At 41.9% G+C, this 144,179-nt stretch overlaps 3 protein-coding genes across 10 annotated transcripts in view; 1 reads left to right on the top strand and 2 right to left on the bottom strand.

Annotated features, from left to right (window-relative positions):
* The first annotated feature begins 204 nt into the window (after window positions 1–204).
* sox5 (SRY-box transcription factor 5) lies at window positions 205–84,473 on the top strand. 8 transcript variants are annotated; one of them, XM_079335189.1, is made up of 15 exons: window positions 205–472; window positions 11,551–11,746; window positions 19,144–19,366; window positions 41,572–41,658; window positions 47,345–47,517; window positions 48,673–48,741; window positions 56,879–57,005; window positions 60,048–60,136; window positions 67,661–67,825; window positions 73,335–73,530; window positions 77,455–77,630; window positions 80,489–80,591; window positions 81,141–81,314; window positions 82,402–82,618; window positions 82,993–84,473. In XM_079335189.1, exons 1-15 carry the CDS (start codon window positions 396–398, stop codon window positions 83,285–83,287), a joined length of 2,367 nt encoding a protein of 788 aa, XP_079191315.1. In that variant the 5' UTR covers window positions 205–395; the 3' UTR covers window positions 83,288–84,473. The 8 variants fall into 8 exon arrangements, with proteins under 8 accessions (XP_079191315.1, XP_079191316.1, XP_079191317.1 ...); XM_079335190.1 differs by having other exon boundaries at window positions 77,458–77,630; XM_079335191.1 differs by having other exon boundaries at window positions 56,882–57,005.
* Window positions 84,474–125,906: 41,433 nt separating this feature from the next.
* On the bottom strand, window positions 125,907–140,103 carry etnk1 (ethanolamine kinase 1). Its single transcript, XM_079335201.1, has 8 exons — window positions 139,790–140,103; window positions 136,844–137,103; window positions 135,894–136,034; window positions 133,688–133,830; window positions 129,678–129,761; window positions 129,425–129,585; window positions 128,868–128,941; window positions 125,907–128,712 (listed from the first exon to the last, which is right to left on the bottom strand). The coding sequence occupies exons 1-8, from the start codon at window positions 139,934–139,936 to the stop codon at window positions 128,640–128,642; spliced, it is 1,083 nt and encodes a 360-aa protein (XP_079191327.1). The 5' UTR covers window positions 139,937–140,103; the 3' UTR covers window positions 125,907–128,639.
* An 898-nt stretch (window positions 140,104–141,001) lies between these two features.
* Window positions 141,002–144,179, bottom strand: part of pyroxd1 (pyridine nucleotide-disulphide oxidoreductase domain 1) — a 5,638-nt gene continuing 2,460 nt past the window's right edge. Inside the window, exons 8-13 of the mRNA XM_079335446.1 lie at window positions 144,120–144,179; window positions 143,900–144,015; window positions 143,271–143,393; window positions 142,586–142,723; window positions 142,376–142,465; window positions 141,002–141,977 (exon numbers count right to left, since the gene is read on the bottom strand). The exon at window positions 144,120–144,179 is cut by the window's right edge and continues 43 nt beyond it. Of these exons, the coding sequence (XP_079191572.1) occupies window positions 141,819–141,977; window positions 142,376–142,465; window positions 142,586–142,723; window positions 143,271–143,393; window positions 143,900–144,015; window positions 144,120–144,179 (686 nt within the window). The 3' untranslated portion in view covers window positions 141,002–141,818. The remainder of the gene's footprint in view (window positions 141,978–142,375; window positions 142,466–142,585; window positions 142,724–143,270; window positions 143,394–143,899; window positions 144,016–144,119) is intronic.

Genomic DNA, 144,179 nt, shown 5'->3' on the forward strand with positions numbered 1-144,179 from the left:
TACACTCAGGGAGTGATGAGCCCTCTGGTCAAATGGCCCCTCCCCTTTGCTCTCTCTCACACACACACACACACACACACACACACACACACACACACACTGAGCGCGAGGGAGTACAGCTCTGCTGCTGGCCCTTTAAGAGCTGAGCCTAGATCTCACAGCTTACAGCGAGGGAGGGAGAAGAGGAGGGACAGAGTCAGAGAGAGAGAGAGTTAGGGAGGGTGTTCGGCTGAAAGTGTGTGAGTAGAGAGACAGAGAGGAACAGAGAGAGAGAGAGAGAAAGAGAGAGAATCAGTAGTGTGTGTGTGTGTGAGAGAGAGGTTGAAGGATCACTTGTATCCTGTCTTGTTTTTGGGAGACTAACCTTGTTCATCTGAGCATTGTGGGACTGTTTTATGTTGTTGTTGTCGAGAGAGACGGACCCTTACTCCAGCATGCTCACTGAGCCTGAGCTACCTCAGGAGTGTAACAGGTACGTGACGCTTTCTCACTCACACACGCACACACACTCTCACACACACACAAGCACACACACATTCACGTAGAGATGATTAAGAGTGGGGACAGGATAGAGCGGGACAGAGAAAAAGAAGAGGAAGGTGCTGATGAAAGAGGAGAAGAAAGTTAAAAGTCATGTGTGTGAAGAGAAGACTCCAGTGTGTTTGTGTGTGGAGCATGTGAACTGCCTCAGCGAGTAGGCTGAGTTTGAGACTTGTGTGTGTGTGTGTGTGAGAGTGTGTCTGTGACAGCGTCAGAGATGGCAAAAAGAGAGTTGATGATTGACTTCTATGTTTTTGTTAGAGATACCATATGCAAAGCCAGGGCAAAGCAGACATTATATTTGTGTTTTGTCAGCGTGTGTTCACGCATGTTTGTCCCAGGAGAAAACAGAACTGACTCTCCTCACTCGCTTCCGACTGAAGTTGTTGTTGATTTAACCGAAAACCTCTACAGGCAAACTGCTTCAAACTGTGTGGAAGTGTGTTTGCTGCTGTGTGTCTGTGAAGGAGAGAAGAGGAGATGGAAGAGATGTGTGTATGTGTCAAAGTCCTCTCATCATGTCATCTCCTCTCATCACCACAACTTCATCAACTTCTGCTTTCCCCTATCAGCTATTTATATGAGTATGAAGGTGTGATCAACAAGTCCAACTCGTGAAGTGACTCTTAATTTTTACTCATTTAAAAAAGTGCTAAATAAATAAATGTGTCCGTCTGTATTTAAGGTTGTTTACGCCCTGCCCTATTGCTTGGCCTCCTTTTCCTTAAAGTGCATTTATTTACGATTTATTTTTCACTTAATCCAAATTAAAAAAAAAAAAAAACATGCAAACTCTCTGTGATCCTATTGTCAATCTGCATGGTGTTGTTGTGTTTTTTTCTTATCCTTATGCTAATGTTAATCTCACTGTGCCCGTGTGATGTTTGTGCGGGCCCTGCTTCATTCAGAGGTGCAAACCTTCTAACCTTGCCCTTTCCCGACACTGTCAACACAAGTGGCTTGTGCCTGTGGAATAATGGTTGTTTGATGCTAATGCTGTGAGAGACAGATTATGTTATAATACCCAGCGTTTTAATACGGACACACACACACACGCAAACACACACACACACGCGTGCGCCTCGCTCTCTTTCCCTTCTTGACTTTTATTGCATTACAGTGGCACACTGTTTTGCCCGATGAAACTAATCTTTTGTTCCGAGATAAACCGGGGTCGGTGGGGTTGTGGAGGGTGATTGGGGGGATTTCAGGGGCCCCTTGAATTAAGAGCACATTTAGTTGAGACAGAAATGTGTTTTTAATAAACCTTTCAATCCGGTAAAGTGGTTGAGGAGAGAGAAAAAAAAAGATAACAACAGCTAGGAGGAATTAAAAATTTAAAGGATTACACAGAAAAGCAGAATGTATGGAGATAAATGCAGGGATTACAATGACTTAGAAGGAGAGCGCTTAAAACTCTTGCTTTCCAGTAATGCACTCCATCACTGGGGCTCTGGCCGTGTGTGTGTATATACTTGTGTGTGTGTGTGTACAAGTGTGTGTGTGTAAGCGAGAGAGGGGTATCTTCCGTTCCGTTGTGTGTGTGTGTGTGTGTGTGTGTGTGTGTGTGTTTGAAGTGTGTGTGTTGAGCGGTAGTCTCTCGGCGGAGCGGAGTGTGTGTGAGTTGCCAGTGTGTGTGCGCTCCAGCCTCAGTGGTCGCGATGCTCTCCGTTCCTGCGTCTCTGTAAGTGTCCGCTCGCCTCTTTCACCCATGCCTCTTCTTCATCTTCTCATCAAACTTCCTCTTCTTTTTTTTTGTTTTTTTTTCGCTTTTAACACTTCTCACCCTTCTTCACCTTCCTCCTCTCCTCATTTTAAAATTCACTTTGGGTCACTTTTGAATGCAAAATGTCAATAATAAACCAGCTTGTCAGAGTTTCTAGAAGCAAGTTTGTCAGTACTTTTTAGATGTGAGACATTGTTACTGAAATTCAAGTTAACCTTTTAATGCTTAATAAGAGTTTTCTATAAAGAAGGTTTCAAATATATTTTATAATTCTCATTTCATCTCGGCCAGCAAAGAGTCTTGTGATATGATTTATGTCTCTCTTTTCCTTTAGCTGTTAAAAATGTACTTCATGCTTTGCCAAAGCGAGAATATTCTTTGATCTATCTTATTTTATTATCCAATTTTTTTTAATCTAATATGCTTTTTGTGATTCAAACTAATTTTTTTCTTTTTTTTGGGAGGGGGGGGGGGGCATTCTTTGAGCGCTCGGCTTTGTATCAGAATTAAGCAGCCGAAGCTGAAAATAGTGGAAACAGACTGCCTTCGCTAACACGGCCTCATCTGTTCGCACAAACAGAACAGAAATATGCACAGAGAGAGAAACGGTGAAAGCCAAAGCAGCCATGGCACTTTGGAGAAGGCAGAGAGAAGAGACATTCGAAGTGACTCGATGTAGACATGAAGGGAAAGAAGTGGTGTGGTCAAACTGACACATTCCTCACCGATGGACAGAAGAAGTGAAAGAAGAAGAAGTCAGGTCACAGAAAAGTGAGAGTACCAGAGAATTTGGGTTGGGGGGGGGTGATGTTGGGGGGGTTGAATTGGTGAAGGAGGAGGGAGGAGGAGAGGAAGGCAGCGGTGGATTTTCACACCCCTCCATTTGTCCCCTGCGTTTATTGGGGTGTTTGTGTGTGAGTGTGTTTGAAGCGGGGGGAGACGGTCCACGGTGGATGTGTCAACACTTTGAACCGTTTAAGCAAGACGCACTCAGATGCAATCTGACATGAGTTGCGTCGCGCACAGAAACAAGGACGGCGGCAGCAGCCGGAAGGATTTTACTTAATTTAATTAAGACAAAGAGGGTTTTTCTTCTCTTATTATGAGAACCATTCATTTTTAAGAGTTGAAAGTGAAGTTACTTTCCTCATCATTTGAATCTCCTCCAATACAGTTCAGAGAAAAAAATTATATATTAATTTGACTGCTTTAATTACAACAAGTACAATTTACAAAAAAATATATAATAGTGTATTCTTCACATCTGATATATTCTGCTCGAATAAAGTCACTTTGAAAATGTCTTTACGTCTGTCTCCAACAGAAAGATGCAGCATCCACAAAGATGCACCAGTCATACGAAATCCAGTACCATAAAATACGTCGTGAGATTATTCAGAATAAGTGCTTCAACTTTTCAAACTTTTCGCATTTTGTTCTGATGCTGCTTTTCCCGAATACAAACTTAAAAGTGCAAATTACCTTAAAAAGCTGCATTTGTTAACAGGGCTTTTCTTACCGAAAACCAAAAGTTGCTGCATTCATTTTTTGTTTTGTTTTGTTTTTTCTTATTATCAGCCCGTGTTTTGTCCTGATAGCAGTATGGATGGGGTTTTCTTCAAAGAGATGATATTCTTGGAACTGATTTAAAAAGAAAACTTTCATAAAATCTAAGAGCTTACTGTTCCTCCCAGTACGTTTATGTGTTCCATTTAAAAGAGTGAGATAAAGGTGGTGTGTGTGTGAGAGAGAGAGAGGAACAAGCGAATGTGTATGTCTGTGAAGGAGAGAGAGGAAGAGAGAGAGAGCAGTAATTGAGTAGAGTGTCCGTGCTCTGCAAACTAATGCGCTATTCTGCCCCTCTCTCTCTCTCTCTCTCTCTCTCTCTCTCTCTCTCTCTCTCTCTCGCTCTCGCTCTCTTCCACCACCTCCTCAGACTGGGGGCCATTGTCTGGGCCATATTGTCTGTCCCCAGAGAGCCTTGATAACTGTGTCTCCATCCACGGAGCGAGAGGGGAAGGGGAGGGGGGGGGGGGGGGGCAAAAAGAAAGAAAAGAAAGAACGATAGACAGACAGCAAAATACCAGAAGAGAGTGCTACCCGCTCCCCACCACCAACCCCCCATCTCTTTACCATTTCCTCCCCTCTCTCAGCACACTCCCACCCACCCATCTCATCGCTAGAACTATGACCTCCCACTCCGACGCAATCGTCTGACCCTCTCCGATAGCCGATAGATGAAAGAGGGAGCCAGTGTGAGGCTTCATTTCTTTTCGGCGTTGTTCATTTTATTTTGGGTGAAGAGTGTTTAAAGAGACCGGGAAGTTTTTGAGTTTGTGTAAAACGTAAAGCGAGGTGTCCCTCTTTGCTAACGAGAGTCTGGTCTCATGACGTAAGGTCAGAGGAGAGGGTCAAGGGTCAGATGGCAGTATCGCACTGTCAACTCCAGCAGAGTGTGTGTGTGTGTGTGTGTGTGTGTGTGTTCATCCAAGATTGAACTTTCAAAGCTGACATGTCTTGTTCTTTCATCTTGTCCTCATGTCTTTTCTTCATCCATCAATCCAAGAAGCTTGTTTTACGCTAATCCTTCTATGTTGCTCACACTCTCTCTGTCTCTCCCTCTTCTCTTTTTTTGGTAATATCACATTTAGCACACACACACGCACACAAAGACACCGAAACACATACACTATTTATTGTCCTTCCATTCCACAATAGGAGACAGTGTTAGAGGCTTAGAGCTCCCTCCCAGAGCACGACAATGAAACCTCTGTCCCTCCAGGTAGTGCAGGAGAGGGAGAAAAAGATGATAGCGATGCAAAGGTAGAGAGAGAGAGAGAGAGAGAGAGAGAGAGAGAGACAGAGGGGGAGAGAGAGAGGAGAATGTGAGGACTTTAAAAAAAAAAGAGGAGGTTAGAGGAAAAAGGCAGAGACCATTTGGGACAAGGTGGCGAGTTTTGAAATACGGGGCACAAGAAAGAGCCCAGTTTGGAGTGTGTGTGTGTGTGTGTGAAGGTTTGTGTGTCGTCATTTATGTGAGAGAATGAGCTCGCAATTGTGTTTAAGTGTGTGTGTGTGTGTGTGTGTGTTTGTAGGTGTGTGTGTGTGTGTCTGGTTTACAGGGGCAGGCCAAGTCGCTGACAGTGAGACAAATGTTGTGACTCCTTTATGGATTGCTTAACAAATGCACCACAAATAGCAGCCTGGCACAACAATGGAAAAACACTGTCCCTCGCTCAATAAACATTATGCAGTGTCTCCCCTTTTGAAAAACACCAGGGGAGCGGGGCCGCTGTCCACCGGATGCACTTTTCCTCGAGCTGTCTGCCCCCACCCCACTCTCTCCGTCTCCCGCCTTGTTTCTTCCCTTTTTGCTGTAGCCACACAGAAGACTTTCCCACGAGTCGTCATCGCTCTTTGCCTTTAACTGGTGAGGCACACTTGAAACAGATATATAGTTAGATAGATAAGCACAACAAACTTTTTTTCCCCCCCTTCACTTTTTCTTTTATTCCCTCTCTGGCCTTAATCTTTCTTCCATCCGCTCCCCCATGCTAAAAAGTCAACGGCGATCACATAGCCTGGTGACTCAGTGCTAAGACATAAATAAGGTTTAAAGACGGGGGGGGAAAGCTGAAAATATGACGAGAAAAGTAACATTATGTGGAGCCATGCCTCACTGGTGACTAAATCTTTGGCTCGGATGAATGGACAAGAGAGGAAGACAGACAGAAAGGAAGAGAAGGGGGGAGAGAGAGAGAAGCAGTCCCAGAGGCCACATGAGTTAGTCTACGTGTTTTGCGCCCACCCTCTTTGCTCATGCTATACAGACTCATACACACAGTTCGTGAAATTTTCTCCTGTGTATGTGCGTGTGTGTATGTGCATGTGTGTGTGTGTGTGATTAACAGCAGTGACATTAGGTTGTGTGTTATTGCCTTTTGTGGTTAAGCTGGACAGGAAACACGGTTTGGGCTGTCGGCCGCCGATTTAGGGCACCTCACAGAGGATGCTTTGTGTGCGTGAGGCGGAGTGTGAGTCTGTGCCTTTGTGTGTGTGTGTGTGTGTGTGTCTGTAAGGGTGTGTCTCCATATTAGTGCGTTAGCACATACAGGCAGGAGCTGTGTTCACATCTTCTCCCTGCTGCACACTGTTTACCTCTGTTGAGAAAGTCATCAGGGACAATCCAGCAAGACTTGTACAGTTTCGACATTGAATCAAAGAAGCATTGAATTATTTCTGTCAAGGAGAAGTTACAATGAATGCAAAAAAAAAAAAAAAAGTTTTTAAAATGATGAATTTGCTCATGGATTCTGGACAAATGCTTTTTTTTTTTTTTTTTTTTTTTAAACGAAACCAAAGCTTTTAAAGTTGCAGATACCTAAAAGTAACAGAGTCACACAGAAGGTGATGGATATAATTTCTTCACTCCGCCAGGTCCTCTCCCTGCTAACCTTTCTCCATCCATCTCAGCCAGTCCTCTCAGTTGCTGCCCCAGTCTTCCCACTGTTCAAAAGGACAGCCTATAAATAGATATTAGGCAATATCCTTAAGAGTCTGCATGGAGATCAAGGGAGAGGAGGAGGGAGAGAGAGAGAGGGGAGGGATGGAGCGACATTCTTACAAACAGCTGATTGTGTAAAGAGGGAACAGTAAGTAAGACAACACCAGGCGGGCGGGCGAGAGAGAGAGAGAGAGAGAGAGAGAGGGACGGGGCAGGGAGGGAAAAGGGAGCAGCAGGACAGACGATGTTAAAATAAGTTCAAGAGTGTGTGACAGAGCGATAGAGGCAGAGAGAAAAAAGAGAAATCATTTTGAAAGCTGACACAAGGAAAAGGAAATGCAGCGGGAGAGCAAAAGAGGGAAAAAAGCAATGGCAATAAAGCGAGTGATAGCGCGACACAGGGGGAAACATTTGTTTAAATTCCCGCCTGAGGTGTCATTCGGATGTAAATGTTGCGGTCGGCTCCTCGGAGGCAAAACGCCCTGGGCGCCTTATCTAAAAGGCACATTCCACTCAACTATTTTGATATGCCCTTCCATTCCCTCAGAGAACAATTTCAAAGATAGCTTACATTTCCACGCAAATAGACCTGCACCTGAGTGACAGGCAGACAGTTCTCAGCAGTCACAAGATGGCAGGGAAAAAGAAAAAAAAAACCAAAACACAAATGTCACTTTGACTCTTGACAGCACTTTGGAATTAGCCGCCGTGCTTATTTTAACTGCAGACGATGGATTTGACTGAGTGTGTAGCATGTTTGTGTAGCGGTTGAAATAATGGCTCGTAATTTAGAAAGAAGCTGAGCACATACTAGCGCGTGCATGTACACTTACAAAGAAACACACACGCACACACACACACACACACACACAGAGTTTACTGTGGAATTCTCCAGAGGAGGCTCCCACGCTCCCTGAAAGCTTGTTCTGAGTAGAGGAGTTAACAAGAGCATTTAGCACCATGATAATGTTAGCAGCCAGACACACAGAGTGTGGAAGTCAGGCGTGTGTATGTGTGTGTGTGTGTGTGTGATTGTCTGTGACATTTCTGCGATGGCTGCTTTATCTTTCCCTCTCTTCAATGAAGCTGAAACATATCGTTGCCCCCATTTTGCTTAATTTATTTGATTTGTGTGTGTGTGCGTGTGTTTGAGTGTTCAGCCTCTCGCTTGATTCTAAGCCCGCTGCCTGTATTTAAACACGCTTGCGTGTGCGTTAACTTGCTGCGGCTGTCGTGCCAGCATGAAATGGACGCGTTGATTACAGCAAGTGAGGGCCAGGAGACGGTTAACCACCGCTGATGGCGATTATTCGGCCCGTTAATGGACGCACGGCGCTGTCCGATTAGTGACTTAGCAGCAGTGGACATATGTGATATGAGAGGGACTTAACTGAGGAGCCGCTAATCATCAAAAAGCCAAGGGGAAGTGGCGCTCTAATCTCAGCTTAGCGCGCTCACCGGGTGCACGCGTGTTTGGTTCCCGCAAAAAAAAAAATGTTGAGGTTCAAAATGACAACCATTAGATTTGAGTTTTACTTATTTGAATGTAGAAAACCCTGCAATATTATTGCAGCGGTGTTATGTCATTTCAGATTGCAGTTTTGGGCTTCTTTGCGGAAAAGCCTCGAAGCATGTGTGTGCAAATTATGTTAATGGTCGTGTTTTGGTGTGAGATGTTTGATTTTTGGTATTGTTGGAAGGAGCAGAATTATGCAAATATCCTCTAATTATGACCTGGACGGCGCTGCCAATTTGTCGACTTAATGAAACCTCATCTTTTTTTTCTTTTTTTTAATCCTCTCATCGCTCCACGCTTTCAAGCGGCTTCCTCCAGGTCTCCTTCAGGTCTCTGCCGGCGTGACAGCCCTGCCAAACTTTAAATGAAGTAGCCGGCATAACCTGCACACCCGCCGTGCCCAATTGTGTAGTAATTCAACTTCAAAGGCAAACGGGAGGGAGAGAGGGATTTTATAGCTGGAGAGGAGCTGTGAACGGCCTTTCCTTTCAGCCACCTCTGAGGGAGGAGCAGAGTGAGGGGGACGGGGTGTGAAGAAGGGGAAGACTGGAGAAGAGCAAAAGAAAAGAAAAAAAACAGCTTAAAGTATGATGAAATGTTTGTTATGTTCTTAACAAGAGAGGAGTGCTCTCTGGCTCACTGAGTTTTTGGATAACTGTCTTGTTTTGTCTGTTAATAATTAACTGTTCTCGTCTCACCATCCAAATATGTCATTATGGCTTCTGTATTTAAATGACGGGTCAATAAAGGAGGAAAATCACTTTTAACTAGGAAAGACAGAGATGTTTCTGTAGCTCATCCAAAGTTCACCGTTTGTGATGTGACAGGATTCAAAGCTGACCCAGGTGTGTGTGAAGGGTCATTGCTGGTCAGAGGTGTGCACAGAGCACAAGGGGAGGTGTGTGTGTGTGTGTGTGTGTGTAAAACAAAAGACCTCAGTGTGAGAGAGTGAAAGGAGGTAAAGTAAACAGGCAGTGATGAAGACAGACCTGCAGTGTGAGGGCCTCTGTTCTGTGAATGTGCACATGTGTGTATGTGTGTGTGTGTGTGTATATGTGTGTGTGTGTGTGCGCGCGCCGCGTGGCTCGAAGCCTTGTAGTTTGTACAGCTGGGCCTGCCACTTGCATTGTACATTGTGTAAAACACACACACACGTACTCACAGTTTTCTTCCAATTCATTCTATCGTAAGACCCATAAACTCTATCACAAGTTATTTTGATATCTTTTGGATTCAATGATAGCAGTGTTTACTTTAATCTCTAAAGTCTTTTTGTCATCCAAACAAATAGTCCCAGCAGCTCATTTATGGCCTCAGGTTTTGCTGAGCAAGCCCAGGAAGATAGAATGTCCAGGAGAAAGAGATAAAGAAATCAGCTGGAGATACACACTGTCATCCACCATGAAAACATTGATTGACACTGACTTGTTCACAGCCACAGTAAAGGAGAGAAGTGACTCCTACTTTGATAGATGTTGACAAAAAAAAAAAAAAAAAAGCACGAGAATTTGATCGAATCATTTGCAGACTCAGTTTGAATAGAGAGAACTTCATCCTTCTGAAGTGGTGACGAAGGCATTTTGAGATTCATCTGTAAATAAAGTGGTTCCCGTGGAAATCCATGTTGGTGTATCGACCTTAAAAAGTCCAATCCAGCCTGATAAAACTCACAAGCACACGTGAAGACAATAACATACTGAAAGTTATGTGTACTATCATTACATCGCTCAGAAAAAGAGTTACTTTTTTTCATGGTATCCCAGGAGAGGAGTTGATTTGATTTGAGTTTAACCTTCGTCTTGATGTGATAAGGCCGTGTACATGTTGTGTTTCTTAGCATGGTGCTTCTCTCAACCCCTGAGCAGCTCTCAATACTGTTTGCTTTGCCTCTGTCATAAGGTAAATAAGCAATGAATTAGTGGCGGGTCTGTTACCGGGAACAATGCCAGATGTACAGTCCAGAGGAAATCCAATAGAGTCAGGAGTATAATCAGTTTACCGGAGACAAGCAGCGAACGAGGGGAAGAATTTAGGAGGAAAAGGAAGGAGAGGAAGACGAGAAATCAGAGACAGACATGGTTTGGAAAGAAGAGGAAGACGTGATGATGGAGATTTTGATGTTTCGGACTCAGAATCAGACGCCTGTTGCATTTTCCTTGTTTCTCCCTGACACACACACACACACACACACTTCCACACACACCCCTCCCTTCAAGTTTCACAGTCCCTCCATCCACGCCTCCATCCCTGTCATGTGTTGCCTCTGTGCAACTGAACGTTATCAGCCTATTACCCGGGGTCATAGTTGCACTGGCTTCAAGGCTGACAAGTGCATCTAAAAGCACTCAGGCGCTGCTAAGAACAACATTAAATTCTATTATTGCTGCATAGTCACTGCACCCCTATTCAGCTGAAGTACATGGAGGCAAATTTACCTTGTGAGAGACAGAGTTCACCTAATAGATGTGGCTTTATATCTTTTCCTTCTTTTCAAGGGAACAAAGCCACGGTAACAAATGCAAACAGTGGGGCCCTCGTGTTGCTAGCTTTTTCCCTCCAGATCCTCTATTGTCCAGAGGTTTTCATAAAAAAAAAACTAAAAAAAAAACAACATATTATTACCACGGTGCATACTGCTCTCACTCTCCAGCTCCCTTTTTTTCACTTTTTTTTTTTTTCCACTGTGTGTCTCTGTGAAAGCCTATTGTCAAGACATGGTCATTTCCTCCACAATACCAGTGCAAGCGGGCTCCATTTGCAGTAATGGCCCCGTCTTTTTGATAGGTGAATGTTGAATGGCCCCTGTGGTAAACATACAGTAAGTCCTGAGAGTGTGTTTGAAGGTCTGCCAAGGAGCTGTTGTGCTCACAAACCCACTGAAGGGATATTGTAAGGTGTTGCGACTGAATGTACGACGAAATAAAAAAAATCCAGAGCAAGAGAAAGGCAATTGGTGCAGCTTGATGAGCTGAATACAGTTGAATGAGTACCTGCTAAGAAGTCCCTTGAGATACCTGCGTATACATTTTCTCTTTTTCAGTAACCACACAGCAAGCTAAAGCACCTTTACAAGTTTGATCAGACTTTCAAAGAGTTTCCAGCTACTAGTTGCAGCCACAGAATCCTCCACACTTCCTGTTGCCACCTTTTACAAAGCTCCAGTTGTCCACTTATTATATCATCTTTTGAATATTGCTCACTCTTCCTCTTGTTTTTCCTTCTCTCCCTGTCTTTCTATCTCCTTTTTTTTTTTTTTTTTTCCAGGATGTCTTCCAAGCGACCAGCCTCTCCATATGGGGGGACAGATGGAGAGATAACCATGGCAACCAGCAGACAGCGAGTGGAGGATGAGGAGAGCGAGGGACTGGGCGGTGTCATCCACCTCCCTCTGGCCTCCTACTGTGGCAAGGTGTCCCCTCGCTCGCCCCCCATCCGCAGCTTGGACAGCCCCCCCAACATGGTAAGGACATTTAGTGGTTTTTAAATCCAAAGTTGCTTCAGTCTCTCAGGTGAAAGCACTTGAGAACGGCCTCGGTCACTGACTCAGGCTCCTGGTATAACACTGGCAGGACTTGGCTTAACAGAAACAATGACTTCACTTTTGTCTTTGTTTCGAAACTTTAAAAATGTCAATATCTTCTCTTCATTTTTCAATGCGCTTTTAGAGAAAAAAAGCTAAAACGATCACACAATCAGAAGGTAGATGTTGTCTTCCTGTCTTTACACCTTCTTAATCGATGACTAAAATAAGCATTAGGCTAATTGCACTCCTGTGATGAGTTGTTATTTTTTGACACACTGATGATGAACTTGAATGACCTTCCTTCCTCCTGGAATGGATAAAAATATAAAGAAAATATTCATGCAAGGGGTTAGACAGTGTTGCTTTTAAAAATCACCAGTAAAGAGCAGTTTTTCTGCGAGGAAAAAACACAAATGAATGAATTTACTGTCCATATCTCGATAACTCTTCTTTGACTTCGGTATGTTGTTGACTGCTCTAATGGTGACTAAAAGTCACCTTTTAAACCGAGACACAAAAACTGCACAAAACATAACAATGCGGAAACAAAATATATAAATATTTTTTTTTGTTGGTGGTTTGCAACCTGAAAAGAGTAAGATTTCTAAAGAGGCAGAAATTGACTTTCTCTTTGAGTGAAAAGCAGTTTGGTGTTAGAAGCTGGATTTTTATTTATTTATTTTTCAAAAATGGAAAAGGTTCAAGGCTACTGTTTGGGTGCACACGTGTTTTTGCTTTTATGTGCGCCACCAGCCGTTGCCTTGAGCCCATTTGATGCACAGTTGCGTGACTGCAAAATGTGAGCCATTGCAGTGACTCATTTTCTTCAGGAGGAAGTGTGACATTGTGTGAGGGTGCTGTATGTATGGCTCTTTATTTGTGAGAGCCTTTGTGCGTGTGTTCTGTTGGTACAGATGAACTGCATCCTCTGAGATTCCTGTTAAATATTAGTCCAAGCTCAACAGTTTACGGACTTAATGTAAACTCTCGGTAGTCGACGCGTGTGTGTTTGAGTACACATCTATGTGTACATTTTTGAGAAGAATCTGTTTTCCTACTTGTGACTCATTCCACATTCGATACATTTGGTGCATGTGTTCCTTAAATTTCTGTATTGACTTGACTACATAGGGTTTGAGAAGTTGCTGATGTGCATTATTTAGTATTTTAAATGTAAACTGTCCATCAGGCAGATCAAGTTAAAGTCTATTAATTCAAAAAAAAGAGAAAAAAAGTGTTTTGACTTTGTGTCTCTGTGCCAGGCCAGGCTCACCTGGAGCCTTAATACACACCTTGTCTCAGCCGTGCTCTGATAACGATTGTCGACCTTTGCCCCAAACTCATGATAAATGCTTTCATGCTGTAAAACAATGAAACAGTGCTTAGGATCTGTAATGGACAGCTAATTTTGTAATTAGCCTGCTGGCCCCTCCCGTTCTTGACTCATGTGTGGCAGGTGCTGATTGTAAACCAAAGTCCTGGGACTATGGTGGAACACATGGGCACGCACACACGCATTCACACACACAAACCCCAGACTATCTGTTTCTACTGAGGACAGTGAATAGATTATCCCTGGTTAATTTATTTCTTGATCTTATTGTTTTACACTATTTAAAATACAGTCTATCCTTGTGCATACGCATACAAAATAAAACATTTCAACAGAACTATCTGTATTTCAAAGAGATCAAAATACTCGGAAATGAGAGGCAGGCTTATCCCTCTGCATGTCTAGCATGTTGTAAGATGTTAAGGTTTTTTTTGTTTGGGGGGGGGGGGTGCAGCAAGAATCTTGTGGCTGCTGACTGTCAGAGAAGAGTTGATGAAGAGAATTAGAGAGAGAAATGGAAGGAGGGTGAGGTAGATTTACTTCATGGGAGGGGGGGGGGGGGGGGGTTTACGGAGTGTTGAGAAGTGAGTTGGGGGTCCGACTCTCTCAGGGCAATTGTCGTAAAGTGATAGAGGGAAGTAAAAGGCTCATTGGCGAGCGGTTGACTTGGAAGTGAGGCAGCAGGGGGAGAGTGAGTGGAGAAAGGGAGGGGGCGAGATTACAGCTTTATCTTGTCATAGTAAATTAACACGGCGGCGGAGAAGTGCTCGGCTGCACACTGACCTCTTCATCCTGCTCGCCTCGCCTGCCTGCTCGGCTTTGGCCCCAGACGCTTTACCTGCCTGCTGCAGCTGAACACACACAAAATAAAATTTAAAAAGAAGCCTCACACATGTTTTAAAAAGCTGAAAGGTGTCACATTATTCACTCTTTTTAAATTTAGTTTTGTTCAGAATCCAAAGGGAAACCTTTTTCTCTATTTACAACGTGAGCTGTTCATAATGGTTTGCAAATGAATGTCGTTTAGCTAAAAGGTTTTTTTTTTTCTTTATTCAATATGAAGTTCTCACCTTGATGCTGGACTCTGATTGGCTGACTGCAGTTCAGTTCAGATGCCTGATGGGAAGGATTTTTGTGGCAGTGCAGTCAGGTCAGCCAATCAACACAGAATCCTAAATGATGCACGCAAACAGACAAAATAACTTTTAAACCCAAGTAAACATCTACAATTATGACTTATTATAATAAGGCTTTTTAAATCTGAAGGGCGTCTAAAGATGTCTAATCGCTCTCTTTCTTATATTTTTCTGTTTTGCAAATCCTTAAGGGGAAAGAAAATGTTTTGACATCAGACAGAGGCAAGCATCTTCTCTCTTGAATGTGTTAATGGACAAACACTAATTATTTCATTAACAGGCGAGATGTACACAAACTATAAAGATATTTCATCAGGCATTATTCCTAATTCATTTCCCTTCACAAACCCTCTCTTTCCCTCTTTTTTTTGTCTTTTGAATGTGTGATTATGTTTGTGTGTGTCTATGTGTGTGTTCATGTGAATTTGACAGATTTAACACAGTCATTGAGCAGTCTTGAGACACACTGGTCACACTTAATTTCTCATGCCAGTGATGCACTAATGAATCAACACACGCTTGCCTGTCAACAGCGAGGGGTCGTGGTAAAATAAACTGGCATTCAATTTAGCCAAACTGCTATTTAAAATACAGAAAATACAGCTGTGTGTGTTAAGATAAGGAGAGGGCAAGTGTGTAATTCTTAGACAATAAGTTTAAATATACAATTTAAATGAGGACGTTAACATTTGTTGAGCATTTCAATGATTTTTTTTTTTGTTTTTATGCTTAAATGACCAGTGATATAACGTACTAAATCTATGTGGTTCCGTATTTTTGGTTCCCATGGAGAAGCTCAACTATATTATTGGAACAGGAGGATAAAAGTGATACGTGTGTTTGTGTGTTTTCCTGCTTGTCCCAGCCTGAGGGACCTCGAAGTCAAAACTGACGGTGTCTGTGTTTAGCCATGGCATGTAAAAGGATTTGCAGCGTGTGTGTGTGTGTGTGTTTGGCAGTGTGTCGGAGGTGTGTTAAGTCTATGTCGTGGAGATTGGCAGCTCTGGCGGAGAGCTAAGTCGTCCCTCACCCCCCCCCCCCCCAACCCGCAGGAGTGATCAGTGACATTCTCTTGGTGTGTATTTGAGCGCGCATATTTTAGTTGAGCAGCTGTTTCCAGTTCTTCCCACTGCCACATTGTCCATGCCTTGATCCACAACGACGTGCCAGGCATCAAATATTGTTTTTCACACATACACCTTGCACAGCCCTAGACATGTCAGGCTATGGCAGAGAGAGAGAGAGAGAGAGGGGGTTTCTTCTGTTGGGCAACAGAGAAGGAGGAAGGGAAGAAGACGAAGAAATCAAAAAAAAGAACATGAACAGCAGCATCTGTGCTGGCTGTAGGGAAAAAAATAGCATTTCCTGGCAGGAGTTGCGTGTTTTTAAACCAACCTCCCATCACAGATGAGCTTAAGAAGACAAAAGTTGTTTAATTCGGTTCCATTGCAGAGGCAGTAAAAGGATAAAGAGAGTGAGGCGCAATTTTTACTTTGTTCCAGTCATTTTGGAAGAGAATTGACATCTGCAAACTAAAGGCAGAACCGCCCACACTGCCAGCCTGCCACATCCAGTGCATATAAATACATATATGCAGGCGCTCGCACACACACCTACAGGCTATGTGCACTCACAGTGTCACACATATGCACGCAAAAATGGGGGGGGGTAAAAACTGCAAACACACATGCACTAAGTAGAGGGCATGAACATTTACAGTATCCAGAATTTTCTGTTTGTACTTTTGAATAAATGCATGTTGATGAGAAAAGTTTTGCAACCCGTGTTAATGCAAGAACATGTCGCCTCGCATATGCTGAGTGACACCCGTGTACAATCGAGAATCTGCCTTGTCTGTTTGATCTCTCTTGTCTTGGACTTTGCAAATCGCCAGAGTGAAAATGTCAGCAGGGCACATGGATTATGTTCTGGGAGGTTGATGAGGGGAGGAAAAAAAATCATAAGCCATTTAAGTTGATAAGGCTGTCTGTCTGACTTCACCCATAAATAATGTCATGGGCCCTAATTTACCAGGTCTTTGAAGAAGCCACGGCTCCCTGCTAATTCCATTTGATTTGGAAATGACCTTCATTGTTGGACGCAGCGAGATGACATCTCTCTGTGGCAGATTTTTCGACAGAGCGACGAGATCTGACAACCCCTCAACCCCCAAGTTTTACACCCCCCCCCACACACACACACGCACACACACTCTCTCCCTCCGTCTCCCTCTCGTTTTCTTGTTCTGTTTGTTTTGTTTGCGCGACATCTTTCTCGAAAGAAAGAGTGCGGCTGTTTTAAGTAGGCGCTGGATTAGATAAATGGGATGTGACAGGTGTGACCGCTGCCTTCAAGATGCCTGCCTTCCTTCCTCTCTCTCTCTCTCTCTCTCTCTCTCTCTCTCTCTCTCTCTCTCTCTCTCTCTCTCTCTCTCTCTCTCTCTCTCTCTCTCTGGGTATCTCTCCGTCAACTCTCCTCCTTTCTCTCGTTTCCTCTAATAACATCCCCTCTCTGTCTATCTTTCGCCTTTCGCTCCTTCTTTTTTTCTTTCTTTGACTTCTACCCACTTACACTCCTTCTCTCCTTCCCTTCTGTCTCACTGCATTTGCATGTCGTGCCAGCGCTGATGCAACTCGTAATCACAAAGCCACTCATTTGAAGTCTGAATTTCCCTAATCTGAAGAACTGGTTGAAGAGAGAATTAAAGCAACAAAGAAAGACAGGAGCAGGTCGAGCCATCACTTGGTCAGGTGGTGAGAGGAGAAGAGTAAACTCTTTCAGCACTTTGAAATCACGGGACACTTTCCCAGCGCAGCACAGCCCTCAGCCAGAGCGCTAACCGCGACTGATTGAAGCCCCATCAGCCTGTCTTACAAACGCAGCTCTTACAACCATATCATAGCTGTCACACTCCGTCCCTCCGTTACAATGCATGTGCAAGAGCGTCGAGGAGAGAATTAGTGAATTATTGAGCGTGCTGACTTATTCAGAGTGTGGAAACAGACAGAGGCGGAGAGAGAGAGTCAGTGAAGTGTAGAAAACGCCAAGTGATAATGGTCTGCAGTAACCTCTCATCCACTGTTGGGCTGCAGACAATAAAAGCATGGTAAATATTGAGCGTGTCTGTCTGGCTATATTCTCTCATCACAACACGGAAGAATTTGATAAAACTTCATCTTGGGTTTCATTTCATCCTCTGTTCAATAAAATAAAAAAGAACCTCTATTCTATCTATTGGATCAAAAACATACAGTTGAGTCATCTTGATTCTGGAGGACTTCATTGTGGACTGTGCTCTCAGTATTAAGTTCCACTTCCACCAGCAAAACCCCAGTTAATCATTATCAAACAATCTCCACCTTAATAAACAATAATGTCATTAATACAGCTGGAATGCACCATTGTGCCACCCACACATACACGCCCAATCACAGGCAATCAGAGGAGCTGTATATGTGTGCCACTGTCCCAGGTGGTGTGCTCCATATTGTAGTCAGATTAGCTAAAGATTAACCCTGTTGACCATTGACCCTCCTGTGTACAACGAGCTGAGCTGGCCAGCTGATTGACTGACTGACTCACTTGTTTGTGTAATTCAAGAGCATAACACACACTCTAACACACCTTTTCCTCTTGTGTGTGTGTGTGTGTGTGTTAAAGGATAGTGTAGAGGGCCTGCCTTTAAAGCATGTGTACAGGACATACACTCACCTATACACGTTTGTGTGTCAGGATATTATGTGTTCTAAATAGCTGACAACATCCTCATTCTCAGTGTCACTGTTAATTGGGCTTTGCCGGCTTTAAGTCTATTATGTGGGCTCGCCAAACAAACACAGGTTTTATTAGGTCAAAGATTAAGATGCCAGAAGTTACTTACCGATCAGCTGCCGTCAGGAGCTTTTCTCACTGCTTATTCATCAAACTGTATCAAACACATCAGTTAAAAGATCATTTTGCTCCTCATCGGAAAAAACGAATGTGAACACTGTCATCAAGTGTCAAAAATGCACAATGAAGTTCAAATTCACCGAAAACGAAGAAGTTACTTTTCAAGGTGTAAGTTCCTGAATACTTTTTGATTCTTTTTTTTTTTTTTTAAACCTATGAGAGGATTATGATTTTTTTCAAAGTCATTTAACTAAACATATAAAAGACTTTAAACTTTAGTCACAAGACAGCAGGATAATTATTCATCATGACAGCTTGGCAAATGGCGCGGTGCTTTACTGTGAGCTGTATATTTCATATTTTGTTGCTGTCATGCTGATTGTTGTTTTGTCAGTCCTTTTAAGACTTTATGGAAATGACTTGACACCGCTCCAACGCTTTGTTTTTCTTTTTTGAAAAGAGATCTACGTTTTGTGATTTTTTTTTCCTGCATCCTCAGCATTAATCGTCACAAATCTTTGGACAAAAGTAGCTAAGTGCTGAAACTTGGGATTTAGTGCCGTAGCGTTGGACGCCCCTCAAAGCCGAGCTGTTGAAGGCTTTGTAATGAAGAGTTAGCTTGACTCTCAGAGTGTACAGAGTCTTTTGCTGTCTTTTCATGTGCTCGTTCTGTCAAGTACCTCCAAGTCAGTCAAATGCAGATTCCAGAGGATGTTAGTGAGAAGAAGTATGCCCCAACTTGAGAAAACTGGCCACAGATGACAGTTGGTTGCACCGAGCTATGAGAAGGAGAGATGAATGGGAATAACAGAAGTATGAGAAGAAGAGAAGTATGGAGATAATGAGTGGGTTTATGCCAGCTCTTCCCCCGCCCTGTCCTCCTTTTTACTTTCACTTTTTCTTTGTTTATGTCTTACGTTAATTTCTGACTCTAATTGCGTCTCTCCTCCTGTTCCCTCTCTGCCTTCCTCCAGGAGCAGGACTGCACTAAGGGGAGCTCTCTGAGCCCTTACCCCCAGCACAATGCTACCTCACCTGGCAAAGAAGACGGTGGGGGAGGTGGGCGGCCCTGCAGCGACGGGGGCTCAACCACAGGTACCCTCGGGACCCCCGAGAGACGCAAGGGCAGCCTGGCAGATGTGGTGGACACACTGAAACAACGCAAGATGGAGGAGCTGATCAAAAACGAGCCAGAAGGTCAGTGATGGAGCCTGCCCGGTCCGATGTGTGATCTCGAACTCCCCACCAGCTCTCACGCCACACTCTGTTGTCTTTTCTTTCTTCTTCTCTCCCTCTCTTTCTGTGTTGTTTCCTTTTCAGCTCTGTCACTCTCTCTCCCCTCCTCCCTCTCTTATGAACCCATGCACATTCAGATGAGAGACGAGCCTTTGTTTTTCCAGAACACAGACAGACACCATCAGCTGTTGGGGCCTATTGTCCACCATTATTTGCATATTTATCACAACCTGACAAATGAGATGGCTACGCGAGCGTGTGTGTGTGTGTGTGTGTGTGTGTGTGTGTGTGTGTGTGTGTGTGTGTGTGTGTGTGTGTGTGTGTGTGTGTGTGTGTGTGTGTGTGTGTGTGTGTGTGTGTATGTGTATACGCATGTATTTATGTGTAAATGTGGTGTTTTCGTGAGTGTGTCAAAAAACAGCAAACTATGCTTGGATATTTGAGCAGCTCTTAACACATGTACAGGCTTTAATATCAAGGAGACACATTAGGACTTTGTCGTGAGATAATTAGTTAAAGTAAAATATATACATTATCACCTTTTTATATTACCTGTGCTACCTTTGATGTAATGCTCCCTCAGGCCTCAGATGAAGATTGTATACACTGTTGATGAGAACAAACCAGATTTCCTCCCAGGGCCAAATAGCTTAGCTCGTTTGGCCCACACATTTTAATACTCAAGTGTTGCCTGAGGGTAACAGTTGGAGTCAAGAGATAAAATTAACCCATGGCCAACTCCACTTTCAGCAGAGTAGATAAATGGAGGCTTATGTCACTATGAAATACATGTGATAGTGATAATGTGATAAAGAGATTACCAACAGGTGTCTGTGTCTGAGGGCAGAATGTAAATGACAGAGAGAGCTTTATGGTGCTTTCAAGGGAGATCAGTGTCACACCAGTTACATGGGCAAATACCTATAGTTAGTATGGATTGATTGCCTTGCTGAAGGGCACTTAAGCAAAGCAGATAAGGGGTATTAACAGGTCTGAAATGTTGGAGCCAGTCCACAACGTAACCATGCTAAAACACACACTGAGCCATTCCTTAAGAAGCTGCATTACTCTGACATCCTGAGGAAACTGTCAGTCCATGTTTACACATTATGACCACATTAGGACGACTCTGTCCCAGGTTGGACCTGAGAAGACTTTACAAGTATATCAATACTAGAAACATCACAAGATCTACTTATACACCTTCATGCCCTCCCTGGAGCTTCCTGATTCATCACTGCTGTGTGCTCGGATTTCTATTCAAACATGTCTGTGTGCGCTATGCTCCCTTGACATGACACAGAACCCAAAAGGTGAAGGAAAAACCGCGCAGCAGTGCGGTGTGCAGTCCTCTGTTAAGTGTATGTGTGAGTGTGTGTGTGTGTGTGTGTTTCTGTTCCGAAGGTACATCAACAGGCTTTCATTTCAAGCTGCGCAGTGCTAACCTTATTTTTCAGGCTTTTCTGTAAAGATTTCAAAGCGGCCGAGACTGCTGGTCAGCTCTCTCCGTCTGGTTGTTTTTGTTCCAGTCAATAAAGAGGCCTGTTGTGGCACATTTTTTACAAAAAAAAAAAAGAGAGAGAGAGAAAAAGAGAAAAACTGGACTGTTTGTTGAGCTGAGCTGTAATTGAGGTGTGTTTTGGGTTGTTCGCTGCTTCACTAGACCTCATGAACTGACTGCACAGGGAAAAAACAACATTAATGGATCTTTATGAGTAAGCCAGCACCAGAGAGAGAGAAAGAGAGAGTGAGGTAGCGAGAGAGGAAAGGATAGCAAGAGCAAGAGGAGAAGGAAGAGCGAAGGAGAGAAGGAGCAGTGTCTTCACAGACCCCATTAGTAGAATGCCACAGTGGTGCGGCATCCAAACCAACCCGGAGCATTATCTGCCCTATGTTTAAATGAAAGGCGCGAACAAAAGGCCTCAGTGCCTCCAGACCCATTGCACGCACACACACACACACACACACACACACACACACACACACACACACACACACACACACACACACACACACAACCCAGGCCACGCATGAGAGAAAGGACAAAAAAAGAGAGTGGGAAGAAAAGGGATGCTGAGAAAAGATGAAGAGGGGCAGAGGCAAATGGAGGGGGGAGAAGGACGACGAGGGGCGGTATTGAACGCGAGATAGAAATCCCTTCTCTGTGCCCGGCTAGCTATTGTTTGGCGGTGTGGCTCACAAAGGCCATTAGCAGCAAACAGCAGGTTGGGATGAAAATTTAATGAAGGCTTTAATCATTATGAAAGGCCTGGAATATTACTGCTCTCTCTTTCTCTCTCGCTCTCTCTCCCTCTCTCTCTCTCTTCCACACACCGCTTCCAGCTGGATCAATGACACACACTCACACATACATTCAGAATGTAGGAACATGAACACCGTGAGCGACTTAAACAAGGGTCCAAAGACACAAAATGGGTCAGAAAATGATAAACATCTCAAAACAGAATGAGAAGTTTGACTCAACGCAGGCAAGCCCTAAGCCAGACAGCGCGCACACACACAAACGCGCACACAGAAAGTCCTACTCACACACACACACACACACACACACACACACACACAAGTGTGGCTTAAGTTTGAAAGATATAGTTGTGCGTCTGTGGCTAGTGTTGCTCTACTTAGGATAGATGAATGGAGAGTGTGAAATACTAGGTCAGTGTGTGTGTGTGCTGTTTAAGCCTTTGGGAGCATGTATACTTGCACACTTGCATGTGTATTTGCATATGTATTTGTAACAGAACGTGTGTTTACGTGTGTTCCATGGGAAGGGTTACATTTGGCTGCACGCAAGCAAGCTGCATATGTGTGTGTGTGTGTGTGTGTGTGTGTGTCTTGGCCTCTAATAAATGACTAGCCATGTTGTCCCCCATGGCCTGGCCCAACCATGCTCCACCGCTCCCCTGCTCTCTTCATTCATCTCCTGTCTTACTCCACCGGCCACCTGCTACCCTGGAGATACACACTCACTCTCACACAGACACACACACACACAAACACACAGGTACATGTAGACGTGTAACACACACAAACCGTAAGCCACCATCTTTATTCAATTCCAAACAGGGAGCAGGAGAAAAGGTAAGAATGTCGTGACTTTGAATGGTGTGTGTGTGTGTGTGTGTGTGTGTGTGTGTGCGTGCAGGGATGCTGTGTTTATGTGTCTGGACTTGAGGCGAGAGGCTGCTGGGCAAGCGGCTCGTGCTGGAGTGTGCGTTTGTGTTATTACGTGGAATAATGAGAGCAGAGTGTACGGCATCCAAGGAGGCGCAGGGTCGAGAGGAGTGCCGGTCGGAAAAATCCCAGGAGAGATAGTCGCACAAGCTCAGACATACAGTACACACACACGCACGCAACACACACAAACATAGACGTGCACATAAACTTGGACAGTTCCCTTGGTCTTACCATTTAACCCTTTGTGACCCTTTTGCCTCAGAGCAGGGCCTGGTGATAAGCTATTTGCCCCGCAGTGGGAGAAGACACATGCTCCTGATAGATTGATAGATAAATATATGGATATATAGAAATACTGCACAATGAGAAAGAAAATAAAAACAAGTATATTAAAAGGAGCAGAAATAACACTAAATGGGGCGCAGATGTTCCTACCTGCCCCTGGAGAGGTACCTTTGCTGCCCTGGAGTTTCAGCACACTCGCAGCCTCTCCTCTCCTCTCACCTCCTCTCACCTTTCATCTGTCTGTGAAGGATACGAATCTAAGTGGCTCTAATTAAACAGAGCAGGACTCGTTTGTTGACCCTCTGTTACACGACTACAAGCTACCCATCACTGGGGCTCTATGGGACCTGGGATTTAAAAAAAAAAAAATTTAAGCAAGCAGACACAAACAGGTCTCACTCGACATTGACCGAACAAATTATTATCTGAATAAACTGTACGATTTTAAAATGGCATTAATGTCCCCGTTCTTTAATGTTCAAAAATGTCCTAAAACGCACAAAACACTTCCATTAAATAAAATCAAGTTTGACAAATTCATTTGGGTTTCGTTCAAACAAAAATTAAAAATGGCTCTGAGCTTCATCGTTCGTTTTCGTGGGTAACTGGTGACTTTGTTAGGGTCAATAAATTGCAATATTCTTGTAGTTTCATTTTGGCATGGTTCAGCTCTCAGGCCTGACCCTGACCTTCATACTTTACTGCCTTGATCTGGACACGCGTGCAGGGCAACAGCAGACACACTCATGCATGTTCATGTGTGCACACACACACTCAAGCAGGGTGTGCAGGTTTACAGCTGTGCCGGCAACCTTGGGGTCAAGCAGAATGGTGTTTTTATGGCTGAGCATACTCGCCGCTTCAAGGCACTGGTTTCCATGCTGAAAACGCCAACTCAATGACAGATGTCACACAACACACACACACACACACACACACACACACACACACAGAAACATGCTCACGCACACACAGCACTTCATCTATTTTCAAGGCAGGGAGGGAATCCAGGGCTTGCTTTTAGAGAGCACTGAGGCATTTTATAGGACAGCACTTAGGCAAGGCCATTGTGCTACACAAGCACACAGTGGCCGGAGCTCCCTCACGCCTCCATACACTCCAATGGGTGACAATGAGAAGGGCGGATACATTCTGCCAACAAGAAAGAGAAAGAAAAAGAAAGGGAGTGGAAAAAAAAGAGTTGGAGAAGTGGAGGGATCGAGGCAGTCTCTCGTTCATCCGTCCATCAGTCCACCTCCTCCTTCACTTTGCTTAATCCTTTTACAGCTCCTCTATCTGGGGGGTTATGTCAAACACACACACACACACACACTCACACACTCACGCGCGCGCACACACATTTTAAACATCAACAATGGCATAAACAACCATTGCAAGTCATCACATGGACTTGCAACTTTTAGGGAAAAGATCCCTGGGGGGAAATGTGCACTGCAACACACAAACATCAAAGTGCACACTGACACACACACACACACACACACACACACACACACACTCTCACATACATACAGCAGTAGGCTCACAGCCCTAGCGTGGGAGCGAGAAATGTCTTTATGTGATTTCCAACCTTTGTCGTTAATTAGTTAGTTGTATAAATTAACATGAAGTGCAGCAGGACTCTCACAGCCATTGTTTGTCACGGTCATTCTTGTGCTGGGAAAAAGAAGTGAATGAAACAAAACGGAGGGGCAGGTTGAAAGAGAGCAACACAAAAAAAGAACGATTTTTTCTCATATTCGACATTTAAAAGGCTTCATACAAGACTAGAACTGAACCTCTTTCTAATGATATTCAATCTGAGAAAAAAAATTGCAACCTTTTGCGCAGATAAATCTCAGTTTAAGGCAGGAAAAGAGCTTACACGCCATGTCTAAGAAAACCAGCTCTATCATTTAGAGTCCTTTCCAGTTTTCCGTGTGTCATTGTGTCTGTTAACTCCACTGCATTTGTAGTTGACAGGGAAAAAATCATCATGGACATGGATTTGGTTCACAATTCAAATCGAGTCAATTCTCTCTTTTTTTTCCCTTTGTGGCATGAGAAACAGGCAACGTCATGGGGCGAACCTGAGGCCTATTGTGGGGCCAGTCATTGTTGGCTCGATGAAAGGCTCATTCAAGTCACTTTTCTTATTCAATTGTTTTTCGTCTGCTTTTCAACGTGGCATTCTTCTCTTCAGCCTTGCACAAGACAATCAGTGGGGATGAAACTCCTTTCTGCCATTCTTCCCGGTCCACATGAGCGATATTAAGGAGCTGAATAGTGTGCATGTGTGTGTCAGAGTGTGTGTTTTCGTGGAAAAGCAGTGCCCCAGCTTTTGTTCGACATATGAGCATAAAGGGACTTAGAGAGAGGAGAGAGGGTCCTGTGGTTTTCCTGATGGTGTGTGTGTGTTATTGGCCTCCCGGCGTGGCATTAAGTTAAGGACAAAGGCCTGAGGTTCATGAATCAGCCATGGCTTCCATTGCGTAGCTATTGTGACCTACCCACAATCTGATTGTCCAAGAGTACAGTGAGTGCATGCGCATTAGCACATTTTAGTTTGCTGTTCTGAACTCAGTGTGAAGCATTAGGGACACATTTGATGCATTTCCTGTGTCAGACTGTCAAACATAAAGGCCTCCTGTCACTGACTCCCAAATATTAGACAGAAGCCAGTGTTTTGGCATCCACCTGTTCACTTCCATTCAGCAACATGTCGTCCCATGACCAAATCAGTGGAATCCATGATTTATCTATTCAGCTTTCTCATAAACTCTCTTCATTTGCACGCCCCGTTGTTGTTTTTCTTTCTTTTCTTTGATTTTCCATTCTCGGGTCTTTTTTCTCTCATTCCCATGGAGAGACAGAGGAATGTTTTTATGCCTCAAAAGTCTGCAAGAATGAATGAGTTTTGTGTACAAGTGAGCCAACACTCATTCGGCCCTCAATTACTTTATCAAAAGCCTTAGAAATGTAGCTGAAAGATCTTAAAACTTTTCACTGAAGCACTCGGGCAACAAAAACACGTACTGCTTGAAGTTCAGTCGGTTTTCAAAAGGCAACATAACTGCACCCTAACACATTTCTTATTTGTTAGAAGAACCCTAAAAGTTAGAAGACAAGTTCATCATTCTGTCATTTAGTAGTTTTCTCACACACCAGCAGTTACTTTGTGAGTAGGTGGATGTCGCAATTTGGAATGAAATGCTTGATTTCTACATTTTGACATTGTGCCACGGAAAGGTATAAAAAGCTTTCACTGTACTGCAAGCTTCCCGACTTTTTTAGGCCCACACACAGTTAAACATGCAAATAGTTTAGTGAGTGTTCAAGGAGGCACTTTGACTCAACTTTGGATGAGATAAGATGTAGGTGGAAGCCGTTCATAAGTAACGATAAAACCTTTTTTTTTTCTGTTTTTTTTTTTTCTTTTTTTAATAGATTTGCTTAGTTTCAATAACAGGGTGAATCCATCTATACGTGAACAAATGTCCAAAGGGGCTTTCTAAAAAGAACTTACTAGTTTGATTCTAATAACAAATAAATTACAGAAGATTCTCAAAAAATATATATTTCAGTCAGAGTTTGAATTTGTATTGAGAATTTGATGCATCTGGTCATTTCTATTGGAAAAAGCTCCCTCACTTCTAACCAACATTGCATCCTAATCATTATTCAATAACACTCCAAAACTTTATTTCCAATTGATGTCACTCATTTATCCTTGTCTGTCTTGCCACGTGTGTTTACTATTGTTCACCTTCTATGTCATTTATTTCATATCAGTATACCATAAGGAATCAAAAACCAACGTGAGGCAGAACATGATCATATTCGACAAAGCGCACATGGATCTACAGTTTGCGTCCATTGTGGCACAAATTAACTGTAGGTGCAAATCTTTACTGTGATTGCAGCATGTAAGCTTCCTATAGGCTGTAATGTTCTTAGATGTTAAGTAAGCTTTATGTTCGAGCTTATTAGCCGTGACTCCTTTGAAGACATCCTATGTATGCTTGTATAGTTTAAATCACATTAACATATACTGTCTATATAATAAACATGTATTGGCACGTGTTTCTGTGCAGCCCAGTGCTTTAAACGTCACATGCTGCACGTTATTATAACAGTGTGACAGAGCCTACACCCCGCTTTCCTCGGTATAATCCATGTAGGCTTCTGCGCAAAGTAGCACAATCTGCTTAGCACTATTTGACATCTCAGCTCCAACCAGAATGCAGAAGCATCAGAGCTGTAGTCCTCGTTCACCCATGTCAGCAGCGTCCAGCGCAGGATTTAAAGCCTGACATGGATGTAAAAAGGGGTTTTAACAGCCTGAGTGGAGGCGCAAGATTTGTGTGTATCACTGCGCAGTTCTTGTAAGATTGGCTGCACACGTGGCAGTAAAAATAACAAATACACAGTACAGAGGTCACGTTGACCCACTACTTTCTGCCCCTTGACAGAGATTTGTGAGTAATGATGGGAAACGGTGAAGGCTGTCCATCATTTAGACTGATTAGGATTCATTTCGATCAAGTGTGGTATCACACTCCCATATAGGCGCCCAGACCTTTTTCCAGTTCATTTCAGGGATGATCAAATCTATCAAAAAGAGTTTCTGGGCATTAACACTAACCCTAGCACCAAAGGCTTCTATTTCCGACAAGGTGCTGAAGAGCTATGGACATGAAGTAGAAATTCAAATGAAGGATTAAACAGTATGACAGAAGTCCTACGACTCTGTTTGTCAAAATAACCAATCATAATATGACAGATGTAAAGATATTTTCTAATCTGTCGTGCAGTGGTCTTGAGCACCTCAGTCATTCAAGGAGCAACAGGTCAGTCAGATAGTCAGTCTTTTAATGTCAGCAAGTGAGGAAGCTAGTCCTGCAGAGCATCAGTCAGACTGCCAAGAAGTCGGCCATTCAGATCCTCCACAGAGCCAGTCACTCACTCAGTCTTTGAAGCCACAGGGTCTATATTAATTAACCCCTGGCTTGCTGGTCAGAGGGCGGTTCCTCCAGATGAAGTGGTAGTGTCTGTTCTGTCAGCCTCAGGGGTCGTGACCCTGAGCCCTCAGCACGGCCCGGCCTTATTTGAGCCAGATGTTGGGAGACAAGCATCCCCAGCGGTCCCTCTCCTCCCCCACCCCTTCACTCCTGCTTCATTCTTCTCTCCCTGCTTGCTGCTTGCTGCTGCTCCTTGGCCAGCAGAGCGGCCAGCCATCACCCGCCACTCATGTCGGAGCTCTGATGATCCTCTGCATGGATCGCTTCTGTATTTCTCAGTCTGCGTCCCCCCCCCCCCCTCCCATCCTCGTTCTCTCCAGCTGTCCTTCTCCCCCTCTCCCTGTGGGATCTCTCCATCCATCCATTCACCTCTTCCTTTCCTCCTGCTGTATTTTTTTCCCTCCCGCCTTGTTTGGCCCACTGCCCCTTTCCGCTTCACTCAGGGGAAAGAGTGCTGTGTGTGTGTGTGTGTGTGTGTGTGTGTGTTGCCTGGCAGCATGCCTGCTCTCATAATTTTCCCCCTTCTCCTCCTTTTTTATCCTACCTCATCCTTCCCTCTCCCCCCCCTCTCATCCCTTCCCTATCCTTGTTTCTAATTCTCATTTCTGTCACCTCACCTCCATCCCTCTCTTCTTGCCACCCATTGTCCCTGTCACTCTCTCCACCTGCCTCTAATCACTCCCCCTCCATCTCTTTCACCGCTTTCCTCCATTCATAATTCCCTTTCCGTCTTTCTCATCCCCCCTCCCCCCCTCCTCCCTCCTCGGCTGGGTTCAGCAGTGAACAGGTGTTGTCTCCTTTTGATTTGGGTGCGTTTGGATTAATGCTGTCAGCTCAGCTGTTAAAACAACTGCCACCGCCAGATGCCAGTCAGTTTGGGGCTGGAGCTGTCACCTACACACACACACACACACACACACAAACATCCAGACAAACACACACAGTCAGATGCAAGCGTGCACACACACAAACACACAAACACAGGGTCTCTTGGCTCATTGTAATACCGACAAAGCAAATCAGCTGTTGTACGCCAGTCCTGTCTGTAACCCAGGTGTGTGTTTCTGTAGCCTTTCCAAAACATCACAGTCAGTGGTTATAAGAGTGACAATTATGACATGATACAACAGTAATTAATCAAAAATAGTCACACTTGTTGTAGACAACCCAGACAACAAGAGTTGATCTGTGAAGCAGCCATACCAAAGGAAACTTGTACTTGTTTTAACAAAGACCACAGGACTTTGAGATTTGTCGCATTTTTTTAAAAATGTTTGACGAAATAGAAAAGTATTCAATTATTGGTTACTTAGCCCTTTTAGATTTAAAGGTCAGTTCACTCATCATAGAGGCTACTGCTCAGCCTGTAAAAAAAACCCATTATAATGGATTCTGTGGCGCAGCAGGAGATTTAAAAAGTCAAAGAAAATAACCAGGATGATTTGCCATTGAGTTGTAAAATGTGAGCATGGAAACATAATGGGCAGAAAAGGTCTCAGGAATGATGCTGCTGAGTCCTTATCATGTGGAATATAGAATCCAGTTCAAGGATAATGTTGACTCAGTCTCTACTGATAGGATTGTGATGATTCAGTTTGGGGAACTCTTACTTTCACTTATTTGGTATTATACCAACGTATTGACACAACCTTGACTTTGCTCCCTCACTGAATAATAGTGGAAATTCTTTCAAATGGGTTAGCAAAACTATTTTCAAGTTATTATATTAAAAGATGACGTGTCAAAAATCTACATCCGTTGAACCCTACGAAGCAGGTGTTAAGCATGAATTGATTCCACCAATTCCTTTTTCTATGTCAACTTCTTTAAACTGTGAACTATGAGCCTTCGTCTATAACTTCACAGATTTACATTGTGAAACTGTCGCTCGAGCCTCTTTAGTTACAAATTCCTTGACAGCCTAAAATCTTTTTTTTTTCTTTAATAAACTTAAACTGTTTATCTCAGTAAATCATATATTGTCATTTCGATTTGCTGCTATATCTTGTAAGTGAATCGTCAATAAGGTTGTTAAGGCACAACATTGTGTTTACTGTTAGAGAATGTCTCCCTTCCTAAGGCAACACATGATTTCTACCTCCCCACCTTCACTCTTTCCTTCTCTTCCTCCCCTTCCCGCTCACTCTCACTTGTTCCTTTCTGTTGCTCCAAAACATTTATCCTGCCCTGTCTGAAGTTCAGAAAAGAAAAAAAACCCAACAACATGCACATACACACCTGTCAGCTCTCTTAAATCCCCTCCTTTCCTTAAGCTTTATTTCAAAGTTCAGGAAACAAATTGCAACATAAATCTATGATGTGTGTGTCTGCGTGTGTCACCATTTTTATGTACCTTTGGCACAGGCGTCCTTCCTGCACTCACAACCATTTTCTGCCTGGCAGTTAAATTTAGAATCCTTGCTGTTGGAATTTGTGAATAAATGATGATTAACTATGAATACTAATGATCAGCGGTGTGTAACAAACCTATTTACTGCTCCTTGAGATGTGGGTGGAGTTTGCAAGCTTCCCTTATGTATGTGTATTTGTGTCTCAGATGGTGGGTTGTGGTGATGCTGGTATCTGGGTCCATTTTTATTCACAAACACACTCATAGATACAAAGTATCAGAGGACACATTCCATGATCCATCTTCTCCTTCTGGCAGATTTCTGATCTATCTTTATCTCTCTCCCTCTCCGTCTAGTCCTCCTCTTTCTCCGCCTAACGTTTTTTTTTTTTTTCCTCTCAGTGTCTCTCAAATTGAACCCATGTTTGTTTGTAAGCTTCACACTGGACGGTCTTGTGATGCTGGTTCAAGTAGTCGTCCAAACCGAGACAGTGGACACTTGTAAGTTAGGTCATGTTGGTTTGTCTGACACACTCTTACACCCAAAGGATCACACACCCAACACACTGTCTAACATTGGGCCCTCTGTCTCGCTCCCTGCACCACCCCACTGGTATCAGTTTACTATAAGCAAACACAGGCTTACACAGAATTTCTGGCCTCCTATCGGCAGTGGATTTTCACCCCCAGTTTACTGTAGACCACGTCCTCCTCGTCTTCTTTGCTGGATGAAGCTAACAACGTGTTTGCCAAGGTTATTAGACACCACCGTCGTCTGCAGTCTATCCTGAGCCAGACGTTGTTAAGACAATTAGCCCACTTATAGTGTTGGGTATGTCTTGTTGGAGGAATGGTTGGGGGGGGGGGGGATGAGAATGAAGGGGTCAGAGACCCACAGGAATGTTTGGGGGGGTGACTGAAGTGATTCAAGGGACCATTTGTCTGCCTGAGAGCACTTTAAATCAAATAACATTTATCAATGATGTTCTAATAAAGATATGAATGATCCGATTAACGTAAGAGTGATTTAATAAAAAACAGAAACAAGATGTTAAGAGGAAAGCAAAGTTTATTTAATACATTACTAACTACTTTTTGGAAACTTTTTTCATAGTGCGAGTCTTTATCAGTTAGTGTTTAGGTAAATCCATCGATCAACTGTAGACTATGAGTGTTCCAAATTATAGTCACCTAATCTCCATTTGAAATCACTCCTGACAATCAAAGCCTGCTTGGTTCTTATTCTGTTGAACCAAATTCACAGATGCATATCTGAAATCTCCAATAACGTTTCACCCTGAGGTGTGTTTTCACATTATAAAACCAAATAGTGAACAACAAACATGCTTTGAAGATTTGGCTGTAAAAGTTCCCGATATATTCGGGGTGAAAATTGTGGCCGTTTGCGTTGACGCATGCAGCCCACCCTGACATTTTCTGGAAACGATGATGGTCGTGCATGTGCGATTTGGGCTTCTCACATAAAGTGTGCACATTTGCAATATTTTGTAAGCAATGATTTCTTCTCGAAGAAGATCAGAATCAGAGAACACTCAGGAATTTGTCTGAAAAGGTCGCAAAGGACCCACTGGCTGTTGCATTTATTAAATAAACAATTTGAATCCTATTGCGATCGTACTGTTCAAAATCAGGTAATTAAAGGGACACTTTAGCCGGCCACCAGTGCACATCCATAGACCTTTAAGAGAGACAGAAATAAAGAATAAAAAGGGGAAACATTTGAACATTTAGTTCCAAGCTCCAAAAACCTTACACCTTCAATTTGTAGCAATGGCTTTCTGTCAAAGTCTCTAATAGCTGGCCTACTTTTATTCGACTTTGTACAGTAGAGCTCCCTACACATTTCACGTTTCACAGGTTATATGATGCTCTTAATGAAGAGGTAAACTGATTTGAACTGAGGACATATCAAACAGTTCCAAAGCTTTCATCTAGACAGGAGAGATTTTTATATTCACATATCTTAAAAGTTGTAATTAAAGTGCAAAATTATCGACGTGCTGTCACTATAGTATGTTCTTTCACCAACTCTGTTTTTATCATTTAATTTGTGTGAGTTCCTTGTTCTTACTTGTTAGCCACAGATGGCTAAATGATCTAAATGTGACCTAACCGGCAGCATCAGCTGTTATTGACGAGGCAAATCTCATCAACCAATCAAACTTTTTTTTTTTTTTCCTTGCCTTGAAAACTTTGTGATCATGCCAGGATAATCGGGGAGTAGGAAGAGATTTGCAGGGAGAGATATCGACGTGAGTGAATAATTGGAGCGCAGTGACTCTGAAGGCTCCAACGGGTCAGGCACACAAAGACTCGCAGGCAGACGCACACACACACACACACACACACACACACACACACACAAACACACACACATGCTAGTCAGCAGAGCATTCCAGCGCTGTTTGGACTGTTGTTGCGATTGGTCTAATGGTTCTCACATGTCTGTCGCCCTATCTTTGAGCAGCATACAGGACAATGTGGGCTATTCTTAAGACTTTACAACGCGCTCTGTCTCAGGCCGATCAACGCACAGATGGAACAAACATTCACACATAGAGAAGAAAGACAAAAAGAGACAGAGACGGATATCAAGACTCAAACAGACGCATTAACAGAGGGAGAAGTGTGTGCGTGTGCGTCTGTTTGTGCTTGTCAACAGCGTCCGCAATAACTGGAATAGGCGGGTCCCGCCTCCGCCGTCCGGCGAAGCAAAGCCACTCTCAAGCCAAAGCCAGCTGTCAATCAAATAATCAACACAGCGCCAAAACTATGATAGCATCAGAAATAACAGTCTTTACCCATCAGTCTCACATGCACACACACACACACACACACAAACGCACAAAGGGAGGTTAAAGTCACAGCTCAGCCTTGTTTGAATAGGCTTCCAGCATGCAAAGCAACATTAGTGTGTCAGGAGTGTCTTGCTGTTCTGTCTGTCTCTCTGTCATTGCTTTGACAGGCAGACGAAAAATGTCACGACTCACAAGAGAAAATGCTTCACTGCGTGTGTGTGTGTGTGTGTGTGTGTCTGTCTCTAGCGTAGTTAATGCGTGGGTCCGTTCCTGTCCTATACACAGCAGGCCCAATGCACAATGTCTTCTTTTGTTGTCACGTTAAAGTGATGCAATAAAGCTGTGCAGTGACAAGGACGGCCCCGGGGCCGCTACAGTGACAGAGACATTGAGTGTGTGCGCGCGCTAGTGCATGTGTGTGTGGAGTGGAGACAAGAGCACTGAAGAGGGGTTATTGCTACGAGACAGATTGCAAGTGTCATTTTCCATTACAGCAGCCTGAGCCACTGTGTACGACACACACACACACACACACACACACACACACACACACTAATACACATGCCTTGGCCTACTTCAACAGGATGCTTTTGACAGGGAGAGATGTGCCTGCATTAAAGACTGCCGACCCCAACTATTTAACCCCCTACTCACTCTGACGTCACATTGAGAAAGCAGAAGTCATTTGTTTTCGGCTCGTGTGATTGGTTGATTCACATATTCACATCAATTCAGTCATAGATTCAATCGGATTTTTCCATGAAAATTAAGATTTCAAGAGTCTGTAAATCACATTTTGATGGGCACATGATATAGAAATTGGTGCTTAAAAGGGATTGTCATGCTTTAATTGGCTGATTAAATCTTGGATCTCTAATGGTTGGGAAATCTAACTGACCTCTTGCGCTTACGAAACAGTCTCACGACTTATGAGATCATGCAAAAGAAACTCAATGACGTTCAGCTTAAATCTTTTAAGGACCTGGTTTCCACCTGACAGCAGGACCAAGACACAGCACTTGTGTCAGCACAGCTTCCAAAGGCTCCTCAGACAATACATTATGTATTAAATACAGTATAAACCTCCAGTATCTATTCAAAAGTCTCTTAAGAGGCTCTGTTTGTTAGGCTAATAGCTAACAGTATTTGGTGGTTATCAGTACCACAGCTGACACTTGGTCTCTTCAGCCTGTGAAGTATGAGGCAGTAAAATTAAAATGAGATCTGTGTTCAGCACCATAGCTTGTCCCTAATAAAGGTGCAGTGGCTGCAGCTATCAGTGTCCGAGCTGAATTAGTCCGCAGCGGATTCAAATGTCTCGATGCTATCAAACACCATTCAGTGATAAGGGAGGTCACAGAGGCAAGTTGGGGAAAATGTGTGTGTCTGTGTGTGTGAAAGGAACATTTCTCTGTCTCCAGCAAAAAAACACAGCATTAAGATAGCATCGCTAATTTCTCCAGCTCGGCACAAAAACAACATGAAGAGGGGGAGGGGAGGAGAGAAAGAGAGAGGAAAAAAAAAACCCAGCACCCAAGCAGAATGAAACAACAAGGAAAGTTTTTCTTCGACTTTCTCGAATGTCGCTCCAGATTTTGCCCTTCATCGTTCTTTCACAATGTCGCGCCCTCTCCGCTGCTATTTCTGACTGCCAGTGTGTGGATCTGGCTCGCTGAGATTTCATGCCAGTGTAAAAATTGGCTGAGGGTTTGGTTCAAATCAAATTGGACATAAGCACCCACAACACCATCTGTTAGGGAAAGGCAGTGGAGTGAAGGGCAGAACTCTGTATTCAGATAAATGGATTTTCAATTTATTAAATTGTTGACTGACACCCTTGTAAATTTTCGCTTTATGTGCCGTGTCCTATTCTTAGAACGTCAGATTTAAGGGAAACATGTTGCTATACATCCATACAATCCTTAATATAGAATGAAAAAAAGCCCACTGCATCTGTTGTTTTGTACGTCTTGAATTCTTTCTTTTAATATCATTGCAGCACAGCTTCTTCACATTTACATAAGAGGGAGAAAAAAAAAAGTCTTCTTTATTTTTTTTTATTTTTTATTTTTTCAGAAATTCCATCTTTCTCGAAAACGAGAAAAATTAAGTCCTCTCCCCGGTTAATCTTTAGGTGTTTTGGCAAGTGATATTTGTTTGCAGTCTTTCTGTTAACAGGTGTGTCGCCCCAAAATGTGTTTAGAGACGCGTCTGTGGTTGTCACAGTACTTTAGGGGGAACCATATGTCCCTCATCGCCTCACCCAGAAATGTAACTTTTTTTCAAGGTGAATAACAAACTCTCAGAAGTTGATGTCATGTAGATGTGTTTATGAGTGTGTGTGTCCCTAAAGCCTGACTACTGGTCTGGGTGTTTATTATTAATAACTGAAGTTGGAGCAGCTTCTGAATTAAAAGTCACTATGGACGTTGAGAGCAAGCAGGGAATGAGTCTTCCACAAGAACACATACACACCTTCTCTGTCTCCTTCCTCCTCTGCTTCAGTGGGAGACGGGCAGAATTGGGAGGGGGCTACAGAGTAAGGAGGAGGGTGGATGAGGAGGAGTAAAGGGATTTTAGTGTTTACACAGCGGCCCGGCCACTGCGGCAACTGTTGCCAAGCGCAGTTCTCCCCAACAACAAGCCAATAATTGGTACTGTTAGTGGCTAACCTTGTGGAGGTGGTAGTGCGAGGTGGGCTTGGACAAAAAGCTTTTTGATACAGCTCCTTCTCTATCTCCATCTCCTCTCTCAAACTGCCTTAAAATGCCCTTGTTTTTTTGGGGTTTTTTTTTTTTTTTTTTTTTTGACAAACGACTGCCCATAATCTTGGCACGGCCCCCTTTGCTTGGGAACGATTGGACCATCTTTAGAAGGAATCGATGAAAATGTGTCCAGACACATGGCCCAGCTCAACCAGACATGAATTGATCATCAAAATATCAACATCATCATTTCGTAATGGAGTATGTTGGTGCTGTCAGTGCGAGGGGGAATAGCCAGACTGAGAAGCAAAAGCTGCAGTATCAAGACGATGTAAATAAGTGAGGAGTTGTATTCCAAATTCTGCTTTTCTGAAGTTGCTTTGAACAGCTACATTATGCAGTAGGTCCAGTCTGTCTCATTTTACTACTGAAAGACTTAACTTACCTCACATTATTCATATAAATATTCTGCTTTTCCCTTTTTTCTGTTTTTTTTTTTTTTTAATAAATCAGCGTTTTAAATGAAACAAGTCATTGTTGCTACTGTTTTAGGTTTTTATCTGACCAGTTTTTCTTTTTCTTGCTTCTTCAGAACGGCATGTTTGACAACCGTCAGATGTGCTATTGAGGTTTCTCATAAATGAGATGATAAAAGTAACTTCATCAAACTCACACCGATTAAAGAAAGATTACCTACTTCAGGAGCTTACGAGACAGTAGTAGTGGCATTTTTATTCAACTTTGAAATCTCATCTGTCAATCACATGTGAACATCATCTTTCTGTGCCTGGCATGGCTGATGTGTTTTCACCACAGAAGTCAGCACACGTCTCTCCTCGTGCTCCCTCTCTGTAACTCCTTCCTTCTATCTCAATACTTCAGTGTTCAGGGTGGCAGTCTCAGACAAACTCCACCAGTGCTTGTATAATTGCTTATTCAATCCTGACCCCAGCTCAGTTTAGGAAGGAGGAGGGTGGAAGAAGAGGAGGAGAAAAGAGAAGAAAGGAGGAGGGTGGGGGAGTGGGGGGGGAGCCCGAGCCTCCCCATGGCTGCCAAGGCCCAAGTCAATGTGGAGCCTGTTTTTCTGGATACAAGGGCCGGGCCACGGGTCCCAAGCCAGGGCCCTTTTCCTGTGGGCCCTCCTCCTCCTCCTCCCGCTCTTCGTCCTCCTCCTTCATCCTCCACCCTCCTCTGAGCCCGGCTGGGCCTGGCGCTGGCACAGAGGTCCCTTTGTTGTGCACCCGAGGGCCCAGACTCTCTCACTTTCCTTCTTTATTCTTCCCCTCTCTCTCTCTCTCTCTCTCTCTCTCTCTCTTGCTCTCTCTCTCTCTTTCCACAAACCCCTTCCTTAACCTCCTCCTTCTCCTCACAGTCCCTCCCTCCCTTTTTCTTTAAAGGTCTCCCAGCTTCACAAATATGAGATAATAGGAAAAATAGAGCTGGCCGCTTGTGGTGACTCAGGGCAAAACGTCTGAGTGAAAAATAGAAAGTGAGAGAGAGAGCAAACCAGAGAGAGAGATGGTATTGTTTGTTAGGTTAGTTGGAGAGAGAGAGCTGGACTGTAGTCGAGTCTACTCCCTTCATTTTCTCTCTCTCTCTCTCTCTCTCTCTCTCTCTCTCTCTCTCTCTCTCTCTCTTTCTCTCCAGCAGCTTCTGAACCAAAAGCTCACTGTGGATCCAAAAGCTGGATGGGGGCTCACTCTTACACACACAGACACAAACACACGCACACACACACTGTTTCTCTCTCCCTCGCTCGGCAGGTGGACGGGGTTGTTTTGGCTCGGCTGCAGGGCAGCAGCTTGACTCCGTTTGAGCCAATGAGCCAAGATAATAGCCGACGATTCCAGAGTTATTGTCAGCGTTTTCTCCCTCTGCTTTTCCCAGAATCCCCCTTAGCCATGCAGGGTTGTAATGGGAACGCCACCCTCAGACGAATTTATTTGCTTTTGCATGAAAATACTTCAGTGGGATTCACGATGGTACACAAGTGTACATTCAAAAGCAAAAACTCAAAGACGGGACGATGGTTCCTACAACCCCTTTAGCCTCTCTAATATGTCCAAGGGCCTCATGGAATATTCCTTGATACTGTCAAACAAAACTAAATAAGACTTTTTTAGAAAAAAAGTAGTGTGTGTGTGTGGGGGAGGGGGTAAAAGGGGAACTTTATGTGTGATGGGTCATAGCGAAAACATGCTTTTAACGCCCTCTTCTTTTTCTATTAATTCCCTCACTCCCTTTTTTTTTTTTTTTTTTTTTTGAAAGGTGGAGTCAAGCATCCCTCCTCACCCTCCGCTCTTTACACACAACCCTGAAACTATGCAGCCTACACCCCTGTGTGGGCACAAAACTCCACCCGCTTACCTCACACAACACATGTATGCACACACACATACACGGACATGTCACACATGCCAGAAGAAAAAGGGGGAGTAGCTCTTCGTATTTTCATGGAAAGTGTTGAGTTGTCCTCTTTTATTTCATGATTTTTGGCAGCGATTAGCAGCTGTATGTCTCCATCCATAAAGTACGCTGACCTTAAACTCTTTAAATGTTACAGAACATAAAATCAGCAGAGCTGTACAATATACATCCTTAAAATGTTGGAGAAGAGGAAAAGGTCTCAAAAAATGGGTTCACAACCTCACAAGTTGTTATTGTTGCACAGTTTCAGGTAATGGCGGTCATTTTTCATACCCCGGAGGAGAATTTAAAAAAAGAATGCCTTTTAGCGTTTGGAGGTATTCTAATGCGTTGACTAATGCCCAAACAACCATGATGAGACGCTAATGCATGAGAAGTCATGGATCCAGGATGTCCACACACTCTTATATCTCTCGAGCGCAAGTTTGTGTGTGTGTGTGTGTGTGTGTGTGTGAGAGAGAGAGCGAGAGAGAGAGAGTCTGAATGTGCTGGTGTTCTCTTATTTCTGCAGAGTGTGTGTGTGTTTGTAGTTTATCAAGGGTGACAGCGTGAGTTCTTTCTCATAATGTTCACCACATCGATCAACATCACAGTAAAAGCATCAGCATGCCATGTCCTCTTTTTTTTTTCTTCTTTTCTCCTTTTGTCTTTTCTTCCTTATTCACTAGTCCCCTCTTTCTTTTCTTCTTCATCCTCTCCTCTGTTTTTTTTTTCTCTCCCTTCCTCTTTTCTCATCTCTGCTCCTCTCTTCTTTCTACTTGTCTCCACTCCTCTCACCCATTTCCTCCCATTTTGCCATCCGCCACACAATGAAAGAGCCTCTTGGCTTTTATTAATAGTTAAAGTGGCCCCGGCCTGTCACTGGGGACAATAACTGCAGCCCTGTTAATAAATAAAAATAATAACTAGGAGATGGAGACAGAGAGGGAGTGCAATGGAAAGAGAACAGGCGACACTGCCATTTGTTGTTCCCTCTCACTTGTCAAAGCTCTTTGGCTTAAAAGCCTCTGTCATTGTTGAGTGAGAGAGGGCTGGAGGGAGAGATGAGAGTGAGAGACAGAGAGAAAGAGAGGGAGAGGAGGGGTGCCAGGGGCTAATAGCACCTGTTGGGGTGATGCTGAGACAGCTGTCACAGGGGGGGAGAAAACACAGGAGCACACGCTCTCCTCCATTCATTCTTCCTCTATGCACATTTCTTGTCCTCCTCTCTGATTTTTGCAAAAAAACAAATCTACTCTACTCTCATCTCTGATCTGATCCTCCTCCTATCTTTACCCTGATGCTAACCTTTTTCTTCAAGGCTACAATGACTTCTGACAGAAAGCACTTGGGCACATCAGGGACGTAGACTGCTGACTAACTGGCTGAGTGGCAGCATCAAAAACACAAGGACAGACCAGTCAGGGTCCAAGGACGGTGAAGGGAAAAGGCAGGAGTGAGGAATGAGAAAAGGACTGAATGGAAGTTCAGCATTGATCTCCAGAGTTTGTGTGAGTGTGTGTGTTTGCCGGCTGTGTGTGTGTCTATGTGTGTGTGTGCCCTGTGTAAGCAACGAACCATGAATGCTCTAGTCTTGAAGCCAGAGGAAGGGGACCTGATTCAGGCCTCTGGGGAGACTGTAGGCGCACACACACACACACACACACACACACACACACACACACACACACACATAAACAGAGGTGCGGTATGTAGGACACGCTGCTCTGCTTTGTGTGTGTCTGTAGAGAGCTTGTATGTTCTGTCTCGCACACGTTTTTTTTGTGATCGTGTGTCACTTTAAATCCTTAGAATCTCCAGGTGGCTTCTCATCCTCATCCCAGCGCTCCATCGTCGACAGAAATAAAGCGATGAAGGAGAACGAAGTTTGGGCAAAGCTTTGCATTCTGTGTTTGGATGACGGGTTCAAAAAAAAAAGAAGAAAAGTACTTTGATTTGTTGCTAAGTGTGGTCGCCGAGTATGCGCGTGCAAGTGCGTGTATACATGTCTCACTTTCAGGGAAATGGAGCTAAGCTGTTCAGCTCAACACGCTGGACATCTCTCTGTTAAAAGCATTAGTGTTTGTGTGTGTTTGTGGGTGTATGTGTTTGTGTTTGCGCAGGCAAGCTGTCTCATACCACTGAGATTAAGACTTCTTTTCCCTTAAATCAGTCTAGTCATTATAGAGGGAAAAATAATCCAAGCACCAACAAACTTTTTTTTTGCCTGCCATCGGCAGTTGCCAGTGTGCATTCGTCTGTATGTAATGCTATATATATGTGCTCATCAGAGTGTGTGTGTTGTGCATGCATGGGCCTGTGTGTTTGCGGGTGTTAGTGCATTCAAGTATGTGTGTTTGCATTGGCTGATAGGGTTAATCCCTGCACTCAAAGTGTAAAACCTCTTTCCTTAGGAAGGCCTTGCATCCCGAGTGCAGATGGCTCCCAGTAAATAGACTTGTCTCTCTCTCTCTCTCTCTCTCTGTCTCTGTCTCTGTCTCTCTCTATCTCTCTCTCTCTCTCTCCCTCATTCTCTTGCCTCACACTTTCACTCTTCCTTTGTCTGATCATTTCTCTTTGTTCTTGTTAATAACAGTCAACAGGGTGACTAGATGATGGCAGCGTGTCTGTTTTTGAGTGAGTGAGTGTGTGTGTGTGTGTGTGTGTGTGTGTGTGTGTGTGTGTTAGAAGAACGAGTGCATACAGTATATGTGCACACATGTAGGATTGAATCTCTGCATGTGTTTGCGCTCTTGTGTGACATTTCCATTTGCCCCCACTGTTTTTGTGCGAGTGTGTACGTGTGTGAGAACATCCATGTGTGAGTGTGACCACGGTTAGGATCGTAATTAGCGATTCTGTGGGTGTGTTTGTGTCCGCATGTGTCTGTTCAGGGTTCTGCGTGTGTGTGTGTGTGTGTGTGTGTGTGTGTAAGGGTCTGTGGAGTGTGTGTTGAAAACAAAGCGCGAGCTGATAATGTGTCCATTGTGGCGGGTGCATTAAGGCCCTCTTTGTCTCAGGGCCCACAGGGCTAATGATTCTCTAGCAGCAGGTGAGAGGGAGAAAGCCTCGCTCTTTCTCTCCCTCTCTCCTCCACTTGTCTCTCTTTCTCTATCTTGCGCTGCCTCTCTCGCTCTTTCCCTTTTGCTCACTTGTTTTTGTTCTTCAGATTTCCTCTCTTTCGATTATCAGCTTCCCTCTTTCCACCTTTCTCTCCCTCTCTCTCTTTCCCTCTCTCTCCTGCTGATGCGACCATTAGGCTGAGCTGCCGCTGCCTTTATTACAGCAAATGGACTTTAAATGAGCTTTATTGTCATGTTGGCCAGCCAACTGAATCCCTCTCTTTCTTTTTCCTCTACCCCCCACCAACCCCTCCCTTTAACAGAGGCCCCCAGCATTGAGAGGCTGTTGTCTAAGGACTGGAAGGATAAACTTTTGGCCATGGGCTCAGGGCACATTGGAGAGATTAAAGGTATGGTACCAATAAAGATAGAGCTAAACTTTACTTACTGTAGAGAAATTGAATTAACCCTTTGAACTTGATTGAACTCTGATGATCTTTAAGGACCAGAATCTAAAATAATGTTTTTGAAAACTTCTAAAGATCAATTTAAACTTCTAATCTTGTGTCAAAATCTCTTGATTTGGCTCAGTGTTTGTTGCCTCTGTCCAAAGTTACTGTAAGCAGTGGTCTTCAAGCTGTCAAATGGAAATGAAAAATACAAATAAAAAGTATAACTAATTAACTTAAAAAAAACATTAGATCTAGATCCGAGATACATAAAGCTTGAAAAACTAGAATCCATTAAATTTATCGAAAAGCAGTTCAAATAAAGGGGAAATCATGAAAAGTTCAAAAAAGTAACTTTTTAACTTACTGTAGACTAAGATTAAGTCATGTTCTGATATCCCTGGAACAGATGAACTCAAATGTCTCTCATAGTAAACAGAATACAAATAACCCAGTACTACCAAGGAGCTTTCCAAAACTTTTAGATTTCAGACCAGATTTTTTTAAAAGTCGCACACATGCCATTTGATGCCTTTGGTCAACTTTGAGTTACCACTTTTTGACTTACAGTAAACAGTAAAGTTTGCTGTACGACTTGTACTGACCAGGCAGTGATTAAATGATCCTGCGATTAAGGATTAAATTAAAGTGAAATATGGTCAAATTAACTAAACGTGTTTGCCCTGAACTTAGATGAACTCAGCTGAACTGACTGTTTGACCAACATGTCAAACAGTCAGTAACAACCCTGCCAGCCCTTGATCTCTGTGTTAATCTTAGTGTTAATCACCGGTTTATCCACATCAACCCTTCTTAACATCTGTGAGTGAGACAGACAGGGCAGGACAGAGGGCAGGGAGTGAAACCAAAAGGGAACAGGATAAGTGCGCTGTGAATATGCTCAAGTAAAAATCAGCCTCAGAGAGAGAGAGAGAGAGAAGAAAAGGATGTGAAAGAAGCAGAGAGAGGTGGCTATTATTCTGCGTAACTCCAGGGCAAAGCCATCGTTCTCCTCCAGTAATTGAGCTTCATTAGGAAGCAAAGCAATATGTAATCAAAGAGCCTTGCGGAGCGGCGTGGCCGTCGAGAGGGGGGCTCCATTGATCAAACCCCTTTTCCCAGCTCCCTGCTGTGCTGACATTTCTGTGTAGGGGCATCCCGCATGGCGCACCACACACCAACAGCTGGGGAGAAATATCTGAACTATGTTTGAGTCAGTGTGTCTGTGTGTGTGGTAGTACTAGCGTATTCCTGTGTGTCCTTGAAAGTTGAGTCAATGTGTGTCTGAGACAGTGCTTACATAACAGTATGTGTTGGAGAGCTCCAACTTGTACCGATGACTGCAGAAAAAAAAAAAAAAAAAAAAGATTGAGTATAATGAAAATCAAGTGTGTCATTCAGCAGTTTGTTTTACGCTTCTTGTGTATTTAAGTGTGTGTGTGCATGCATGTGTGCGACTGGAGTCAGTGCATCCCTCGACTATTTTCCCCAAAATCGAATTCCAATAAAGAGCGTTTTGTGGGGCCTCCATCTACATTGGTAAAAGGCCCCGTGTGGTTCACACACACACACACACACACACACACACACACACACACACACACACACACACACACAGTATGTAACTCGTAGTACTAGATTTGATATCCTCACAGCAGAGCAGTATTATAAACAGATGTGAAGCAGTATTTGTTGAGGTTGTCTTAAACTCCTGATTGTGCTTTTGAGTTGCCCCTCATCTTTTCTGACACACACTTTGGCACTTATGGTAATGTTAACCTTCACATCGACTTTAAACAGTCTTTCGGATATCTTTTGCATTATTTTGTACAGATGTTTTCACACATCTGCCCTGAATGGTTGGTATCTTTCGAAATCCAAGTCCAACCTCCTCTTCATTTCTCCATGAGCTGTTCCCATCGTTAGTGTTAATATTAATAAACAAAGGCTTAGAAACATGTGTTGGTGTATCTGCCGGATTTAAGAGGTTAGGGAATAATCTCACAACCTGAGAAATTACTTCCAGCACGCAAACCCTCCGCAGTAATGCTCTTAGCAGCTCCGGATGAAGAGTTACCTCAAAGCAGCTGTCAAGAAAGGAGAGCGATAAAGATAAGGGTGCATGTTGTGTTTATGGTCTGAAGTGAAGGTTACAGAGCCAAACAAATTTAAGTTGTTGAAATGTTAGAAATCAACGTTGAAATAAAAGTGTTTCCTTAAAGTCAAGATGAGCAGAGATACTACTTTTGTTTTGTTATCATTTCCAGAAATCCATGAGATCCAGTAAACTTGAGTTACTGAGAAAATGAGGTTAGGTTAGTTAGGTACCATCTAGCTTTAACCAAACCCTAATATTATTACCTTAATATTATCTTCATTTGATTATTTACAGTGATTAGGTTATCTTGTCTTAGTAAATAGGCCTCTTCATATCACCAGTCTTCTTCTACTTCTCTCTAAACTCAGAACATTCCTTCATCCTCTTCTCTGCTGCTCCTCCTCCCTCCCTGCCTCCAGCCATCTCATCTCCTCTCCTTTCCTCCATCCTTTCCGGGGGGAGTTATCAGCGCTGCCGGGGTCATTAATTAGCACCGCCAACACAATGACAAGTATTACATTGTTACAAATTGGTTAATTACGCCACGCACGAGTGTGTGTGTGAAAAAAGAAAAAAAAAACGGAGAGAGCTGGTGTTGGTTCGGCGTGTTAGTAGGTAAGCACAGGCTGCAGCAATCTGCCTAAGGAAGAATGTGTGTAAACTGATGGAGGAAACCAGTTATTGATCCACCTGCCCGCCTCAAAGCGTCTGAGGAAACAAGCCAACATGAGTTGATTTATGGGGCAACCGCAGAAATTCTCAGAGTCTGAATGGGACTGAAAGAGGAAGCAAAGATTGGGCAGCTCATGTACACTTCAGAGAGTTAACTAAATCCCGTCTCAGTTAGGAAGCGTGTTGTTTTCCTGGAATCCTCTTCATCTGCAAATACTCTAGTTTACTGATGAAAGATCCACAGCTGAGAGGGGGATTGTGAACAGCTTGTAGAAAAAGAATTGAGCGGTTGTCTTTGGTTTTCACACAGCGAGCTATCAGGCCGCTGGTTAAAGGAACGTCCACCTAGAACTTACACCCGCACCGTTTTTGCACAGAAGTGCCCCAGTTTGACTTGTGTTTGCATGTGTGCATGTGCATGTGCGTAGGAACCCCCGACAAGAAAGACTCCTTTGATCCATCGTTTCACCTTTGCAACCCCCCCTTATCCTTTCTCTCCCCCCCTTTGCCCCCTTTCTCCCCAACCCTTCATCCCCCATTTGAACGGGCTAACGTTTTTAACACAAGGCTCTTTCTTTTCTTGGTCAGCTTTGGCTACACACACACACACACACACACACACACACACACACACACACACACACACATTACCAGCTCTACAAAGGTGGGTCTGTGAGTTAGGACAGCGGCGTGTTTATTTTTCCAGCGGCCAGTGCTCCCGACAGTTGCCTTTATTGTTCATTGTTGGCGGATGGATGGAGTACAGGGGGAAGTGAGGGAGGCCGAGGGGGTGATGGTGGGCAGTGTAGGCAGTTTTTGGGGGTTGGGCGGTCAGGGGTGGCTTGAGACGGGCGCTACCAACAGGGAGGACAAATGGATGGCCCTCATCTTCCTGAGCGGTCAAAGGGCAGGTCGGCAGCCGTGGCTCCTCACCTTCTCTCCCTCTCTCCCCCTTTCATCCCCTGTCGTGTTTCTCTTTCTTTTCCTCCTCGCTCCCCTCGCTTTCTCCTGCTATTTTTCCTCTTACCCTCTTCCTCATCTGGTTTGACTGGCGCAGGAATGTGGCCCTGTTAAAGGTAGCAGCTGAGGAACAATGGGGGATTGTGCTTCTCCACACACACACACACACACACACACACACACACACACACACACACACACACACCCCGCACACACACATCAAAAACCATGTAGGCAAACATTAGTACATATGACCAGACATGGTCATACACACACTCGTACTGATTGTTACTCAGTGTGCCCCTCTTTAACTACATCCTGGTGAATGATTTAGGCCTTGTGTGGTGTGTTTGTGTATGTGTAATTGTGTGTGTGTGTGATTGTGTGTAATGGAGCTGGTATGTCAGGATCTAAGAGGTCTAAGGTCAGGCCATACTAAATGTGAGCAGGAGGTTGGCTGACTGCAGGGTAAACACAGACCAGACACACACTCTCTCTCTCTCCCCCCCTTCTCTCTTTTTCACACACATGCTTTCATAAAATAGAGCCGGATAGCTCCAAGTTTACCCAGAATTCAGAAGCAATCAAATGAAATTTAATTTAGCTTCAAGTTTTGCAAGAAATGTAAATTTACAAACCTGGCGGAATATTTATTTTGTTTGTTAACATGTGAATCTGGCTCAGATCATACATTTGTTTTGCCGCCACATTTTCCCTGTGTACAAATGTTTCCTCAGCCAGATTTATTTTCTTTATTTCAATAAGGCAATAAAATGGTGGATGGATGTGACTCAAGTAATCATAGCTGGCCTTCTGTGCCTTGCAGAATAAGTTAACATCTGGTTTTACAACTCTGCACACACACACAGACTTTTACCAAATGCACCTTCTGTTGACGTCCCCCCTCCCGCCGTCCAAATCCCCTAACCGGTCATATATTAGGCTGACCAACAAGCCATGGATAGCTTTACACTGCTTTGTTGTTCCTTCCTCCTTGGTTCCTTTCCTTCATGCCTCTGACCTCTAACCTTGCTCCAACAATCCTATCCGGCCTCCAGATAGCGATGAAAATCTCAGGAAGAAGAAAAACCGAGCACAACATCTCAGTTTAGCTGTTGTATCATTTTTGACATTTTCTACTTTCTGCCTCTGGACTGCGGTTGTTGAGCAACACTTTAAGTTCTCACATTTGGCATGATATAAAGACGTAGTACAAGCTTTTTGCACACATGCACTCCGTCTGGAGGACAGCATGTCTCTGAAATAGTCTTGAATTGCGCTTTCACACAGGTCCCTCACAGCACAAAGCGCTCCTCGTTGGACTGCAGGGGGCTTGATTAAAAACAAATATCTGCTGCTAACATCCAAGATGGCAAATGGATGGACAGGGTCGGACACTATAATGGCAGCTTCGTGCCTTTTTAATCAATGCTACATGTAATTGGACACGTTCACAGTATCGACAACATTCTGGTGAGCAGAACGCGTTGTAAAGCAGGTTCGTTATGTGCCTGACAGTCATCCTCCCAGCCCACTCGCTCGCTGGGAGTTTTCCTGAAAAATGTCCTGCTCCGTTCACACATCAGCTCACCCTGATATCACATGGAGAGTTTACGAGGCGACTGGCAGGAAAAACTCCGGGTTGAAGTCGGAGTGAAAAAAAATGTGGCCATTGGCATTCATACATGCAACTCACAAAATATTGTGTTTGTTTTGTGCATGTACAAAAAATACCTCACAGCAATATAGTTGTAAGCTGTTTAATCAAACTCATATAGTGTCCTTTTATTAGTAATAATTGAGACGTTAAAAATCAACCCAATAAATGTGTCTTTTTAAACTATAAACACATGTATTGTCTTGTTAATTTCAGTCTAACCTTTGATTCTTCTGCTCCTTCCCCTTCTCACCCTATAGGTACCCCAGACAGCCTGGCGGAGAAAGAGCGCCAGCTAATGGGCATGATCGGCCAGTTGAGCAGCCTGAGGGAGCAGCTCCTGGCGGCCCATGAGGAGCAGAAGAAGCTGGCCGCCTCACAGATGGAGAAGCAGAGGCAGCAGATGGAGCTGGCCAAGCAGCAGCAGGACCAGGTACCAGAGCACGCTGCATGTAGATGGGGCTACTTCTGGAAACACTGTATATTGTATTTCTTCAAAACAATCCAGCTGATTCAGAATCATGTTCAGACATACACTTTTACCAAAACAACCCAAGAGTTCATCATAAATGCTCAAAGGTGTGGTGAAAAAGCAACATGTCACACAGTATTTACTACTCATTGTACACACATGAGATCTTCTTGTTACACATGTAACAAGACATGCATCTTCAGCAGTTTGAATTCAGGGACACTGCACAGGATTGAGTTGAGGGGGTGTAATTGCCAGAGCGGATGTAACAGAGACCTCCACACACACACACACACACACACACATCCACACACAAGCGCACAAAGCTCTCAGGCAAAAGTCTGCCATGTTTTCAAAGAGGGTTTCCCTTTTTGCTTCCCTTTTTTAGCTTCTGGAAATTATGGCTTTACAAAGAGAACATGTAAACACACACACATAAACACACAAGTATGAAACAGAGCTGTAAGGACCAATCACCTATGAAAAATACAATACCTAAAAGTGCCTGTGGCTGTATCCCGCACCAGTATGTAGTGTAGGTCTGGCTCCCTGTGAATGTACTGTTTGGATACTCTATTCCTGTTTTTCCATTCCGCTCCATTAGCCAAGGGACAGTTTTGGTGCAGAAGTTGACAACATTTCAGGCTTTAAGTTCCTGGTTTTATGCAGAAGGAATTAATATGAATGCTGAAGGCAACGTTAATAAATACAAGTGAGAAAATGTGTTGAAATTGACTGAAACATGGGTGCAAAAGTTTATTAGTTGAATGAAATCAAATTATTAAAAGATTATTATCAGATGTGTTTATAAATTTGACTCAATCGCTATCACTGGAATAGACAGAGACCCCCTAAACACACTTTATTCATGTGTGTGTTCATGTCAGCAAGTGTGACATTGTTGTCAACGTAGCTGTGAGCTGAGTCCAGATGAGATGAGCTCTTTAATTTTTCAAACCAGGGCATCGACCCTCTGTCGTGCAACTGGGGCCTCAGAGACCTGCAGATGTGTCACATCTCCCACAGGCCGGCCGGCCTGCACGCACACACACACACGCACACATGCACACTCATACTGCATATACATTCTAATAATGTGTTGTGCTCCTTCCTTAGATTGCCCGGCAACAGCAGCAGCTTCTGCAGCAGCAACACAAAATCAACCTCCTGCAGCAACAAATCCAGGTGAGGCCAGTAGGGATGTGTGTGTCCATCCACATGTGAAGTATTGTGTGTGTGTGTGTGTGTTTGTGAGAATGTGTCTTGATGTTGGCCTGCGTGGCACACAAAGGCAATTCCGTGATTGTGATTGTTGCAGTTTTCTTTTCTCAGCCATCAGCATTTAAGGCCTGAATCAGTGCTGACTTATAATAGCCCCTCCTCCTCCTCTAACACAAAACACAAACACATCAAAGTTTAATCATTTAAAAGTGGGCAGTGTACTCAGGAAAATCAGAGGTTGTGAGCTGGCTTGTAAAAGATTTAAGGCGCTACGATATTTAATAAATCAACGATTACAAATCAACAGTGAAGGAAACCTTTTTTGTTTATTACAACACGTTTCTGTGTGATTTTCAAGGCAGACAGAACGCATGGTCCGAGTGGTTATGGAACATCTATAATATACAAATCAAGACAGAGAAACTGAGTCCTTAAAGTAGCCAAGAAGACTTTAAAAACTGCAAATGTAACAATAACTTTTTCATCGATAAATCCTCATTGGCCAGTTAAATCAACCAATCAATGACTCTTTATCCGTATACCGCCAATTCATTACAGCTTTACAATAGTGATAGATTACAAATACAAGAAGCCATCCATTTGTGTTTCAGACTCATTGACGCACAAACCTAAGAATGAAAACTCAAGCACTCGTATCAGACACTTCCTGGACCCAACCTGCGTGGATCTTAGGTTGAAACTGGACTAGGATGTTAGGAATTTAAAGTCACTCACAAAGACCTTCAGTAATCTGAGAAATCACCTTCAAAATTCAAGCCAGCGAGCATGTGAATACCCTCTGAGACTACAACAGTTACATAGGTGATCATGTATATTGAAGACAGGAGTGAATGAGACAAGAAGAAAAACTGACAAGCAAATCAACTAAAAATTCCTTTAAATGTGATTCTGTTTCTCAGTCTCCGAAGAAATTGGGCCGGTATATAGTATGTTACACTTGAAAATGGAAGTATTGTCCTTTTGGGTGCTACACTGGAGCCTCTATGTTGGTCCAGGTGGCTTGGAACGAATAGCCCGGGCCTTTGTAAAAGCAGATGACACTGAATTTTGAGCTGAGAAAGACGGGCTTTGTATCATAAAGAGACACCCTGTCCAAGAGGGAACACACACACACACACACATTCCCTTTCCCCCCGAGAGGTTAGCCATACAAAGTTTGTGTGATAAGAGACCTTGTGATTGCATGTGTGTGGGACGTGTCTGTGTGTGTTCACAATTCTGTGCAAAGCAGCTGTGTTTATTTGCTTTGTGCGAGCTAAAATTCTGAATTGTTCGCCTTTTTTGTAACTTTGACAAAAAAAAAAAAGAGAGAGAGAGAGCACATGTTTGTTTCAGAGGATTTCTCTGTGCATTCTTGAGCGTCCATTTCTTCATCCGTGTGTGTGTGTGTGCGCGCGTGTTTGCCGCAGCTGTGTGTGTAAAGCTATAAACACGTCCGCTCATGATTCACTCCCTCACGACCCCGTCGAGACAAAGCTCTCTTTTCCCATGACTTTGCAACCTTTTCCCAAACAAGCGTCTCTCCATTGACCGGGCCCAACAATAGTTTCTCACAAGCAGGGGCAGCTGTAGGCAGTCTCGTTAAGAGAAGGACCCGATCAACAGGGGCTCATCACAGGAGCCAAAACGCACACACACATGCATATGACATGCATCGAAATATGCACACAAACGTACCAAAAATAACGCCTGCACTCGCTCGAGCACACGTACCGTACGCAGTCACAGGGTAGCGCTGCACACTCGCCTGATGATCAAACACACACTCATCATCAAAGACTTGGTCGAGAAATACACTGCTTAATCATTCATGAAGAGATTGTCCGCACAATCCCACAATACAATGGCCTGCCAGAGCGAGGGCACCAGGTTCAGTGTGTTGGGGAGTGTGTGTCTGTGTTGTGTGTGTGTGTGCTTTGTGTCTGTATGATAAGCCTCTTGTGATTGCATTTCCCCCTAACGAGGCTGAGTTCAGCTGGCCCTTGGTGTGTGTGTGTGTGTGTGTGTGTGTGTGTGTTTGTGCGTGCGTGTGTGTGTGTGTGTGTGTGTGTGTGTCAGCGTCCTTGGCTTTGTTAGGCCCAAACCCCAAAAGGCCTGTGAAGAATGCTTTCAACCGTCCACTTGGAAGAGGTGATGAAATGAAACGAATAATCAAGCTCATGAAAAAGAGAGGAGAGTGACACACATCCCTCATGAAAGGAGGACAAATTATTTATTGTCCTAGCATCCAGCTTCCTATTCTGTCTCACCCTCAAACTCAAATCGAGCTAACGATATGCGTGTTAGCGTCCACTATTTAGGCCAAAGGCACTCACCAAATGTGGTGCAAAGTGATAAACAAGCGAGTTCATTTACAGCGGCAGGCATAACAACAACACAAGCTAATGACATATAGTATGAAAATGGTCTCACAATGCATTAATCAGAGTTTGAAGCCAGCTACTTGTGCTCTGATGCATTGATTCTACCTGAGCCAAGTGGAAATTAGCATCGATGATGATCGATCCATTTTGGCCACACACACACTTTTCTTATTCTGCTATAACTATCAGCAGCTTAACCCTAAATCCTTTTGAGTCCCATCCTGAATTTGAACTTAATCTTCACCTTTTTCCTGATTTAACCTCTAATCCTTACCCTTAATCCAGGTCCGGATCCAGATGTACCTGGACCATAACCTCAACCAACCTCCTGAAAATTGTAACCCAAACGTCCCTAAGACTTCACAAAACTGTGTGCTTGATCTGATAAGCATAACACTACTTACTTTCAGAAACATCATAAACCAAGAACATGTTCTAATACACGGACTTGTAGACAAAAAAAAAAAAAAAAAACACACATGCACACACCACCTGCTAGGGGCCTTCTTGTTAGGCTCTAAGGGGTGAGCACATTTCCTCACTTTTCCCTTTGCTTTCGTTCTCGTCTTCTCTTATTCTAATTAAACGACTTGTCTCCGTGGCTCCCTCCGGTGTTGCCGGGGACGACTATTGCTGCCATGCTGGGAAGCACGACGGGGATGAAAGGAGCTCACCTGCTGAGCGGCTCAGGGCTTACCTTGAGAACAGGCACACGTTTTTATAGAACAGAACACACACACACACACACACACACAATGTACTGTATATTGAAAGAAAAGGGATGAGGGGACACAAGTGTGTCCTGCCTAATGAATCAAACCCACTCAACCAAAACACACACACACACACACTCATGCATTCAGGTGTGTCTCTACCTCTTGTTGGCTGTCTGTTACCTAATCAAGAACTGCTGTTTCTATAGGTGGGAGACAGAAAATGAGACCGAGCGACGAAAAAGTGAGAAAAAAAAACTGAAAATGAGTAAAGCCACCTGATGCTTTCACTAGTTTAATAGAGGCCAGACATGCTGGCGACGGCAGCTAACGAGCTCTCTATTAAGGTTAACGTACATCAGTAACTCAATCACACAGACACACACACACCTTCAAGTGTACTACCTGATGCAGTCACAAGCACAGGCTCTGTCCTCTGCTTTTAATAAATGTTTTTAGCTTATTGGAGAAAAGGGTAAAAAAGCTCAAACCTTTTTTTTTTTCATTCTTATTTACAAATGTACCACATAAATGTACACACACACACACACAACACACCAGCACCTCTGTGCTCTGTGCATAGGAGCAGCTAACCCAATTGCCTGTGTAATTGTTTAATCACTTCCATTACACCGCAACCAGTGTAATTTGTGTTTTCTTACGCACAGGTAGTGTTGATGTGCACGCACGGACATACACGCACCCTGAACAGCAACCAGCCAGCCATTCCCACTGAGACACCCTCCCTCACATGCCTCCTCGCTAATGCTACCACACACAGACATACCTGTGTGCGTGCATCCTAGCCACTGCAACACAAACCATGCCCTTACATTCACAGCAGGCTGGCCTTTAATAGCCCCTGTCCGTATGAAGTTAATGGACTAATATTGCAAGCTCTCTCTCTCTCTCTCTCTCTCTCTTTCTCTCTCTCTCTCTCTCTCTCTCTCCCTTAATTAATTATTGGTTCTGTTGCTTGCACGTCCCTTCTTTAGCAATAGGTCATCCAGGTCTTGCATTAATTGCCGGAGCATATGGTCGCCAACAGATTTTAGCTGTGGGACTCGCACTTTAGCGGGGGCTATTTTTTTCACGCGCTCAGATGCAAGCCATATTGTGTGGCGCTGGCAGCTATTGTTCGGCGCATTAACTTCATAGAGCTAATTACTCCCCAATAATAACTTTACCTTGGAGTTTTTAGCGCGCCACGTGCCAACCAACCTGTTTCGCACCCCATATGTTAATTAGCGGCCACATCTTCATTATGCCGCAGCGGCGCTTTAAGTTCAAGCTGTGCCGCCTGGCGCGTGGTGAACGCAGCCTCGACTCGCTGCCAATTATCCAACTCTTGCTCCGCTCTCCGTCTCTCTTCCTCCCTCTCTTGTTCATTCTGTTCCGTCTATCTGCTGTTTATTTCTTGAGACTTTATCTTGCCAGGGTGAATTGTCGACTTCTCTCTTTCTTTGAGTCCTCTTTGCCCCTGTGAAAGTTCTCAAGCAAAACTTTCGCACATTTCCTTTATATATATTTATATATTTAAATACATGTGTGGTTAATTTTCTGTTGAGAACATTTTGTCTTTGTTTTCCATTCAGTTATCACTGATTAGAGGCTTTAGTTTAGTTCCAGGATTTAGTTTTTTTTCCAGATTGGTTTGTTTCAGGTTTGTTTTTTGGACTTTTTCAGATGAGGGTTTCACATAAAAAGAAGAGTCCTTCATTCCAACCGTCGACAGCCTACAGAAGCAGCAGTGATGTTTTTGCCTGTGTGTGTATAATAGGTTTTCATGTCCGCTTTTGGGCTGATGTGAAAGAGAAGCTGAGGAGTGTGTTATTCCCAAAAGTGCCTGCTGTTTCAGATGTGCCTTTTCCTTTATGTGGGATCTGGAGATTGTCTGATAGATCTGGCCTCTCACTCACTTTCCTTCTTTTTGTTTTACTCACTTTCTCTCCCAGGCTTTTCTTTCCCTTTTGTCAGTGTTTCTTTTTGTCTCTGATTCGTGTTCTCTGATTTAGAAAACTTTCTTTTGTTTCTGTAAGTTTGAAACATTGCGTGCTGTGATCACGATATCAACGCACTTTGAAGTATTGTTCTGTTGTTTTTCTTATATTAGCAGAAATATAGTTTAATAAGCCATTCTGCAGATGTTGGAGGAATGAAAATGAGAAGGAATGTGAGGCCATGATGAGAGGGACTTATCTAATCCAATACAGCAGTGGACAAACCTCATCCCTGCAGACCCCCCCCCCCCCCCTCCCCACAACAAATGTTTCACATAGTCCGAGTCCCCAGTTTCCCGATGTCACGCTCAACTTGTTCTGACCCATGTTTTCTGCCTCGCGTGTGTGTATTCAGTGTGTTTCAGTTTAACAGCTGTTACACACATATCCAACGCCACTATTATAACATCAACATATGGGAGGTAATGATCCCCCTCTCTGTGTTTCTCCCTGTTCTTTTGTGTCTTTCACTTGCCATTTTCCTCATTCTGTGCGTGGCTTGATCTTCGTATCTTATTGTTGAGATGTGAATTTATTATGTTTCAGTTCTGTAGGCTGATCAATGTCTTCCTATTGTACACGGGCTTTTTGTAATGAGATGGAACATGAGCCAGATATAAAGACGATGCATTTCTATGACATTTCCATTTTTATTTGTAATGAAAGAAAGCCTTGTGCACAAACACTCGACATGCCAGGGTGTCTATGTTCTGTATGTATGTATTACAGCTGCCACAGACTTATCTCCCTACTCTTCTGTCCTTTCCTTTCCTCTCCATTCCTCTCATCTCCTCCTCCCTACGGTACATTACAGTATTTCTAGCCAGCTCCACTCTAGCATATGTCCAATTAGGCCTGAAAGGCAAAGCGGAACTGTTCTGTCTGTGATTCGTCCCTACAGGGGTCCTGTCCGAGCGTCGCGCTGGAACGCCTCTCCCTTCTGATCGCGCGGCACAGGCAGTTTATGGTTTACCAAAATGGTGGAGTAATTATTGTTTTTGGTGTAAGGGGGGGAAACAGGAGCCGCTTGAAGAGAGCGCTATTCCCCAGCGCCGTGATAGTTTGATTACAGTGCTGCCGGCTGCCGCATGCCGACACACAGGAGCAGGAGGAGGAAGACACACTCACAAAAAGAAACACACACACACACACACACACACACACACACACATAGGTATTTACAGTACAAAACCATGCAAACGCCCAGGGAAACTTGAGTGTACAAACAGGGAGGCAGGGAGAGCAAGGAGCACTGTTTGTGGTGACAGACAGCCCCTCTCACTCTCTCTCTCTCACACTCACTCTCCCGCTCTCTCTATTTACCTGTCTCAAGCACTAACCACTTCAAGTGTCCATATTGCTGAGATATTACCTGATTGTACCGTGGCACCGCCGCATCCTTGTGATTGTGCAGCCATTTCCAGCCATTTTCATCATTCCAGATCAATTTTCCACATCTAGCAGCTTTTACCTGCCCATTATCCTATTCAGCTATTACCTTTCTGCCCTCCTGGAGAAGTAAGAGAGACTGGAGAAGGAAGAGAGGGGAGATGAGTTGTAAAGAGGGAGCAAAGTGCTTTACAACCAGGAGGACAGGTCAAAGGCATAACGACACGATCAGGGATTTCATTTAAAAGCAGCGATGAGTGTTATTCAGGCTTTAAAAACATGATGCAATGTATTTTATATCTCATGGGTGGCCTTCCAGACAATTTGAATGTAACCAGGGCAACGTTATTAAGGCAATATTAGGAGTAAAAAAACGTACTTTTCTTAAGTGATTACCTGCCTTTTTTTCCTTCATTAATCCTGTTTCAGTACAACATCATTGTTGTATATGTATTTGTATTGAGCTGCCACAGTCAGATGATCAAAAGCAAAATACTTACTACAGGAAAAACAGTCATTTCACATGAAGCACTTCATCAATAGATATCACATAAATGCAATGCACATATAAAACTAGATATTCAGGACTCTATTGAGAATTTAATCCAATGAGTTTAAGCTCATTTGTCTTGAGCTCCTTCCATCTCATATTTCTGGGCTCTCCATCCAACCAGCATTACGCCTCAGTTTTACAGGTCGAAGAGATTCCTTATTTTCTTCCTTGTCTCACCTTCCTCCAATCTCCCTCTCCTCCTCCCTTCCCCTCCTCGTCTTCTTTCTATCTTTGCCTATCAAACTGTCAGTCAGTCCATCACACGCAAGTCTTTGTGTGTTGTTTTTGGCAGAACGCTGTTTAGTTCAACCATCTGTCTCCTACTTCTCTCTCTTTCTGTCTCACCATCTCTCTCCTTCTCTCTCCTTTTCTCTCTCCTTCTCTCTCCTGCCGTCCGTGCCAAAGCTATCCATCGAAGGAGCTTTTTTTTTTTCTTTTCTTTTTTTTTTTGCTGCTCCTTTTACAATCCTGGAAACCTTGTGAAGTTGTATGGCTCTCTGCCGACTGGCGCGCAGAGATGGGTTAAGTGTACACGGTTGTGTCTGTGTATTTCTGTGTGCTTTGGTTTATTAGGGGTGTTGCTGTGTGGAGAACACCCCCCCAACAACAAAGGAAAAGTCCAGCTGTTGAGAGAGTGTGTTGAACTTTCCTCATGAGTTTCTTTCGACTTTGAATTGATGGAATGAGGGATCACTTTCTGAATATGAGTGAGCTTGTGTGTCTATGTCTACATGCTTATCTCGTCAGTGTTCCTCAAGGATTCATCCAAATATGTATATGAGCCGGAGTGCATATGAGTTTGAGAAATGATTCTGATGTAATTTGGATGTAACTGCCATATGGTAATTGAACGGTGAATAAGGCTGTTATGGGTTCACAGTCTATTTTTAGTGTTGATGTAAGAAATGTTTTGATTTCGTGTCTTATAGTCAGTCAATGTAATATTGCTCATCTTTTCCTCCACTTTTTGTCCTCTCTCTCTCTCTCTCTCTCTCTCTCTCTCTCTCTCTCTCTCTCTCTCTCTCTCTCTCCCCACCCACTTTATTTTGCCTCCTTCATCAGCAGGTCCAGGGCCAGCTCCCTCCACTGATGATTCCCGTCTTTCCTCCAGACCAGAGGACTCTGGCAGCGGCTGCAGCCCAGCAGGGCTTCCTCATGCCCCCTGGCTTCAACTATAAGCCTGGCTGCAGTGAGTAACATCTGCACACAATCACATGCATTCATAAATGTTTGCAAGTGTTACTGTAAAACTTCTTGTGATGTATAAACCACGGACAAGATGGAGTCTGACTGTATTCCCACATAACGAATTGAATTGTCTCCCAAAAGACGAGCTCGCCCCTACAACAACAACTCTCTCTTAATAGAAAAAGCAGTCCAAATACACCCTTCCTGTTTACACTCTCAATCTCCCTCAGTATCTCTCTCACCCCCTCTCTCTTGCTAAGTCCGTTTGGCTCCTTCCTTTTGTCTTGTCTATTTTTTGATATAAAAAAGCAACAAAATACAGGCGTCATGCAGGACATGTTTTTTTTTTTTCTTCTTCATTTTTGGCTATCACGCTCCGGCTGTGTGGCAATGTGTTGTTTACCATGATAGAGAGACAGAGAGTGAGAGAGAGACAGAGAGAGAGGAAAAGAGTGGTGGGTGCTTGCCAGGGGATGCTGGGAATAAATGCACGATGGGGGGGATAGCAGAGGAAGGGGGTGGGGGGTGGGGGGGTGGTAATGTGACCTGCCCCAGGTTCTCCTCACATTAACACAGGACGCAGCCAGAACATGTTTCCAACACAACCCACACACACTAACACACACAGACACACAGACAGCGTGTCCAGGCAGCCAGAGATTGCTTTGTGATGTTGTAAACATAAAAAAAAAAAAATACTTAGACACAGATATGCAAGCATGCACACAAAGCACGCTCGTGCACACTCATTCCCCCCCACCCCCACCCCTTTGAGTTTCACAGCTTCCCAAACAAGTCCATTCCATTTTAATTAGTGCCATCTTCACCCACGCCCACTGCCCACGTAAATACCCTGTCAAGTGGTGGGCTTGTCTTTTCGCTGCCTCCGCCAACTCCAACCGGATTGGCATGCTGCACCAGGCTGGGCCGCCCCTGAGAAAACTCCCTGGCAACTTTCAAAGTTGTTGTGAGTTGATGTAGTTTGGTGCTGCAGCTCTAAATAGGACATGTGGAGCATTGTGCTCCGACATGTTCTTATGGCACTCCGTTTCTTTCAAGATATGAATTATTTTATCTGCACAGTATGGAGTCCAGTGCTCTCAGTGGGTGTCTTGTTCCATCACTTGTTGAACAGTTGCACATTTTATTTATCGTTTAAGCAAATAGAAACTCTTGTGTGATGTCGTTTTAAGTTACTGAAGGACACATTTTGGCAATAATACACATCTTACCATTACACTTTCAAAATCGTTGTAGACTCACAATAGTCGGATTAAAGACCAGAATAATTCGAAAGAAAAACGAGTAATCTCAACCCTAAGCATCTCTGAATCTTCCATACTCCACATTTTTTCAGAAACAATCTTTATTATTACAATTTGAACCCTTGAGAACCCTGATGAAATCATTAGTCACCTGTTAACTCCACGACTGTCTTACGCTTAAGCTTTCATCAGATCCAGATGAGACACAACTGCTCAACTAACTGCTCATGATGAATGAATGCAACTGGTCAGCTATGTAATATAGCGTTTTTTGCACCTTACTTCCCTCAGTTTATTTCCGCTGAACATTTCTTTGTCGGTGAGAAATTTTGTTCTTGTCTGCTGAGGTTGCTGTCCTCAAGCCAAGAGCAACATGTTTGCTTTCCACCGTCCTTTCCCTTTTGTTATAGCGACCCCCAGGAGGAGCATAAATATCCATCCTGGCTCATGTTTGTCCAGGGAGTGAGGAGAAAAGACCCATCTCCTAGAATACACAGTCCTGAAATAATGATTTAATCCCTCCTGCCCTCCCTCTCCGCCGGAGCAAAGAATGTCTCTGCTTCGCTTTTTTATTTTTTTATTTTTACGAAGCGACTTATATGGGAAAATATGTCGGAAGGAAAGTCTTGGCTGATGCCAAGCGCACACACAAATTTACATGGGCACACACAGGGATGATAGAAGGTCCTGATACAGCCAAGAGGCTGACCGCTGTGCTGAAAGTTCAGGTCAGAAATGCAAGGTCAAGCCCTGAGAACATATCCAAGTTTTCTCTGTGAAAAAAAAAAAAAAAAAAGTCTCCTCGATGTGATACCAGTATAAAAGTCTGACCTCTGCGTGCTGCATTTTAGTTAGCGGGCATGTCCACATGCAAATCAAAGCTGTCAACAGGAACCTTTATTCAATATATGATGATAATTAAGAACAATATTCCTCCTCTTCCTATCTGCCCTTCCTCACATCCTCCATCTCTTCCTCCCCTCATCGCTGACCTTTCCCCCTCCTTCTCTCTCGCCGAGTAATTACAGCACGCCCTATCTGCACCTGGTCACTAATAATCCGCACTCATCCTTTTCTTCCCTGCTTTTCTCTCTGCTCCTCTGTCATCTCCTACACTCCGTTTGTCCATCTATCGCTTGATTCATCTGTCCTGACAGAGCGGGGAGGGAGACCGAAAGGAGACAGAGTTGGAGTAACTTTTGAAGAGAGAGAGAGATGACAACAAGAAAGAAACGAGGAGAAAGAGACTGAAAGCAGCCCCGTCTCTATAAAGCCGGAAAAGAGACAGTTGAGGAATAAAAAAAAAAAAAAAAAAGGAGGAGGGAGCAGCAATCGGCAGTGGCGGCTCTTAATTATGGCACTGGGGCGAGCTTTATCAGAATCCCCTCACCTCGCTGCTCTTTGTCAGGGGGTATTAAGGAGGAGGACACACAATCAGGCTTTTCATTAAGGCCCTACCGGCAGCGCACACAAAGGGCAGCTTTAACAGCTGCAGAGAGGGACTCAGGTGGTGGTGGTGGTTACGGCGGGAGGGGGTTGATGGGCTGAGTCGAGGGGAAAAAGAGGGAGGGATGGAGGAGAAAAACATGAGGATGAAGGAAAAGTACGGGGACTGAACGGAGGAAGGAGAAAGGGGGTAAGAGGAAATGGAAGGATGAATAAACGTCAGAGAGCAGAACAGGTTGTGATAAAAGACGTAAAAAATGTACAACTTCAGCAAAAGGTCTTGATTTAATAATAACTAAATGTGTTGAAAATGCTTCTCTGTTTTTCTTCAGGTGACCCCTATCCTCTCCAGCTTATCCCTACAACAATGGCTGCTGCTGCCGCTGCTGCCACACCAGGGCTGGGACCCCTACAGCTCCAGGTAAGGCCACCATATTTACCGTTGAACTATAGGAAGCATAACCATACAACCAGAAGGCTTTGATTATCACAGACATTCAGTAAAAACATTCAGTTTTCTTTCACACCTGGGTGGCCCTATTGGGAATAAATCCCCGAACCCTGACAGTGTTCACACCACATACTTCCCACTGAGCTATACAGGACCACAAACACAGCCACAGGGGGGTTGCACAGCTGTCACTTTCAGCCAAAGTGTGAGCGAGCGAATTGAGCCCATAAAAAAAACATGTTCTCCATGATCAGAGCTCAAAAATCACATAGAACTGACAAGTGTGACCCTCGCCCTTGGCTTTGTCCTGCAACTGGAAGAACTAGACAGAAATGTTCAGATTGACTGTCTGAGTTCATTTTTGAATGACACAGAACAGATTGAGATCTCCTTTAACAGCACAAAAGCATCTTTGTATGTCCTTTCCCCTTAAGGTCCTTATTATTCACAAAAGGTTGAATACATTTTGCAGCACCTGAGCATGCCAAGAATGAAATACTTCTCTTCTCTCAACTTTCTGCCTATCGGCCTTTTACGTTATCCATGTGTTTCAAATGAAAATATTTTCATTTAGGACAAAGGAGATCTTTAAAGGCAAATTAGAGTTTAACAGAACGGTGGATTTAAGAGAGACAAATAAATCCTGCTTGGATGCTTTCTGCTGATTTTGAGCAAATCTGAGGGGCCGACCCATTTGCACTTTGATAACCAAGAATGTGTTCTGCTTCTTTTCAGAAATGTAGTCGTCAAACAGTCAATAAGAAAGAAAGCAGAACAGATTACAGAGAGAGAGACTTTACTGCAAAGTCAGTGAAAGTAAAACAAATCAAATAAATCAACATCTGTTATGTTACTTATAAGGAGGAGTCTGTCTTTGTATGGTCCTGTCTGCATATTAAGAACAAATCATCCCTGCCACTCATACAGTCACTTTCTCCCTGTAACGCATACACACACACACGTAGACCTCACAAACAGACACTCGTATCCACATGGGCTTTGGAGCCCGCTCTCTCAGGGGTGCAGAACATACACAGACGCCCCCCCCGTCTGAAACACATTAACCTCCACTGTTAGACAGGCAACTGGGTGCAGCCTGCACTTGGCCCTCGTGTCTGCTTGACATGCATTATCATAAAAGGTGTCACACTTACAGACACACATACAGTACATGCTTCATCTGAGAGAAACAGCTGCAATCACACACATATTTCCCCGCACATCTTTTCCACTTACTGTCCACACACTTAGGGAATGATGGGGAAATACAGGTTAAAGGTCAGGCAGAATGTGTGTAATACATTTGCACCTGTCAGCCAAACACGCTGCCCCATATGCTAGACACTAGAGGGAGAATAGAATAGCTGTGTAATTCTATCATGAAGAACGGACCCTGCTGTCCTCACTGATTTCATTATTACTCCCATGTTGTGTGTACGTGTGTGTGGCTGAGAATAATGTCCTTTGCGCTGTTATCACCGCTTCAATCAAGCCGTCCATATGTTCGACTGTGTTCAGACTCACTCAATCTCCAGTTGAACGGCTTTGTCCACCTTGCAATTGGATTTTTTTTTGTGTTTTTTTTTTTTTTTTTTTACCAGAAGGGAGGGATGAGAGTACACAACAAGTGCAAAAAAAACATCTCACTAACAGATTTCTTTCCTACAATCCTCCCAGAAAAACACACACGCAAAAAGCTCTCTCTCTCACACACACACACACACACACACACACACACACACACACACACACACACACACACACACACAAACACATTGAGATTAAGGCTTGTCACAAAGAAACGGATTTGCCCGGGCTAACACAAGTACAGATGTCTCAATGTGGATGGATTTCCTTTGGGATTGTCTCTGCGCCCTCATTTGATAAGGAGGGTTTTTTTCTGTTCCTGAGACGAGACATGACAGTTTTCCGGGGCCTGAGTTCGCCACAGCAAAGTAAACAGCGTTTACTTTGAGAGGGAAGAGAACCCACAGAGTAGAGATAAAAACAAAACATAAAGATTATAATATAGAGTGTAAGATAAACTACCAGGTTGCATACACAAGTATACTGAAACGGCAACAATATTTATTTATTCATGATTAAGACTAATTCTTGGTCTTTTTGCCTTTGTTCCACGGCACAGTGGATAGAGTAGAACAGAGAATCAGGAGGAGTAACAGGTCGTCACCAAACCCGGGCTGTTCGCTTGGAAAACCATAGCCTCCAAACTCGGAGTGCGGGCTAACTGCAAGGCCGTCTGCCCCCCACCAAACATGTTTTGACATGTAGACACTTGAACTATGTATTCCCTCAACACAAATAAATATGCTCATACAAGAGATGTATGCAAAAAAAAAACTGTAATACAGTAAGTCCCAGGCTATGACTGATGTCTCTTATGATAAATCAGATATTTAACTTTAGGTCATAGTTTACTAAACGATGAATAACACAGCTAACTTCAGCTGTGCTGAAAGGAACATCAGTGTTTGATGTTTAAAGTGAAAAGTTGTGATTTATACTTATAGATAAGATAATCCTTTATTCACCTTTATTTGGCAACAACATTACAATAACTAACTAAATTTGTCTCTGATAAAGTCATCTTGATAACACCAAGCCAAGGCAAGTTCTCTTTATTTATACAGTGTACATGTAGTGCATATATACAGATACATAGATCTATACACAGAAGTATAGGAGGTAGCGTTTGAGATTTTGTGTGTGCAGAAAGTTCCTCGGGTGTGGAATGGTTCGGTTGATAATCAGTGTATGTGCATTCAGTATAACCAAACCATTCCCCTCCCGAGTGACTTGCACCATTATGCTGTATCAACATGTAAGTCTTCATTTGAAAAGGTCCTCTTAGTGATGCGGGTTGACATAAAGGAGGAAATCTGTGAGGAAAAATGCCCTTTGCCTTTGATCATACTGTGTGATAACTGTTTGCATAGAAAGTAGAGGACGAACATGGAACTCTCAACAGCACAGCTTGGAGTTAAGTGCTGTTCTTGGAAAAAATGTATTAATCTCTCAATGATTCAAAGCTCTTTCTATGTTTAAAACATCCTCCATAGAAATCAACAGAGTAGCACTTACAGTCAATGGGAGCTTAACACTGAATCCTCCACAGACGGTTTTCAAGGCAATGCAGGCTTTGGAGTGTACAAGTTTGGCATTTAGTGTCGTAATCTGGGGGATGAGTGTGACATTGTGCATTAGAGCATGTTAATCTGGCTCCCTATTGACCCTTGATATCATTGATATTATCCATATCTCATAAATGGACAGAAAAAGGACAGAGAAAGCTGACAAAAAGGAACAAAAAATGCGCTTATCCAGGCAAGAGAGAGAGAGAGAGAGAGAGATCAGCTATAAAGGTAAAAAGGCAGAGTTTCCAGAGAGGTATTTAGAAGGATGATCGGTTAAAAGGATAAACAGAGAGAAAGAGATATGAGGGGGATAGAGGTAAGTGGAGGAGAAAAGAGTGGATGTGCACGAGAGATTATATATGTGTGTGTGTCTGTGTGTGTGTGCAGCGTGGAATAAAGAGGGTCAATGGCATGGGTCAGGCATCATATGGAGAGGCAGATGTTGGAACATATTGTCCTGGATTACGACGCTGTACACCGGAGAGATGGACGAACAACGGACAGGCGGTTAGAGGGAGGGAGAGGGAGGGGGAAAAAAGAGAAAAACAGAGACGGGGACAGATGACAGAAGGTAAATGAGAAAACAATCAAGAAACTCTTTTCCCCGCAAAGCCTTATCAGCAAGACAGAAAGAGGATTGCTTCTGTGATGATAACTTCCCTTTTCTTTCTTTTAAGGCTTTTTGGAGTTGCAAGGAAATGCCATTTAGTGATAGGAGCGTGGGATCAATGTAAAATCAATAGGCATTAGAGATAGGTGACTATCATTAGGCAAATTGTACATTATCAGTTCCAAACACATAATGAGTAAAGGGACGTAGGTCTGTGTAATCCACTCTGATTATTGGTGTTAAAGTCTGGTTATTATTTTGTTACTTTTTTCTCTGTATCATGCCATGAAATTCTGGCACAAAGGTAACGATGTTTTCAACTGTCTCAGAGAGAAAATAACTCCATTACTTGAGATGTGGCTCATCGTCAGGAAACGTCATATTTTTGTTGTCTCTCCTTGATGCCGGGCCATTACGCTCTTAGAAAGGTGTTGTTTTTTTTTTAAATTAAAATGTATTACTTAGATCAATCATGAAAAACTTTGAAGCCCTTAAAAGAGAACAAAGTCAGAAAAGCAGGGTCAAAGAGACGAGACGAGGCCTTCGAGACACAGGCGTCAAGGATTTAAATCCAATCCCTCTGACAATCAGTCTACATGATTGTGCCTTTTAGTAACAAAAAAAAAAACGTAGCGACTGAAAACAATAAAGTCAGACAGGCAGGAAGTTAAACAGATAGACAGAGAGACAAGAATTCTTTCAGATCCATACAAAAGTCCTCTGTGTCCATGTGAACAATAGAGCTCAGAAGCACTGCAAACTGACAACAAAACCCAGGCGAGCTCATAATCTGACTAAAGCTGCAGATTATTGACCAAGACACACACACACACACACAGATCCATAGATCCATCCCTGCTAAGATGACAAGAGAAGCATAGGGCCTTAGAGACTGGACACAGCCTACTGTGTGTATGCAAGTCCACACACAAAACCACACACAGGCAGTAGAACTAATACCAAACAATCAACCTTACTCAGAGGAACACCAATAGTCAGACATCACCTCTTCACCTCTTGTCAATAGAGCTTAGACTGCAAGTGCTTATCCACACATACATTAAACACACATCTAGGGGGTGTCATGTGACAAGCACACGCAGACCACTAGACCTGCTCATGTGCACACACACACACACAAAGACATGCAGATGTGTTAGCGCTCGTCTCACGTTAGGGGATTAGAGACTGAAAGATTGAGTCAAACACAGACAGCTCAACAGTATGCCTGGTTAGAGAGTGACTTTTCAAATTCTCATTTCAAGTCTCATCCTGCAACCGCGATTGCAACCCCCCGTTACTCGCTCATTGTGTGTCTGTGCCACAGTGTGTGTGTGTGTGTGTGTGTGTGTGTGTGTGTGTGCGTGTTCGCTCCCCAAGTCTCCCCGGGGGGCTTTGCGCTGTCATTTCCTGTTTGTTGACATGCATGTCGTTGTGGCGACGCTCTGGGCGCGCTTCACAGTGCCTCTGCCCTCTGTGCTGTGCATGTGTATGCTAGTGCGTGAGTGTGTGTGTGTGTGTGTGTGTGTGTGTGTGTGTCATTGCACGCCGGCCCGTTGAGCAGGCTTTGAGTGACGGGAGCTGGCCTTGTAATGGAACTCAATTCACTCCACAAATAAAGAGGCCTTTGAACCACTGGTCCGAATATGTCAGTACACACACACACATACATGCACACTTACACACACACACACACACACACACACACACCGCCTGTGGTCCACTCGCCAGGGGGTTTGGCTGGTAGGGAGAGGAGGGAGGTTGAGGGGTTTTCATGCTTGGCTGCACCCCACCCCCACCCCCCAATACCCATACACACATACACTCCCTCTTCCAGGAGCCACAGTGCAGCTAATTGAAGAGAAATGAGCGAGCTGAGGCTGATCTGATCTCAGCGAGCTGGTCCTCCGCACCGTGTCTGTGTGGCTCACCAGAGCATGACCGATACCCCGCTGATTTCCACATCAGTAGCGGCAGTAGCAGCACACCCCGTCTACTGTATGCACCTCAATTATCATTGTTCCCTCTGTGTTTATAACAGCATTAGATGCTGACACTTTAGGCATGTGTTTTGAAGATTTTTGTATTTTTGTTTTAGAAGACTTCCAGTGTCACAGTAAAGATGCAAGATATAAGATTATGAAATTATGAAATTTGGTGAAAAGAATGCACTGAAATGTGTTACGTTTTGTAACCCTGCATCATAAACTCCACTAACACAAATAAAAACGTAAACATCCAGTCTCTAAAAGTGTTTGAGCTATCTAGTTAAAATCGGACAACAGTTGCAGTGTTGGACTGTGACTATTGTTGTTGCCACATGTGTGACAGTCAAATTCAAATATGAGTTTCTTAGTACTTCTTTGTGTGAATGTGTGCTGCCAGTTTGAATGTGTCTTATTTTTCTTGTTTGTACAAAAAGATAAATTGCTTTATTTAAGATAGCAGAGGAGAGCTAATGTGGCTGTCAAAAGAGATAGAGTTACCGACAAACAGACAGAGAGCAGAGAGAGAGAGAGAGAAATGGCAGTGACAGCATCTCTTCCTTGTCCATTTGCATAAACCAGCCTTTGTTTGACGCCGGTGGCCGGCAGCCAAGCACCAACAGAAGGACGGAAGTTAAACTAAAAAAAAAAAAAAAGAAAGGATGGTCCTCTTCCAGAAAAATCTTCCACCAGAAATAAATAATAACAATTATAAGTATTCAAAAAAAAAAAAAAACAGCACATCAGTTACTTCTCGCTAAACAACCATTCTGTTGCTCTTCAGAGGACAGAATGACAATTCCGAGAAAACAAAACAGCATCTTGGAGATTTGTATTAGAGGACATGAAAGTAATTGAGCTTTACAGGCTGAATTTGAGGAGGGAGATAGGGAGACAGAAAGAAAGAAGCGTTTATGAATATTGAAGCTTCTTCCAAGTTGTGAATATTATGTTGTGTCTGTTGCTTTGGAAATACAGGCCAGAGACTGTTTTGTGTGATACAAGTATGTTCACACCATAGCAGCTCAAGACATTATGCTTTTATTTAATTAGAAATTAATTGAATACATAAATAAGAATGGAAAATATTTTTTTGTTTCCTAGAGCAGTTATTGAAACCATTTCTCTTCTTTTGAGTCTTATTTATAATATTGGTTTTTTGCATCTTGTTGTCGAAACACAATAAACATTGCAAGGGTGAAAGACACTTCTGGCATGTCCCATCTGGCTTGAAACATTTCTGTGCTATCTCTCTCCCCCTCACTCTTTTGCCTTCACCATCACTTTTTTTTTTGTTCACCTTGTGAGGGAGCCCGGCTCTGCGGCCTGACCTCGATAGCCAGAATGTTTTCCCTTTCTCCCAAGATGCACCTGGAGGCGACATGGCCATCTCTGGGCCTGTCAGAGAGGCTGTTAGTGCTTCTCCCATGGGGTGAGGGAGGGGGTTGACAGTGAAGATGTCCCTCTCTGTCACACAAACAGAGGCCGGGCCACTAATGGCCTCTTCTTCTAGAGCTTTTTAGCCTGCGTCTTCTTTTTTGTTTGTGTGCTCTCAAGTATTCATTTATTCATGTCGCCCTTTTCTTTTCCTTTTTCCCTCCTCCCTTCCCTTTTCCCCATCTCTTTCCTTTTCTTTTCTTACCCTGCCCCCCCCCCCCCCCCCCCCCCCCCCCCCCCCCCTCACCTCGACTTAACACTTGTCCATCTCTCTGTCTTCTCTCTACCTGTCTCTCCGACCTTGCAGCAGTTGTATGCAGCTCAGCTGGCAGCCATGCAGGTTTCCCCGGGGGGAAAGCAGCACGGAGGAAGTTTACCTCCGCAAGCCAACCTGGGTACACATTCCCCACCCACCAAAACACACACTCAGAGTGAAAAGGGCCGCAGCTCCCCGCTGTCAAACAAGACCAAGGTAAGGGAAGAGTGAAGGCCTGTTTGTCTTTGTGTTTAACACGAGAAAGGCCAATGGATTCAGAAATCAGCGTCCTACGAGTCTGCTCAGAAGTTTGGGAAGAATTTAAAACAAAGCCATCAAGCTTTCACAGAACTCAAAGTAAAGTAAATAAGTCAAATTATATGTTCACACAATTTTGACGATTTTTTCACATTACCCTTTTCTCTTGTAAATTTATATATCTATCTTAGACTCAGTTTTGCAGTATTCCTGAATTCATTTTGGCCTTTCTAGTTTTATAACACAGACGGAGAGAGTGAATGTCTCCCCTCGCTGTAGTGCATGAGCTGAAAATATGTGTTCTCGCTTGTATGAAGGCTCCTTTGCATCCAGTCTTTTGTTTTTTTCACACAAACAAAGTCTCCTGAAGCTCCTCATACTAATGCACACCTTGACTCAAACTTGGTCCCTAGCAGCACTCACAGTCACCTCTACCAACAGCCCAACTTTATCACAAAACTCCAGCTGGTGTACAGTCACAGTGGATTTCAGGATGTATTGGCCTTTGTGCTGTTTTCTCGGCTGGTCGCACAATAAGGGCGATAGGACACCTTCTATCCATCCAAGTGGAATTCTATGAATATCTGGTCAGGCGTTCGGGCACAGAGCAACTCCCCCCCCATACACAAACACACACAGAGCCCCCATGACCCCATGCCATCATCTGTCCACCGAAGACCCCCCACAAGTGTACTGGTCAGACGCAAGTAAACACACTCAGACATTGAGACATAGGATCAGACTTGAGTAGGACAACACTATCAAAAGTCCCACAGAGTTTGACAACATGATTTTTGCTAATCTCACATTTTATCACATAAATCACTTTCAAAACTTGTTTGTTTTTTCTTTCTTTCTTTCTTTCTTTCTTTCCTTCTTACTTTCTTTCTTTCTTTCTTTCTTTCTTTCTTTCTTTCTTTCTTTCTCTTTCTTTTTTCTTTCTTTCTTTCTCTTTGTATGTCTTTCTTTCTTCCTTTTCCTTTCTTTCCGACCATGTCCCGTTCTTTCCTTTCCTCTTGGCTCCTTTATTTTATATATTTTTCCATGCCTCTATTTCAGTTTCTCACATCACTGTCTTTTTATTTTCCCGTTATCTTCTGTGTTATCTCCTTTCCCTTCATGTCCTGCCTCTTTTGTCCCCGTCTATGGCTTTTTTTTTCTTGTCTTCTTTCCTCACCTCCTCTCTTTACTTGTTTCATCAAATACCAACACACATACACACACGGTAGTGCAGTTACCTACCTTGTGGTATTACATGTATATTAAAACATGTAAAAGCTCAAATTTGCAGTTTTCTCAGTAACAGCCCAGACATTCTTGTTCAGTCATGGGCCATATTCAGATGATACATATTTCATTCATTTCTTTTGTATTGTCATCAGCATACTTCACTGAGTTGACAACTTCTTTCTCTCACCTAACAACTTCTAGATAATTAGCAAAAGTCTAGGTTTATCACACATTCAGTTTTAGCTTATGGGGATGAATGAAGCTGAACTTTGACCTTAGAGCCTCCCTCTGGCTTCATGGCCCCTCCCTAAATCTCCATCACAAACACACACTTTACTATCCCACCCCACTGACACACTTTTCTTATTACCATATATATGGAGTTGGGCTGACAGGCAAGTGCTATGACCCGCGGTGGAGGGAAAGTGGACAACACATAATGGCCTCAACAGTCCAGCAGGACGGATGGACTTGGGAGTGGACCCACATGGCACCCAACAGGCCCAATGGAGCCAAACTGGCCAGTTGATCGCCAGCCGCACCACCATATTGATTTTTCTCTCCCATGCACTCTCACAGTTTGTGAGCATTTAGAGACAACTCTGGATACGTGCTCTGTGGTGTTTCGTCTTTCTTTTCTTTACTCTCAGCTTCTATCGGTCAATCTCTCCATCCCCTTTTCTTTTTAGATTTATTTAAATCAGGGTCTCACTCGTTTTTATGACTCTCTCTCTGTCTCTCTGGGTGAGTGACATGTATATTTCAAAGGTGTGCTCCCCCTGTGGGCTCCCTCTCAAGTCTCTAGTCATTTAGAGCCACGCTGTCTGCCTCTGCTCACAGCTGTTTGGACTCAGGCACATACCGCTTAAGTGCTTTACCCTCGGGTGAGACACGAGCAAACACACACTAGCACAAATGCACACAACACACAGGTGTTGAAGAAGACACCATGCCAAATCGAAACAGTGCAGCCCCATCACAAACACACACACACACACACACACACCTATGCACAAATCACTGCAGCATACATGCAGCTTTCTGATACGCAAGAGTGGATCCTTAGATGTAGGCAGGCATGCATACAGACCCATACAACGGTGCGATTCAAATGATCCTCCATATGTAGCCCAACTTGCTGACATGCAACACAAACACGCATTGGCACAAGTAACTAAGTATATTTACTTATGCTGTGTTTCAATACTGTTACATCATACATCTACTCCAATACTTTTCAGATTTAAGGACTTTAAATAATTTTCTCTGCTCATTGGTCATGTGCTGATATTTTGGCTGATTCATGTTCATAGATAAACCTTAAAAAAAGAGTTTAACAGTTAAACACATCACCTGTCATTTACGTTGTACTTCAGTTGTACAGTGTAGCACAACTATGGAAATTAAAAGTTGAGCATTGATAACGAAGTATTACAAAAATAGTACGACAAATACATTTTGGAAATTCCAGTTAAGAAAGTCTTTTTGACTTTATTATTCTTTCAATTTAATGGCAAAAATGTTTTAGAAATAGTTTTCTGCCAACATGCCTTCTCTAATTAGGGGAGTAAAACAAACTTTTAGAGTCTAGACTGTCAAGGTGAAATAATATCAACATCTCTGTTTTTTTACTAAATACAAATGAGTTGAAAATTAAAAGATAATTTGCATATTTAAGGAGTCAGTGCCACACACTGTAAGAAACGGCATCAAATCTGCATCTTCTTTGCTGTCTGAAAAAATTAAATATGACAATATAAGTGATATCCAAACAGTCCCTTATAGCTGGAAGGGAAGGAAGAGAGGAGAAAAAAAGATGAATGGAGAGAGGCTCATGTCGAGGTCTTGACATGGACGTTGCTGCACACACACCTTAACACAAAAGGACCCAGAAACCTGCGACGGATAAACAGCAGCGACACACACACTTGTCCTGTTAATTGAATTGTCAGCCCCACTGATGAGATGCAGAACCCTGATGCCGCTTTTACATGTCAGCATCTAGAGAAGTGAACAAAGCACACACACACACACACACACACACACACACACACACACACACACACACACACACACTGTCTCTCCCCCTCCTGCTTCGTCTCTGTCCCTCTGGCTCTCGTTGTCACTCTGCATGTTTTCGGTCTCAAAGCTGGAGACTGTTTCATCAGCCAAGAGAGACACAAAAGCAATTGTATTAATTCCAGATTCCAAGCCTTACAGAGGCTTTAGAGGCCTAACACGCACGCACAAACACAGACAGAGACATGCACACACACACACACACACACACACACTGTCATGAGATTTAAAGCTTGTTGAACAATGTCTCACAGTGACAAACACACACACACACACACGTAAACAAGTCGGTCCAAGCCTCTCAGCTCAACTGTCTAAACTAATTCCTCCTCACTGGCATAATGCAGGTTGGCCACCTTCCCACCATAGGATTTGGCTTGGCGCAGAGGGGAGACTCCCCCATCCACTGTACAACAGGCTGAGGCATTATCTATTTGTAATAAATATTCAAACGCATTCCAAGCCAAAGCCCAACATAATATGGGTCAGGATTGAGAAGATCCCGTTCAGTTTTTCCTCTTCTCCTTTCTTTGCTCTTCTTCTCCGGCCCATTGTCTCACTGAAGGCATCTTTGGGGGTCCTCCTTCTTTTTAGAAAGACCCCCCTAATGAAGGACAATCCGGTTAGGCATCATTGCTCGTGCACACGCGCGCACACACACACACACACACACTCACACACACACACACACACACGCACACACTCACACACATACAAAGTAGTGAAAGCACACACGCAGACACACGCATGCACGTACACATGTAGGAGCTTAATTGGAAAGGCTTAATTGAGTTGTGAGGGGCTCATAAGGCTTAGAACGACTCAAGGAGTGGGAATCAGGGAAAGTCGGCCTTAATGAGTGGATATGCCACACACACAGTACTTCCTCTCCTTTTGGATCCAACTGCATGCTGTATTCTACTCTGGCTAAGCAGCAATTAGGCTAATGACCAGAAAATAAAGACAAATAATGTCTCTCTATTCAGTGGTTTAAGTTAAGCTACAATAGAACTACACCTGTAATGTATGAAGTTCCCCAATTAAGTGTATTAAAAAGAGCACTTAGGAACGACTGCTCTTTAACTGGTTTAAACATGTATATTTTTTAGACGGTATTTCTAAACCATACAGATCATGTTGTGTTGTCTATCAGTATTAGTGGCGTTACGTTGCGTCTACCCTTTAATTATGAAGTTTTAATTACACAGAGTGGTCTGTGTGCATCTGGCCCCTCTGCGAACCAATTCCTTTCTTCTTGTCATGTGACCCTCTGAGGACTCCCCTGATTGGATTAGGTTATCGGCAGGGGTGGTGTTGCCATGACAATTAATGTGATAACATGCCCCGGCGTCTTGCGGTGGCCCACATGCCAATTCATTTAGGGGCCGCTGTCTGTTACATGTATTGAGGTTAATCACTGTGTAAAGACATCTTCTTATTTAGACGGTCCAAATGACCAAGTCTTGTTCTGCATCATAACACTTTTATATAGGAATGCTCTTGTACTCAACAACTAAGCTACTGAGGAAGTTATTGATTGTTTGCTCTGTGTGAAGGTCCCTTGTTTCTAATGCAGCAAGTGCACATTGAAGTGACAGACAGTCCTCTGTTCTTTTGCTGTTTGATACATTGAGACATCACATCCTTAGATTCTTCCAGCTGTGAAGTCTTTGGGAGTTTTTATTCTTTGTGAAACACAGGGAGGCATCCAATGCAGTTTGAAAAAGATTTACAGGTGTTAGTTATTTTATTGCAGCTCTTAGTATTGTTGGAAGCATGTTGAGCAACAGCATTATGTGCATGTTTACTGGAGCCTGCATGTGGAGTGTGCACATGCATGTGCATGAATGTACTTGACTGTGCTGTAATAGAAATGGTTTGCATGTGAATGTGGTTTGCACCAAAATATATATTTTTTGTGCCGTTAATTATTTATTAAAAGCTGTTTGGAAACAGGCAGTGGCATGCACCTCATCATCTGTCCCACCAGTCTTGCCTCAGATTCCAATGCATGGGCTTGTGTTTAATAAATACATGTTAAAGCCTGAAGTGCAAGTGGTCTCATTGAGGAAGGGGGAGGGGTCCCCACCCAGCCCTCAGCTTCCAAATTTCTACGGTGGTCACAGCAGGCGAAACTGTGCTGTTTTGGTTTTTACAGGACAGTGAGGGTGCACAGCCACTGAACCTGTCGGCCAAGCCTAAGGCATCCGAGAGCAAGTCACCCAACTCCCCCCCAACTTCCCCACAGGTCCCTGCTGCTGCTGCCGCCACCAAGCTGGGCCCTGCCGGCTCCATGAAGCACAGCGTGGCCCCCTCCAGCATCGGTGGACCACCAGCCAGAGTCAGCTCGATTGGTAAGAGGACTTGCATAAACAACACGCACGCGCACACACACACACACACACACACACACACACACACACACACACACACACCACAGGAAAAGGAATAAAAGACAATATATTGCAGCATTAACTGCTCATGATTTGTTTTTACTGTACACACTTTGTAAAACGCTTAGATTTCACCACTTCCATCTACAGTGTGTTAAGTAAATTAAATGAATCAAAGGTAAAACAGGAAATAGAAACATAGTTTTCCCACGCACATAGCCAACTCAGTAGCTACCTTCATTTAAAAAAGTGCCAGAGAATGCTCATACAGCTGTAGCTGTGACTATTTGTTCTATTTGTTAGATTGATTGTTAAAATAATGTAAATAATTGCATTGCTCCTAAATTACTTTTAGTAACGCTGCAGGCTTTGATGAGACAAACATTTGATTAGAGTAACAAAGCAGTACTGTTGAGACCAGACAAAAATACTGATGTGAAATTGAAAAAAAGGACATCAAAGTTTCTCCTTCTAACTGTAGAACACGCTATTTACATCAAGAACATTTCTGGATGTTTAGAATATATGTTTTATACATGCAGTATACTATGAGTGTTTCAGCACTTTGAAACACTTTAATTAAAATAAAATTACAAATTGTTCCCGACAATTAAAGTGTATGTCTTCAAGGAAAAGAGACGTGGCCTTGCTGTCAGTGGTTCTGGCATGAATAGCATTTTCCTCGTAGTGTTTCAATTGTTGCTAATGCCAGTACCATAATCATACCCAGCCATATGTACACATACATAAAATATGACATAAATGAATCACCATTTTGTACCCCTAATCCATTTTTCACGCAACACTGATAGTTCAAATATTACACATATGTAACAGGCTATAATTAGTGTGTTTGTGTTTTTCCTGCATGCCGCTATTTGCCTCGGGGCTGCTTCATTGTTATGTGTTTATTAGTGACTGAAAGAGACAGAGAGATATAGGAGCACGGGGAAGGAGAGAGAGATGGGGATTAGCCGTTTTTTTTTCCAAGCTATGAAGCGGGGGAATAATAAAGAGAGGAGCGCATGACAGACAGGAGGTATCACCAATGAGATTAGACAAGCCTCTTACATGAGCCAGGACAGCGCAAACACCCAGCATTAATGACACAATGACAGCACACACACTCAAGCACACACTCAAGCGCACACAAAAGCTCACAATCCCACCTCCTCCTCCGATGCAGTAGACAGTCATTTTTTTTTTTCTGACTTCTTGGCTAATCTCACTGTTTTTCAACAAATCGGCGGATTTAATATCAGATTAGTGGATTTGCAGTCCCAGATGTTTTTTGTTCAGAAAAATGGATTACAGTGTTTAAAGTTTGTGTGTGATCCCTGCTGAATTATTTGTGTGTGGGGACCAGCGTGTTTTGTGTTGTAGCTCCTGGTCCCATCTGTTGCCACACAGTTTAGCCGGTCGCATTTGTTATTACAGTTCATAGTCGTATTAGGATTTCTGTTACAAGTTCAGAGGGGATAGAGGCCGCAGACAAATTGGAAAAGAGTCTAGAGGAGGTCGTTTTGATGTAGGAGTGATTATTTGTGTGTCTGTGTATTTGTTTGTAGGGATGTGTGTGTGGGTGGTGCAGAGTATGAATATGTGCTTGGGTTATATAAATTCAGATGGGAAAGAAAAATAGACTAAAGAGACTTGCCTGTTGTGGTTTTAGTGAAAGTTAAACAAGTGATTCAGGGATCCAGTGAAGTGTTTAATGTGTCGATTTGAGAAGAAGTTAAAATGTATCCCAAAAAAAAAAAAAAAAATTAAAAAAATGTCTGGTCATGGTGAAATTTCGTAAAGCACATTTACTCTCATGCTTTACTCAAACATAAATATAAAATATATTTGCTAAACTTTAGTATTTAATACTAGTCCTGTTTATTACTCTGGGGAAACATGGTTCTTTTAACTTGCAGTTGAATCATTGTAGACCACAGAGTACATTCATGAACTTGTAGTTCTACTCTAGTAATGAATTTATTAAAATATGACACTCCAAAAGGTCACATTTAGTGTAACAAGTACTTCTCATTTTGTAATTGCAAGCTCATATGACTTGTTAGGGTGCCAATGAAATGTATTTCTGTGTGTCTAATGATGAGGGTATATTTTTGGGCTGAAGGTCAACAGGTTGATTTTCACTTTAAAAGAGCTCATCTTCATTAAACATACCATTTTAAAAGTTGATATCGTAAGGATTTATGAGTGAAGAGATTTTTAACACCTTCTTTTTTGGGCTTCCATAAAAAAGGCACAACATCTGCTCAGTCTCGTTGGTGTTTAAGTGTTGATGGTTTGAAAATATATGCGTCATATCTGCAGGTAAAAAGAGTATGACACTGTGATTCTTTTCAATAGTGTCACCTTCCACTATGTCTCTGTGTTCATTTTTCCAAAGAGCACCTCTCGTTCTTTTTTGACACCTAATAACCCAAAGACATTCTCTTTCCCCTACTTCAACTGTCCATCAATCCATCAATCCATCTATCCATCTCAAACTAAACTGATGGGCTGTCAGTGCCTGTAACTTTAACTGAGATCACACATTTGTCTTTGTCCCGTCATAAAACACTGCGGTCCCCCTGACCTCCCCGCCTGCCCTGTTTTTGTGGTCAGAATGTATTGCGCCTGTCTGTAGAGATTTAGCACTCAGAGAGAAGCCAAACTTTTGTGTGTAGAGTGAGAGAATAACAGAGACCCTCCTCCCTCTATCTGGGTCACATTCACTGTCTGGACAGTTGGCATCGCTGTCAGTTTAAGCGAGACTCACACATACATTCATGACTGCAAGAATATCACCCTGTCCCCCTCCCTCTCTTTTGACTCCAGATTAAAATTGACTGCCACCCGATTCCATTGCCCTCTCTGCTCTCCCTTTTCTGTCCGCTTTCTACATCAACCCTGCTGCCCCTCTGCCCCCTGTTTTGGCCCTGCTCCCATCCAGATTTTCTGGTTATGACTTTTGAAAGAGTTCACAGCTCTGTCATTACCAATCTGAAGCTGGTAATCTGGCCTGAGATGGCATTAGCGGGGCGGATTAGCGCTGATAAAGGCCCCATAAACCAGCCACGACTCTTTGTTAAGAGCTAACCCTGCTGATAGAGTGAGGCGATAGCAGTACACACAAGCTCATACATGCACACGCACACACACACACACACACACACACACAGTCAGAGCAGATGCCCCTGATGCCTCATCGCCCGCTAAGCTGTGGAAATAATACAAATAATAGGTGAAATGGAGGAGCGGGGAGATGTGATCTGTGGTAGGTGGCTGGACAGATGTTCTCAACTGGGGACAATTAGCAGGAGTCTAAATAAGGGATATTTGGCCTAGCTTTTTTTCTAAGTAGAACTCTGTTCAGAAAAGATTTGTGCGTCCAGGTCTATGACTGAGTGTAAGTGAGGGGAAGGGAAAGAAAAAGGTAGAAAGGGATTTAACTGGAGATCAAATGTAGTGTGCGTTTACATCTGAGGGAAAGGTGGGAGGCACAATTTGTAGCAAGATGGGCTCGGACAGTCAAGTGGTCAGCGTGCTAAGTGTTTGTGTGAAGCTGAGAGGAATGGAGATACATATGCATGCATACACACACACGCACACACACACACACACACACACAACTCCCTTCATCCTGTGTTTAGTAATGTCTTTACCTCATGGTTCAGGAGAAGAATTAAAAATCAAAAAACTCATTCCAGCTTCCAAAATACAAAGAAACACACACACACTTTTCACACATTTCTTTTTTACAATAAATTCAATTCAAATGACGTAAAAAAATGCTACCAACAATTTTGATCTTTCTAACTGAATCTTCAAATCCAAATTAATTGCTTGTTTTCCCTTTTGCGTTTCTTTTTGTCCCTGTCTGTGTCTCAGCAGACTTGTTGTCATCGCTGTCCTCCACGGCCTACCTGAACGACCACGAGGCCGTGAGCAAGGCTTTCGCAGAGGCCCGGCAGATGAAGGAGCAGCTGAAGAGAGAGCAGCAGGTCCTGGACGCCAAGGTTGCTGCCGTCAGCAACCTCAGCCTCAACAACGGACGCTCAGACAAGGTAAACCACATTATATGATCATTATTACCCATGGAGTCAGATGGTCCCTGGGATTAGCATTAGACAATACATTTTAACAGAAGTTGAGGGGCATGCCATAGGTGGGTAACAATCAGAATTGTTTATAGTAGAATAAATGATTAACAAATAGAACATATGGCTGTAATTGTGTAAATTTATAAATTCTATTAAAATTGCATTTAAAAAATCTCTTGAGGCAACACAAGCTGTAGTGTCTCATTGTCAGTGTGTAATCATTTGTTTTGCGATTCGCCATCCGTGCCGCGTTATGTAGGAGGAGGTAAATCAGTGCAGAAATGTGTTGAGGCTAAACAGGGCCAGATAAGGTAAAACCAGAGGCGTCTCAAAAGTAATGAGTGTGTCTGTGAGGCTCACTGCAGGGCTACGAGCATGTGTGCTCGTCTGTGTGTGGCAGAGTGGAGCGTTCGAGGAGATGGTAATGTGAAGTGACGGCGCCGGCTCCTCGGCACCGTGGCTAAATTGCGGTTATTTGTTAAACACATTGGGAGTCAGCTGGTGCACGCACACACACACACACACACACACACAGGAACAGTGTGCTCAAAGCATCTGCACCGCTGACATTCAACAGCTCTATCTGTCTCTTTCTTCCTTTTCTTTCTCTCTCTCTTCTGATGTGTTTCAAACAGTCAAACCCACGCTGATCGATGTATTCAATCCAGTTTTTTTGTACACAGTGAACATAGTAACACACAGTACAGTATAAAAGATTCAGTCTAATAGCCAATTAGATTCCCACCAGGAGAAATTGATATATTCTCGTGGGGAGTGAAGGAACATCATGAGTTATATTTGAGCAGCGTGTTACACAGCTCCATGCATTCATTGCATTAGACGGAGCTGTTAAGCTGCTTCACTCCAACGCCGGGATATAAGAATTCTTAACGTCATTTTATTACACAATTTTTGTCCTTTTTTTCTATCATGTCTTTATGACGTGATAATTTAAGTTTCCTGTATTATGCTATATCTTCTCATATCAGGTATAATGGTGACAATTGAATTCTAAAATAAAATTCAGCTTCACTCTGCTTTGATTTACTTTTCTTTTCTTTTTTAAAATTTTTTTTCCTGACGGTAAGAATAGCTGTTCTTTCTGTTTGGGCCGTGTTGTGTAAGACTCATTATTTTCTTAATGGGACTCTTTCTCAGTTTCCAAAGCCAGGCGCTCACACTGACTCCTGTTCCCGGCCTTTTGGCTTTGTGCTGCATGAGTGTGAAGCGGGCAAGCTCTCCGCGTGCAAATACTACAGTGTCATCTCTGACACACTCAGAGGATTAGTTTTGTCGCTACTTTGTGTCTTGGCTCCAGTGTCAGCCATTCAATCCACTTTCCTCATGTACTGTACTGGGACTTAATGTCAGACTATCCTGTCAACCACTCTGTCTGCCTGTTCATCTCCGTCTGTGTCTCCGATCTCACACACATGCGGTAAGACGCGTTTCTAAGAGCACATCGATGCTTAGATGTGTGACACATTTTTCCTCTTTAATGAGACTTGCATAACGCTGATCACTTGAGTTAAACTCCCCATATGTTTCTGGTTAACATACAAAAATAACGAAATCAATTCAACCCAGCAGCAGATTATTGTTCATTCATTTTCACATAATAATTAAAAAATATATACTTTTTCTGTGTAGAGAAAATAATGTTTTATGTCTTGCATTTTTTTTCCTTTTGAGTCTTTTTAGAGCTGTTTTTTTTTCCAATCTGGAGGAAAATGTATCACTAACAATTAAACTCTGTCAGACTGAAAACAGAGAAAATGTTTTCATTATCGTTCTGCACTCCCTCCATCCAGCCAAACAGCTTGCCAGGGTCACATGTAAATGGAGAGGGACACTTTTTGGAAGGTTGTTTTAGAAGACGACAGTGTTTTGTGCGCCGCTCCTAATCGTATAATTAAACTGTAAAACGCTGGCACCGTCTCTCTGCGGTGTGTGCGTATGTGCGCGAGTGTGTGCGTATGTCGACAGTCAGGTTCCAGCATAGAGTGTGCCGGCTGCTTGCATTAAGCATGTAAATGCTCAGTAAATCAGCCTTTTATTGGTTGTAATAAATACCCAGGGGGCCGTGCGGCGTGGCCTCGCTCTCGTCCGTGCTGCACTCTCTCGTTTTCTCTCTCTCTAATGCGTCGACCCTCGGGGGCCTCAGACAGAGAGAGGCAAGCCGCTGCACTCCACTCGCGCAGGTGGCTGCCAGGAGTGGCTCCACACTCCACACACTCACTTACACACAGATAATATACAGCATTCACAGAGCAGTAAACATCGAAATAGGACTAAATGTAATCGACATTCTTGCACATGCAAACAGATGTGTGTTCAAGCATGCAGGCTTACTGCACTCTAACAATTTGGTGTTGACATCAACATTCCCCTCAAATTTACATCGAAATGAACTGAAACACAAACTGTCTGTTTACTGAAATCACTGCTGTTTTTGTTTGGCTGTAAAAGAGTTTTGTTTGCTGATTTATTTGAGATCAGAGATTATTTACTTCATTCACTTTGAACTCTGCGAACAAGTTCAGACAACTTCAGCAAAGTTTTTTTTTGCAAACAGTTTGGCTTCAGATCATCTGAAAACTCATTTCCTTTATTTGCCAATAAGATTTGTGACAAACAATTTCATCTATAACATTTAAATAAATGATATATATGACGATAACAAAAACATGAAGGGAGTAGAACATCTATGGAAATCAATTATAGGAAGGCTTTATTCAAGTAAAGATGATCACATTCATATATTCACAGTTATTGACTCACTTACTGACCGACTGCAACTGTGAACTGTTTGTGTTGTTTAGGAAAAGGCTGCCTTGGAGAGTCTGAGTCAACAGCTGAAGCAGCAGGCGGAGGACAAGTTCAACCACGCCATGTTGGACTTCACTATGAGCGGAGACTCTGACGGTAGGAACCCACACACACACACACACACACACACACACACACACATCACACACAAACTGCTGCTGTTCTTTCAGAGAGTGATTTTTTATTTTATTTATTTTTTGCTCTGAAGAAAGGATTAAGAGAATTGGAAACTGATACTTTCACGTTGATTCAATTGAGTCTCCAGTTCAACAGAGCAAAAGGAGCGTTACATGGCTCTGAATATCAGATAAATACTGTAATGTGAAACATTTATATTTAGTATGTAATTGTCCTCTGAAGATCTCATATGACCAAAAGTTTTCATGTGGAAAATTTAAGGAAAATTAACAGCTCTACATTTGTGTGGTGACTTAATTTTCATTTTGTTTAATGTTTTTAATGCAGTTCATTTAGATAAAAAAGCAAAAGAATGGTTCAATCTATAAATAAATACTTTAACTTTATTAAGTGAATTATGAGGAACATTTTTTATAGGATGCTTTGCACTGTGATTTTCCGTGTATGATTTGTTTGAGCTTCTTTGGCTTATGCTATTTCTTCCATTCTCCTCCTCCTCCCTCATAGGCTCCCCCAGTGTGTCAGACTCCAGAATATTCCGGGAGGCCCGGGGTCGTGGCAACGCTGAGCCCCACATCAAAAGGCCAATGAACGCCTTCATGGTTTGGGCCAAAGACGAGAGGAGAAAGATTCTCCAGGCCTTCCCCGACATGCACAACTCCAACATCAGCAAAATCCTTGGTGAGACACACACATCCTCTCCCACACACACACACACACACACACACACACACACACACACAATCTTTCTTGATTGACAGGACCCTTTGCCCCTCGCTTCTCTTCCAAAACCACCACTACGCAACCCCAGCGTAAGGAAGATGCATGAAGTGCCGTTTCTTTTTCCCGCTTTCTCAGAGACGCACACACTCAGTGATTTCATTACAAGCGGTGGCATCGTGTAAGCGGCTGTTAATGAACGGCTGGGGAGAGCACGGCTCAGACAAATGATGATATAATTCATTATGCATTAAACAAGCAGCGCGAGGCCGCCTGACATTTCCCCCGGACCGCCGGGATCGGCCCTGACATTTTAAAGAGCTCCTAAGCGTTTTATAACACAGGGAAATCTGGTTTTAATAAGCCCCCCCTCCCCTCTCTCTCTATGTCTCTCTCTTTCTCGATTGCTAACAGATCGCAGACCACAGAGAGAAAAAGACAGAGAGAGAGAACAGCCAAGCGCTGACAGCTTTTACCCATTAAACATACAGTAGTCAAGTGCAAATTCAGACCAGATATGAAACACACTGGGGAGGACATGCTCAAGATTACACACAAACTCTCTCGCTCACACACACACACACACACACACACACAGGCGGAGGATGGTAACAACTGGGGAAACTAAGCAGAGATATATGATGGCAGGTTTAGTGAAGTTCTCATTAGTGTAGATGAGTACCTGTCGCCTTCACCGCTCACCTCATTAACCCTGCTTTCTCTCTCTTTTTGCTTCCTGTGTGTGTCAAACTGGATGTGCATGTGTGTTTGATCATGTCTGAGTGTGCAAGAGCTCTTTTAAGGCAGTCACATGCGTGTCGACATGTACATGTGATAAAGGGTCATGCATGCCACTCAGACCCTTGTTTGTCACACATGGTGTCATTGGTCTTGGAGCAGACATTCATGCTCAGTTTACATACATCAAAGTGTTTTTGTAATGAGCATAATCTATTTGACCATTTACTGCTGTGCTTGAATTAAATGTACCTTATAAAAGTCTTTGTATTGTAGCTGACTGAAAGTATTAACTATGATCCCTCTGCAGGTTCACGCTGGAAAGCCATGACTAACCTGGAGAAGCAGCCGTACTATGAGGAGCAGGCTCGCCTCAGCAAGCAGCATCTGGAAAAATACCCAGACTACAAGTACAAGCCGCGGCCTAAACGCACCTGCCTGGTGGATGGAAAGAAGCTGCGCATTGGCGAGTACAAGGCCATCATGAGGTCCCGCAGACAGGAAATGAGACAATACTTTAGTGTGGGGTAAGAGAACTGATGAAGGGAGCCTTTGTTGTATGTGTTGTAATAAGCATTTTATTTTCACTCCAGCTAAAACATTGTTTTTTTAAATGTTATATTCGAGTAAGCACTTAGGAAAACAAGTTCAAATTGTCCGTTTCAAACAAGAACTAAATATATGGGCATGCATTTACAGCCTCATTTCTAGTTTTGCTGTTAAACAGTGAAAACCACTCGGTTGTGAAATAACATCTCATATGTTGTTTTAGGTTTTACTTTTAATCAGAACTTTTTGTTTAAAGTTTTGATATTAAATTGAACTCTGGTGTGGTGGATCATTTTGGGTATTTCTCATAAAGGCCTCTCATGATCTGAAACATGTGTTCTGTGTGTTATAGGCAGCAGGGTCAGTTGCCCCTGTCCTCTGCAGGCGTGGTTTACCCAGGTGCCCTGTCAATGGCAGGATTGCCCTCCCCCCAAATGCCATCAGAGCACTCGAGCATGTCCAGCAGCCCCGAGCCCAACGCCAACCACCACCAGAACCCCCACATGCCTGGCCTGAAGGGGGACGAGCCACGAATCAAGGAGGAGCTAAGGTTAGACGACAGCAATGGCGACGTGTACGACGACTTCGACTATGAGGACGAAGAGGCTGATTATACCAGCGATAATGACAACCATATCACCGGATAGGAGGGCGCGAGAGACGCCTTCTTTTAAGCCAATCACAGCTGGTTAATCCCACACAATCCCAACCCCACCAATCAGGAAGAAAACTTTTTCTTTTGCCAATCACCTTGAACCTCACAAAACCTGACACACTCTTCCCCCACCCACCCCCACCCCCGCCCTCCCTGACTAACATGGACTCTTCTAACAGAGCCAGACCCCTCCCACTGGAGTCCTGATACCAGCATCTGATCAATCAACTGAAGCACAGGACCTGTCAATCACACTGACTGTTACGCAATCCAGAGTCCTGGAGGAAGAGAAGACTAAGCTTGCTGAGGAATTTTCAAGTACTACTGCAGGAGTGTAAAGTCACGACTGAGGAGAAATAAAGATCACACTCAAAAGGCAACCTTTTAGACCCATTTGTGGAAAAGGAGACATTTTAAATAAAAGACAGAACAGTGGAACTGTCTGAGGCTAACAGATGACACTTTAAGATGACGGACCTGTTTACTATCAAGAGACACTTTTAAAAAAAACAGCTTTTTTTGTTCTTTGGTTCTATAATATTCTCACTCAGGTACACGGTGCCAATAAGTGGCTTGTGAATGTGATTTGTTGTTTTTTGTGCTACAAGTTTGAATAATAATAGAAAAAAGAGACAATTCCTTTTTTCCCCCTTTTGTTGTAAAGCACCTGAAAGACATCAAGACATGTTTATTTTTAACAAGAACATATCTTTTCTTTGACCTCGCAGCGTGCAGTCAGCAGCTCCCCACCCTTTCTTCGCTGTGTTTTTGGGATTGCTCGCTCCTCCCCCCACCTTTACGCAGTCCAATGGGACAGTCCAGCCAGGACTGACCAGTACAGCGTGGGACTGTCCCACTTCAAGAGATTTTTTTAGGAGGGGAGAAGGGGAGTCCCTTTGGCGTAGTGGAGCAGAAACGAAAAGCACTGTGTTGTGAGACAATCCACCAGTTGTCTTCTCGCTCCGTCCCTCTTTTCAAACCTCTCACGGGAAAAACGTCAGCACAAATGATCGCGAAACACCCCCAAAGTGTGTGAGTGTGTGTGTGGTCATTTTATTTATCTAGCTCTTCTTCTTCTCCAGTGAAAGAAAAAGAGTTAAGAAGTTCACGAGACACAGAAACCCACAGCTAAGGACATTGTTCTTTAGTGTCCAGCACACACAGACTCATACACACACTGTTGTTCTGCCAGTGTTTTATTGCTCCCTCTGACCGACATGGTCCTGCTGTCCCCAGCCGGTAGAGCTGAGATGAAGTCAGCCAGTCAGTGTTTCTGTTTGTATTTGAATACTGTATTTTATTATTTCTCTTCAAACTGCCTCTAGTCTAATAATATTATTAACAATAATTATAAGGATGGTCAGCGTTTCCTGAGTTTAGTAAGTTATGTACAGTATAATTTATTTTTCTCCTCCTTATCTGGTTTTTATGACCATATGAAACTATGACAGTCAATGATACATTATTCTATTTAGCTGGTAGGTATTTAGATCTAAACAAAAGTTGTCATTTTACCTTGCTTTGTTTTGCCTTCTTATGTTCCCTTCTTTTTCGATGCGTTCGTTTTGTATTAATCCTCTGGACGGGCAAGTGGGCGGAGTCAGGACAGCGAGCTGGACCGACAGACTCGACGCCAGCCCTCCTCAGAGCTGAAGACATGACCTTTTGTCCAAACCTTCTAAAAAGCACTCAGACTCTGTGCAGTCAGAGATGAATGAAATACATGTTTTTTATTGTTATTATAATTTTATTTGTAATGGTTATTATAATGTATAATGTGAAGTTTCCTCTCTTTTTTTTTTCTTTTTTTTTTTTTTTTCACTTTTGGAAACAGTTTTCTGTGAACAAAGAGTCCCGTCCCCGTTTACTTGTTTGGCCGCCTCACTGAGACACAGTGGAGCATCTTTGGCTTGGATCCACACACACACGCACACACACGCGCACAAAACACAATCACTCACACACACATATACACTTTTGAAATGAAGAGATTATCATGACAACCAAACAAATCCTATGCTGTTCTATTTCTGTTTCTTGAGATCTAGTATTCTAGATTTAAATCTTGTACATATATTTAGTTTGATGGTTGTTGTTTTTTAATCATAGGAAAGCAGTGTTTACCGTGATCCACCAAGGGTGTTTCGCTGTCTTTTTTTGAGTGAGACGGCCAGGCGCATCGACAGTATCTTTAAAGTCACTTCTCATCAGGAGCCCTTTGCTTTGTTTGAGCTCCACACAGTGCTGCAGGAGCCATGACTACTCTTCAGGTGTGCTGTCACATAGTGATCCCCAATCATTCTCGCTGTAGATGTTTGCTACATGCCACATAATGAGCCTCTGGGTCTTAATTTTGCTGTATAGTCCTCCTTGTCATCACACCATGGTTCAACCCAATGCTGGATACAGGGGACTAAGTGGAGGAGTCCATTTTTTGGGTATCGGGTAGGTGGGTGGGGCATTAAGACGTCAATCATCCCTGCTGGCAAGGTCTGTCCCCATATGAAGACAATGAAAATGATGAAGATGATGATAATATTATTATAAGACAATCAAAGTCATGAGTGGAGCTCAAAACAAAGTGAGAATTATTACAAGTAAAAAAAAAATATCTTACCATCTCAACTTGAAAAATCAAGAAAGATAATTATGTAAATATAACATAGAGTTATAGATTTATATTTTGTTCATAACACAGTGTAATATAAGTTGTATATTTCTTTTTTCTCTCCCTACTGTCTCTTTTATTGATGTTATCCATGCCACAGAAAAGCAGGAGTCGCTGTACTCTCACAAAAAAATAAAGAAAAATATCAAAGAAATAAAGAAAAAACAGGAAAAAAAGCCGTGGGCTGCCACCACCATCTGTTCTAAGTTCACTTTTTTTCAGTATTACTGCCAGACAAGGCTCTAATAAAGACAGCAATGTGTTCTGTAAAATCTTGTGCTGGTCCTGGTCACTTCTTTCTTCCACACATGCATTCACACAATGGGTTTTTAAGTTCCAACATATTCACAGGAGCATACGACTTCACACTGCCACGGCCTCAATTTTTACACAATACTGCACAACTCGCAAAAATTATAGCAATTGAGAGAACAGTAAATTAATCCACACTAGTGCAATTTACACAATGGCTTTGAAGTTCCAAAATTTAACATAAGCATTGAAATCTTCACTGCCAACAGCATTTTTTTAGAATGATTTTGCAAAACTTCCAAATTACAAAGATCAACATTAAATGCAAAATTTGGTTGTCATCTTTTCAGAGATTATTACTAGTTTTTGAAAGCTGATGTATCAAAGTCTTCAATATTTCCGGCTGTGCTCCTGCAGCCACACAATGTGAGTCGCTGAGGTGTTGGCACTGCCCGTGTGCTGCCAAACAATTCAATCATCTCCATAACATGTTAATTACACCAAGTCCACCTTCTTGCCCCTCCAATCAGAGGGCCAGCTGGGAGACGTGGAGCCGAATCATGGCCTGTTAGCAACCTGATAACCTAATTAAGCACAGCAAGGGACGTGGAAAGAGAGGAGGGGGTGAGTGATGAAATGTGTGCGTTTGTGTGTACGAATCATAATACAAAAAAACCCAGAATGTGTTCTCTGACTGTCTCTATAAGCACTGCCTGATGCCAGCTGCGTGTGCTACTGTCGCCAGTTTAAAAGAAAATCTTTAATTGATCCTCACTTAAAGATGTTGAGAATGTTCATGCCTCCACTTTCAGGGGTTAAAAACACAAAACCCCACTCAGTGCGACCATTAAAATGCTATCCCCATCTGTGTCCATATGTTCCACAATCAACCCCCCACCACCCCCCATAGTGCTTTGCACATAAAAACAGCGAGAGTACTCCAAGGAGATGATTTTACGTGGTTTGCTAATTACCATAGCTTCACAAAAAAGGCCCTTTGATGCAATAAAGTGGCATGATGGGGGCAACTCCTACGGTAAGTGAAGGACTTACTTGTTCTCTGGGCGTTGTGAATTTTTTAGAGCCCGCCTAAGGGTAAAAACCTGAGAAAAGGTTTATGTGTGAATAGTTGAGGAGCAAAAAAAGGGGATTCAGATTTTTCTTCTTCTTTTATTGTCAGCAGAATACAAGAGGCTGGAGGAAGCAAAGAGTGGCTAGACTCACAGATTAAATCACATGAACACACACTTCACAAACACCCTAAGGTGTAAGGTAGCTCCACTGGTTGTTTCAGTTACAATACTTGAAACAAAGGCAAGAAAACTATTACAGTAAGCACAAATTTACATTTTAATGCTTGCTCATATTTTTCTGTGAATATTAACACTACAATTCAATTCTCTGTAATGTGTTCTGTTTCTTAAAAATCCTGTACAGCTCAGAGATAAACTTGTGTGAATCACATACGTGTCCTGTAAGTTTGTCTAAACGCTCGCCTCCTGCACGCATGCGTCTGCAGACTGTGTGACTTTGATTGCGGTCCTCTCTATGCACCGGCTCAGTGAAATATGCATTTTTCGACCGTGGGTGTTTGGAAATTGAGTGAAAACGATGTCACATTAATGATTTAAAGTCGGTAATAGGATGTGCTGTGACGCTGAGCCGCCAGCTAAGCTGAGTTTAAGGCTCCAGCGTTAATGTATTCATGAGGAGGGGGGATTATACAGAGACAAGAGCAGTTAGAGAGCTGAGTGCAGCAGAGCAGCCGGGCCAACAGGCCTGCTAGATATTATATATAACTGCGTACTGCGTGAGCACACATTTCAGAATGCAGGGGGAAAAACTAAACACACACACACAGAATATTGTAGCAGCGGAATTGCAAATATGTGCAATATGAGCCATGCTACCACATCTGAATTTAAATGAAATGAAAGATTTAATTCATAAATCTCTACCAAAGGAAAAAAAAACGGTTTGTGAATGAGTTTAAAATTTACACGAAGCTCAATTTCCTGCAGACAAATAAAATATAGGAGACAATACAATTGAAAACAGGACATCAAAGAAAAAACCTCTACAGATGTAGTTTTACACCACAAAACAACATTTCAAACTATAAGTGCTCTGTATTGAATAAAAAAAAATGTTTTAACTTTGTGGCAAATAGATAAAAATTAAAAAAAAATAAAATAAAAGGAAGTTCACAACGTACTGTAATTTAAGCCAAGACAAACCTTGAGAAAATAAATATTTCCGTTAGTCCTGGTTCTTTGTCTTTCTTCTGATTCTGGCAGGTCGAACATCTCTAATGTATACACAAACTGCAGCATCATTAAATGTGAAAAAGGGGAGGATAAAAATGTCTCATAAAAATGATTTCAGCACTGTACTTTAGCTGCAAATTTTTTTCTTACATTTCATCAATTACCTTTAATGCCAAAAAAGAACAGAGTAAAGGGGTCTGTCCCTAGCCATTAATATGCACTGGCTGATGCATTAAGAGTCTATAAAATAATCCCATTTGAGAAATTGCCTGCACTTAAACCATAAAAATAAGATAATATGATGCCGGGATGCAAATAAAATAGAGATATGAACACGCGTAGTGTATTAAATATATACATGTATCATTTGGCAGATGGCCACCCATTTACTTTATTTTCTGTGATTTAGGTGTGACTACTTTTTTACATTCATGTGTGGCAGTTCACATGTAGCACCAATCACATTATCACACAACAGCACTGCTCAGTCTGCGTGTCGTATATACAGACATGACAAATTCTCTTCAACCACTTGTATCAGGCATCTGTTGTTCCTGGAGGGGAGAAGCGTTGACTCAACATGAGATGAGCTGTGACATGATTGGGCAGGTTTAAGGAAATGTGGCCAATGACCAAGCAGATATTAGCCTCATTACCCGGTGTGACTTCCTTTCCACAACTTCACTCACTTCCTTCAGTCAGATTTCAATGAGCAAAGTAATCAGCGTGACACAAGACAAACAATCACAAAGCGCCGTCAGTGTTTGAGCGACGGCCCTAATGTGACAGATCTGAGAGCGGCGGTGTGTGAGGGACAGGCGTGGCACGCAGCAGAACAGCGAGGCCTGCGGGCTGATCCCCAATCAAGACCGGGAAACTGGCTCGACGCCCCTGACACGTCGCCCCTCTGCTCAGCCGCCACTCTTACATGAAACACTCGGTGGCTTTATCAGCGACGGCAGCAGCAGCTGGCCTACTTTCACCCCTCTCTCACTGTCTGTCTCCATCAAAACAAATAGGTTTGTTTATTTCCATTTCATACATTTCATATATGCATGCTTGGGCCATGATTGTTTAATGTCTTTCCATTTCTTACAGATGTCCACCACCTTTCATTTCACCTTTTTGTTCAGCAGGCCTCCGGTCTGTTTGGTCCTGTTCTTAACCTCTTCTTTTTCATCTCCTTTGACCTCATCAACTTTGATAATACTTTCATTAGTCAGGCTGCTTCATAAAACACATGATGACCAGATAAAAAAAAAAAACTTCTGTTTTTCTCATTTAAATAAGTTCTCAGATTTATTCAATTTAAATGTATCGCTAAAGTGCTTAAAGTGCTAAAAGGATTGGCATTTATATAACGATGTGATCAAATCATATTTGTGATATAACAAATTCGAAAAAGTGGAAGCATCAGATGTTAACGTGTAGGTGGGCCGATCACACAAGAGCCACCTAACTTTCACGGCAAACTTGAAAACATGATGTTGATCGCTGAGCAGCAGTATCAAAGCGAGGTAAAGAAGCCCGTGGGCGCTTTTACGTCATTCCATGAAATATATATTTTTTTGAGACCAGGAAAAAAACCCTGTAAAACTGTTATTTTCTCTCCCCATCAACACCCTAATGCACACATGCAAATATTATGCTAATGGTATGTTAATTGGTGGAGTAGCTGCAAAGCAGCCCTGCTGTTCAAATGACTGGTGAGAAAATAGGTGGGGTCAGTCGCAAGCTGTAAAAGCAGTTCCAACACAAATAAACAAAACCCTCTGGGATTAACAGAACAAGGGCCAGTGATAAACGGATGAGAAGAGAGACAGGGAATACAACAGGCTGTAAGCGAAGGGGACAGGAGAATCAGCTCAGGGATATGGAAATACGAAGAGGCAGAGGGACAAGGGGGAAAGGAATAAGAGGAGGAAAAAGGGTTTATGAGGGCGACACGGAGATTAAAACGGGTACAGCACTGGAAAAAGGAAAGAGGACCGAGGTAAAACAAATATGTAAGGCTAACGGAGGGCTGACATGAAAAGGCAAGGGATAAAAGAGGCTTTTAATAAAAGGATGAACTCATGGGCAATGTTTAAGGAATTATATATCAGAACATATAAAAGACTACGAGGTGAAAACATACAAAGTGGCTTACAAATTGTAAGAATATAAGCGACACAAAGTCTAAAAACAAGAGATAGGAGTCGAGGCAAGTAAAAGTCATGACATCATTATATTTTAGGAAGAATGATCTCCTTTAAAAGTACATATTTCAATAATACAGTTTACAAAAACATTCAGTGATCAGTTTACATACTGTAGTAGTTTGTCATTTTGGTTTGATCATCCTCTCATATGTGTGACTATACCCACTTCATTGTTTAAAGCAGATTTATGAATGAAAATGAACACGACAGCGCTCCTTATCACTTTGAGGATGGGCTCTGGCTTTGCCTTTTACGGTGGGTGGGAGAGTGTTAGTGTGTCCATGCACCGTATAAATCTAGACTCCATTTACACCTGGTATGAATATGTGATGGAGACACACAGTCTTTGCATTCACACCTGGTATAATAAGCCTGTTTTTAACCTATATTCTGCATTGTGATCAAATCTCCATATGCTTATTAGGCTGTAAAAGCGGCTGGCTGTATAGAGGAATAAAATGATTTCATAGACACTGTTCATTTATTATGCATAATCATAATATTAGTAAATAAATGAACAATTCTAGTAATTTTTGTTTGGCTAAATCAAAACAAAGAGTTTGAGTTGTGAGTCTTCTTAGTGTTGCATTTACACCGGCCGGCACAGATCCAATCACAGCACAAGCACAAGATGTGATCAATGTATTATGCCTGTTATCAGCGACTTAAAGTTCATGAAAAACCAATTAAACACAGACCTTCATGGTGATGAAAAACGTGTTCAAAATGGTCAAAGCTGGAAAAGAGGGAAAGTGACTTGGACATGCTAGATTTATTTTTTATGAAACACTCAATCCTGTGGCATCCCAGATGCTGCTTAATATCTTCCAATAAACACTGGATAAAGTGAACATTTATGAGATTCTTATCATACATACTTAGATGAATACAGTTGAAAGTTATAATCTGCAGGGCTTTAAATAAGTTCTGGAAACTTCCGTACGCTATTATCAAGAGATTCCTGAAGTCAGTTTTCTACCAGGAGATCTCCTCTCCATGCCCCATAGAGCACCATATAATTGTTTGGAGTATTGAGAGTTGTGAAACATTGAAGTACGAACATCCTAAATAAATAAGGCGCCCAGTGCTTTTTTTTCGATGAACCTGTCAGGGGCTTTGAAGCGCCGGGGCCTCCAGAGCCTCTGGTCTGTTCCTGCGTGTAGCGTAATGTGTAAAGGCGCAGAGGGCTCTGGCAGGAAAAAAACACTATTTGGAAACTGTCAGTGTTCACTCCATGCCAACCAGCCACAAGATACCCCCCACACCCCCCCTCCAACCCACACACACACATACCTCCCCTAAACCCTCCTGAAAAACATCCCCTCTGGAACCCCGATTGCTGCCAGATTCTCAGACAGCCCATCGCTGACCCCTTCAGGCCAGGAAACTGTTGTCCAGCCAAGGAGCCAAGGAGCCCAGGGGCTTCGATAACCACTACCCCCAGACTCTAAGACTGTTGGTTGGCTGCTTATTCAGGCCTGGGAGAGAGAGAGAGAGGAGAGACATAGAAAAACAGTGGGGAAGGGAGAAGGAAAGAGAGTGCTCAAGTTTGCATTTTTAATTTGTTCGCCTCGTTACTTCATTTTGCTCCAAGATTAAAAAGCCCACTTACTCCTCTCTTTGCTTTTGACTTTTTTTTTTTTTTTTTTTACATGACAAGGATTTCCCCAGCATGCATGCTCTCCAGACTGTTACAGACGCCACAAGCCATGCAGCAGACGGCCATGTGTCCTGACAGTTGACTTTGAATCCGAGTTGAGATTAACTTGATTTTACCAGCTTTGTTTTGCTGTTTGTTTTTATTTTTTATGAGCAGAGGTTGCCAAAGGTTGTGCGAAAGACACACTGCCCTCTCGGTTGTCGTCACGTATCTGTCCTCCCCTGCTTTTGTGTCCCCTCTCATTGCTGCCAAATGTGACCAGTTGGCTCTGTTTCCCTGCCTCTGGGCTCTGTGTGGAATTGTTGAGACGTTTCTTTTCTATTGGGACAGATCAGGACAATCCAGCAGCAGAGTGGTATAGAGCGAGGGAGAGAGAGAGAGAGAAAAAAAAACAGTGAAAAGAGAGAGAGAGCGAGGAAGAGACGTGACAGCAGAGGGATTGTCGGTTTAAAGTTTAAACTTCAGACAGCTGTTGTATCATAAGGTCAGAGGGATTTCCTGGATGGAGGTGTCCTAATGGCTTGGTGTTAATATGAATTCATAGACGACCCATTAGTGCCCCTCACTAACCCTCCTCCTCTTCCTCAGTCACACCATAATGGTCCTGGCTCTGGCCGCTAGTCTAGCATGTAGCGGATATAGCCTGGATTTATTCTGATGTTCGCAGGGATTACACCCTCAGTGATCTGTGTATTATAAGTAGATTTAGGCCCATAACTCCTGAAGATAAGGAGGGATTGGGGCGATTGTTTAAACTGCATGTGTTTGCCATCATCGTTGCAACACCAGCTGTGTGTGTGTGTGTGTGTGTGTGTGTGTGTGTGTGCGGATAAATGTGATACTAAAAGAAAGATTTAGTAAAATAAAAGGGTCAAAGAATTGATGTTCATTGAATTTCAATCCAGTCTCATTCACATACAACACACTACTCTAAATGCCTTCAAATGAATTCAAATGAAGGTTTTATGTAACTGAAATGATTTTTGAATAATGAAAAGCTTTTGGTTGCATTAATCAAAAAGTACATTTTAACGATTATGCGTGATTACTGGTATTTTCACATTACCGCTTTGGTAACGTTTTATTCCATCCATTTTAAAAGAAAAAGAAATACAGCACAATTAAAATCAAATGATTTATTCTATTGGAGGGAAAATAAGTAGTTTGTGATGGATCTGAGGAACTTTGGCATTATTGAGTTACATAATTAAAATGAAGGCACATTTTAGATTTAGTTTGAAGGGGAAACCAGAAGGATTATATGGTGGTTGAACCACAAAACCAAGAGTTCTTGAAAACAGATATCAAACCTAAAGTAAGACATCGAGCCTCTTTGATGTCCCGTAGGGTCCAGGACATAAATTTAGAGCTCCGACATGCTGCTGCTCAACAGATGTGTGAGTTCTGGTATTGTGGTCGGAGCGCAGTGCGTCTGAGCAGCCCTGCAGTGAGGATCTTTACAAGGCCTCAGGGACAAGTGAGAGACCACACTGACCACAAAACACAGCTTCATAAACACTGTCAGAGAGCTCTCGACTTTAGCACAGGATGTGCCGGCACACAGAGCCAGCGTGTGGAAGTCTGTGGGATTACTTCTCCAACAATGATGAAGTCTTCAACTGAGACAGCGAAGCTTTCTGCACTGATGTAAATTAGTGTCTTTGTGATTCGGGTTTGTACTAATGTTCCAAGTTACATTCAAGAGAACTGACACAAAAATGCATCAACAACACTGATTCCAAACTCACCTCATTTGCCACATTTTTACTCCAAAATCCGGATCAATCCAGAAGTAAATCCAAATCTCAAATATGCTCTCCTTAACAACATGGACTTTGAAGTCAAGTGAGAGTGTAGTGTTTATATGCACACACGTAGTTGTAACTTGTTAAAGCCTGTGGAAACCTGACTTGACATAATGATAAATTCATGTCATATGAAAATTGAATGTCTAATTATGCGTCCACAAAAAATTAAGTGAAAATAGAAATCCTCTTTCAACTGACCGACTGACTGCTAACAGGGCTCGTAGCGCCACTTTTCAACATCTTTTTTTCCCTCACTATATCAAAATCATCCACACCAAAAAAAATGTTGTGAAGTGTTGGTGTGTTTGAATTAGCTAGAGGTGCGTAAGTGCAGGGTGGATGAACACCATTCAGGGTGTAAGACAAAGCCGTTTGGCAAAGCGCGGACAAAGCTGGTCAACTGGGATTTGGGATAATGAGCATATGCAGGAGTGCACAACTATGTCTCACCAAAACGGGGCCCTCTGTTTCTCTGCATCCACCGCGAGAAAGACAGGCTGCCGTCACTGGTGGATGTTTAACCAGGCTCAGCGGTCGGGGAAGAGTAGTTTTGTTGCACTTGATTAGGCAGGACCTGTGTATGTTTTTATTATGGGTCTGAAATGCATCTCAACACCTCCCTTTTAACATCCAATGTCTGAAAATGTTCAAAATTAGTTAATGACAAAATGTCAGAAATAGTTTTAATTAATTCTAATGCTTTGAGAGAGTTGATATTTGGACTGGTTGTGGCTCAGTTGGTAGACGCGGTCATCTCTCAATCAGAAGGTCAGGTGTTGTACCCACGGGTCCGACGCAAGACACTTAACCCTAAATTGCTCTTGCAGCTTTTTTGGCAGCTTGAGCTTGAATGTGTCTAATTGGGATTAGTTACTTCTGAGGGTCAGTTTACACAGCAGCCTGTGTGACCATCAGTGTGTGAATGGGAGGATGTGCCCTGCAGTGTTAAAGTGCTTTGAATTGTCAGAAAACTAGAAAAGTGCTCCACAAGCTCAAGTTCATTTCTTATTTTTCGTATCATTTGCACAAGATCTTAAATAATATAGTTAGCATTTTGTGGATTTGTGTTGGCCTTAAAAAAAAACCTGAACACACTGGAATCAGATTTAGAGAAAGCACAACATATGGCCCAAACACAAGCTATTAACATAATGCTGTGAACAGTTAATGTACAGAATGTCCTGTCTGCGAAAGACCTTCATGCAGCCTAAATGTTCTCTATCAGCGTCTGCAAAAAGCATATACTGCTGTAAATATTTTAAAGCTGGGAGCAGGGAATTCTTTTTACTTTGACATTTTGAGGGTTTAATTATCCAGAAACTACACACTGTGATCTCAATAAACGGCATGTTTTTCTGAGTCAAGTATTCCACTGGGTTGTTTTTAAAAAAAAATAAAAAAATCTCATCTTCCAATTTCTTAAGTGACATAGCATATTTTTACTTTTTAAATAATAGAAGTGGCACAATCCATGCTTATTGCGTAAAGCAAAAAGGGAATTATAACAAATACCACAGTTAAAACATTTTAAAAACACAAAAGAGGGATGATACATTGACGGACCAAGAGTCTTCTTCCCCCCAATCTTTCAGTCTTGATATTAAACCACAGTCCAGAGAGCCGTTCCCCCTCAGTACTGTGCCAACCTGTCAATTTTAGAAGTATGCCGGCTCTAGAACGTTCCAATAAATAAATATTACAGTGCAAGGGGACAGCTCTTCCTGTGTGTAAGTGTGTGTGCTTGAGTTGCCAGATCCACAGCCTTCATCCAGACAGCGACAGACAGACATTATGTAGCTGTGTCACACACACACACACACACACACACACACAGAAAGGGGGAGAGAGAGAGAGAGAGAGAGAGAGAGAGAGAGAGAGAGAGAGAGAGAGAGAGAGAGAGAGAGAGAGAGAGAGAGAGAGAGAGAGAGAGAGCCGGGACAGAAGGAACATCCCTGCTTGTTATTCAGCTTATGGATTATGTTCTGTTTAAATGACATCTCTTCAGCTCGGCAAAAACAACTTTAAAGCCCCGTTTTTGTCATGTAGCATATTTCATCAAAGTTGTTCCAAAAATAAATATGCTCACAATGAACATGCTCAAAGGCCTTGCAGAAAATGAGCTGGATGCAAACCAACGGAGTGAAAGTCGACTAATCCTCTCCAGCCGAGGTCAAGATGCCAACCTTCTGCTTTTGAAGTTGAAGAAGTTGACAGTTGAAAGATACTATTGTCTGGTCACATTTTGTTTTAGTGTTTTTATGTGACAATTGTTTGCCTTCAGCTTAGCTTTTCCCCCCTCTCAGATAGTCACAGAAATGCCCCAGACAGTTGTAATTGGTGTGTAGGGACGGCTGCCGCAAATAACTGTAATTACCAGAAATGACTTGTTTCATGAAAACAGTCACGCGTGTCATTTTATGTTTTAGAGCGGGGTCAGATGCCGATGGAACTTTGGGTAACAGCACTTTGCAAGTCATTTTTTTCACATTAGAGCTCATTGTTTTCAGTCACGCTGCCGTGTCTGCTGAACTCTTCACATGCTGGTGTGAAATGAACTTCTGAGTGTTTTAACTGCCGCGTAGCTGGTAGAAAGAGGGGTCAGCAGCTGCCCCCCTTTGATAATGATAATGCATAACACACACAGGCATACGGACACACATAACAAGCAGGCGCGCAGAGGACAACAAGCGTGCATGCACAAGCACTTGTAAACAGAGAGGCGTAAACACACACAGACACAAAAGTCGCTCATCGTTTCAGTTGTGCCCTTTGAAGTCCTCGAATATCATGAAGCATTTACAATCTAATTATGTGCATTTCTGTTTTCCCCCTCTCTTCTACTCTCACTCCCCCCCCCCCCCCCCCCCCCCCCCGATCCCAGCTGTGAATTGAGGGGGAGAAAAAAAAAAAGCCCTCAACAATCAGGAAAAGGCGAAAAGCATGACGATGAGACCGCACAGGGAGGGAGGGATGGATGGAGGAGAAAAAGGAGGAGGCGGATGTGTGTTGACAGTTGGTATGTCCGCCACTCTTCGGGTCATTTAGAAAGCGATACCCCCGCTGCCCATGCCCCTCTCTGAGAAGATGATCTAGAAGCTGCAGGGAATCTTGAACCAGGTCCAGGACGCATCACCCAAACAGACCTGTCCACCAAAGCCTGCCAGCGCGAAGCCAAGCTGGGATAAAAAGTGTCTGAACTCCCCTTAGAGCTCCATGAGGATGGCTAGAGGTGCTTTGTCAGTGTTTTATTTTGGTTATGTGAATTTATGTGCAAATAAAAATGCAGCTCCAGGCTGAAAGGGCTCTCAGGCCATGTCTGCCTTCTTGGTAAATAAATCTAAAACTGTCTTTTCACCAAGAGCCATAAAGATACATTAAATCAAAAACAAACTCTCACTCAGAGGAACAAATTAGTAAAAGGAAATCTGGGGAACAAGCTGTAAGTGTTGTGTGTGTGTTAGGACAACTGCTCCTGTGTGTGAACGTGTGTGTCTGCTGTCGCTGCTCAAACAGTTCGAAGTGATACAGTTTTATTTGCGACGGTATGTGTGTGTCAGAATAACAAGAACAGAATCTATAGGAGGGTGCAAGGTGTGTGTCTGTGTATGTGGGCGGGCGATGGCTTGTGCCTCGAGTTTGTGTGTTTTTTTTTCTGTGAATGCTAAGAAGGGAAAAGAAAATACATTTAAAGAATATGTGTGTGCATGTGTTTGAATAGGGGAGGATCATGTGCGTCGGATGTGCCCCCATTTCTGAACGTTGCTCGTTTCTTCCCTGTTTCCACCCTCTGCAAATCTCGGCGGTGGCAGCGGCGGCGGTGACATTTGGGAGCAATTTTTAAGTGCGCCTGCAAAGGTTGTCAAGGGATTAATCTCATCTCACGCTGGGGCGCAGAAAAAAACGGCTTCCTCCAAGAATTAAACACAATTTACCCATCAAGACAAGTCTTTCAGGATGGGAGACAAGCATAAATAATATCTCCTCGGTCCAGATTCGCTAATTTACAAGCTTAGCATCTCCAAATGTTATTAGCGGGACTGACGAGGTTACCAGAAGGCGCTGTAGGGAATGATTTGTTATCCGAGCGAGCAGCAGCTGTAGCAAAAAGCGCATGTTGGAGTGCTGGGATAGAAAGACAGACATACCTGACACCCACTTCCTCATCCCTCCTTCCTTTCCCCCTCTCCTCCCCCATTTGCTGCCACTACAACACCCAGGACTGCACACACCTCAGGCTGGCAGATAGCGAACTTGGCATCTCTCAAGCTAATGTTCTTTTCCACTCCTCTCATTCTCATTTGCTTTCAGTCTCCTCTTTCTCCCTCTCTCTCTCTTACTGCCGTTTATTTTCTCTTCTGTTTTCCCTCGGTGTCTCTCCCTCTGTATCACTCTTTCTCTCCCACTTGGTCTTGAGGCTCGAAACATCAAATAGAACATTTGGGCAACCGTTGTCATCTTGGCAAGTGTTGAAGTAGCTCTCGTTGCAATGAAAAAAAAAAAAGGGAGAAGGAAGTTTTTAGATACTCGCTCTCAACATATCAGTCAAAGCGAATACAGATGTCTCTATGCCTCATCCAAAAATATGTTCGTCTCTTCTAAAGATCTATATCGGCATCTTTGCTCGGTCAACGTCAATCATGAGGCGCCTGAGTTCTCTGGCCAAGTTTAGCACAATTTTCCATGATTAACTTTGTAAATAACCAGGTGCCTCCTGAAATTTGGATGCCGCACCTTTTCTAAGCTGACAAGGAGCTGACACCCTCAATCTGACGTCGCCGTTGTGTGAGATGGATCACTCGCTCTGTGCATGCCTTTGTGCATGCATGTAGGTGTGCATGTATGTGTGTGAGTGTGTGTGTGTGTGTGTGTGTGTGTGTGTGTGTGTGTGTGTGTGTGTTTAAGGGAGAGTATTTTGATCTGTGCTGGCTGTTTATCTTGCTGAAACAGGAGTCTCCCGTCACTCCAGCCCCTTTCTGATCCTGACAGATGAGTTCAACCCCAGCCTGCAGCCTCCGAGGGGAAGAGAGGAGAGGGGAGAGAGAAAAGGAAAGGAAAGGAAAGGCGGGGAGGGGAAGGGGGGGGATGGAAGAAAGAAACAGATGGATATAAGAAACAGAAATAGGAGAGAAAGTAAGTGAATGAAAGAAACACAGAGATAGAGACAGACAGAAAAGGGAGAGGACTGGAGGAGAAAAGAGCGAGCGCTTAGCTTCACCTGCCAGTCTGTGTTAGCGGGGATGAGCCAGAGTTCCTTGCTTCTGGAAGCTTAGTGTCAAAGGTGGGACTGCAGGGCTCTGTCTGACGTTTGTGTGAGTGCACAGTATGTCTATGTGTCTTTGTGCCCAGTAGGGGTTCCCCCACACGTTCCCACTTCCTCACCTCTCCTTTGCTCCTCACATCACTTCTCCCTGTTCCTCATCACTCAGGGGTTTTGGGGGTTGAAACACGCTTGTGTGTTTACAGTGCTGTGGATGTGGAGTTGAGTGAGCGAACGAAACAGAGGACCCTGATCTCTGTTAGACTAATTGGATGATACATCTGTGTCTTGTTTTGAAAGTCTTTCATTTTTTACGACATTTGAAAATATTTACTGGGTGATGTAGTTTGGAGGTATTTTTAGTATAAAAATGGGCTTAATACAAAGAGTTGTGTCCAATTATTTGAAAAAGAAGACGATAAAGTCTAATAAGAATGTGCTGTTCTGATCAGCAAACCAGTCTAAACATAACAATGATTAACATGCATTAACAGTAATGTGGAATTAAACGTTACCAGAAGCTTTGGGACCAGTCACGCCACTTCAGAACACCTCATATATAGCAAACTAAAACGTCCACACTCTGGTTGAAAATGTCTACATAATGCTTGTCATAAGAGACATTGAACATTCCTATTACATTGGTTTGATACCTGCTGGTCTATAGCCTCAATCACTGCAGTTTGAACATCTACAGCTTCTTTTTTCGGAGAAGAACATGTTTGAGCAAGGTAGTTATATTCTGTACCGCACTACTCCCTCTGCTTGGTCAGCTCGTTGCCCTGAGTGCAGTCAGAAAAATCATTTCTTTAAATTGAATCAAATTGTGCCAAACGGTTCATCCGTAGAGTTCCTACGAACGATTCCTACCGCGTATGTTTCTTTGCTTGATCTGAGCTCCAACTGCAGTGACCAAAGCTCTGAATGGAAAACCTGCCAACATTGCTGGCTTTTATTTGTTGTCAATGAAAGATGAGCTGGAGAGCTGTGTATTTAATTGGTTAAAGATTCTGTTTAAAAAATGTATACACCTTGAGTTTATATCAATGCCACGTGTAATTAGATGAAGATGACAATTGGCGCATGGAGAAGAACGAACCACTGAAGCAGAGAAGAGCTTCTCATCTCTTCTCATCTTCAGTCTGAGACGATTCCTCCGGTGACGGACTGTGAATGTCCTCACCGTCCCTCGCTCACTCACAGTGAATTTCTCCTCTAAGTGTTCACACATCCGCACACCCCAAATGTAAGAGGAGAATCTTCAACAGGGCAGGTAGGAAAAAGTCTGGATTAAGTCAGAGAGAATAACTTGGCTGTTTTGTGCATGTGAACGACTGATAGTGTGGCTCCTGTAATCTCAAGCACAACTACACCAAGATATTTAAAAAAAACATCATTAAGTATCATGATACATGACATCAGTTTATTAAATATTGATTGCATGTGCTACTATATGGCTTTTCAATCACAATTTGCTTAAGTCTGATTTGACTTTTCATCAAATACAACAGCAGGACCTGCGTTTGTATTTCTCCATCATCAACTGGGGATGAAGCAGAACAGGCTCGTCTATAACTCTGAGTTTTCTCTCAGTGTGTATAGGATGTTTACTGAACAAATATTGCATGATCCATTTCCTCGCAGTGACATGATCTGAGACAGTCTCAGGTTCAGCCACCTCCTGCGAACGAATGACTCAAATCATTCTCTCGGGGACAGAGCTTATCCCTTAACATTTACTCTCAACTTGCTGAGAGCCTAAATGTGCTGAAAAATAAACAGCATGTTTCAGAAAGCGATTCAGTTTAGTGTCCACAAAAAGATTCATAACTGCAAACTGAACATTTCTTTTAAACCTTACAACCCCTCAAAATTAAACATCAATTATTTCCCTCTTTTTTTTTCTTTTTGATTCTATTTTATCATAGCTTCATGTCTGTTGTAAAATACGATGTTCAAAATAACCTTGTGGTGTAAAGAGTAAACATTGGCATCACTGTGTTTCATTAGTTTGTTTTAGTCTGTGTTCTCCATGCATGACTTCTTTCGAAACTAATTTTGCAAAGTTTTACAATCTACAGAATTTCATTAAGTAAAAATAGCTTAATTTTCAATCTGAAATAATTGAATTTAAACAACAATAATAATGTGAAAAATGTGATTTATTTAAAGACAATGTAGAGGCTCAAATAGCGCCTTTCAGCCAGCCCCACTGTACACACACCTTTTTTACTTTTTTTTGTTTGCAGACATTTCTGGATGTTAACTTTCAAAAGCAGTGCACATCCCTCAACTTTGAGAATATTCATTTTTATTCATGCTATGCAACAAGACAATTGTCGTGGACTCAACATCATAACAAGGCTGTGTTATTTTGAATTCTCTATGAATGAGGTATTATCTCCAGTGACATTTAAAATGTGTCTGTTGCATCCTTATATTTATGATCCAAAGTTCAATCTAATTAAGCAAAAGTTTACATGAATTAAACAAATTACAAAAATGTTGACACACTACTCTCCCCTCATTTTTCATAGTTTCAAGACCCCGAACCGAACCCCATAACCTCACCAACATCTCCTCAACCCCAACATGCCCCTCTGACTGACATCTTGCCCCTCTGACGACCCCCCACCACCTCTCCTAATCATTTCATACCTCTGACGCTTCACGCCCACGCAGACCTTGCTCGCCTGCTTCCCCGCGCCAAGTCACAGGGGGACCCACTGCTGCCCGAGGCTCCACAACTCTCTATCTCCCTCTCACACACACACACACACACACACACACACACACACACACACACACGCAAACACACACATACACATTCCAGTCACCACCACCTCGGCATCACTGGGCCATCTGTAGAGGCTTGGTAATCTGGTGAAGCGAGCCAAATCACCTTGCTGTTACACAACTACATTTACAACCTTTCACTTGTGCTGCACATGCACACCTTCAATTAGCTACACATGGAGCAACAATGTGTGCCTTTGTGTGTGTGTGTGTGTGTGTGTTTTGGTTGGAGGTAGGAGGCTTTTGCTGCGTGTGTGTAGGTGTGGAAGTGTGTTTTTGCGTCTGAAGGAGATACTGTAGCAGGAGAGCGCAAACACTAGGGGCCAATGTGATTTCAGGCCGTCTATTGAACTGGTGTAATTGGGAGCATGACCGACAGCGTAGCGGCTGGAAGGCTATATATCAGACCAACTGCTTTTAGAGCCATCTCTTCTTCTTTTTCACTTCTGTTCACACACACACACACTGTTCATGCACTCTTTCATCTACTATTGCTTTACATTGGCCATCCTCACCTCCAACCCCTCCATCTATGTGTCCCTCCTGAATGGGATGGCAGCTCATTCTTTTCTAAGCAGAAAATCCTCGCTTTAAGAATGTACCGTATGTTGCAAGGGCCAGACCTACAACCTCCACCCGGATCGCCCCTAAAATGGGGAAATACAGCAGGTCTTTGTAATGGCTTGTAAGCACGATCTGAAGTTTTCTCCCACTCAGAGACGCAGAGACCTTGACTTCAACCCCTTGTTGTATCTGCAATTGCAGAATGGGAGCTGTAACTGTAGAATAGTTTTTTTTATTGAAAGAACCCATCACTGAAAGATGCAGATCGACAAATTGTCAGAAAACACCGCTCCTATTTCATTCTTATGTGTTTTTAAAGAGTTGTATTTTGAAAACTAATGTAACAGGACTGCAAAGAAAACACCTTTCTGAGCAGAAGTTTACATCTATCCACTTTGAAACCCTGCTCCTGGGTCTTCCCTGCTTCTTCTTTTTTTTTCCTTCTTTATTTCTTACCTCTAATATCAAAATCTTGAATGTTTTTTTACTGTCCTCTTTTCCCTTCTGTTCCTCTTTCTTTCCTCTTTCTTTCCGATTTGTGACAGATAGAAAGAGGGTCACAAGGCCACGGAGCGGAGGCTGTGAAAATCTCACCACACTTTTAATGACTTTTAATGAGATTCATGAAAGATGCAGAAACTTGTAGAAAAAAGGAGAGGGAGAACGGAACAGAGGGAGGGATGGAGAGCGAGAGACGGAGGAAGAGATGCAGCACCGCCCGCTACCAAGTTGACAGCGAGCAGGCTTGACATTTGGCCTCTCGTAATTAGGGAAGTGCCAGATTCCGTCCCACTAAATCTCAGCTCAAAATCATTATTCTCGACGGTGTTGACTCTGCAATGTCCGACCCGCTTAAGCCCTCCTCAGTGCTTTTTTGTCCCCCCCCCCACCTCCCATCCTCCCCCCCTTCCCTCCCCCTTTCTCCCTTGTAAATATCGCAGCCAAAATTACATTACAGTTTTGCGCTTGCCTCCCCCTTAATTGCTTGCCCTCCAAACACAATCTGCTTTGGCAATACATAAGATGGTATGTGAGTTAACAGCGACAGTGAGTTGGCAGCGAGGCGACTGAGCGGCGGTCTGTGAAAAAAAGGGAGCACTAAGACGAGGAGATAAAGTGTGGAGGAGAGCTGGAGAGGAGCTGATCACACACAGACAAGCTGGGGAGCAGCAGACAGATGCCATGAGAGCACGGCTGTCATCCGCACAGCCAGGATGGAGGGAGGATGGAGGGAAAGAGAGGCAAGGGATGTGAGGAGGAGTGTAAGAAGGGAAGTTAAGTGGAGAGGGAGGTTAAACGCAGCCGAGGTATGCAATGACAAAAAAGTGATGGAAGAGATGAAGAAATTAAAAGAATATAGAAAGTGGAGGAAAACACAGGGTAAATAGTTCTTACTTGTTTCTCATAAAATGAAATTTGCCCAATCCATTTTTCCTTTTATTCTATGCAAGGATGATTATTAAATTACATCAAGGGAGAAAATGCATTCACCAAGACAATTTAATATAAATCCTATGATAAAATATAACAAAATAGAATATGCAGATGCCTAAATATACAAAAAAATATGATAAAGTATCTTAATAGGTTTCTTGTTTGTTCACTCTTTCGACCTTTTTGGTGTCAAACACTTTGTCTTACAACACCAGTGTTAATAAAACCAAACAAAGATTGAAATAAGTGGTTGTTTACTGTCAGTAGAATTAATAAATTCATATTCTCTTAGATAATATTTTCCTAATTAGTTTACACTATTACCGAAAAATGAAATCATATTAATTAAGCATGTCTGTATATTTTTAGGCTGAGTACACACCTTCCTTAGAAAACTGACAAAGTATAGAAAGATAACGTTCAACATTATAAAAGCAAAGTTGAAAAAAAAACAAAAAAACAGCTGATTGTTTTATTTCCTGAAAGTTTATCTTCATATTTTTTCTTACACAAGGATCTGAAAAGAACATTTCTGTCACTATAAAAGGTATAAACTAGATAGTGAGACATTTAGTGCAACGAAAAAGAGATTAGAGGTTATAAAAGTTTTATATTGTGAAAAAAAAAACGTGTAAATGCAAAAAAAAAAAAAGCTTGTGATGTGATTTTGAGTATGAAATGTCTTTGGCTCTGTATTATATATTTTTCTGGAAGTCAGATATGTAAGGATGAGAGTGAAGCTTTCAGCGACCCTGTTACACCATGTGAAGGATAGTTCACGAGGTTCACTTTCTTCTCTTTATCCATCTTAGTTCATCTTTCAGCATCTGTTAAATCCAGTCAGGATACAGTCAGTGTCATCTTCAAAAAAAAAACATGATTTGTTTTAAGCCTTTGCAGTCAATCATGTTTTATAATAACACTTTCTAAATGGGACACAACCCGTGCTAATACCCCCTCCCAGCATGAACCATCATCAAATCACACATACAAAAAAAGCATTGCCACAAGCTCCTTTTTTTTTCACCACTTTATGCGAAGTTTAGACAAAGTTCCCTCCTTTTCCTTACACTTGGAGGCTTGTGTCTTGCAGAGAGAGCCCATCACAAAGCGTCAGCTAATCTTGGAGATGGCAAAGAGGGGACATGGGTTTGACAGGGGCTCGCTTACTCCATAAGCCTGCCATTAACGCTAATCCTCCTGGGTGACGAGCGGAGGAGGGGCAGTGGCGAGCGAGGAGGGACAAGACAGCCTGTAAATATCAATAACAAATAGAAGATGTGGTGGTATTAAATCCTCTCCGCCCAGTTTCACCAATGCCACCAAACCCTCATCCCAGCGCAGTTTGGCCCCCATGTCTTCCTCCATTATCTCGCAGGGATTGGGCTGAAGTTAATCTCTGCAGCCGTTATGACAGTCAATTAGCAAAGAAGAATGAAGCTGGACTCAAGATTCTCCAAACTGAATGTATGGGGGGTTATGGGGTCCGTTTGTCTGGGTGGGTGTGTGTCCATGAGTTTTGTATTGAGGTGTGTGTGTGTGTGTGTGTGTGTGTGTGTGTGTGTGTGTGTGTGTGTGTGGAGAGATGTTCCACAATGACAACAACTATCTCTCTGTCCTCCCCTCTGTCTCTGGAGAGCAGATGGGATATGAGCCTGCCAATGAGACAAGAAGAAAGAGTGGCGTGTGCGTGTGTGTTCATGTGTGTGTGTCAGTCTTGCATATGCATGCACACATGCATAAGGGCTCCTGTATGTGTGTGTATGTGTGTGTGTGTGTGTGTGTGTGTGTGTGTTGCCGTTTTTCTGTGCATTCAGTGAATTGTTTTCTTCACATAGTTTTAGAGTTTTACAGCTTGATAATGTGATGCCTTATTAGAAGCTTGAAACGAAAATTAATGATTATTATTATTATTGAAAATGTAGATTATTTTTCCTTATATATGTATTGCATTGACAGAATTACATTCAGGTTTCAAAAGTTTGAGTCAAACATGACATTGCCAAATCAGTGTATTTAAATTGCATAAAAAGTGAAACTATTTGAGTTGCTTTTGGGACAAATTCCAAAAATTAAGTTGGACAGGTGACTGAGCTAAATACAGCGTTTCAAACTTTCCTCAAAAAAAGTATTAAAGTCATATTTTCAGTGACATTTTGTAAAGTTTAAACACATTTTCAAACCTCCGCAGGCTTGGCTGTGAATTTAAGGTGGGTTGCCGTTGAACTTAATGGCTGTTGTGATTTTTTCTTTTCCCACACTTTTGAGGTAATATCTTGATCAATAGCAGCTGAGTGGATGATCTGACAGCAACAGATGGGCGATTTTGTCCTTTTTTTTCTGTGTTCTCCTCATGTAGGAGATGAGTTTTCCAACAGGGCCAACGCTTAAAAACTTGTTGAGGACTTTTCTGAGGTCACTTTTTTCTCAATTTTTTTTAAGCCTGGTCTCCTTCTGTAAAAAAATCATATATAATATCACCAGAGCAGTGAACAGCCATGTGATGTATTGTTCAAGACAACTAGGGGACTCACAATATCTACACAGATATATAATGACCACGAGGACTTTGAGATTTGACCTTCTAAAAGAAAACTCCTTTGTCTTGGTTATCAGAAGTGAAATAAACACTTAAGATGTCACAAATTAAAAACTCATCCAACCCAGTCTACACATTATTCAGACTTTTTTTTGTAAAAACTGCACGGATCTACTCTGATACCAGACTAAGCTGAATATTCAAAACAGTTCTATCTTTTATATTTCTGAGCTGAGAGCAGGCTATGATCACAGATACATTGGTTAAACTGCCCAAACCAGATGATAGCATCTGTGCTAGCCTACCAAACAACACTTACACTATTTCCCAAAGATTTAATTTATTGCATATAGTATTTCATTTTTTGGATTATTCGATCCAGACAGTAACTGAATATACACTGATACAGCGGGATAGAAAAGCCCCTGGATGTCTCTGGAAAGCTGCAGAGCTGAAAAAGTGTTGTCAGCTTGTTGTGGTACTTCGTACCATTCAAACTAGGCTAAAGAGCTGATAGACTCAGCCCTGTTCATATATGTCAGCATCGACCTCAGAGGGCCAAACAGCCACATTTTTTCACATCTTGAATTTGTTTTTAATTAACGGCTTGTGTGCTCTTGATAGATTGATATATGGTTGTTCTACACAATCTCAGAGATTAGAGACAAATAATTGCCCAATAACAAAAGTGACATCTTCTAAAATCATATTAATACATTTCGATAGATGTAATAAATAACAGCAAATTATTTCCTTTGAGTACCTAAATTCAAAGATTGGTTAGTTTGTGCTTACTATAAAAAAACAATACATTTTCAAGATATTTTAATAAGATTAAAAGTGAGTTATATGACCAGCTGTTTTAAAATTGCATAGGCATTTTAAAAAGAGCACATTTAGAAATGATTTAGATTGACAGCAATCAAATAAAATCTAATCTAATTCAGAAACAAACTTTTTTTCTGAGTATTAAGAAGCTCAAAGCACATCTTAAGCGTGTTTACCTTTAAGGACTAGTGAAACTACAACTTGATTCAGTCCTGGCCTCCAGGGGGAGGTCAGGGCAGCCACCCAGGTGCCATGAACCAGAACGAGAGGCTAAACTGGGCCGCAGGATGCCCTCTAAGTCCCTCGAATGCCTCTCACAGGGAAGAAAGGATCCAGAGGCCAGGCCGGCGTCGTCCAAAGCGGAGCCACCCAGGGGACCAGGACAATAGCCAAGAATGTGTTCACATGGTAATGCAATCAACATCAAATCTGACTCGAACAGTTTCAGAGTTTTTTGTTTATCCATGGCACTTTTTTAAAGTTTTGAAGGAGCACATACTTTCATACCCATAAACCCTGTTGAACTGTGGGTAAAAGTAAGCATACACACATATAAGCAGGCATGCTAACACACACATAAGAGCAGCAGTAGTAGCAGCTGCATAAGTCTTTGGGTGAGTGCACATCTGTTAGACTGGCTTAGTATGCTGAAACTGACTGTTGACAGCAAATGTTTTCACTAAAGCCCACATTGTGAGTTATGTGTATGGAGGCTGCTGTGCAGGAAAAGGGACAAATTCATATACCCCTTTCCTCTCTGCAATCCTTTGTCTCTAATGCAAAAATCTCTTTCAGGATCTTTCTGGGTTTTCTTTCAACTTGCAGCCCATTTGAAACACACTGGTCAGAAAGTTAAATCAATTTCAAGCAGTTGAAATATTTGCGGCCATTTGAAGTAAATGCTTCTAGGTATCTTTTAAAAACCCCTATTTCCAGAGGGCAGACGGCAGGTCGAGGCCACACAGCTCCGACAATCTATCATCTGCCACCTCGGAGTCGGCTGTAATAGCCTCTTTTCCCTCTAATATCAGAGTGAATGGTCGCAATGATAGAAAGGCATGTTTTTATGTACCTAAACTGTGGATAGATGTGATTGTATGATTGATTTGAAACCCAGTGTTCCTTCCTGTGAGTCAGATTTTTGTGGAGGCAGCGAATGAAAAATACCAGCATGTAGTGATCGGAACAAAACGATCTGACCCTCAACCTTCTAATCTTTATAAGCGTGCTTCCATTCAGAGGTAGCTTTCAGTGCATTGACATTCAATGGTATGATTACTCAGATGCAGTGTGGTGTATTTGTGTGTGTGTGTGTGTGTGTGTGTGTTTGGCAAGGAGGTTGGAATATGTGTGGGTGTGGTTGTCCACGGGTAGGTGTAGAAGTTTTTAGTGTGTCTGCATGTGATCATCACCTGTAGGCTGCTGGTTTCAGGGTGTTTGTGTTGAGGGCACCAAACAGTCCTTTAGAGTGCAGGTTGAGTGAACAGCAATTTACACACACACACACACACACACACACACACACACACACACACACACACACACACACATAGCAGCCAAGTCCAAGCCAGAGCTGAGCCAAGACTCTGTGTTTAGAACAAGAAAAACACTTTGTTTACGCTTTAGGGCCCTTCACTGCTCAACCAGCGAAAGAGGGAAATCAACTCATCCCTGGTTCCCTAGCCACTGTCGCGTCGTCAACAGATGAAGTCAGCATCTCACACCCAACAGATGGGGTGCAGGGAACAGCAGCCTACTTTACCAAATGGACTCTGCGTATTCTTGCACTCTCAATATACTAATCGATGCTCATCATCTGTGAGACGGCTGTAAGGAAGGTTAGGAAGTTACTGGTTGAGGCAAATGAGGTGCATGTCAGCGTTAATCTTAGATCTGCACACACTGGGTGAGAAAAATATACATAATTTATTGTTCAAAAGGAAATGTCTTTTCTTGGAAATAATCCTGCAGGGCTTGATGGAAGTGCATCTGTGGCAATGTTTAGTATCAGATGCAGCTTATTTGAAATTGTCTTGCTTTGGTGAGATCAGAGCTTCCAGATGATAAGGACACGCCCACCCAAACGCCCTCAATCAGATGAACAAACAACTCTGGCTCCAGAGGAAAAACACACACACAATCTATTTATTTATTTTTTATCATTTATCCTTTAAGTCTTCTGGTGTTTTGTCTGTATAATTCCTTTATTCTTCACACCCAAATCAAGTGCCTCTGTGCGCAGCAGATAAATAGGAATTCCAAACTCCAATGGTTCATTTGTCATGGTGTGAATTCCAAGAGTGGAATCTAGAAATAGCTCGAGTGTTCAAGCGCGGTTGTTGCCTGGGGCTTGGTGGCATGTAGGAGGCTTTGGTGATATTTGCTTTTTGCATATTTTCTACTAGGGGGCTTTTTTGGAAGGAAGATATGCACTTTTCCCATTGCAAACATTGTGGAAAAAAAAACACAGAAAAGATTTTTGTGTGTGTTCTGAGCTTCACGTTGTAGGAGGCTTTGCCCATTATTTGGGTATGACATTACAGTTTTAATTGAATTGAATGCAATTTATTCTTAAGAAAACTTTTAATTAAGTGCCATATGGACAGATTGTAGAGTAGTGGCCTGCATGATATTCCCTTGGGGACATTTGCTGCATAATTAAGAATATGAACTGTTATGACACAGTGAGATTCATTGGAAACTTGCAGTCTAAATAGGCAACGTCAGAAAGCTATTATTACCCAGCTAGAGAGGGCTAAGTAGGGTTCTCAAGGGACAGTGGGCTCTCCAGAGTGGAACCTCGGGAATAAAAACCTCTAGAGAGCAAGATTGTAAGGAAGAAAGGAAGGAAGGAAGCAAGGAATGAAGGAAGGAAGAAAAGAAGTACAGAACTTACTCCATTGTGCTATTATTTTGGAATGAAGGTATTATTCAGATTTTTTTTTTTTTTAACATGAGGAACTACCGATCTGAGCTCAGTCATTAGCTCTATCTAAAGAGCTTTATACCTTTCTTATGCAGTTTAAAGTAAATGTTCTTACTTATTAAACCAGAGTTGATTATGGCAGATTTGTTCTTTGAACGCGCAATTATGTATCAGCAGGATTTGTATATACACTTGAAACAGTTTGTGTGGCTAACAAACGGGGCTGACTGTGGATGGTGGAGTCAGTCGTCTTCAAACCAGAAGGTCAGGGGTTGCCTTACCAGCTCGTGCAGCTACATATCCAATGTTGCTCCCGCTGCTTTGTGGTGTGTCAGTGTGCATGAATTGGATTAGTTACTTCTCGTGGGGACTTTCCATAGCAACCTCTGTGTAAAGCACTTTTAGTCGTCAAAAGACTCAAAAATCAGCTCAAGCCCTGTTACCATTTAAACAGGAGAAACGCTCATGACATTGTAGCTCACATTGACTGTATTACGTTCAGGATTTATTTGTCTCTTGAAATGGATTTCTGCATAAAGGTGAAGGTAGCGCTGAGTCTGAGCCACACATGACCTTGACACTGTGTAGCGAAAGTGAATTTAGATTCCCTGACTACCTGAAATATGATCAGACCGACCATTCAGCAGACCTTTTACCGGTTGTTTTCCTCCTGAAAACTGACCTCAAAAACCTTAAATTTTTGTGTTTTTAAAACATCTGCATCATGTTATTTTGGGTAACTTAGTTTGCAAGTAAATCACATTAAATGTGGTTTCTTTTTCAGGCTCATAATGCTGAAGTGAGTAAAGTCACTGTATGGCTTAAATTCTACCTCTGAACTCAGACTCAACAGATGAGAATTGCGATTTTATGGACAAAGAATGGACAGCATTCACATTATAGAAGTAAACATCACATGGAAAAGGAACATCACGTTGTCAACATCATGTTAAAACAGGCACCAGATGATCAGCAAATCATCCTCAAAAAGACAAAGCAACACAGTTTTTGCATTTTTTTCTCGTTATTCCTGCGTGGTCTTTTAATTATCATGTGATCTTGTGAACCTGTGTGTATAGCTGCTCATGGCTGATGACGAAACACATTGTGACTGTGTGGAAATTTCAACCTTTTCTGTAACCAGTGAAATGGCTGTGAGTGCAGACAATGTGATCCTTTTGAATTTGGTTGCGGCGATTTTTTTGAAGTCTGGAACCAAGCTAACTGTAGTCATTATTCTTGGGTCACAATTTAGTGCCACTGTCATCAGGGTAGTGATCTAAATAGACGCTTTGATAAAAGGACAGTGATAATCTGTTTTGGAGATATCTCAACATCTTTAGGTCATAACGACCAAAAACAAAAAGTCCCAAACCAGCAGTCAGTTTTTATCAGGGTAACATTTTGTTTCACAAAGGTTTTCTTGTGTGGTTCTTAAAGTCTCCGACATTCAAGCACTAACTGAATGTGATGTTGCTGAGGTCTGCTACGGATGATCACTCATAGGGAATTAGCCTTATTTAACCATTTGATTCACACTGTACACAAACAGTTACTTCCAATTCTAACCGAGGAAACTTGAAGTCCACAGTGACTTGCAGCTACTGTAAACTCCTCAGTGTTTCTTTTTTCAACTGCTGTGTGGTGCAAATTAAAGTTAGGAAAGTAGGAAGGCTGCTGAAGTCAAGGTAAACTATTGGTCGTGAACAACAACAAGGTAAACAGCATATTCTTCCATCATTGGCACTTGGTGAAAGGAGGAAACAAAGAAAGAGACAATGAGTAAAGTAAAGAGGTAAAAGCCAGCAACAGCAAAGAATGAAGGAATTAGATAAAAGAGAGGGAGAAAAGAGAGATTGAGAAGAAAGAAGGTGATAGAGAGGGCGCTGAGAGAGCCAAGGAGAGGGTAAATATGGAGGCCAGATAACAAAAAACAAAGGAAGAAATATCAAAAATGTGTGTGTATGTAAAAGGAGAAAGAAATGAAAGGCAGGAAAGACACAGTTAGCCGCCCGCAGAACAGAACAAACTCATTTTCAGAGCAGTGCCAGACTTAAAAACAATTATCTGCCATCTCCGTTGCCTCTGTAGAAGAGTAGCCCGTTTTGTGAGGCTCTTTGTTTTTCTCAAGGACATATTCATTATTTCAGATGAGACCCATTTGAGTCTAAATAAAGACTTTCTCTCCTCTCTGTCAGATTCACTGGTGCTGTGATGTTGCATCTGAGGGGATGTGAAAACACGTTTGAAAAGGAGTCTGATGAAAGCACTTCTATGCCACTAATGCATGTTCATTAAGTTCAAATTCTCTTTTATTTCCACCTCTCTTTTCACATTTGAGTCCGGGTGCTAATATTTGTGTTTTTGTGTTTTTCTGTGTTTGCACGGTGCACAAGTTCTCTTGAAAAACTGAGCGAGCAATCGGTGACATCTTTTCTTTTGCTAGCCGCCCACGACAATAGTCCTCTGTCCAAACGGGCTCTTTGAAAGCAGGCCGCATCTTCTCCTGTGCATGCATGGACGAGGAAAGGCTGGCGCTAATCACATCCAGACAAAAGACACCTCTGACAAACAGTAAACAAGGAGCCAGAAGTATTTTATGACTCATAGAGAACAGACACACATTTGCAGAGAGTGTTATTCCTCTCCGAATTAAGAGATTTTGACATGGCAAGAACAAATTTTGCTGTTGTGTTGAGCCTCCTCGTTTCTTCTTCGGGTCACGACGGAAAACCCAGATGGAATCAAACTGATGTTGAGGAAAGTGGGGAAAAAATAACTGAGTGGGTTTCAGGTCCCATCGTACCTGCTCGGGTGGTTGTCTTTGCCTTTTGCTGAAAGACCTCTGTGTGTGGAAATGAAAGAGGAGGGTAGAGAGACAAACAAACACACACATACACATGCAAACACAACACACTTCAAATGACCTTCGAGAGTGCTGCATTCCACATTTAATTGGAAGCAAAAAAAAAATCCAGCATAGAGCACACTCCAAAGTAAACTTCTCACAGTGGCAGGCCAGCCAATCATGCAGGGGTCCAGGTCTATTGGGCCCCGCCCTCCAGAAATAGGCACAGATAACCTATTGTTGGAGCTCAAACAGTGGTCAAATACACACCCACATGCATGCACGCACACACTGACAGATGACCCTTACAAACAAAAACACATATTCAGGATAAGTTCTGAAATCTGCAGAAAACCTTTTTTGCTGGAAAATTGTATCTGAGGTACTGCAAGCTTCTTCAGCAACTATTTAATCCTGCAATGAAAAATACGAATGGATGGTGTAAAAGCAGAGCAGAGAATAAAAGTGAGCACCCTGACATAGAGTCAAACATAAAGTTATCCTTGCTAAATAGTTTAACAAAGTTTATCTTACATTCAATAAGATGTATTTTCGCCTTTTATGACTCTTTAAGGATGCAAGAGAAACATTGTTGAAACACAATTTTGCATTCTTTAAATTCACACTTGTTAATTCAATGTGACATTTGCACTGCACCATTAAAATGACAGCAGGTCTGCCAGCCCATGTGACAAATGTGCAACTTTGATCTGAGCTTGTGCGATCGCAACACGTGTCAAGATGATGGAAAAAATTATTCTTAATAACAGTTATTTTTTCAAAAGAGATGTGTGTCAGATTTATGTATTAAATTATCTATATGTTAATGATCAGTGCAATGTTTCTTCAATGCCTGAAGGACAATTAAAGATGTTCATGTTGCAGTTATTTTCCCATTTTTCACATTATTTAGGGCATTTGTTTTAGCTCTTGCGCTGTCTTTTTTTTTTTTTTTTTTTTAATGCCTGATTTAAACTCTCACGCTCTGAAATAAATAAATGTGTCTGAATCCAATCTGGATTAAAACATTATAATTGTGAGCATTTATCCCCGAAAATCCACAGCTGAATTTTAAGAGGATGTGAGCACTAGTTTTTATTTAACACAAACACACACAGGGGGGACATCTGTGCTGAACGCTGACCAAATCTGCGGCGACTTTACTCACAATACAATTTTGTTGGAAGTGTTAAAATTTGTCTCAAGTTGATGGCAAAGCCTCCATTTTGAGTTGACTTTGATATCATTCTGCGAACAGTGAAATGTCTGGATAAGTGTTGCGTTTAGGCCAGCCATCTGTACCATCTCCAACTCCAGAGCAGTTACATGCAGAGTACCCTCGAATTAGAGAGGGAGAGACGTGGATGGGTTTTAAATGGTTCACTGCTGGCATCTACTGGAGAATCAAAGAAATCCAGCATTCAGACGACTCTGAAAACCCTCACTTTTCACTCTTTTCTCTTCTAAGTAGGTGTTTAACTCCACAGATGAGGCAACATCTCACAGTTTCAACATCATTCAAACAATAAATTACAGGAACTAAGTGGACGAGGCAAAAAAAAAAAGAAAAAAGTCTGTCAGACTCCAAACCAAAACCAAAGATTTCCAGATGATCTATACCCACAGAGAGAGAAAAAAAGTGTGACATGAATCATAACAGTGTACATCTGAACTACACGTCTTGCCTCCTGCTAAGTGTAACATTATGGACTATCTATCTAAGCTGCAGCCCATTTTGCACAACCCATAATTTAACACTTATGAACTGTCTTTATCTCTTTAGCTTCACACCAAAATCTATTTGTATAAATTGGATGAAGGAACACTTTAAACTACACGTTTAGACCTCTTTTCAAAGGTAAACTGTTAAATTGAAGGTCTTATTTATGATTATGATGGAATCTTGAAAAGGAAGTTGCTACCACTCCCCTAAAATGATAATCACTGCTTTTCTTGAACACTCACTTGTGCAAATATGGAGAGATATAAAGTTATATAAATTAAAGGAAGACAGTCCCTTACTTTAACAACTTTTTTGTATTGACAACATGAACGTGTTTCATTCATGCTGTATTTTCTATGCTGCAGACAATTTCAAATAGACAAAAGTGAAATCCAAAGGCTTACATTTTCTATGTGTTGACAGTGCTTTATGTATATATGTATGCACTCTGTATGTTTGTTTATAACAACATTAAGGATAAACCAGCTGCTATAAATGCTTCTCCCTATCGAGTCCGAAGCTTGTCATGCGCGTGCAGGCATTGACAGTGTGAAGTGAAATAAAAACAGTGTTAAAAAACATGAAAAGACCTTAATTAATAACATGTCAGCAACATGTTTTAAGTTACGATAAAGGGTAATATGAGATGAATAATTAAGCTCTGTCTATCAGCTGATCAAGTGCAGTCCTGACTGACAGTCAGTTTGACGGATTGTTAATTGGAGGGCCACTGTGTAAGGTTGTGATTCAAATTAAAGGTGATTTGAGCGTAATAATATTTGTTGTTGTTGCTCTTTCTTCATTTTTACGTGTTTATTTGTGTATTTCCATGTGCCACTGGGGAAATGAGAGGGAGAAAAAAGGCAGAAACAATCAGAGAGCTTGTGGGAAACGAGCGCCAGAAAAGATCTCCTGTGTGAAGGAATGTGATTACTGTGACTTCTTCGCCGAGCACAATTCTCGTCTAATTCTTGTAATTGTTGCCTCATAATATAACACATTCATATCAGCACATGCATTCAACTCCCGTCTGTTTAGGACGCTGTGGATTGAGTTAGAGAGTTCATCCATTACAATAAAGAACAAAGCGCTCCCCTATCTTTTTCAGACATTTCTTCCTTTGTGATGCTGAGTATGGCTCTGAGGTTGTCAGAGAATTCAGGCAAACAATGTAACGCTTTGAGATGTATCAAGAGCTCCACAATCAGATCCTGTGTTGTTGATCATGATGAAAGGGAGGGAGAGGGAGATAGACTGAGACAGAGACAAACTCCAGACAAAAGGGATTGTCTTGATTATTTGTCCGTCAGCGATGTCAGGAGCGTATTATGAATGACGATGGCTTCGAGGATAACAGTGAGTGAGATTAGGCCCCGCTGAGGAGGAGAAAGCAAAAGAGAAAGAGAGGGGGCGAGAAAAGGAGAGGAGAGAAAAAGAGCGAGGGAAGAATAGTGAAGAGTGGAGAATGGGGATGTGACTAGACTAGAAGAGAGCTCTGTGATAACTGCCAGCCAACAGCCTGTTTGATCCTGAGGGATGGCAGAGGGATGTAAGGCGTTTGAAGCTGACAATCCCTTTGTGATGATAACACATGTTTTTCAGTGTGTGCGCTGATCCTCCCTCTCCTATTGTATTATGGGCAGCAGACGGCAGCTACCTTTAGGCCCAGCGTGGTTATGAGCAGCTGTCGGCATTGTGGGAAGTGCTGCTAATCTGCTTCAATATCTTTAGCCCCTCGTTTAGCTCTTTGATCCGTTCCCACTATGCCTCTCTTCCCATCACAACGCGCTACCGAGCCTGGCAAAGCTGTGCTGGAATGTGGGATAGATGGCAAGAAAAAAAAGAGGGAGAGAAAAGAGGGTAACATACCCAAACCCTAAACTGAGGACTCATCTATAACATATGTTTTACTGTCTCTCCATGTGTTGTTTATTTGGTCTATTAGCTTTTATAGAGAGACAGGGCGAGTTTGAGTCAATAGGCAGGAGCCTTCCTTTTTTTCCATCACTCTATTCAGGCTTGAATGAGGAAAGGTCAGGGTTTGGGGCAAGGCTGTAAATCCCCCGAGCTGATCTTCACATTACCTCAGCCCAAGGTTTGAAACCCAATCCCTTGCTTCCTCCAATAATTCAAATAAAGCGTATTGATGACATTGGGGACCTGCTTTTTTTTTTCATTTATCTCTTGTTATTTTACAGAGACCAATGGTGTACATGCAGGGGCATCACCAGGATTTCTGGGCCCCATGAAAACACATCACATTGGGCCCCTCCCCCACAGCATCTGTCAAAACTGTGAAATTGATGTAACCATACGTCCTTTGCGCAAATGACTGAATAAAAAAATCTTTCAACGAATGTTGTAAAACTGTTCCTCCTTCAGTACCACACATTTAAAAAGATTCAGCCTCTTTTATTTTAATAATTGGCACTATTAAGTATTTAAGCGTACCTTTTTTTCACAAAAAAGTGCATAAGATAAATATTTTAAACACAATCCTGTGTTTTTAAGTTTGCTCTCAATTTTAGGTAATTACAAACAACAAATTACCCTACAATAAACAATTTAGCTGATGATTTTTTTGTCCAATGTGACATACATATACACACATATATATATATATATATATATATATATATATATATATATATATATATATATATATATATGATTGTAGAGTATGAACAACACAAGTTTAACTTATTACTTACTTACTTACTTTTCTACTAGGGAACTATAGAGGAGAGGTAGGCAGGGACAGTATTTGATACTGTTTAATATGTAAGCAAAAGGGGTTCGAATTTGATGTGTGCAGTGACTGAAGGGTTATGAGTGACGTGTGCTGTGGGTAGGTTGAAGGCGAATCGTGCTGCGTGCCTTGCCTTGGACTCCAACATATGTTACTCTGGTATTGAAACAAGTATCTTTAATAAAAAGTGCGGTGTAGAAGTTAAAGAGGCACCTTACAAAAAACTATATCCTGATCAAAATGAAATGCCAAACAGATGCATATTACAAAAAAATCATTGCTATTGTTTAATCAGTTTCTAAAAGGTCGTCCCACGATTCCTCAACACAGAAGCCCACCTGTGCAAGCCTATTTCTGTCATGATTCAGACGTGAACAGTGTTTATACTAAGAGAAACATTCAAAAGTCACTGAAATAACACCTCATTAAACTTGGCCATGTTTTCGCATCAAAAACTCGCTCTATTGTGGAACTTCTTGAGTTTCCACATGAGGAAGCATCATCTACATTTAGTTCCTCATGCCTTGCCTCCTGTTGGGATTCTTGCCAAGACATGGGACCTTATGATTGGTCAAAAACTTTCAGGTTGAGTCCAATACAGAAGGATGTTGACAGTGTCCTGACTAGGTTTAAACGTTTTCAATGCTATGTGGTGAAGCCAACAACATTTTGTGTCTAACGTTTTTTATGGAGATGTTGCTCCAAACATGTCTATAAAACTTTCATCAGTTTGAGGTCAAGGGATGAAAAGTTCCTTGGGATTTGGTTAAGGCATGTATTTAAAAGATAAAAGCACCTGTTTTCTCATAAAATACACCCTAGCCAAAATGTGTTAAACTGGCAGGTACTTTTTTTTTTGACAACTTATCACTGTTTTGAAGACGATGCCAGCATCCTCCGAGGATCCCCACCTTGCCAAAATCATAATTATCCAGTCCAGTGAAGATTAAATCAAGTTTTCTCAGACAACTTCATTTCTTCAAACAAAAAAATAGGAACAGGAGGCAACACTCTTTTGTATTTCTTATTTTATACAAAGCATCATCCAAATATTTATGTTTCTTCTCTGGACCGTTCATCTGCAAAAATTATCTTTCTTGTTATACCGTTTTTGAAAAGGTGTTCCAACCAATGAAATTGAGGGGAAAAAGCAAAATATTCACATACTTTATGCCCAATATTCTGATAAGAGAGTTCCAACCAGCACAAATGCCACTCCTGAACCGCTTCATTATTGAATTCAATGACTAGTCCTCTCTGCACTTAAGTGCTGTTAAGTTCTGTAAGAGCCATTGAAATATCCAAAAAAGAGGAAAAAGGTAAGAAACACATTTTCACCTCCCGCTGTGCTGAAATGGTAGATGAGGGATCCATGCTAATAGGCTAATTAGATCTAAGAAGCATATCAGGTATGAGAAAAACGATAGTCTTTTGACAGCTCTAAACGTATAAGTAAAACAGTGAGCAGAAGACGAGGTGGGTGTGTGGAAATCTGTGTGTGTATATTGTTGTGTCAGTCATGGGTGCAAGCAGGCTGAAGCGAGTGCTGTGGATGGAAGCCGCACACAATTAACATAAACATAAATATCTCACCGTGCTTAAGCAAGCCATTAATCAGATATAAATAGAGCGAAGGAGCCCTTTGTGATTAACGAGGTGAGACTCGCTGATAATTACTGTTTCCTGCTCCTCTGGTAATTAGCTTACTTGTTGAATAGGAATGAATGAGGCTACCCTGACCTTACCCATCCTCCCACAAACACTCTGCAATTGTTTTGCTCTCTGCTCTCCTGCTTGATTGTAGTAGAACATATGAGTGTTTACTGAATCTCTTATAACATTATGCATTGTCTTGAGAGCATATGTATGAGGGAGCCAAGGTGAGAGACAGAGCCTCTCTGATCAGAATGAGAAATCTATTTTTTTTAAACATTTTCAATTAAATTATTAATGTAATTATATTAGTAATTACTTATTAAGGATTTTCACAATTTTACTCACTTATAATTGAAAACTATTGACAATTGACATTTTAGACTGTATTTATAATATAAACCTAAATAAAGTACATATATTATCTGGAAATCTGCTCAAGTTTGAATTGCCCCCCTGGGACAAATAAAGGTTTTTTTTTAATTGAAAGTAACCCCATTATACAAATGCGGGGACAAAAAGGATCCTGATAATTATTGACCAATATTCAAATTGCCCTGTCTGTCAAAAATCCTGGCATCACTGGTAAACGATCAACTAAAAATATTTAGTCTTAAGCCCTCATTAGTCAGGCTTTAGACAGTACTGCCTTGGAATTTGGTTGGACAAATGATTTACTTTCTTTACAGAAACAGAGCTAACTTCCCTCCTGATTTTAGGAAATTAATTGTTGAAGCTGTTTTATGTCAGTTCTTGATAATGGCGATACCATGCCTCTGCTTCCACTCTTAAAACCCTAGATTCAGTTTATCACTCTGCTTTTAGATTCATAACTAGATACCCATATTCATTGAGATTTACTTTACTGTGAGGGGAAATTCTATGTTTAGTGTTTTGAAATGATTTTTTGTACAGTGCCACAATTGAACATCCCTGGGTCTCATTTTGTCAATAATCAGCTCAGGTAAATAGACATCTTTGATGATCTTCAACTGTCAAATGTATCAGTCAATCTGTACTTAGCGTCATTTCTAAATATACAGTATATAATTACTGATTTCTTTTTCATGCCTTTTTTGACATCTTTTTAAGCCCCTTGTGCCTTTTTGCCTCAAGATTTCCAGATCATACTATGTTGAAAGACAATTGAATGAGTGCCTGGAAGCAGCAGGTCAGAGTCCAGGATGGGAGCTGTGGGTCGCAGTAACTACAGTAAAACATAAAAAGTGCAAATACATGGACAATAGTGCAGAAGAAAGTGTGCAGATTCCAAGCATTACATTTGATAAAGAAGTTGATGCGTAAAAAATACAGAGCCTAAAACATTAAAATAAATCAATAAACCATTGAGAAGCATGATATCTCTGTTTCTCCACACAAGACCTTCATGAAATTGTCAACAACCACATCAAAAAGCAAAAAGAAAAAAACACAAAACGTCTGTTTAACTATCCATGAAATATGACTTAAACTGCAACACATTTACCTATTTAATTAAAGATCCTATGAAGACGTTTCAATGTGTGTGGATTTTGCGCCCCCTGTGGACAAAGCTGTACCCCTTCTCTTGTCCTGTAAATGTGTAAAGAGTGGTTTTAAGGGTTCCAGCCACTGATTTAGGTAGCCTGCCGCGAAGCCGCTTTTTGCACGGCCTATTTTAAAAAAACACGGCCTTGAAATTTTTGCACGGCTTGACCTAGGCCGTGCAAAAATCTACATTTAATAGACGTGCTTACTACACGGGTTTCTGTACGGTGCCACCCGTGCCCTATTTGGTAGGCGGAATGTCAGGATAACGATAGCCGCTATGTAAATAGCGTCAGATGGTAGCAGCTAACCGCTAACAGCTATCCGCTAACTAATAAATCCAACAAAAGAGAAAAACGCTACATAAACAAAACCAACGCTGGAAACATCCAGCAGTTCATCCACTTTGTCATTGGCATGTGACTGTTTATTACAAGAACTCAATCCAGCTTTGTTTCAGAGAAGGCTGTGTGCGGCGAGGAGAAATACACACGTAAACAATCAGCTGTGTTACAGTCAATGGTTTAAACACGGTGGAGTTTTGTTTACCAACGTAACACAGGAAGTGACGACTCTTTCAACCAATCAACGGACTGCAGGGTTTAGCTCCAGATGATTGACTTATCAAGGTCTAGGGATCTATTATTACTGGATGACACAATATTATATTATGAATTTATGTGTTTGTTGTTTGTTTTTTAAAGAAAGTGCAGATAGAAGCAGTGGGCCAACAAAGGGCTTAGACAACATGAACCAAGTGAGTTGCAGTCAAATGATGATGGGGTGTGTCAGGGTAGGGGCTGTACAGTAAATCAACATTATGAAGCTTGGGAAAACTAAAATGTGAAAACTAAAACGTGTAACAATGCATCTTATTGAACAGAATGCACCATTTAGAGACTTATTCAGTTTTCTTCAAAACTAGTGTGTTAGGGAGCACATAACCGCCGCGCCGCCGTTAGTGACACTGAAAAAAATTTGCACCCCCTGTATTTTTTTTTGCACCCCCTGTTTTCCCATTTCTGCCTAAATCACTGGTTCCAGCACCAAAGGGATAGAAACCTATTGTGTTTGTGTAGATTTATTATTGTGTATTTATTTTCCTTATTATGTCCTATGCCACGGCTCACGTTCCGGAGAGATGGAATAACATACAAACATGAAACCTGGCAGAATGACTGTAAATGATGTGCCTTAGTTTGCCATGAAATATGAACCTAATCTGCCTGATGGAGTTTTGCTTTACATAAAGACTTTTAGACCACCAAAGTGCCCCATGAAGGAAAGGAGACGCTGAAATATTGCAACTCCTGTCCAGCAGGCGCAGCAAAGGATCATGAGACTGGATGCCACTGCAGTTTAGGCTTCGGGAACAACCACCAAACAGCTCTTAGTAAAACAGCAGCTAATTAACAAACTTGACAGCACCTGCACAGAGTCTCAGCATCTCAGCAACCCCACACAGAAGCAAAGAGGTCCAATTTTGTATTCATGCATAACAGTTCACCTTATAAGTTATTAGAAGTTATGTGTTGAGATTAACTGTGCTAGTTTATCTCAACTGCCAACTGTGCTAGCTTTTATTCATGTTGCTAAAATCAAGAGAAGAAGAGTTTTTCTTCAAATAAAAATAGTGCCTTGCTAGAGTATAAAACCCCTTTTATGTTGTTTAACCCAAGGAGAAGTTGTTGATAGAAAGACTTTCTCCAGGAAAGTCCTTTTAGATCGTTTCAAGCAAACTAAACAAGGTAGGTGTGAAGACACCCTAACAGCGATGAGATTGTTCTGCCTGTGTGAAATATTTGTTGCTAGAATTCCATATCCCTGGAGCTTTTAGGATGGGACTTTATGGGTTTGGTTCAATGACAACTATAATGGATGCTTATATAGCTCTGTCAGCTTTTCCCTAGCCTCACCCTCTGTCTAAACAGAGGCTTACTTCCTCAACAGAAACTTTTAGCCCTGGTGATGTAAAAGTGTAATCCAAAACTAAACACTTACACCAATTGTCTCCAGTTGAAAGTTGCTGCTATGACCTTTTTATGGGAAATGAAAACAAGTGGGGGCGCAGAACAGCCGATATTGGATTCTGTTGTTAATTAATGTGTGTATTATCTGGGTGGATGAAGCCGGGGGGAGGTAGTTAATTGAATTACAGTCAGCGAGTTGGATAATGCACTGTTGTAATTGTTCAACTGTATAAGACAGTGCTCACATTAGGCAGACGAAAGGCAGGACTGATTTGCTTCTAGAGAATGGTAAGAAATTATTTGTTTGGATTTGGGGTTTGAGGCATGAATGGGTTTCTAATTTAACTCCTGGGACTGAAAACTGTAATATGTCTTCTGCTAAAGCCCATCTATGCATGCATTTCTTATTTGTAGCACACGTAAAAATGAAAGCAAACACCGGTCCATCCTTTTAATGTTTTTATTGACCTGGAGGCCTCTAAAACAAAATCATTCCATGACATCCAATTTGAACTCTCTGGAGCTTAGTTGCTTTTTGAATTTGTTCCATATTGCCATTGAGATTGTTATTTTTTTTTTTTTCATAGCAAGCAGAAATCTGTCTATACTCAAAAGAAAACCAATGCATTCCTTGCAAAACAAATGTAAGCCTATTTTTTATGGTGTCTTCTTTAGTGAATTCAGCATATTCTTCTTTCTCTTCAATTTAGAGGTTCAGTACAAGTCATATGAATTAACAACCCTTGTTTTTGGGAAAGAAACCTATGTTCAAGGCATCCATATTAAAGGAAATAATACAGGTTGAATAGGATTGTTTCTGTTTTATGGTGAGATTTCTGCCAGGTTTCGGAACCTGAACACATTTATTTTCTTTGTAGGGGATGTGCTGCCATCTTGTGGTCACCTGTGAAACAAACTCAGTAAAATACATCTCCTAGGCCTTGTTCACATTGCACCTCCAAATCTGCCATCCATCTGCAATCCAAGTTTAGCACATCCAGATTGTATGTGGTTTGATTTTTTGCCAGTCTGGACACAAAAAGCCACATGAGATCGGATTTTTCCAAATCTGATTCAAACCACAGACGGAGGTGTTTTCAAATCGGATTCTGACTAAAGATCCGACTCTGTTTGAACGTCTTGGTTGCTTCAATGTCTTCTGTGTCTCTCTCAACGCGAAACCATCGAAAAATAATTATGACGTAGAACTGGCAGGCTGAAAGTTAACTTAGGCAATAATAAAAAAACACAAAAATAGTAAAACAAGCTTGTGGGCAGACTGCTCCATAAAATTGTTTGCATCAGAAATAATCACACTTCTCTGTCATCCATTTTGTTTTTGTTTCCATAAAAATCTATATGGATCAGACCACGGCAATATGGACAGGCACTTGCAATGTGTAATGTGGACAGTCAGTCAGTTAGATCAGACTCTGATCAGATTATAAAACTCTATATAAAACTATAAAACTCTCGACAGCTAAATTCTGTAAGTATGACAAATGTATTTGGCTGAATTTATATTTAACCCTTTTAAGTGCCCTCAGCTGTCACCTCAGCTAGAATGGACTTGATATATTTTTTGTCATTGCTATAAAACAACGATTTAGCTGCTCTTTATCAGTGGCAACACAGATACAGTAAAGCCAAGTGGCAACCTAAGGTGCTGAAACTATAAATACAATGCAGAATTGTAAAAAGAAACTGCAGTACATTGAGTGTCCAATTTAGACTGGATCCAAGAGCCCTGGAAGTCACACACACACCCTTTTCAAAATTGCCCGTTTTTGCAGCAAAATGTTATAGCCTGGTTAAAAAAAATACTTTGACGTGATAATGTCCTCATGGGGACAAACTGTTCGGGGTGACATTTTTAGTAACACATACAATTTGATTTTATGAACGATACAAGTTATGCATATAGGTGCGAGGCGGCTTAAAACCCGCCTACAAGCTTCAGCTCTTTGCCTCTCGTTTATGAAAGTAAGGCTAAGGCAGGTGACCACCACTGACGAGCCGCCAGAGCCCTCTAAAGTAAATCTATGGGAGACCTCAAAAAAGCTTTGTCCACTATTATTGACAGTCTATGAATAAAACTCAGACATATTGATTAAACATAAAAAAACTCCACAATATTAATAGCACAAATTAACACAATTTTCACTAAGGGTTGGTAATTTAGTCCCAGCTACCCACCTCACCACCTGCTTTAGGTCCATCGTGTACTTTGAGACATCCTTTTTCAGTAACTGATCTCTTGGCTGTGTAATGGTTTTGCAGCCTTTTGGAGATTGGCCATAAAGTTGCACAAGTAATGGCTGGCCATCAAAGTGTTTTTCTTTTCAGGGTAAAAATCCAGTGTTTTATCATTAAAGGTGCACAATTTAGATTTGGTAACGAAATTTGAAAGTGGGAGAAATTAAACAGTTGTATGCTATATTTTCTGAACTAAATACACAATGTATTTAAAGGAACATTTGGTCCCTGGAACACTGTTTCCAGCTAAAGAGCTACCAGGTGAGTTACGGTTTCACTGTTACAGAGCCCCCACTGTAACTTCTCCAGAAGCTTTTTATCTTCACTGTTACAGGGACCACATTTTCCTCTGAGGACAGTTTGCGTATAGAGTTATGAACATATGCTGCAAAAGTTGTAAATTTCTCCAGCTTTCATGTCACTACAAAAACTCCATAATGCATCTTTAAAAAGGAAAACTTATAATAAATCCCTGAGCCCATCTAAAATCCCTTGTAAACTCACAGACATCCATACATTTAGTGTAAAATGTACATTATTCTGGGAAAACAGTTCTAATCTACCATTAGCTCTCTTTTCATAAAAATGAAAGATTATACATCGATAAATAAAACAAAATGTAACAAAACCAACCATCTAAGCGTTGATTCTTACACAGGAAACTCGTAAATAACAAGACTTCAGATAAGGGTAAATAGAATTTATTTTTCAGAGCAAGTTTACAGTATTGAAAAATGTCATTTCTAAATTTGACCTTTTACCCCAGGAAAGTATTTACTTTAATGCAACTTTTAGAAAACAAAGAACAAAATAAAAGAACTCACTCTATGTACATTCATTCACAGAACAAGCAAAGATATTATATTTGTAACTGTACATATAAACACGTGGGCAGAGAATTAAGGACTTTTTACAATGTTAAATAAGAAAAAAAACACGCTTTTAAAATATAGAGGCTCTTATTAGCAGTGCTGAGATGAGCTTCATGTTGTACAGTGACAATGGCGACAACATTAGATAGGTTCACATTATAGCTCATAGGAAATAGTTCAGAATCATTTTCAACATTGAGAAAATTTAAGATTTAATAGTCTTCTGATCTGAAAAAACGGCAGGAAATAATGTGTAAACATGATCAAAAGAAAAAAAACTTTCACTGACCCTCAACATGATTCTCCAACAGAATCTAGGCGGTAACTTACTGAAAGCGATGAGTCATTAAATATGTCTTTTATGGAAGATGTCCATGTGTTAATAATTATGAAAATAATTTTGTTTTAAATTTTGATCTATTCTAAATCCTTAATTCTTCCATCTGAAACCGAGGTGAAGTCCATACATTGATCTTAAAAACAAACTAAAAACACTGCAGTGATGTTTCCCAGGCACACAAGTAGAGTGAAAATCTGATCAGGATTCTTAACATGAGTGGACGATCCATTCTTGAACGTAAATGATCTTTTCTCAGAGCTTTGCAAAAATGTCACAGCAGACACTACGCTGGAACATTTTCTTTGCAAATAACTCTGTGGTAAACAAGAACTGTTGTCGCCACATTTTACGCACAATTTTTATTTTAAATAATTTAGAAACAAATAATTCTGAAATGATGACTCTTAAAATGTGGCATTTAAAAAAAAAAGAAGAGAAAGTTATGTTTGCTTTACGTCTGCTGTTGTTGTACCGGCAAACATTCACACACTCTCGAAGACCTCAGCTTTAACATTTCCATTTCCAATTTTTTTGTGCTACATGGAACAATGATAAAGTGTGCATTATTTACAAGCTAAAAAGCAAATGTCAGCACTTTGGTGTATGCTTGTAGAGACTAGGTCATCTCGGTTTTTAAAAGGCCTTCTAAAAGGTTTTCTAAAAACATTGACATTTAACGTGGAGGTCAAAGGTGATATCCAGAACAACTTTCCTTTTTCTCCCACAAGGAGATGGTGCTCTTTTTCTGGTAATAATAATAATAAAAAAAACAAAAACAAAACAAGAGCTTAACACAAATGTTTCTAACTGAGCAAAGACAAGCATCCACTTTCAAATTCTCTAAAAACTCCACTTCCCTACAAACCTTTTATTTGACATTTGGCTCTTAAATGGATGAATGCTAAACAGACTTAGTGATCCCAACAGCAAGTGAAGCTACAGAGCAAGACAAATGAAAACTGTTCTAAAAGGTGTACAAACTCAGCCAGCCTTCACGTGAACAGCAGGGTTTTGTAAAAACAAAGTTGATTTATGAACTTTCCCTGTCTTGAATAAACTACATGGTTTGGTCACATTATGTACAGCATGTTTTTTTTTTTCTACATTGATGTCACAGTGAATAAAGTCTTCAATGCTTCTGGCTTATCATGTCACCTACAACCAAATTTCCCGTCGAACATTATGAACATGGAATGTTCAAATTAGAGAGAGAGGCAGACCTGTGCCCTGTTAAGATCTAAACGAACCCCAAGTGACAAAACTAAAGCGAAAAGTTCCTTACAGTGAAAGTGTCTCTCACGTCTGAAGAGTGCTTAGTTTTTACCAGTACAAGTATTCAGTAACCGAAGAACGAAGGAAGAGCAGCCTCTTGCATCACAATGTTTCTACCTTCAATTAAAAGAGGAAGGCAAAACACGTCGGCCTTCATCAAACACACAGCAACAATAGAAACAGGGCTGATCTGGCACACATTCTGTGTTAAGTAAGCCGGAGGGGGGATGAGGGCGAAAATAACACCAGAGAGTCACAAGGCAGACCACAAGTTTTATGCGCGCTATAGTTCAAATCACGAGATAAAGAAATGGCACAGGCCTTTCTGTGTTGGCATTTTTGTGTCTTGGTTACTCAGCAAACAAAGCAGGTCTTTGTATTGTTGCAGCTGTCGTGACAAATTTGGTCAATAGCTGGGCTGGCTCTTCAGAGTTTTTCCCCATGAATGTGCAGTGAAGGAAGGTGTGTTCAGGCAACTAGTTTAGTGTTTGGATGGTTCTTACTGGTATGTTTTGGCTGTGAAGGGAGAAACATCCTGCCGTTGTTGTATTTAGAGTCATTCAAGCGTTGAAAAAATAGCTGCTAATACTCGACTGGATATTAGACTAAGTGAAATGACCACAATGGATTTAGTTCTGGAGGCTTCACATTATTGCAGAGCTTCAAGGCCCCTATTATACACATGCCAAAAGCACAAATGATTTGCGATGCCCTGGTTAAGAAAGGTATGAGAGTATGTTGGAAGATATTTGTCCTTTCTTTATAGAGTTAACGACATGTAGAGGGGAACCGCAGGCACTGAACAAGACAGACTCTCAGTCTGGCTCTTGCCGACGAACAACCCCAAGAGGGCGCTGTGCAGCCGTCCTGTGAGGCACAGAACTGGTTGAGGTGAGGAAGAGCAGGGAAACGAAAAGATGAGGCGACGAAGGCTTTACTCTGGTAAGGTCAGCGCAGATACCTCTGGTTTCATCTTGAAGTACTGGTTGAAGCGCACGACTGCGTATCTGAGAACGGAGACGCACAGTAAATGGCGAGCAGTGCAGAAAATAACATGTTCTTTCATTTCACTCATGAGTAAATAACTGAATCTGCTTCGACATAATAAACTAAACCAGTAATGATAGAGTGTGACTGATTGTTTAATTCAAGATGAACATACCCCAAGAAGTCAAAGTCGATGGTGGAGAACTTTGCCTGAATCAGCGCCCAGAGACCCCAGAAGAAATGAGATGCCTAGACACAGAAACACAAAGGATTAGCATGTACTTGCTGTCTAAAAGTAAATGTTACGTCTAAATACACAACACAGTTCAATCAAGTATATACAGAGGAAGCCCTTCGGCAACAACGATAAATAGCTGACACTGAAACACAATTCACACGTCTACTTGCCCATCCTCCACTCTGCCCCTATTTTCTCTTGACAGTAAACAAGAGACGGTATGGCTCAAGGGAGCGTGCCAAGCCTCACGAGGGTTTCAAGTTGTCATTAAGAGCACCTCTTATATGCTGCAGCACACATTCAAAAGCACATAACACCCTTCACTCATTTCCAGAGCAGGTAGTGCAGGTTTTTGGTAGGTCTGTTTAAAGTATGTTTGCTAAGCCAACACCTGGCAACAGGTAAACAGAATCCAGTGAATAACAACCCAAGGAGGCTTTATGTGCTCAACAAGTGTTCAATTACACTTCTTTACGAGCAATCAAAATGCTTACCAATGCAAATCGATTGACTTGGACATACAGGATCTCCACCTCTCTGTCAGTCACTTCACTGTCCTGGTCTTTGTTGCCCTTATAGGCTTCCAGGTAGGAGCGAAGCCACTCCAGCTGAAATTCCTGATCTGGGTAGTGACTGTAATCCACCTCGTCAATGCCTGCAAGCCATAACGAGACGCACATTAAAGATAGTACAGAAGACTTCATACATGCGTTGTTTTTCAAAAACACAACTTCATGATAAACTTACCAGCAAACTCATTAAAATGGTTCCCAATGTCATAGGCTTGATAATTGTACCCAGCATACTCGTAGTCAATGAACTTTACATTACCTGGAAAGAGAAGCAGCATTTTTTAGACAGAAACACAGGCAGCATATATAAAATGATTATGTTGTGTATTCCCTTTTCATTACTCAGAATGTCAAGGCTTTTTACATGTGTTTTAACTTTAACATTTTGCCTGTCTAACTGGATTAGCTTGTGGGGTAAGGAGTAAGAGCTTGCATTTTGAGGAAAGGAGACAAAGGACAGAAAATGCAATAAAAAAAGAAAGAAAAAGGAATTAACACGAATTAAGACACGATTAGGTCTAAAAAAGGTACTCTTCTAAAATGATCCTCTCTGACAAACACTATCTAATCATGCGCTACAATGCTGTTAAGCACAAATACAATCATGCTGTTAAGATTCAGTGCAGCCATGGTCAAAAAACAGAGTTCTTGTAAAGTTACTGTATATTTTCTTCTAGGGGATTCTAATGAGGTTTACTTAAGACTTACAAGAGAAGCAACAAGACCCTATTAAGTTCAGAACATGTGACAAGGATAGTGCCTTTAAAGGACAAATCCTCCGGTTACAGATACAGTGGCTCAAATAGTCAAAATATGGGGAAATATAAATGAAACAGCTCAATGCCATATGGTTTTATTCTTTGTCGCATTTTGCCAGCAGGGTGTGCTACAGAGTACAACAAGCGTCATCACTCTCCAGAGTGAAGTTACTTTCCAGTAGAGTGACGATCTTGTCTTTCTTACTTATCTTTTCCACATGTATTTGATAACTGCATTTATGGGACTAACATGTTTAATCAATATCAATCCATCATTAATGGACATAGATCGAAGATTGTCAAACTTTATCTAGACACCATTTTTAATTCTTCCGAGAATAAATATCTGCATTAAATGTTTCCGATTTTTTTTTTTCCAGCTACAGTGATAACAGTATATGTGTGACAGACTCATGTCTAACATCTGCTAATGACACTGTACTGTCATGCTCTTGAAACAATCTAAAAGAGAATATTTTGATAGGTTGTGAAAATGTCAGCGGGCTAAACTGACCCATTTCATAAAAAAATAAAATAAAAGACCATATGCACCAGTTCCTGAGCTGTCAAAATAGCCAGCTGGGATAAATGATCAGAGAAGTATCTCGAATGCAACACAATCCTCTTAAGGAAACATGGAGTACATCTGGCCTTTCAGAGGTTTGTTTTGGATTCATGCACAGACAATAGGGAAAGTCATGTTTTAAAGAGATTTGGGGAAAAAGACATAAAGCAAAGAGACAAAGGGTTGAAAATAATAATTTACAAAGAGAAATAAAAGTGGTGTGCAGAAAAGAACAGTGAGCTGCCACAGCAGTCGTACAGCAAAACACTATTTGACACACACTCTCGCTAGGTCATGCATGTTAAATCTGATGGTAAATTTATTCCTGTCTTAAAAAAAAACATAGCCACCTTTTGCATCGTCATATGTGTGTATTTGTTGAATAATGAAAGTCGTTTGGTTTCTACTTTTTGTGAGTTTCTATTTAAATGTGTATGTGTACCATCAACCAGCAGGGGGACTAGAGATGGAAATTGGCCTATGGATTTACTCTGGCAAATGATTATGTTCATTAATGTGCACGATCTCTATTTTAAAAAAAATCATGGAGAAATGTTTGATGGATGAGCCACTTTCAGATTTCTATACTGCATTAAAAAAAGTGCTTCTCATGAAGTTGGTAAAAGACTAAAAGCTCTTCCGCCGTAAACAGGAAGTGTCAAAGAATGTGTTGCTGTCCGTCTGCATTTTTTGGCCGCTGTGACCATGTGGTGGTTTTTTGTTAATGAACCAAAAAAAAAAAAAAAAAAAAAAGGGAAGCATTCATGTTTGACGTGGTTGATCTCAAAATACAAACCCTTACTTTTTCAAGCCCAGTTGTTAAAGAAACATTAGCAAACAGTTTTAACACAACATATTACATGTCTTTGGTTTGTTCGGGCCATGGCTAATTTCTTTGCCCTGCCATATGGAACAAGACTTTTTGAGGTTGTACTGGACTACAGAGAAAGACACTTTGAGGTGGGTTACCAGCCGGCGTGTGGGTCCTAGCGGGACACAACTGAACACCTCCAGGCAGTGGCTATAGCCCCCCCTGTGCAGCAGATGAAAAGGTTGGGGCAAACACATCTTTCACACATGCTCACTCTCTCACTGACATTTGTCTTTGATCCATTCTTACTCCCACGCAGCAACATCAGGCCCTGCTGCAAAACGCCCTCTTCTTCCCTCCCGCAGAAATGTACATTTCACCTCCCCTTCTCACAACACACCCCTCTAATGCTCCCTCCCCATTGGCCAGTTTTAAGCCCAATAGCATGACACCTCTGCTGTTTTTGTAAATGACATAATATGTGAGAGGCTTCCCGTTGGCTGCTGAGCTGCAGATTTTGTGGCACGCAACACATCATGTAATGTCTAACCAGGTGAGCCTGTTGTAGGCTATCTGCCCCATTCCTATGCATTTTGGGTATATGTGTGAGTGAGCGAGAGAGAGAGAGAGCGAGCGAGCAAGATTTCCTCAAAAACTAAAAGCTGTGGGTTTGAGTAAACCTTACGCTAACAGGTGTGAACAGTGTTTTTATTGAGGACTGCTAAGTAGCAGTAATGATACTGAGAAAGGCACTGATCCTTTAAACTGTTTGTTATAATTAACAACCTGGTTCTATACTGATGTGTTTTAACATAGTCTGTTTTCAATCGTTCAATAACATTTAGATTTATCACTATGCAAGTAATACTTTGAAGTTGAATACATTTGATGTATTTTTGATTGGGTTTGTAGATTTTAAGACCTGACAAAGTGTCACTAGACTTATAATGACTAGTGATCAATGAAGTATTGATGTTATGAAATAGAAAGTGTGGAACAAGCAGCAGCAAAGAAAATATTTTCAAGTGCAATCAACCCCCCCCCAAATAAAAACTCTGAGTATGATAGTAGCTCTTTCAGATGGGGAAACTCGCGGGCAAGTAGCATTGAAGGGTAATAGGTAGGTATGTAGCTCCTACTGCTACCATGAACTCATCCCGATTAGTCTGAGCAGTGGGCAGGCTATGCGAGGGCCCTCAGAGCTGACTGTGCGTGACGTTTGTCTCTCTTCATTGCCTCCCCCCGGGCAGAGCGTCGCAGCACAGCCTCAGCTGTCATTCCTGGGGGAGAAAGGCTAGACACAAGGAGCTATGAGAAGGGTCCCACCCCTCGTCGCAGCACGACGAGGGGGCTGCCAGCTCTTAGAAACACCCCTCCCAACACCCACATACAGTAAACCCCCCCCACCCTGTAATTTTTTTTGGAAACAAGACAAAACTACAGGCGTTTATCTTAATTATTCTGACCAGTCAAACAAAATGTATTCATTTCAAAAGTTGGCTAATGACTCAGATTTTTCAATTTGAGGCAATGAAAAAAGCAGACTTGTTTCCGTCACTATAATACTTAGTAAGGGGCATGGTGTAATGGCACTCTTTTTGTTTTCACACTGATAGCAAAAGCTAACTTCTTCTCTTTTTTTTACGCAGAATTTGAATGACAGATCAGACAAAGATCAGGTGCAATTTTGGAATCCAGAAAGATAAAAAAAAAAAAAAAAATGCCATTATACACAGGACCAATGACCCTTATTACATGGGTAATGAGGAGATTGGAGGGTGGGGTAACATGCTGTTGTGTTTGCCCTCTTTCAAAGGAGCATTCCATCGCAAAAAATAACACCCATCTAACAGGCTGGTCTTTTCTGCACATTCTTATTCTAAGTCTGCAGCACGATGCAAAAACTGACAAATGTGTGATGAATATGACAAGCGTGGGAGAAGTGCCCTTAATGCAATCCTACCTGAGCACAGGGAATGCAGCTCACACTACATCACAAAATCAGTCACACAGTCGTTTTTGATAAGTACATTTGTGGAGTTTCTACTCACCCGCCTCCTGGTTAAAGATGATGTTTTTGCAGAGCAAGTCATTGTGACAGAGAACTACGGGGGAGCCCAGCATTGACAAGCTCTGTTGGAGCCACACCAGCTCTTCGCGCAGGCACTGTGGGCTGGGCACCTCCATTCTCAACCTTAAGGGGGCAGAGAGTCAAACATGGTGAATAATGTACAGAGGTGGGAGGTTTAAGGCTAATAATAAACAACAGATGGAGGAAAAGTTGGTATGTGAAACATGATAGTAGACTTAGTTAAAGGCAGGGTTAGTCATTTTTTTTAAAAACCTAGCATGATTTTGAAAGTAAGATCCTCTTCCTCCCCTGTATTCACCCCCCTCCCCCTCAAAAGCCACGCCCCTCACTTACATGCTCTAGCTCCATTGGTCCAGAGCAAATTTCAGCTCATTTTTTGAGTGTGTGCTTGTGCACGCATGGGGTAGAGAGGCTTGATTGGTTTAGAAATCATGTACCGCATGTTGACATTGGTCAAAGTTCTGAACGCGTTTACAACTGCTACAGATGACAGTTTCTTTTTCACAGCACACGAGTTTTTAACTACTAAAGACAATTATAACCAAAATCTTATAAAGTGTATCTGTAGAAAAAAAACAGCCCTGCCTTTAAACAGGAACACAAAATAGGAAGCATTAAAGGGGAAGAGAGGGGAAAAAAAAAATAATATGCTCATTTAATATTTTAAAGACAGATGGTCAAACGATTTCAAAACTGCATCGATTTACAGTACGTGAAATAATTCTAAAAATAAGAAGTAAAGGGAACCTTGTGTGTATTATTTAGTCCGTTTCAGTATCATACAATGTGCTTGAAACCATTATTGACATGATAATAACGTGAACATTCGTCTGATTACTGATTCTGCATCACATAATTTTAACTTCACTTACAAATCATGTACATGATGTCGCTAGTATTCGTTTTTTACCAAAACAGTTTCACCAGTTTTGCTGGTACTGGGGCCTACTTCCATGTAGACTTATTCTACTCAGACATTTGTTTGCCCTTTCTATATAAAAAACCCCGTCAACAATCATGCACAAAAACAGGAGAAAAACCCCAGCAGGTTTCAGTTTATAGAACTTTACATGACAGTGTTAATATCTGGATGACCTTTATGGAACTAAACAGCAAAGACAATATTTGTTATGGATTTACATTGGGTGCAGACGAACAAGAGGAGTGTTTTTTTTATTGCCTACATAATCCAACAAGCAAGGAGTTATGAAACCAAAGTGCCACTAACACAAGAGATCAAGAAAAATCTGATCCTGACCTAATGTAACCTCCATTTTTTCAGAAGATGTAATTGTGCAGTAATATCATACCTGTAAACCTTTTTGTTGTTCTTGTTCTACGAGGAAGACTGAGCGGATGAAACGCAGCAAAGGGAGGTAAGACATGGAACATGTTCTACCAGGTGAACTACCACAGAGCCTCATTATATTTTAGTTTATTATGTTGAGTCACTGTTCCAACCATGTATACAATGAATGAGCACTTCAAATATTTCTCTTCTGTTTTAGGTGACTGCTCCTTTTTTATGCATTTTTAGAGACAAACGTGTCTTGTCACTATTGCAAATGCCTTGCTGTAATGTGAAGTCATGCCTTCAAAAGATAATGGATAAAGGATTCTGCATACTTAAGACTTGTGAGACGTGTAAAACTGGTAAATAGTCTTGTGTTGTGGGGTCGTAACTGATAAGAGGGGTCAAAGGTCAAAGTTTGGAGATAACAAAAACGCAAAAAAACCAAAAAGGTCTTTGTCTCTGTATCAAATGTTTCAGAAAGCTAACTTTTAAAAAAAGGCTAACATGCTATGGTCTAAGAGAAGTAAAAAAGGTTGTAACTCCTTTTTCAGGTAAGAGACTCAGTGAGCCTAAATCAACAATCTGACGCTCTGTTTGAGACAAACAAATAAAGGCGATGTGTCCGTCATCGTGACTGTGTCAAAGCAGAAAAGTGACTCGATGTTGATCAGGACAGAGAAATACATGCTCTGTTGAAATAAAACCAGAGCCGATGTTAAATCCATATGTTGAGTATTTTGCGTTTTTGGACAGTGTGCTGTGTAGTAGTCTGGATTCAAACAAAGCCTCGAGGCAAATCACATATACACATGTTTGAACAAGAACATGGATGAGTCTGATAGTACCCATATGTTATAGTAAATGGCCTCACCTAGCATTCTGCTCAGGCTCCTTTAAGTACTTTGGGATGAGAGCAAAGTACTTGCCCAGCTTCAGCCACAGGTCAGACTGTGGCACCCAGCCGTTGTGAGCATGGATGGTATGGTACTTGGCCAGCTGCCTGGCAATGAGCCTGGAGGAAACAGAAATGGGTCGATTTGAATTAGATCAGCAAGCAGCTGTAAGTGCTATAGTCCGGCAATCTGTATCTTAAAGTAAATGTCATTGAAATGTTGTCGGAAAGGAAACGCGTAGTCTTGGAAGACAGTAAACAAACAAAACAAGCAGGGCAAGTGTGGGTCTAGCGGCCAGCTCCAGTTCGCAGCAGGTGAGCCGGCTGCACATATTAGCTCTGAAGCCCCGCCCGTGAAAGGTAACACAGTCAGGAGAGTAAGGGGAAGGAGGGGATTTCCCACAGAGACAGGTAGAAGGGAGTCACAAAAGGATCGGGAATATGCATAATCATCCACTAACATGTACATTTTTTTAAGCTTTTGACTTGTTGTTGATACAAGAACAACTAGCACAGGTTAACTTTGTACATGTTGGTTGAAGCTAAGTAGATTCTAGAAAAAACTAAATTGACCGACGTCTTTGTGAATCATTAAAACATCGATTATGACTCAAGAATATGACAGATTTGACTGCACTATCACAAGTGTATGATTGAAGAGTGGACTGGATCTGACAACTAGGATATTTTGTACATTTAGTAAAGGAAATAAATACAGACAAGGAGGAAGATTGGGCTGGAAAAAGGAAGGAAAATGTAGAAATTAACTGGCAGTTTAACTCTGGCGAGCATAAAAAAAATAAAAAGGTAATACTACTTTGTGACACGATCAGGGTTGCATGGTGTTCACAGTTGAAAAAACTCACATTTTAAGTCCCATGATTTTTTCTAAACACCCATCTGGAGTCTTTGTTGTGAGACTTTCATACCTGAAAACAGGCTGGCTGCGAATGTCCTCTGGCTCCAGGGCAGTTCCTTGCAAAAATTCATAACACAGGCCATTGTTGAAGGTGCAGTACAGGCGAGGTGCACAGCGGTGGGCTTGTAGTACTCTAAAACTTTTTACTTCATTTTCCCTGTCAACCAAAAGTTCTGTTTTGTTGCCGTAAATTCGGACCAGTACCACATCCTGCATGATAGGACCCACATAGCAGCCAAGCAGCTTATTGGTTATGCCATCTGTGAAAAACTGCAGAGACAGAAAAAAAAAAAAAAAAAAGAGTTTAACACACAAGTGAATTTTGGAAATATGTCCTATGTTCAATGTTCACACCAACAAACAAAAGTGGCAAAACCCACCATATAATACTATGAAAGCACTGTAACAGAAAACCTACACAGTTTCGACACTATTGACCACAATATTCTCTTGGGGAAACTGTTCAAGTATGGGGTCAGAGGGGTGGCATATTCTTGGATTTGTTCATATATAAATAACAGAACACAATTTGTTTCAGTTGAAGGAAGTGTGTCAAGTCGCTTGAAAATTCTTTGTGGGGTGCCACAGGGCTCTGTCTTGGGCCCAAAACTATTTATTTTGTATTTAAACGATCTCTGCAAAGTCTCAAGTGTTCTAAAGACTATTCTTTTTGCAGATGATACAAAAATTTTTTATTCTGGTAAAGATTTAAAGGATATGGTGAGACATGTAGAAAGGGAAATGACATTGGTTAAAAAATGGTTTGATATCAATAAGTTGTCACTGAATATGAGTAAAACAAAGTTTATGATTTGGGGTAAAAATAGTGACAAAGATGTGAAAGTAAAAATAGGGGAGGGGGAAATAGAAAGAGTAAATGATATCAAATTTTTGGGTGTTGTATTAGATTCCAAATTGGGGTGGAAAAAGCACATTGATTATGTGAAATCTAAAATCTCAAAGTCAGTCGCAATATTCTATAGGATTGGGAATTTATTAAATAAGCAGGCATTATTTTTGTTATATTCATCATTAGTTGTTCCATATTTAACCTATTGTCTGGAGATTTGGGGTAGTACATACAAGACATACACCCAACCACTTTTTATTTTACAAAAGAGAGTAATACGAATTATCACAAAATCACAATATAGGGATCACACAAACGATTTGTTCTTTAAGTTAAATATTCTGAAATATTATGATTTAGTGGATTATAAGGTTATACTGACAATGTATAAAGCATTTTATAATATGTTGCCTGATAAGATTTTAAGTATGTTTGAAAAACGTGACTGTAAGTATGAGCTAAAAGGAACATGTTTGTTTAAAAAACTGAAAGTAAGAACAAATGTTAGATGTAGAACTATAGCAGTAAGAGGAGTAAATTTATGGAATTGTTTGCATAAAGATCTCAAAGTGATTCAAACAATAAGTGGATTCAAAACGCTCCTAAGAAATAACATGTTACTTTCATATAGATAAATTCGGAAATCAACTTCTAAGACTTATTTTTTATTTAGTGTTTGTAAGAAGAGCATTGAGCACTGTCTGACTGTTGAATATTTGAGAGGGATAGGCGATAATAAGCCTGGAGCTTCAGCCTATACCCTTTGGTTTAAGAAAGTTATGTTGTATGTGATGGGTTGTATATATTTGTTATTTTTTATAAACCAATAAACTCAACTCAACTCAAAATATTATTTTACTGTCTGGACTGATCTGGATATAGTGCATAGTATCTGAAAAAGGAGATAAATGTAACACATCTGGGGAGAGGTTGGGGCAGCCAGCATACCAGCTCTAATTGTTCCCTCTATAAGGGAATCGGTGAGACAAACAGGATTGTCAGGAATTTTATTTTGCATGAGAAAGCTATGACAGGCATTTGCTGAGTTACTGGTTTTTTTTGCTCTCATTGAAGAAAATAGGCAAGAGTGGCAGCTCATGTGACCAGCTCTCATCCTGTGTTTACCAAGTGGAGCCACACCCCTAGTTTTTTAGTGGAAATGGAAACATCTCTTTCTCTGAGTTTCTGCGCAAACTGCTGGACACATGTTTCACTTAAATGAATGTTCAGTGCATTTAAGTCTACTTTTTAAAATGTACTAAAGTAGACACAAATAGGGCTTATTTGATTATCCTAGGCTCATTCTTAGAAAAGTTAATACAAATACTCTAGTATAGTTGTTGAAAGTTTGGTTTTCTCCAGATAAATGTAGACATGTCTTAGCCAGGTCTCCCTTGGAAAAGAGGTTTTTAATCTCAATGGGACCAACCTGGTTAAATAAAGGTTAAATTCAAATTGAATTAAAAGACACCAGAGTACTACTAATATCTTCTCTATGAGGTTAATTATAACAGATTAGGGTTTTATATTTTTGACCAAACTAAAAAAAAAAACATTTACCACTCCACAAAGAATTCATCTACTTAATAAAAAAAATTCAAATGATTATATGGGGAAGTTTAATTGTCTTTAGTCTATGGTCACTGAAGGGAGGTCTGTGCAGGCTGCGACGGTAAGAAACTCGCAGCGTTAATCATAACCAGAGGTGACGCAGTTACTATTTGCCAAGGCAAAAACATGAACATTAACCTTTATATGCATAGCTTATTAAACTATCTTCTCAGCATAAAGCGAGTAAATTATTCACCATCCGTTTAGGGAAACATTATCGTATCATTCATTGCACTTTTTTGAGCATTTCAATCCGTAGGGGTGTCATTCCAATATCCCATTTCCTTTGCTCCTTTTATAACACTAATAGTAATGACAAACGAGCGAACTAGTTTGATATTATATTATTAAGTGGAAAGTGATTCTAGTGTTTTTAAACTACTTGAGCTACAAAAAGAGACAGTATTAGGAGTGGTTGGGGGGTAGGAGGGCGGGGCACCGACACATCAAATCAGATGTCAAGAAATAAATAATAAGCATTAAAACAAACTGCACCTTCACTTTGACCTCAGATGGCTTCCAGTTTGGTCTCATCTCCTTGATCAGCTTCATTGCACCGGATCTGTAGTCGCTCTCGTCAACTGTCACGTCTATTTTGGGCACAGCCGGAGCCTCGTTGGGTACGTGAATGTAATTGGCCATGACTGAAGCCTTTATTTCTTTAACCTCAAACAATAACTTCGTCAGCTCACGCGGGCTATTTGCTCAATCTATGAAAATGTGTGACTCGCAGTTCGTATTTATAATGTTAGGAGTAGTTATCGGTGTGTGCGGCAACGCCTCTCAAAAAATCCCACCCACCAGAAAAGAAATGTTCTCCCGGTGCATGCTGGGAGTCCAATGACTCATTGGAAGCGCTTGATAAAGTCATCAGCGCCCACCTTAAGAGCGGAGCTCCTTTAATTTAAAGTACATTTAGGACACAATCTCAAATTTTAAACGGGCATTTAATTGTGTGATGCTACCGACAAACATATGCAAGAGTTTGAATGATAACGAACTTGCAGTAATCAAAGATGTGAAGGTCAATGTCCATTGGCAACACTGGGCGGTGGCTCTCGGTAAAACATACAAGCGCACACTTAAAGGCCGAGGCAACTATCTACGCCGTTGACGTCATATCCGTAATCTTGCTGAATGAAATAAGCCTCCCCTCTGCCCCGAGTATTTTAAATGTCAAAGCTTCAGCAACAGAAACAGGGTCATTCTGCTCAAAATGAAGTCCAACCCGTTATTGTAGTCTCATAAGCACACATGTTAAGCTACATGAAATATATGAAACAGTTATGTTGCTTTTGTAACACAAAACTGGTTTCTTTTACATGCTTTAAGTCCCACCTGTCTAACATATCCGCCTCTGCAGCTGAATCCACGTTTTGTGCTATAGACAGGGACTGGATTGTTAACATGCAATTCTGAATGAAGTAGTGAAAAAGAGCTGATCTTAGGGGTAAACATGGTTAAGTGATCTCGTCTGCAAGTCAGAGACTTACAACTAATGATCCTTGAGTAAATGAGTTTCACCTTTAAATAAGTATTACAATTCTGCAGTTGATTGAGTCCTGGTCTTTTCCTGAACATTTTTCTCTACCGGTGCCCGATAAAAGGCTCTGGCAATTAGCCTACTCTTGTAGATCAGTCATTTCTTGCAGGCCACTAAACAGCTCAAATTCTGCTGGATTAAGAACATTTTTCTGCTCAAGCCGATCTTGTCAGTAATAAAAGGTATTTAATTCCAGTGTAGTGCATTTCTTTCCCTTTCCATGAATTAGGACCCAAATTCCACACTTTTAAAGCAGGCTTTAAACAGATCACATTCCCATTTCAATATCAGAAGGCTCATTCACAATCACTGAACATTCATACGATATTCTCAGCTAATGGGGGATGGTAAAAATAAGGGGGAAGGTTTTAGATGGTGAACCACTGACACAGAAAACACTAACACGAGACACAAGTGGAAACATTCATTCAGATTGTGCTTTTGAAGATGCATCTCTCCAGTTTTGTTCTAATGTTCCTCCTCCTTTCAAAAAGGGGATTTTCAAATAGCATCATCCCCAAGAGCAACATATCCAAATAACAAAAGACAGCTTTGTGCAAGCTTGACAATGTCTATTGTTTAAACGTCTGCTGAGGGACAGGAGGAGCTGTAGTTGCTGTGTAGTTAGAAATGTGATCAAGTGTCTCTAAGACAACATGGCAACTATAGGATTTCATTCTTTTTAACATGAAGTATTGAGGAACATGCACCATTCTTTCAGTACGATGTCATTGTCTAATGTATTTCTCATTCTAGACATATTCCACATGTAATTATTTAGTACACTTGGTTTTATAAATAATTTATTTTAAAGCAAAAAATACACTTACATTTACAAGTGCATAAATAAGAGATGCTTCTCATTGCCAGAAAATATCTGACACACCCATCAGAGCAGACAGATGATTAATGACAGAGGGCCTGTTTCTTCATGCTTGAAACATTTTAGTATTCTTACAGGACCAGAGTATACAGTACGATTCAATCAAAATAGTCCTCTATATCAATGTTTGGGTTGAGTAGCTCCTCTCCGTAGGGAGTCAGATCCATCTGGTTGAGTATCAGGTTCTCAAAGGTCTCCTCAAGGTCAGTTTCCCCGATCAGCACAGCTCCAACCATCCTACCTCCGCTGAGAATTACCTAGAGCATGAGCGCATGGTTAATCCAGGTAACAACAAATATTCGACACGTGATGTTTTCACTAGGGGCTGATGAGGTTATAATGATGACATGCGAGTTAGGATGTTCAGTTGATTGCCCTTTATATCTGCAAACCTGACCTAGTTACCAACTGCCTGACCTATCTGGAAAAAGAAGAGTCATAACAAACAGAATAACAGTGGCTCCTTTCAGTAGGCTACATACAATTAAATGTCAAAAATGTCTTAAAGCACCCAACAGTTTAAGCTCTTAAACAAACTAAATGTGTTCATTTAAGTGAATCATTCAATGATATTAACTAGACTGTAAAAAAAACTGATGCATGGACACAATAATTGTGATAATAATTAACTCCTTGTTATTCCCTTCATGATCACCTTGACATACTCCTGGCCTTTGGTGCAGCGTACCAGCAGCTCCTGGTTGAGCCCCAGGCCCTGCCCATTAAACTTTCCCAGCAGAACCACCTGTGAAATAACCAGCAAACAGGAGGTTTGTTTGAGTGCAAAGACAATATTACATTGCGATAATCTCAAATCAGTTATTAATCTAACATCTGTATTACCCCTGAAACCGGCTACTAATACCTTGTAGTTAAAGAATTTCGTGATGTGTGAGAAGAGTTCAAAGCAGAAGTCCAGTTCTATTGGCTCTGACAGGACATGTGATGCCATGCAGCGGCCTGCGTACCAGCCCATCTGACGAGCCTGTGTCCACAGTCGCATCTGCACATACATGTAACATACAGAAAAAAAACAATATCTGTTTATATTCTTTACAAATAAAATAGAGCAGCCACTCTCAGTGGAACTGAAACAAACATCTTTAATGGATGGCCTGAAATCAGAACATCTTGATTTTTTAAAGGGAGTTATATAATGCAGTATAATTGATGTAGATAGATAGATGTATATCCTTGCAGATAATTCCATACAGCATGAGGTCCTGGAGCTATGTAAAATGGAGTAAAGGCTTTTTAGTGCAAATTGAATGATAGGTGAAAGGATCAGTTTGGGAGTTATGAATCTTCTTCTGAAACTTCTATATTTTTTGGATGAACTGAAATGAATCCAATTGAATGATTCTGAACTAAGTTTTGGATTGTGTGTGATATTTAATTCATCCACTGAATCGTTTCAAGATGGCATCTTTACACCTCTTGTAGGTATTCCAAGGGGAAAGAGGACGTTAGTCAGTTAGACGAACAATAAAGAAGAAAAAAAATAGTGAAATTGTACACAGGTTGATGCAATGTTTTGTCGTTTAGTTCACCTGCTGCCACAGTTGGCTGTGTTCCCAGCATGCAGTGCACACATCCCCTGCAGCATACACATCTGGCTCCGACGTCATCATCTGGTCATCCACTTGCAGGCCCCCATCATCGGCCAGTGCAAACTGTTTAAAAAGAAAAAAGAAGCAACATATTAGTAATCTTTTTGTATAACGAAGAGGGATAAAACTATCTTAATCTGACATGTTAGATTTAATATTTAAACTTGTTTTTATTAGGTACATGCTGGAGAACTCAGTGAGAAAGGCTCATCTTCCCTCTAGTGACATCTGATACATTCACACCCAAGCGCAGAGACCTTTTTACAATTCTCTGTTGAACTATTAACAAACAGTAAAATGTTAGACTTTAAACATTTACCAGAACAGTAAGGATTTGTTTTTCTTGCAAGAGAAATCCACCAATGTATCTGCATTTACATTTTTAAAGTATCACCCATCCACTTTGCACAAATCTACAGACCTTAATATTTTACTTACAAAGACTAAAGTTAGGATTGAAGCCTGGGATAATGACTATTGTTTAGCAAAACATGAAACTTTAGGAACATGCACAAAAAGATTGACTCTCACAGTTGAGGCCCAATTTTCTCTTAGTTCTATCTACTTACATTGTTGCCATGAAGAAACGGCTCAGTGTTTGGTACGACACCTGTGGCACTGACCACAAAATCGCAACCAAATGTTTTGCCATTGGTTAACTTGATGTAAACTGGCCAGGATCCTTCTAAAAGGAGAGAAAAGTATGAGGAATAAGAGGCTGTGAGTGTGAAAAAGGAAGCGTTAAAGATAGGATGCAGTTCAAATCCTCATAAGCCAAGTTCACATCACCTTTCACACCACTGAGTTCTTGCTGCGGGGAATCAAGCAGCTCCTCAGGGGTGAAGATTT

This window comes from Symphodus melops, assembly GCF_947650265.1.
Source record: "Symphodus melops genome assembly, chromosome: 22".
In the NCBI taxonomy this organism is placed as follows: domain Eukaryota; kingdom Metazoa; phylum Chordata; class Actinopteri; order Labriformes; family Labridae; genus Symphodus; species Symphodus melops.

What these genes read in the sequence shown, in the direction of transcription:
- etnk1 (XM_079335201.1), bottom strand. Translation starts at nt 139,936, where the DNA reads ATGGCCAATTACATTCACGTACCCAACGAGGCTCCGGCTGTGCCCAAA. An exon ending in CGCAGCCAGCCTGTTTTCAG is followed by an intron (nt 136,035 to 136,843) that starts GTATGAAAGTCT and finishes TGTTTCCTCCAG; the next exon opens with GCTCATTGCCAGGCAGCTGG. An exon ending in ATCGACTTTGACTTCTTGGG is followed by an intron (nt 128,713 to 128,867) that starts GTATGTTCATCT and finishes CTCCGTTCTCAG; the next exon opens with ATACGCAGTCGTGCGCTTCA.
- sox5 (XM_079335189.1), top strand. Translation starts at nt 396, where the DNA reads ATGTTGTTGTTGTCGAGAGAGACGGACCCTTACTCCAGCATGCTCACT. An exon ending in ACAACGGACGCTCAGACAAG is followed by an intron (nt 77,631 to 80,488) that starts GTAAACCACATT and finishes TGTGTTGTTTAG; the next exon opens with GAAAAGGCTGCCTTGGAGAG. An exon ending in CAACATCAGCAAAATCCTTG is followed by an intron (nt 81,315 to 82,401) that starts GTGAGACACACA and finishes ATCCCTCTGCAG; the next exon opens with GTTCACGCTGGAAAGCCATG.